Raw genomic sequence first — 111,329 nt, 5'->3', positions numbered from 1 at the left:
ATTGTTTTGTTTTATTGTTAATTGTTTATGTTTTTTTATTCATTGTTTTGTTTTATTGTTTTATTGTTTTATTGTTTTATTGTTTTATTGTTTTATTGTTTTATTGTTTTATTGGTGTTTTATTTTTTATTTTAATTGTTTGTTTGTTTTTATTTATTATTTGTTATTTTATATGTTATTTTCTTCGTTATTCTTAGGTTTAAGGGGGAAAGGGAGAGTTGGGTTTAAATTTTATTTGAAAAGATAAGACAACAGTGCACAATAAAATCTTTACTAAAAAAAGCACAACACAATTAAGGACTGGTCAGTTGGTTAGGTACTATGCTTTTTTTTAAGTGCAACGTATTCCATGACAGAATATGTTAGGTACTATGCTTTGAATCACGTTCAACGTCTTGTCGCAGGCTGTCTGTGCCGGGAATGACTCTCACAAGCAACCGTTTGTTTTGTGTTTTATTTATGGAAAAGAGTCATTTTATTATGTAATCTTATGTTTGATTTCCTTGAAATTTGAGAGCTTATGAGTGAAAAGAGTTCCGTAAGTTTGTAATGGCTTATTGTTGTTTTGTCGTTGTTTCCCCCGAATTTATCTGTTGGTTTGTTTTGTTTTTGTTTTTATACAAGAGGAGAATTATCTGATCTTATCTTATTGAAATTGTTTGATCTTTGTAATTATATTAATTGGGGCTGTTTTTAAGGTTGAACCTTTTTTGTTTATTCGTTGTGTATTATGTTTGGTTCAATTGAGTTTTTTGTTTTGTTCATTTGTGTTTATTGTTTTGTTTATTGTTTGTTTATTGTTTTGTTTTTGTGTTCATTGTTTTGTTTGTTTCTTTATTGTTTGTTTATTGTTGTTTGTGTGTTTTTTGTATGTTTATTTTGTTTTTGTTTGTATATTTTGTTTATTGTTGTTTTCATTTTGGTTTATTGTTTTGTTTTGATTTTTTTGTTTTGTTTTGTTTTTATTTTTTATTGTTTTGCTTTAATTGTTTATTGCTTTTGGGTTTTTTTATTCTTTGTGTTGTTTTATTGTTAATTGTTTATGATTTTTTATTCATTGTTTTGTTTTATTGTTTTATTGTTTTTTTAATTCATTGTTTTGTTTTATTGTTTCTTTGTTTAATTGGTGTTTTTTTTCATTGTTTTGTTTTATTGTTTTATTGTTTTAATATTTTATTGGTGTTTTATTTTTTATTTTAATTGTTTGCTTGTTTTTATTTATTAATTGTTATTTTGTATTTTATTGTCTTCGTTATTCTTAGGTTTAAGGGGAATGGGAGAGTTGGGTTTAACTTTTATTTGAAAAGATAAGACAACAGTGCACAATAAAAATTTTATTCAAAAAAGCACAACACAATTAAGGACTGGTCAGTTGGTTAGGTACTATGCTTATTTACGTGCAACGTATTCCATGGCAGAATTGGTTAGGTACTATGCTTTGAAACACGTGCAACGTCTTGTCCCTAGGCTGTCTATGGCGGGAATGACTCTCACAAGCAACCGTTGCTACGTTTTATTTCCAAGACGCGGACGTGATAGTGAGCACCCTAGAGACATTAAAACAAACATGGCTGACAAGTGACATTGTGTTTTCTGTCTTTTTCTTTCACGTTTAAAAGAACAATGTACAAGAACGGAATCTTAAAATAAGGAATGGAACAATAAGTTCAAGTCCGAATCTTCGGACTTTATTGTAAGTTTCTAGATTTGTAGAAGTTTTTGTTATGTATTTGTCGTAATTGATTTTTAGACGCCATTGAAGATCAAATCGTAGATGTTTTTTTCGGGGGAATGTATATATAAATCAGTGTTAGGGTCTAGATGGAGTTCTTCATTTCAGTAATCTTTAATTTTGTTTATTTTTTTCTCTCTGCTCTTTGATGATGTTATGGTTTTGTGTTGTTTTCCCGTCAGCATTTTTTTTTTGCTATTTATCCATTTGTTTGTTTTGTGGTTTTTTTAGGGAAAGGGGTAATTTTGTTGTTATTATAAATGTTTGATTTCCTTAAAATTTAAAAGCTTATGAGGGGGAAAAAGTTGCACAAATTGTGTTAAAGCTTATTGTTGTTTTATCGTTGTTTTCCCCGAATTTATCTGTTGGTTTGTTTTGTTTCTGTTATTTAACGGGAGGCGTATTTTCTGATCTTATCTTAATGAAATTCTTTGTTGTTTACTCTTATATTAATTGGGTTTTGTCTTGTTTTATCGTCTTTTTTGGGGGTTGAGCTATTTATCTGTTTGTTTGTTTTGTGTTTTTTTAGGGAAGGGAAAGGGGTAATTTTGTTATGTTATCTTTTGTTTCATTTCGTTGAAATTTGAAAGCTTAAGAGGGGGAAAAGTTCCGTAAAATGGTAATGGCTTATTGCTGTTTTGACGTTGTTTTCCCCTCAATTTATTTGTTGGTTTGTTTTCGGTTTTCTACAGAAGGGGAATTTTCTGATCTTATCTTATTGTAATTCTTTGTTCTTTGTTTTTATATTAATTGGTTTTTTTTAAGGTGAACTTTTTATGTTTATTCGTTGTGAATTTATGTTTTGTTCATTTGAGTTTATTGTTTTGTGTATTTGTGTTTATTGTTTTGTTTATTTGTTTATTGTTTTGTTTTTATATTTATTATGTGTTTTGTTTATTGTTGTTTTGTTTTAGTTTTATTCATTTATTGTTTTGTTTAAGTTTCGTTGTTTTGTTTAGTTTATTGTTATATTTTTGTGTTGATGTTTTTTTATTCATTGTTTTGTTTATTTGTTTATTGTTAAGCGCATTTATGTTTGTTTTGTGTTTGTTTGTTTACCTTATTTCTTGTGGTTTTCTTTTTGGTGTATTTGTGTTTTGTGTTTCGTTTTGTTTTGTTTTGTTTGTTATTTTGTTTTGTTTATTGTTTTATTTTGTTTTGTTTAGTTTAGTTTTGTTTATTGTTTGTAAATCGTTTTTATGTTTGTTTTGTGTTTGTTTGTTTACTTTATTTCTTGTGGTTTTCTTATTGATGTATTTGTGTTTTGTGTTTCGTTTTGTTTTGTTTTGTTTATTGTTTTGTTTTGGTTTGTTTTGTTTATTGTTTGTTAATCGTTTTTATGTTTGTTTTGTGTTTGTTTGTTTACTTTATTTCTTGTGGTTTTCTTTTTGGTTTATTTGTGTTTCGTTTCGTTTCGTTTTGTTTTGTTTTATTGTTTTGTTTTGTTTATTGTTTTGTTTTGTTTTGTTTTATTGTTTTATTGTTTGTTTTTTGTTTATTGTATTTTTTTTTGTTTTTTTGTTTTTATTGTTTATTGTTTGTATTTTTTCATTCATTGTTTTGTTTTATTTCTAATTGTTTATGTTTTTTTATTCATTGTTTTGTTTTTTTGTTTTTTTGATTGATTGTTTATTTATATTTTATTTTGATATGTTATTAGTGTTAATTGTTTGTTTGTTTGTTTGTTTTTATTTATTATTTATTATGTTTAAGGGGGATGGGAGAGTTGGGTTTAAGTTTTATTTGAAAAGATAAGAAAACAGTGCACAATAAAATCTTTATTCAAAAAAGCAAAACACAATTAAGGACTGGTCAGTTGGTTAGGTACTATGCTTATTTACGTGCAACGTATTCCATGGCAGAATTGGTTAGGTACTATGCTTTGAAACACGTGCAACGTCTTGTCCCTATGCTGTCTATGGCGGGAATGACTCTCACAAGCAACCGTTGCTACGTTTTATTTCCAAGACGCGGACGTGATAGAGAGCACCCTAGAGACATTAAAACAAACATGGCTGACAAGTGACATCGTGTTTTCTGTCTTTTTCTTTCACGTTTAAAAGAACAATGTACAAGAACGGAATCTTAAAATAAGGAATGGAACAATAAGTTCAAGTCCGAATCTTCGGACTTTATTGTAAGTTTCTAGATTTGTAGAAGTTTTTGTTATGTATTTGTCGGAATTGATTTTTAGACGCCATTCAAGATCAAATCGTAGATGGTGTTTTCGGGGGAATGTATATATAAATCAGTGTTAGGGTCTAGATGGAGTTCTTCATTTCAGTAATCTTTAATTTTGTTTATTTTTTTTTCTCTGCTCTATGATGATGTTATGCTTTTGTGTTGTTTTCCCGTCAGCATTTTTTTTTTGCTATTTATCCATTTGTTTGTTTTGTGTTTTATTTAGGGAAAGGGGTAATTTTGTAATGTTATCTAATGTTTGATTTCCTTGAAATTTAAAAGCTTATGAGGGGGGAAAAGGTGCATAAATTGTGTTATAGCTGATTGTTGTTTTATCGTTGTTTTTCCCGAATTTATCTGTTGGTTTGTTTTGTTTCTGTTATTTTACGGGAGGCGTATTTTCTGATCTTATCTTAATGAAATTCTTTGTTGTTTACTCTTATATTAATTGGGTTTTGTCTTGTTTTATCGTCTTTTTTGGGGGTGAGCTATTTATCTGTTTGTTTGTTTTGTGTTTTTTTAGGGAAGGGAAAGGGGTAATTTTGTTATGTTATCTTATGTTTCATTTCGTTGAAATTTGAAAGCTTAAGAGGGGGAAAAGTTCCGTAAAATGGTAATGGCTTATTGCTGTTTTGACGTTGTTTTCCCCTCAATTTATTTGTTGGTTTGTTTTCGGTTTTCTACAGAAGGGGAATTTTCTGATCTTATCTTATTGTAATTCTTTGTTCTTTGTTTTTATATTAATTGTTTTTTTTTAAGGTGAACTTTTTATGTTTATTCGTTGTGAATTTATGTTTTGTTCATTTGAGTTTATTGTTTTGTGTATTTGTGTTTATTGTTTTGTTTATTTGTTTATTGTTTTGTTTTTATATTTATTATGTGTTTTGTTTATTGTTGTTTTGTTTTAGTTTTATTCATTTATTGTTTTATTTAAGTTTCGTTGTTTTGTTTAGTTTATTGTTATATTTTTGTGTTGATGTTTTTTTATTCATTGTTTTGTTTATTTGTTTATTGTTAAGCGCATTTATGTTTGTTTTGTGTTTGTTTGTTTACCTTATTTCTTGTGGTTTTCTTTTTGGTGTATTTGTGTTTTGTGTTTCGTTTTGTTTTGTTTTGTTTGTTATTTTGTTTTGTTTATTGTTTATTTTGTTTTGTTTAGTTTAGTTTTGTTTATTGTTTGTTAATCGTTTTTATGTTTGTTTTGTGTTTGTTTGTTTACTTTATTTCTTGTGGTTTTCTTTTTGATGTATTTGTGTTTTGTGTTTCGTTTTGTTTTGTTTTGGTTTGTTTTGTTTTGTTTTGTTTTGTTTATTGTTTGTTAATCGTTTTTATGTTTGTTTTGTGTTAGTTTGTTTACTTTATTTCTTGTGGTTTTCTTTTTGGTTTATTTGTGTTTCGTTTCGTTTTGTTTTGTTTTATTGTTTTGTTTTGTTTATTGTTTTGTTTTGTTTTGTTTTATTGTTTTATTGTTTGTTTTTTGTTTATTGTTTTTTTTTTTGTTTTTTTTTTTTTTATTGTGTATTGTTTGTATTTTTTCATTCATTGTTTTGTTTTATTTCTAATTGTTTATGTTTTTTTATTCATTGTTTTGTTTTTTTGTTTTTTTGATTGATTGTTTATTTATATTTTATTTTGATATGTTATTAGTGTTAATTGTTTGTTTGTTTGCTTTGTTTGTTTTTATTTATTATTTATTATGTTTAAGGGGGATGGGAGAGTTGGGTTTAAGTTTTATTTGAAAAGATAAGAAAACTGTGCACAATAAAATCTTTATTCAAAAAAGCAAAACACAATTAAGGACTGGTCAGTTGGTTAGGTACTATGCTTATTTACGTGCAACGTATTCCATGGCAGAATTGGTTAGGTACTATGCTTTGAAACACGTGCAACGTCTTGTCCCTAGGCTGTCTATGGCGGGAATGACTCTCACAAGCAACCGTTGCTACGTTTTATTTCCAAGACGCGGACGTGATAGAGAGCACCCTAGAGACATTAAAACAAACATGGCTGACAAGTGACATCGTGTTTTCTGTCTTTTTCTTTCACGTTTAAAAGAACAATGTACAAGAACGGAATCTTAAAATAAGGAATGGAACAATAAGTTCAAGTCCGAATCTTCGGACTTTATTGTAAGTTTCTAGATTTGTAGAAGTTTTTGTTATGTATTTGTCGGAATTGATTTTTAGACGCCATTCAAGATCAAATCGTAGATGGTGTTTTCGGGGGAATGTATATATAAATCAGTGTTAGGGTCTAGATGGAGTTCTTCATTTCAGTAATCTTTAATTTTGTTTATTTTTTTTTCTCTGCTCTATGATGATGTTATGCTTTTGTGTTGTTTTCCCGTCAGCATTTTTTTTTTGCTATTTATCCATTTGTTTGTTTTGTGTTTTATTTAGGGAAAGGGGTAATTTTGTTATGTTATTTAATGTTTGATTTCCTTGAAATTTAAAAGCTTATGAGGGGGGAAAAGGTGCATAAATTGTGTTATAGCTGATTGTTGTTTTATCGTTGTTTTCGTTGTTTTTCCCGAATTTATCTGTTGGTTTGTTTTGTTTCTGTTATTTTACGGGAGGCGTATTTTCTGATCTTATCTTAATGAAATTCTTTGTTGTTTACTCTTATATTAATTGGGTTTTGTCTTGTTTTATCGTCTTTTTTGGGGGTGAGCTATTTATCTGTTTGTTTGTTTTGTGTTTTTTTAGGGAAGGGAAAGGGGTAATTTTGTTATGTTATCTTATGTTTCATTTCGTTGAAATTTGAAAGCTTAAGAGGGGGAAAAGTTCCGTAAAATGGTAATGGCTTATTGCTGTTTTGACGTTGTTTTCCCCTCAATTTATTTGTTGGTTTGTTTTCGGTTTTCTACAGAAGGGGAATTTTCTGATCTTATCTTATTGTAATTCTTTGTTCTTTGTTTTTATATTAATTGGTTTTTTTTAAGGTGAACTTTTTATGTTTATTCGTTGTGAATTTATGTTTTGTTCATTTGAGTTTATTGTTTTGTGTATTTGTGTTTATTTGTTTATTGTTTTGTTTTTATATTTATTATGTGTTTTGTTTATTGTTGTTTTGTTTTAGTTTTATTCATTTATTGTTTTGTTTAAGTTTCGTTGTTTTGTTTAGTTTATTGTTATATTTTTGTGTTGATGTTTTTTTATTCATTGTTTTGTTTATTTGTTTATTGTTAAGCGCATTTATGTTTGTTTTGTGTTTGTTTGTTTACCTTATTTCTTGTGGTTTTCTTTTTGGTGTATTTGTGTTTTGTGTTTCGTTTTGTTTTGTTTTGTTTGTTATTTTGTTTTGTTTATTGTTTTATTTTGTTTTGTTTAGTTTAGTTTTGTTTATTGTTTGTTAATCGTTTTTATGTTTGTTTTGTGTTTGTTTGTTTACTTTATTTCTTGTGGTTTTCTTTTTGATGTATTTGTGTTTTGTGTTTCGTTTTGTTTTGTTTTGTTTATTGTTTTGTTTTGGTTTGTTTTGTTTATTGTTTGTTAATCGTTTTTATGTTTGTTTTGTGTTTGTTTGTTTACTTTATTTCTTGTGGTTTTCTTTTTGGTTTATTTGTGTTTCGTTTCGTTTTGTTTTGTTTTATTGTTTTGTTTATTGTTTTGTTTTGTTTTGTTTTATTGTTTTATTGTTTGTTTTTTGTTTATTGTTTTTTTTTTTTTTTTTTTTTTTTTTTATTGTTTATTGTTTGTGTTTTTTCATTCATTGTTTTGTTTTATTTCTAATTGTTTATGTTTTTTTATTCATTGTTTTGTTTTTTTGTTTTTTTGATTGATTGTTTATTTATATTTTATTTTGATATGTTATTAGTGTTAATTGTTTGTTTGTTTGTTTGTTTTTATTTATTATTTATTATGTTTAAGGGGGATGGGAGAGTTGGGTTTAAGTTTTATTTGAAAAGATAAGAAAACAGTGCACAATAAAATCTTTATTCAAAAAAGCAAAACACAATTAAGGACTGGTCAGTTGGTTAGGTACTATGCTTATTTACGTGCAACGTATTCCATGGCAGAATTGGTTAGGTACTATGCTTTGAAACACGTGCAACGTCTTGTCCCTAGGCTGTCTATGGCGGGAATGACTCTCACAAGCAACCGTTGCTACGTTTTATTTCCAAGACGCGGACGTGATAGAGAGCACCCTAGAGACATTAAAACAAACATGTCTGACAAGTGACATCGTGTTTTCTGTCTTTTTCTTTCACGTTTAAAAGAACAATGTACAAGAACGGAATCTTAAAATAAGGAATGGAACAATAAGTTCAAGTCCGAATCTTCGGACTTTATTGTAAGTTTCTAGATTTGTAGAAGTTTTTGTTATGTAATTGACGGAATTGATTTTTAGACGCCATTCAAGATCAAATCGTAGATGGTGTTTTCGGGGGAATGTATATATAAATCAGTGTTAGGGTCTAGATGGAGTTCTTCATTTCAGTAATCTTTAATTTTGTTTATTTTTTTTTCTCTGCTCTATGATGATGTTATGCTTTTGTGTTGTTTTCCCGTCAGCATTTTTTTTTTGCTATTTATCCATTTGTTTGTTTTGTGTTTTATTTAGGGAAAGGGGTAATTTTGTTATGTTATCTAATGTTTGATTTCCTTGAAATTTAAAAGCTTATGAGGGGGGAAAAGGTGCATAAATTGTGTTATAGCTGATTGTTGTTTTATCGTTGTTTTTCCCGAATTTATCTGTTGGTTTGTTTTGTTTCTGTTATTTTACGGGAGGCGTATTTTCTGATCTTATCTTAATGAAATTCTTTGTTGTTTACTCTTATATTAATTGGGTTTTGTCTTGTTTTATCGTCTTTTTTGGGGGTGAGCTATTTATCTGTTTGTTTGTTTTGTGTTTTTTTAGGGAAGGGAAAGGGGTAATTTTGTTATGTTATCTTATGTTTCATTTCGTTGAAATTTGAAAGCTTAAGAGGGGGAAAAGTTCCGTAAAATGGTAATGGCTTATTGCTGTTTTGACGTTGTTTTCCCCTCAATTTATTTGTTGGTTTGTTTTCGGTTTTCTACAGAAGGGGAATTTTCTGATCTTATCTTATTGTAATTCTTTGTTCTTTGTTTTTATATTAATTGTTTTTTTTTAAGGTGAACTTTTTATGTTTATTCGTTGTGAATTTATGTTTTGTTCATTTGAGTTTATTGTTTTGTGTATTTGTGTTTATTTGTTTATTGTTTTGTTTTTATATTTATTATGTGTTTTGTTTATTGTTGTTTTGTTTTAGTTTTATTCATTTATTGTTTTGTTTAAGTTTCGTTGTTTTGTTTAGTTTATTGTTATATTTTTGTGTTGATGTTTTTTTATTCATTGTTTTGTTTATTTGTTTATTGTTAAGCGCATTTATGTTTGTTTTGTGTTTGTTTGTTTACCTTATTTCTTGTGGTTTTCTTTTTGGTGTATTTGTGTTTTGTGTTTTGTTTTGTTTTGTTTGTTATTTTGTTTTGTTTAGTTTAGTTTTGTTTATTGTTTGTTAATCGTTTTTATGTTTGTTTTGTGTTTGTTTGTTTACTTTATTTCTTGTGGTTTTCTTTTTGATGTATTTGTGTTTTGTGTTTCGTTTTGTTTTGTTTTGTTTTATTGTTTTGTTTTGTTTTGTTTTATTGTTTTGTTTTGGTTTGTTTTGTTTATTGTTTGTTAATCGTTTCTATGTTTGTTTTGTGTTTGTTTGTTTACTTTATTTCTTGTGGTTTTCTTTTTGGTTTATTTGTGTTTCGTTTCGTTTTGTTTTGTTTTATTGTTTTGTTTTGTTTATTGTTTTGTTTTGTTTTGTTTTATTGTTTTATTGTTTGTTTTTTGTTTTTTTTTGTTTTTATTGTTTATTGTTTGTGTTTTTTCATTCATTGTTTTGTTTTATTTCTAATTGTTTATGTTTTTTTATTCATTGTTTTGTTTTTTTGTTTTTTTTGATTGATTGTTTATTTATATTATATTTTGATATGTTATTAGTGTTAATTGTTTGTTTGTTTGTTTGTTTTTATTTATTATTTATTATGTTTAAGGGGGATGGGAGAGTTGGGTTTAAGTTTTATTTGAAAAGATAAGAAAACAGTGCACAATAAAATCTTTATTCAAAAAAGCAAAACACAATTAAGGACTGGTCAGTTGGTTAGGTACTATGCTTATTTACGTGCAACGTATTCCATGGCAGAATTGGTTAGGTACTATGCTTTGAAACACGTGCAACGTCTTGTCCCTAGGCTGTCTATGGCGGGAATGACTCTCACAAGCAACCGTTGCTACGTTTTATTTCCAAGACGCGGACGTGATAGAGAGCACCCTAGAGACATTAAATCAAACATGGCTGACAAGTGACATCGTGTTTTCTGTCTTTTTCTTTCACGTTTAAAAGAACAATGTACAAGAACGGAATCTTAAAATAAGGAATGGAACAATAAGTTCAAGTCCGAATATTCGGACTTTATTGTAAGTTTCTAGATTTGTAGAAGTTTTTGTTATGTATTTGTCGGAATTGATTTTTAGACGCCATTGAAGATCAAATCGTAGATGGTGTTTTCGGGGGAATGTATATATAAATCAGTGTTAGGGTCTAGATGGAGTTCTTCATTTCAGTAATCTTTAATTTTGTTTATTTTTTTTTCTCTGCTCTATGATGATGTTATGCTTTTGTGTTGTTTTCCCGTCAGCATTTTTTTTTTGCTATTTATCCATTTGTTTGTTTTGTGTTTTATTTAGGGAAAGGGGTAATTTTGTTATGTTATTTAATGTTTGATTTCCTTGAAATTTAAAAGCTTATGAGGGGGGAAAAGGTGCATAAATTGTGTTATAGCTGATTGTTGTTTTATCGTTGTTTTCGTTGTTTTTCCCGAATTTATCTGTTGGTTTGTTTTGTTTCTGTTATTTTACGGGAGGCGTATTTTCTGATCTTATCTTAATGAAATTCTTTGTTGTTTACTCTTATATTAATTGGGTTTTGTCTTGTTTTATCGTCTTTTTTGGGGGTGAGCTATTTATCTGTTTGTTTGTTTTGTGTTTTTTTAGGGAAGGGAAAGGGGTAATTTTGTTATGTTATCTTATGTTTCATTTCGTTGAAATTTGAAAGCTTAAGAGGGGGAAAAGTTCCGTAAAATGGTAATGGCTTATTGCTGTTTTGACGTTGTTTTCCCCTCAATTTATTTGTTGGTTTGTTTTCGGTTTTCTACAGAAGGGGAATTTTCTGATCTTATCTTATTGTAATTCTTTGTTCTTTGTTTTTATATTAATTGTTTTTTTTTAAGGTGAACTTTTTATGTTTATTCGTTGTGAATTTATGTTTTGTTCATTTGAGTTTATTGTTTTGTGTATTTGTGTTTATTGTTTTGTTTATTTGTTTATTGTTTTGTTTTTATATTTATTATGTGTTTTGTTTATTGTTGTTTTGTTTTAGTTTTATTCATTTATTGTTTTGTTTAAGTTTCGTTGTTTTGTTTAGTTTATTGTTATATTTTTGTGTTGATGTTTTTTTATTCATTGTTTTGTTTATTTGTTTATTGTTAAGCGCATTTATGTTTGTTTTGTGTTTGTTTGTTTACCTTATTTCTTGTGGTTTTCTTTTTGGTGTATTTGTGTTTTGTGTTTCGTTTTGTTTTGTTTTGTTTGTTATTTTGTTTTGTTTATTGTTTTATTTTGTTTTGTTTAGTTTAGTTTTGTTTATTGTTTGTTAATCGTTTTTATGTTTGTTTTGTGTTTGTTTGTTTACTTTATTTCTTGTGGTTTTCTTTTTGATGTATTTGTGTTTTGTGTTTCGTTTTGTTTTGTTTTGTTTATTGTTTTGTTTTGGTTTGTTTTGTTTATTGTTTGTTAATCGTTTTTATGTTTGTTTTGTGTTTGTTTGTTTACTTTATTTCTTGTGGTTTTCTTTTTGGTTTATTTGTGTTTCGTTTCGTTTTGTTTTGTTTTATTGTTTTGTTTATTGTTTTGTTTTGTTTTGTTTTATTGTTTTATTGTTTGTTTTTTGTTTATTGTTTTTGTTTTTGTTTTTTGGTTTTTTTATTGTTTATTGTTTGTGTTTTTTCATTCATTGTTTTGTTTTATTTCTAATTGTTTATGTTTTTTTATTCATTGTTTTGTTTTTTTGTTTTTTTGATTGATTGTTTATTTATATTTTATTTTGATATGTTATTAGTGTTAATTGTTTGTTTGTTTGTTTGTTTTTATTTATTATTTATTATGTTTAAGGGGGATGGGAGAGTTGGGTTTAAGTTTTATTTGAAAAGATAAGAAAACAGTGCACAATAAAATCTTTATTCAAAAAAGCAAAACACAATTAAGGACTGGTCAGTTGGTTAGGTACTATGCTTATTTACGTGCAACGTATTCCATGGCAGAATTGGTTAGGTACTATGCTTTGAAACACGTGCAACGTCTTGTCCCTAGGCTGTCTATGGCGGGAATGACTCTCACAAGCAACCGTTGCTACGTTTTATTTCCAAGACGCGGACGTGATAGAGAGCACCCTAGAGACATTAAAACAAACATGTCTGACAAGTGACATCGTGTTTTCTGTCTTTTTCTTTCACGTTTAAAAGAACAATGTACAAGAACGGAATCTTAAAATAAGGAATGGAACAATAAGTTCAAGTCCGAATCTTCGGACTTTATTGTAAGTTTCTAGATTTGTAGAAGTTTTTGTTATGTAATTGACGGAATTGATTTTTAGACGCCATTCAAGATCAAATCGTAGATGGTGTTTTCGGGGGAATGTATATATAAATCAGTGTTAGGGTCTAGATGGAGTTCTTCATTTCAGTAATCTTTAATTTTGTTTATTTTTTTTTCTCTGCTCTATGATGATGTTATGCTTTTGTGTTGTTTTCCCGTCAGCATTTTTTTTTTGCTATTTATCCATTTGTTTGTTTTGTGTTTTATTTAGGGAAAGGGGTAATTTTGTTATGTTATCTAATGTTTGATTTCCTTGAAATTTAAAAGCTTATGAGGGGGGAAAAGGTGCATAAATTGTGTTATAGCTGATTGTTGTTTTATCGTTGTTTTTCCCGAATTTATCTGTTGGTTTGTTTTGTTTCTGTTATTTTACGGGAGGCGTATTTTCTGATCTTATCTTAATGAAATTCTTTGTTGTTTACTCTTATATTAATTGGGTTTTGTCTTGTTTTATCGTCTTTTTTGGGGGTGAGCTATTTATCTGTTTGTTTGTTTTGTGTTTTTTTAGGGAAGGGAAAGGGGTAATTTTGTTATGTTATCTTATGTTTCATTTCGTTGAAATTTGAAAGCTTAAGAGGGGGAAAAGTTCCGTAAAATGGTAATGGCTTATTGCTGTTTTGACGTTGTTTTCCCCTCAATTTATTTGTTGGTTTGTTTTCGGTTTTCTACAGAAGGGGAATTTTCTGATCTTATCTTATTGTAATTCTTTGTTCTTTGTTTTTATATTAATTGTTTTTTTTTAAGGTGAACTTTTTATGTTTATTCGTTGTGAATTTATGTTTTGTTCATTTGAGTTTATTGTTTTGTGTATTTGTGTTTATTTGTTTATTGTTTTGTTTTTATATTTATTATGTGTTTTGTTTATTGTTGTTTTGTTTTAGTTTTATTCATTTATTGTTTTGTTTAAGTTTCGTTGTTTTGTTTAGTTTATTGTTATATTTTTGTGTTGATGTTTTTTTATTCATTGTTTTGTTTATTTGTTTATTGTTAAGCGCATTTATGTTTGTTTTGTGTTTGTTTGTTTACCTTATTTCTTGTGGTTTTCTTTTTGGTGTATTTGTGTTTTGTGTTTTGTTTTGTTTTGTTTTGTTTGTTATTTTGTTTTGTTTAGTTTAGTTTTGTTTATTGTTTGTTAATCGTTTTTATGTTTTTTGTGTTTGTTTGTTTACTTTATTTCTTGTGGTTTTCTTTTTGATGTATTTGTGTTTTGTGTTTCGTTTTGTTTTGTTTTGTTTTATTGTTTTGTTTTGTTTTGTTTTATTGTTTTGTTTTGGTTTGTTTTGTTTATTGTTTGTTAATCGTTTCTATGTTTGTTTTGTGTTTGTTTGTTTACTTTATTTCTTGTGGTTTTCTTTTTGGTTTATTTGTGTTTCGTTTCGTTTTGTTTTGTTTTATTGTTTTGTTTTGTTTATTGTTTTGTTTTGTTTTGTTTTATTGTTTTATTGTTTGTTTTTTGTTTTTTTTTGTTTTTATTGTTTATTGTTTGTGTTTTTTCATTCATTGTTTTGTTTTATTTCTAATTGTTTATGTTTTTTTATTCATTGTTTTGTTTTTTTGTTTTTTTTGATTGATTGTTTATTTATATTATATTTTGATATGTTATTAGTGTTAATTGTTTGTTTGTTTGTTTGTTTTTATTTATTATTTATTATGTTTAAGGGGGATGGGAGAGTTGGGTTTAAGTTTTATTTGAAAAGATAAGAAAACAGTGCACAATAAAATCTTTATTCAAAAAAGCAAAACACAATTAAGGACTGGTCAGTTGGTTAGGTACTATGCTTATTTACGTGCAACGTATTCCATGGCAGAATTGGTTAGGTACTATGCTTTGAAACACGTGCAACGTCTTGTCCCTAGGCTGTCTATGGCGGGAATGACTCTCACAAGCAACCGTTGCTACGTTTTATTTCCAAGACGCGGACGTGATAGAGAGCACCCTAGAGACATTAAATCAAACATGGCTGACAAGTGACATCGTGTTTTCTGTCTTTTTCTTTCACGTTTAAAAGAACAATGTACAAGAACGGAATCTTAAAATAAGGAATGGAACAATAAGTTCAAGTCCGAATATTCGGACTTTATTGTAAGTTTCTAGATTTGTAGAAGTTTTTGTTATGTATTTGTCGGAATTGATTTTTAGACGCCATTCAAGATCAAATCGTAGATGGTGTTTTCGGGGGAATGTATATATAAATCAGTGTTAGGGTCTAGATGGAGTTCTTCATTTCAGTAATCTTTAATTTTGTTTATTTTTTTTTCTCTGCTCTATGATGATGTTATGCTTTTGTGTTGTTTTCCCGTCAGCATGTTTTTTTTGCTATTTATCCATTTGTTTGTTTTGTGTTTTATTTAGGGAAAGGGGTAATTTTGTTATGTTATCTAATGTTTGATTTCCTTGAAATTTAAAAGCTTATGAGGGGGGAAAAGGTGCATAAATTGTGTTATAGCTGATTGTTGTTTTATCGTTGTTTTTCCCGAATTTATCTGTTGGTTTGTTTTGTTTCTGTTATTTTACGGGAGGCGTATTTTCTGATCTTATCTTAATGAAATTCTTTGTTGTTTACTCTTATATTAATTGGGTTTTGTCTTGTTTTATCGTCTTTTTTGGGGGTGAGCTATTTATCTGTTTGTTTGTTTTGTGTTTTTTTAGGGAAGGGAAAGGGGTAATTTTGTTATGTTATCTTATGTTTCATTTCGTTGAAATTTGAAAGCTTAAGAGGGGGAAAAGTTCCGTAAAATGGTAATGGCTTATTGCTGTTTTGACGTTGTTTTCCCCTCAATTTATTTGTTGGTTTGTTTTCGGTTTTCTACAGAAGGGGAATTTTCTGATCTTATCTTATTGTAATTCTTTGTTCTTTGTTTTTATATTAATTGTTTTTTTTTAAGGTGAACTTTTTATGTTTATTCGTTGTGAATTTATGTTTTGTTCATTTGAGTTTATTGTTTTGTGTATTTGTGTTTATTGTTTTGTTTATTTGTTTATTGTTTTGTTTTTATATTTATTATGTGTTTTGTTTATTGTTGTTTTGTTTTAGTTTTATTCATTTATTGTTTTGTTTAAGTTTCGTTGTTTTGTTTAGTTTATTGTTATATTTTTGTGGTGATGTTTTTTTATTCATTGTTTTGTTTATTTGTTTATTGTTAAGCGCATTTATGTTTGTTTTGTGTTTGTTTGTTTACCTTATTTCTTGTGGTTTTCTTTTTGGTGTATTTGTGTTCTGTGTTTCGTTTTGTTTTGTTTTGTTTTGTTTGTTATTTTGTTTTGTTTATTGTTTTATTTTTTTTTGTTTTGTTTTGTTTTGTTTATTGTTTGTTAATCGTTTTTATGTTTGTTTTGTGTTTGTTTACTTTATTTCTTGTGGTTTTCTTTTTGATGTTTTTGTTTTGTTTTGTGTTTTGTGTTTCGTTTTGTTTTGTTTTGTTTATCGTTTTGTTTTGTTTTGTTTATTGTTTTGTTTTGGTTTGTTTTGTTTATTGTTTGTTAATCGTTTTTATGTTTGTTTTGTGTTTGTTTGTTTACTTTATTTCTTGTGGTTTTCTTTTTGGTTTATTTGTGTTTCGTTTCGTTTTGTTTTGTTTTATTGTTTTGTTTTGTTTATTGTTTTGTTTTGTTTTATTGTTTTATTGTTTGTCTGTTTTTTTTGTTTTTGTTTATTGTTTAATGTTTGTGTTTTTTTATTCATTGTTTTGTTTTATTTCTAATTGTTTATGTTTTTTTATTCATTGTTTTGTTTTTTTGTTTTTTTGATTTATTGTTTATTTATATTTTATTTTGATATGTTATTAGTTTTAATTGTTTGTTTGTTTGTTTGTTTTTATTTATTATTTATTATGTTTAAGGGGGATGGGAGAGTTGGGTTTAAGTTTTATTTGAAAAGATAAGAAAACAGTGCACAATAAAATCTTTATTCAAAAAAGCAAAACACAATTAAGGACTGGTCAGTTGGTTAGGTACTATGCTTATTTACGTGCAACGTATTCCATGGCAGAATTGGTTAGGTACTATGCTTTGAAACACGTGCAACGTCTTATCCCTATGCTGTCTATGGCGGGAATGACTCTCACAAGCAAACCGTTGCTACGTTTTATTTCCAAGACGCGGACGTGATAGAGAGCACCCTAGAGACATTAAAACAAACATGGCTGACAAGTGACATTGTGTTTTCTGTCTTTTTCTTTCACGTTTAAAAGAACAATGTACAAGAACGGAATCTTAAAATAAGGAATGGAACAATAAGTTCAAGTCCGAATCTTCGGACTTTATTGTAAGTTTCTAGATTTGTAGAAGTTTTTGTTATGTATTTGTCGGAATTGATTTTTAGACGCCATTGAAGATCAAATCGTAGATGTTTTTTTCGGGGGAATGTATATATAAATCAGTGTTAGGGTCTAGATGGAGTTCTTCATTTCAGTAATCTTTAATTTTGTTTATTTATTTTTTCTCTGCTCTATGATGATGTTATGCTTTTGTGTTGTTTTCCCGTCAGCATTTTTTTTTTGCTATTTATCCATTTGTTTGTTTTGTGTTTTATTTAGGGAAAGGGGTAATTTTGTTATGTTATCTAATGTTTGATTTCCTTGAAATTTAAAAGCTTATGAGGGGGGAAAAGGTGCATAAATTGTGTTATAGCTGATTGTTGTTATATCGTTGTTTTTCCCGAATTTATCTGTTGGTTTGTTTGTTTCTGTTATTTTACAGGAGGCGTATTTTCTGATCTTATCTTAATGAAATTCTTTGTTGTTTACTCTTATATTAATTGGGTTTTGTCTAGTTTTATCGTTTTTGGGGGTGAGCTATTTAACTGTTTCTTTGTTTTGTGTTTTTTTAGGGAAGGGAAAGGGGTAATTTTGTTAAGTTATCTTAGGTTTTATTTCCTTGAAATTTGAAAGCGTAAGAGGGGGAAAAGTTCCGTAAAATGGTAATGGCTGATTGCTGTTTTGACGTTGTTTTCCCCTCAATTTATCTGTTGGTTTGTTTTTGGTTTTGACTACAGAAGGGGAATTTTCTGATCTTATCTTATTGTAATTCTTTGTTCTTTTGTTTTTATATCAATTGGGTTTTTTTAAGGTTGAACTTTTTATGTTTATTCGTTGTGAATTTATGTTTTGTTCATTTGAGTTTATTGTTTTGTGTATTTGTGTTTATTGTTTTGTTTATTTGTTTATTGTTTGTTTATTGTTTTGTTTTAATATTTATTATGTGTTTTGTTTAAGTTTTATTCATTTATTGTTTTGTTTAAGTTTTGTTGTTTTGTTTTAGTTTATTGTTATATTTTTGTGTTGATGTTTTTTTATTCATTGTTTTGTTTATTTGTTTATTGTTAAGCGTTTTTTATGTTTGTTTGTTTACTTTATTTCTTGTGGTTTTCTTTTTGGTTTATTTGTGTTTTGTGTTTTGTTTTATTGTTTTGTTTTGTTTTGTTTATTGTTTGTTAAGCGTTTTTGTGTTTGTTTTGTGTTTGTTTGTTTACTTTATTTCTTGTGGTTTTCTTTTTGGTTTATTTGTATTGTTTTGTTTTGTTTATTGTTTTGTTTTGTTTGTTTTTTGTTTATTGTTTGTGGTTTTTTTATTCATTGTTTTGTTTTATTTTTAATTGTTTATGTTTTTTATTCATTGTTTTGTTTTTTTGATTTATTGTTTATTGATATTTTATTTTGATATGTTATTAGTTTTAATAGTTTGTTTGTTTTTATTTATTATTTATTATGTTTAAGGGGGATGGGAGAGTTGGGTTTAAGTTTTATTTGAAAAGATAAGAAAACAGTGCACAATAAAATCTTTATTCAAAAAAGCACAACACAATTAAGGACTGGTCAGTTGGTTAGGTACTATGCAACGTATTCCATGGCAGAATTGGTTAGGTACTATGCTTTGAAACACGTGCAACGTCTTGTCCCTAGGCTGTCTATGGCGGGAATGACTCTCACAAGCAACCGTTGCTACGTTTTATTTCCAAGACGCGGACGTGATAGAGAGCACCCTAGAGACATTAAAACAAACATGGCTGACAAGTGACATTGTGTTTTCTGTCTTTTTCTTTCACGTTTAAAAGAACAATGTACAAGAACGGAATCTTAAAATACGGAATGGAACAATAAGTTCAAGTCCGAATCTTCGGACTTTATTGTAAGTTTCTAGATTTGTAGAGGTTTTTGTCATGTATTTGTCGGAATTGATTTTTAGACGCCATTGAAGATCAAATCGTAGATGTTTTTTTCGGGGGAATGTATATATAAATCAGTGTTAGGGTGTAGATGGAGTTCTTCATTTCAGTAATCTTTAATTTTGTTTATTTTTCTCTCTCTGCTCTTTGATGATATTATGGTTTTGTAATGTTTTCCCGTCAGCATTTTTTTTGGCTATATTTATCCATTTTTTTTGTTTTGTGTTTTATTTAGGGAAAGGGGTAATTTTGTTATGTTATCTAATGTTTGATTTCCTTGAAATTTAAAAGCTTATGAGGGGAGGGGGGGAGGAGTTGCATAAATTGTGTTTATAGCTTATTGTTGTTTTATCGTTGTTTTCCCCGAATTTATCTGTTGGTTTGTTTTGTTTCTGTTATTTTACGGGAGGCGTATTTTCTGATCTTATCTTAATGAAATTCTTTGTTATTTACTCTTAGATTAATTGGGTTTTGTCTTGCTTTATCGTCTTTTTTGGGGGGTGAGCTATTTATCTGTTTGTTTGTTTTGTGTTTTTTTAGGGAAGGGAAAGGGGTAATTTTGTTAAGTTATCTTATGTTTCATTTCGTTGAAATTTGAAAGCTTAAGAGGGGGAAAAGTTCCGTAAAATGGTAATGGCTTATTGCTGTTTTGACGTTGTTTTCCCCTCAATTTATCTGTTGGTTTGTTTTTGGTTTTCTACAGAAGGGGAATTTTCTGATCTTATCTTATTGTAATTCTTTGTTCTTTGTCTTTATATCAATTGGTTTTTGTTTTAAGGTTAAACTTTTTATGTTTATTCGTTGTGAATTTATGTTTTGTTCATTTGAGTTTATTGTTTTGTGTATTTGTGTTTATTGTTTTGTTTATTTGTTTATTGTTTGTTTATTGTTTTGTTTTTATGTTTATTATGTGTTTTGTTTTAATGTTTATTATGTGTTTTGTTTATTGTTGTTTTGTTTTAGTTTTATTCATTTATTGTTTTGTTTTTTTGATTTATTGTTTATTTATATTTTATTTTAATATATATGTTATTAGTTTTAATTGTTTGTTTGTTTTTATTAATTATTTATTATGTTTAAGGGGGATGGGGGAGTTGGGTTTAAGTTTTATTTGAAAAGATAAGAAAACAGTGCACAATAAAATCTTTATTCAAAAAAGCACAACACAAATACGCTTCCGTTATAACCCAACAATAAAGCAGACAATTATTAAATGATCATTTGTTATGTTGTGCTTCTTTTTCTTTTTTTTTATTATTCTGTAATGTCTTATTTGTTTTTTTATTATGTGTTGTTTGGGTAGGTCCTCGATATTTTATTCTTTACCTTCAAGATATTTTTGTTCTATTCTTAATTCATGTATAGTCGTTTTAGTTTATACTTCAGCATCCGATTATTCTATGGAGAAGAACAATTAGGAGCCTATTTCTCCATATTCTTTATTAACTTTGTCCTTTGATTTGATATTTTTGCTCATTATTCTCATCTCTCTATCCTATTGTACCGAGGGCTATCCCATTCACATTAGCAGTATTTATGAACTAGATCGATTGGTTTTGTGTGATGGCTTATTACAATAAAATTTAAATTAAACACAGTGATGATAAGTTTAACTTTAAAAGCTTGAGCTAATGGCTGGTTCCAAAATGTATATACATGTATAGTTAAATTTTGAAAATAGCACAAGTAACAAATCAACAAAACCCAGCTCATCTAGAAGTTAATATAATTTGGTCTTACTAATCTAGAAATTTTAAAGTGTCTATGCAATGTGTCAGATTGCAATTCGACCCACTTAATCATAGACAAGGTGAATAAATTACTTTCAGATTACAGAACCAACTGCAAGTCAAATAGAGTTATCCTTCTTCCAATAAACTACGCTACATTTAAAAAAAAAACACACCAAAAAACACCAAAATTATTTGGCATATATAAGGGTATATAAATGTTGGATTATTCGGTTCGGATAAAGTATTACAGTATTACTTAAATTAAAAAGGAAATCAGTACCATTCATATATGAGTCGGACTTTTGATTCAGATTTCATAAACTGAATATGGAATATTACTTTACAATGTAGTTGAGAGGTGAAAGATACCACAGGAACATTCAAATTCATACGTCGAAATCAAACTGACAAAGTCATGGCCTAAAAAGAAAAAGACAAACTGGATACAACACAACATAAAAGAAAACCCGAAAGACTTAGCGACATGCACCCCAGAAAACACTGGGTGTAGACATTTGCCGAAACCTGGGTATCATAAAGTCAGAGAGATTGAACCAGGCTAATATCAAATATTGAACAAATCTGTTGTGACTATGTATGTATGTCATAGCACATTAAAAAGCAAATTACAATCAATCAATAAAGTCGTTTATAAGTTAGATTTTGAGAGTCAATTTTTAGGGGGCTAAAAAGGATTGAGCTATACCAAGATTGTTACAATTCAAACTTAAATCAAAAAGAAAATACTGAACTATTCTAACCCAAAATGCATTCTTGTATATCTCAAAGATTATCGTGACCACTGAGATCTATTATCGTACACTACTCTGCAGTTGATTTATATGTATACTTTAGTATGTTTTGACCTCTTGTACACGTTTGTGTCTGAGGAAATAAAATATTTTGTCTTTTGACTTGTCGTTTGAATGTTAAGCAACCAACAAACAATCAATCAATCAATCAATCAATCAATCAATCAATCAATCAAAGATACATTGTAAATCTGGGGTGGTGTTCTCGAAGCTATCTTAGCATTATGTCCTAAGTCTATCTTATAACAAGTCTTTACCCTAAGTCGTGTTCTCGAAGCTCTCTTAACTTATGATATATCTCATTTTTCGTCCTAACTTTTGGACACCCAATAAGTTGTCTTAAGGATGTACTTAGGTGAGGTTAGGTTAAAATTTATAAATTAAGAAGTTAAAATTGATACTATAAGTTGGTAGAGCATCAAGTAAGGATAAAAATAAGTTAAAAATAGTGATAGGTCATGGAACTCCTTTTCGAGATATATGAGATTTAAAATATGGCGGGAAAAGGCTGACTCCGACTTTTACCTTATATTTGGATTGGTTATATTAGGTCTCAAAACAAAAGAAATAAAATTAAGAATTTTCTAAAATTTTGGTAAATGACCTTTCGTGAGCTATTTAGTCTTATGTGAAAAAATAAATGGGTGTTATGGGGCAAAATATTTTACATTGTATTGTATGTAAAAACACCAATGAGTCCGAATATGTGTCGAAATGAAAATTTAATTTGTTGTGTAATCGTATCGTGAAACACGAAGTTCAAAGTTTAAATCATGCACAATTTCTTTATATACGAGTTAATAACCGATGGTGCGTTTCATTTCATGTTCATTTTCACGTAAAATAATGAGCAAAAAGCGAAATCCAAACATTATTACACTAGGGTGAAGATAGGATGCTCTTAAGACACCTTATTGGGTGTCCTAAAGTTAGGACGAAAAATGAGATATATCATAAGTTAAGAGAGCTTCGAGAACACGACTTAGGACAAAGACTTGTCATAAGATAGACTTAGGACACGTCCTAATCCTAAGATAGCTTCGAGAACACCACCCCTGGTGTATAAATATACTAGGTTTCCATCATGTTTTCCTGACGACCGTGCCTTGTGAACTAGCACGTAACAAAATCTGTTTCAGCATTCGGTCTAGTACAAGACATGGTTCCTATTTATATTGTTTTTGACTATAGATTTAATTTGATTTTGAAAGTTACAATCAACAATGCAGCTGAAGACAAATTTGATAAAATATTTCGAAAACGCGTAATGTAAATTTTGCAATTGAAGAACATCTATAAATGGAAAGATGACACACAAGCTTGACTGTTTGTAGAAGTCGAATTTTGGTTTACTAATTATAAAGTATGTTTTCGATCAAAACTTGCCAAAATCGATCAAATTTGCAGTCAAGAGTATTCGTATATGCATTGATAATCATGTACAAGAATGTTTAGAAATCTGCTGTAATATTTTAGAATCTCAAAGTAGATACATGCCTAAACTGATTCTGCATGTAACCTTTGGTAGGAGTGGAAGACTTTCTTTGGCATTGGCCCTTATTTGAATTATTTAAATGGAAATTGGAAGTACCATTTATCCACAAAATTCGGGACTTTAAAGAGCTTATCAAATTGTAAAGACGATTTATATTTCGTGTACTTCAAATCCGGATGTGCCGAATATTGTTGTGGTATGTTATACTGTATAAAAATCTTTTGTGAAGCCTGTTATCCTTTGTATGAAAAATTCTAGAAAGAAAAATGAATATTTCAAGAACAAGATTTTTCCTGCTCTTTTTAGATTTTCGAAATCAAATGAACAAAGTTTATCTAAAATCAAGATTAATACGACTGGTATTTATATAAACGACGATTTGAGCGATACTCGGACACTGAAAGTCAATGTACATGCAATAAGGCGGGAACTTGTACGCCGGTCTGGTCGAAGTAGCCTGGCAGCATCTTTACGTTTTAGTGTTCCTCCACAAAAAACATCATTTGTTGTGTGGGATGTATTTAATATGGAAAGAAAAGACTTTAACGATTGTTCCACTGTAGCAGAGTACAATGTACATAGCATTAACAAGACACCTACATCACCTACTGTTCCAATATATTTTCTGTGGCATTCAAAATTTGATCTCCCTTGTGTAGAATCCAATTCAATATTTGTTCTCCCTTGTGTCGAATCCCATTTAATATTTGTTCTCCCTTGTGTCGAATCCCATTCAATATTTGTTCTCCCTTGTTTCGAATCCCATTCAGAATTTCTGCTCATACAATTATTTTATCCATTTAATGAAGGTTTGGATCGATGGTGGGGTACATGAATCCAGTATTATTAAATTTATAAGCCATATTTCTCTGGTTTTTTATATAAATTTTGACTCTTATCCTTTATTCTTTATATTTTGGTACCCCATTATTCTGTATGCTTTATTTTTGTGGCCCTTTTTCTGTAATATATATTCCCATTATCAGATTTATTATGTAGTTCCAATCCAGACCATATTTCATTTACAAGAGCATTGCCTTTAATTGACGTACACAATGCAAAGTGCCACCATTTTATTGTTCATTTAGTATTGGAGTTTCCACCATCATAGATATTCGTCCAGAATATGCATGAAATAGTTGCCACTGGACATTTACCAATCAACAATCAATTAAATAAAGCAAGTGTCTTTTTATTCATAGACCTCTTTCACTTTCCCTTATCACAGGAAGTTAGATTCTCTCTACCACTTCAATGTCAATTGGAAAATAGTAATCTGTACATATTAAATAGTTTGAACTCTAAAATGATAGCATAATAACATTTGATTTTATTGCAAACCAAACATTCATGTCCAGTGCAGGATGTTTATTCAATATTGTCGACATCGCGATATCTACAATGTTAAAACGATATCGTGTAAACATCATTTACATTGTTTGAACCCTTATATATTGTTTACATCGTTGACATCGTTAACATTGCGATGTATACAATGTAAACACGATATCGTGTCAACATCGTTTACATTGTTTGAACTCTTATATATTGTTTAGGCTACATCGTTGACATCGTTAACATCGCGATGTTTACAATGTAAACACGATGTCGTGTTAACATCGTTTACATTGTTTGAACTATTATATGTTGTTTACATCGTTGACATCGTTAACATCGCGATGTTTACAATGTTACCACGATGTTGTGTCAACATTGTTGACATTGATATTGTTTACATCGTTTTCGGTGCCGCTATAGTGTCGTGACTGTATTATGACGTCGCCGTTTTCGAGTCCGTCGTAAAAGTTGCTCATTTATAAGATAGCGAGTCAACTAAAGCAGGAAAATGATTATGAACATATCATGTTTTTACAACTGTTATAATTAAATTAAAAATACGTTTCCATAAGTAAGGGTCTGATCGTATTGGGGTTTACGGAATCCAGAATAATGGATAAATACTGCAGAATAAAAGTCAAAAAAAGAAGAAGAAAAGATTAGAGAATGATGAGGTGCTAAAATATAAAGAATAAAAATATTGGTAACACAAACTTAATACTAATAAATGAATGACCCTCTATCCAGACCCTTATGATAAAAAAGAACTTATCTATTCAAAACACATAATCAGTGAGAACGTTTGAAATTCATAGCATATTCAATATGATTAAGTACCCTCTAGAACCATTTTCTTGAAAACAAAGTATGTGACATACACTTTTCTTTGGAGCGTATTGTCGCGATGCTGTATGTAGGGTTCATGTTATATTTTTTTGGGGGAAGGGGAAGAGGGATATTAATAGTTCAAGAGTAACAGCATGTTAGCGTACAGCTTCCGGAATCTGTAGTTTTCTGTTCATCCAAGGAGGTTATATGATAACCTTCTTGGTTCATCAGAGTATTGTAAATAAAAACAATGAGTTTGAACTTTCATTATTTTCATATTACATGCAGGAAACGTCATAACTATAGTCTTCTATTCTACATGTATAAATAATTTCGACTCAGTCTGTCGGGTTAATACAAAGCAGGGTCAAAATTAATATGTTCTAATTCTGAATATTGCATTAAACTTGCCACTGGACGTAAATTATGTTTAATAGTGCTATTTGAAAATCGTTATTTATTTTACATGTGACGATAGAAATTATCAAAGTGTTGTCCATCTTTCCCAAATGTTCCTATGACATCTTACGTCTTTTATTGTTTTTAGGGGGGGGGGGGGGGGGGTTGAGCATGGAAATAAATGAGTGATTCGTATCTTGTAATCATGTTTATTAAAATATTAAACGCTAATAAAAGAAAGCACCGTATTAAATTGTACATGTAGCTCATGATTTTGACAATAAAAACATTATTTTGACAATAAAAACAATATTGGCACAAAAAATAAATTATATTTTGTTGTACTTCTTCAAACTGTCGTTAACGCACTGTAGGACCAGCAAGTTAAACATAAGGCCGCTATAGACGTCAAATAATGTGGGAATATCAAACGATATGCCTAGTTCTATATTTTGGTACTATTGATTAACTACAACAATAAAAAGCTTCGCTGAGAGCAGCCTGATACGCCCGCAGATGTTGAACCATGAACAGTTGGGGCACGTTTGGACACAATTTTCTGATACTGTCTGAGATTGGATTGTCATCATCAAATTTTTGAGATAATATAGGTTTCTGACACAAAATATATGTGGTCGAAGGTCTTAAAAAACTATTGTGCAAAATTTGACACCCTCCCCCTTTCCACCCTTCTTAGAATACTTACCCCAAAACTCAATCCTAGCCTTTCCTTTGTGGTATGGAACCTTGTAGTGCATTTTTAGATAGATCCACACACTTAAACACAAGTTATTGTCAAATAGTAAAACTAGCAAAATGCTTGTTTTTTGCCCCTAATTCCTGAAGGTTTGGAGCAATTAAATGCACCCTAAACTCAATTTCAGCTCTCGTATTTGTGATATGAAACCTTGTGGTACAATTTCAGAGAGATTCATTACTTCTCAATGTCATATTAGAAATTAATGAAAATCTAAAAGGAATTTACATCAACAGATATAAATAATTCATCAAAATTGTATGATAATTGGTGGAAGCATTTTAGAGTTATCTTACAAAAGCTGGAAAATCCCCCCTTTTTTAATGAATTAAACCCCATATCTCGGAAACGTAAAATCGAAAATCTATAAAATTCTAAAGGGAGCTTACATAAATAGATATGACCAATTCACCAAAGATTTATGAAAACTGCTGAAAGCAATATTTAGTTGTTGTCCGAAAGCTGATAAATCCCCCTTTTATAATGAATAAAACCCTATAACTGAGAAACATAAAATCTAAAATCCATAAAAAAAACTAAAGGGAGCTCACGTCAATAGATATAAACAATTCACCAAAGTTTTATGTCAATTGGTTAAAGAGTCTGACGTGATGACGACGGACGGACAGACGGACAACGATATACCATAATACGTCCCGTAAACGAAGGTATACTAATTTAGCACGTATTATACATTTGGCTTAAAAATTCTACATCAGTAGAAATATTTAACACACACACGCGTATTTATGTAGAATTACATGCTAAATAGTAACCAACACATTCATGTTCCGTCTGGTGAAAGAATATTCCACTCATATAGACAAATCTTTTGTGATGATGTTTATGTAATATTTGCCACTGAAAGTTTTGCAAAATTCAAGAAAACAATGGAAAAAAACACTAAAAACAAGTTATAATAGTTGAGATGTAGGTTTGTGTTCAGGTTACTTTATTTTCAACTTAAATATCATTAATCAGTATTGGCAGTAAAGGTACACATACCGTAATATAAGATAAATGTAACAAAAGAATATACATCTGAAGAAAAAGAGGTACACCCATAGAAAATAGAAACTGCAAACTTACTATTAATTTCATCGGAGCTCAAATTTTAACTGTTACCAGAATTTTTACTCTATTTAACAGTAGCAATTTTTATACGTGTGCATGTAAAACAAATTTCGTTGAAGAAGGGTCTAAATACAGCACAAACAACACGATGTAGACATAAAGGTATAGACTCCATATATACAATATAAACACGATGTTGACACAATATTGTCAACATCGCGATGTATACGATGTGAACGATGTAAACAGAAAGGTAGATACTTTATATATATATTTACAATTTAAACACGATGTTGACACAATATTGTCAACATCGCGATGTATACGATGTGAACGAGGTAAACAGAAAGGTAGAGTATATATATATATATATATATATATAAGCTCTTTTATTGAGAGCTCAGGTGGTCGTGTGGTCTAGCGGGACGGCTGCAGTGCAGGCGATTTGGTGTCACGATATCACAGTAGCATGGGTTCGAATCCCGGCGAGGGAAGAACCAAAAATTTGCGAAAGCAAATTTACAGATCTAACATTGTTGGGTTGATGTTTAGACGAGTTGTATATACATTATGTACACAGCCATGTATCACCATCATTGATGGCGATCCGATGGATACATCTGTTGTAGGGTTGTCACTGACTCAGACGTACTTATGAATATAATTATTTTCTGTGACTGTATCTTACATTAATTTGTAGGATCCTTTACTATAGATAATTTAGCTGATCTGTAACAATAACATCTTCATGCCTTATATATCATGTACTGCAGTACGCCGCTAGATTAAAACTGACGTGGAAAGGTAACATATGGCCACCGAAAGCTCTTTTATTGAGAGCCCAGGTGGTCGTGTGGTCTAGCGGGACGGCTGCAGTGCAGGCGATTTGGTGTCACGATATCACAGTAGCATGGGTTCGAATCCCGGCGAGGGAAGAACCAAAAATTTGCGAAAGCAAATTTACAGATCTAACATTGTTGGGTTGATGTTTAGACGAGTTGTATATACATTATGTACACAGCCATGTATCACCATCATTGATGGCGATCCGATGGATACATCTGTTGTAGGGTTGTCACTGACTCAGACGTACTTATGAATATAATTATTTTCTGTGACTGTATCTTACATTAATTTGTAGGATCCTTTACTATAGATAATTTAGCTGATCTGTAACAATAACATCTTCATGCCTTATATATCATGTACTGCAGTACGCCGCTAGATTAAAACTGACGTGGAAAGGTAACATATGGCCACCGAATGCTCTTTTATTGAGAGCCCAGGTGGTCGTGTGGTCTAGCGGGACGGCTGCAGTGCAGGCGATTTGGTGTCACGATATCACAGTAGCATGGGTTCGAATCCCGGCGAGGGAAGAACCAAAAATTTGCGAAAGCAAATTTACAGATCTAACATTGTTGGGTTGATGTTTAGACGAGTTGTATATAGTTATATATATATATATAACTCGTCTAAACATCAACCCAACAATGTTAGATCTGTAAATTTGCTTTCGCAAATATATATATATATACAATATAAACACGATGTTGACACGATATTGTCAACATCGCGATGTATACGATGTAAACGATGTAAACATAAAGGTATAGACTCTTATATATACAATATAAACACGATGTTGACACAATATTGTCAACATCGCGATGTATACGATGTGAACGATGTAAACAGAAAGGTAGATACTTTATTTATATATTCACAATATAAACACGATGTTGACACAATATTGTCAACATCGCGATGTATACGATGTGAACGATGTAAACAGAAAGGTAGATACTTTATTTATATATTCACAATATAAACACGATGTTGACACAATATTGTCAACATCGCGATGTATACGATGTGAACGATGTAAACAGAAAGGTAGAGACTTTATATATATATATATATACAATATAAACACGATGTTGACACGATATTGTCAACATCGCGATGTATACGATGTGAACGGTGTAAACAGAAAGGTATAGACTCTACATACACATTATAAACACGATGTTGACACGATATTGTTAACATTGCGATGTTTACGATGTGAACGATGTAAACAGAGAGGTAGAGACTCTACATACACAATATAAACACGATGTTGACACGATATTGTCAACATCGCGATGTATACGATGTGAACGATGTAAACAGAAAGGTATAGACTGTACATACACAATATAAACACGATGTTGACCACGATATTGTTAACATTGTGATGTATGCGATGTGAACGATGTAAACAGAAAGGTATAGACTCTATATATACAATATAAACACGATGTTGACACGATATTGTTAATATTACGATGTATGCGATGTGAACGATGTAAACAGAAAGGTATAGAACATATTGATAGGATACAATGTAAACACAATAACGACTCTATAAAGTTGGCATTGTGATGTTGACAATATCGACAAAACATCGTGCACTGGACATAGTTCAAACCAAAAAGCTTTTCCTACATATAAAATAATAATTCCTACAGATTTAATGATGAACAATATATATCTTCCGTTGGTTTTTCCATCAGTGATGATAAAGACTGTCCATGATAAGGGAAGCAACTCTTATAAAATTCCATAATTTAAGAATCAGTTAGATATATGCAAGTGGTCTATGTATTCTTTGCCATTCTGATTGAGCAAGTTGCAATTGCTCTAATGCAGTCTTGGAAAAAAATAAAAAAAATGAAAATCCATTTTTTGTGTTTGACGTTGGGACCAAAACTCTTGACATCAATCCCAACCTTCCTTTTATGGTCATAAACCTCGTGTTTAAATTTCAAAACTTGTTCATTGGTGGTCTTGTGTCTTTATACTGAGTTTATAGGTTCATCTTTTTTTATTTTGAGAATTCTGTATTGATGGCTGATCTATTTTAGTTTTGTTTTCAAAACACATGACAATTTCAACCTTGAAATTTTATATTACTGTCTGCACAGTTGAGGTTTTGAGGACTTTGTTGACCTCTACAATGCATATTGGTTGTTTGTGTTGTTGGTGTGCTGTCTCATTGACATATTCATCTCATATAGTTCCAATTTCAAAGAAATTTTTAAATGTGGTGAACATTTTCCAAACCTATTTACAAGGAAAATAATTCTTTGATCTCTTAGTGACCAAAAAACAGTTCATCTCTATTTTTCATTTGTCTTTCTTTGGTTGTTGTCTAATTGTCATTTACTAACATATTATTTTTATTCTCATTTTTAAACAAGTTAGAGGTTTAGCTAGCTATAAAACCAGGTTAATCCACCATTTCCTACATAGGAAAATGCCTGTAGCAAGTTAGGAATATGACAATTTTTGTTCGTTCATTTGTTGAGTTTGAGCTTTTAATTTTGCCATTTGATTATGGACTTTCTGTTTTGAATCTTTCTCAGACTTCAGTATTTATTGCTGTTTTTTTAAAACTTTTTTCAAAGATGAATACAAGAAAACATTTCATTTGTATAAAGATTTATTACGTTTTTCTGTAAAAAATACAATAATTATGTACAAAATATCAACAAATTGTTTGTACAATTATTCAACATAAATAAAAATTGTACATTATCATTAAAACAACAACCATTTTCAACATTCACACTCTATGAGTTTGATATAAAATGTATTCCCATTGCAAGCACAACAATAAGGGACATAACTATAAGACAGATTTTAGATATTGATTTATCTTTTAAACCCCTAAATATTTTAAAGTCCATTTCATGTAAAAAATCTGAATCAATACGAACAATTTGCAGAGTATAAATTAAAATATCTAAAAACATAAAATTTAAAAATCATTTTTGAAGAAATTTTATGTTCTCTAGGGACTTTAGTTTAGGACTTTTGATTCATTTTAGAGAAAAAAAACCTGTTATGTCTGGAACAATTGTCCAACTACTTCTTTTAGCAATACAATAACATTATTATGAAAATGCATATTTCATAAAATAATAATAATGACAAATATTAGATGAAATGTGATGAAAATGTCGATGATATGAGAAATGACTAGAGTATTTTAGTTACCAAATAAAAATATCTGGTTTATCTCCCCTTAACTATATTTTTTTGGGGTCATAGTTACTTCAAAATGCTTTGGTTTTTTTCCCAGTGTAATCTGAACAAACAGCGATAATCAATATAAAATTCCACAGAGCTTATTTAAACATTTTCTGTTCTATTGGAAATTTTCAAGATCAAGTATGATAAAAATAATAGTCCAACCGCCTGTAACTAAACAAATCTAAACAAATCGTTTGGTAAAATTAAAACAGCAGGGATTTGATACATTATGTTAAATAAATATTGAAATACTGTGCATTTCTTTATTTAGACCTTATTATCTAAACTCTGTATCATTAAACCCTCAGAGATTTATTTAAAAAAAACCTACATGTTTTGTTTTGGCTCTAGAGAAGGGCAATAATAAATACTGAAATATTTGAGGTCCATGATAAAATTTTAAAAATCTTCATCGAAAATACCTTGAAGTTAAAATGTGGCGTTTTATTTTATTTCAATCTTTCAAAATTTACTGACCAAAACATTTGAATTCCATTAGTGTGTACATATGTAGACACTAACTATTTCTGGTAAACAATTTCTATTGAAATATAAAGTACCCAGTTGATTTTCACTGGCCATGGGACTAACAGGTTCCAGACCTATCATTCACGCAAAAATAACTATGTAGCACTATAATCAATTATAATAACAGGAATTCTATTGTGGTCAACAACTCTACCAGAGTAATTTATTCTACCTCTCTAGGAGTGAGGAATCTGAATAGCCTCAAAAAAGAAAATGTTAGGGTTTGGACAATTTTTTTTGTAGAATTTAAAATTCAACAAATCAATCATTTTCCATGAAAAAATATATCCAGATTGACCTAATGTAATTATTTAAATTGTGAAGTAAAATATAAAAGTTTATCACCTCCCCCTATTACTTGGTGTTAAAGACACACAAGTTTCATTGCTGAAAGTCTTTGTGAATTCAGAACAGATTTAAAGAAATAACTTATATATTTTCCTTCTTATATGATAGAGTTGTTGACCTCAATCAATATTTCTACAGCTCAGTATGTTTTAGTTTTCCATGCAAACATCACAGTTATAACATTGAGACAACAATAAAGAGCACCTTCAATATGCATGAAACACATTTTATTTTGATAAATAGAACTGTTGCTATGGTTACACAAGTTCCCATAGAAACAGTTTTGAAAATGAGGCAGTTTAAATTGTAACATTTTGGCACCAAGGACTTAAATAACAACCATACAACGAAGACTACACAATAATGTCTGAATTGAAAAATAAATTGTCTATTTCGTTGACTAGCTCGTCAGGATTTATCGTGTAACTTCCCGACGTTGTCGTACTGGCTCCGTCGTCATCCCGCGTGGCGATACTGTCACTCATTGTGTCGATATCTTGCATGGAGTATCTAAGTCCGTATGCACTGTGAGATGCCTCATCAAGAGTTTCTAAAGTTCTTCCGTGAGATAAATTATTCCGTGAAGGAGTCTGAATAGCACTAATTCCACTTTGTGAAAAGTTCGGCAAATGTGCGTTCATGTATGACGCCACTAACGCCTCTTTCCGTTTGACATATTTTGATTTTAATTCATCGACTGTTGTATTTGCATTTACACTATCATCACTGAAGCTTATATTCCGTGGATAACTGTCTGATGATTTATTTTTGATTGGCGTATCAAAACTGGAATGTAAAAGACTGGAGTTCTTAGAAGAATGGTTGCCTGATTTGTATGGCTCATCTGAAAATGAAAAAAAGAAAATTTAGAAATTTTTAAACAATATTAAAATAATAATAAAATTATTCCAAGTGTATTAGATGTTTATCTTGTATATATAATATTGAAAATTGACATCAAATAATGCTGATTTTTCAACATAAGACAAATATATTTCATAAAAGTTTCCACACACATCATAATAATTTCTACATGTGTAAAACATGTCAACCAGTTCAGTCTTCTTACCCAGGAATAGCAACAGCCACGCAGTTTAATATCATAATGATAAATTCCTTTGTTCTACAAGTGGTATATAGAAACCAGATTTCTACCTATGATAGATACTTAAGTCACAAATTCTTGTACGAAAACCATTTATTAAAGCATTTACAGAAATCGTTAAACAAATTGTCAGAATACTTCCGCATAAAATATCATTCTTTAAGAGGCATATCAAAGACTAATTCACAACATGGTACTAGAACACTCTTAGTAAATGCATGCTTTTGAATATCTCTGAAGATAGTTGGAATCCTCTCAGTTCACAACAGAGAAAATAAAAGGGTTTTTGGTTAATTGCGAGGAAATGTTAATTTTATTAAATTATAAATCACACAGAAAAAAGCGAACAACATCAATCTGTATAGTATAATTGTAAGTTGTAAATGATATTCTTCAAGAGGCAACTTCCGAAGACATTTTGAAATTCGGAAACAAGCATTTTATTAATATTTAACATGCTTTAATCATTCTTATTATATTTTACTAAATGTCTATGGTAGTTTTTGGTACATAAAAGCACAATGCAATTTAAAAAAATGTTTTTACATAATGTCTTTCGGTACAGAAAATCAGAAGGCAATTAAAAGATGTAATTTCTATTATGATGAATATTTTAAAATTCAGTGACTGACATATGCTTGCGAGTTCTTTGTACTCATCTGTTAAATCAGACTACTTAAAGAGTTCTAGTGAAGCAAGACGTTTTGGCTATCTGTCAATTTCTTAATTACAAAATGTATATTTCAAGGTGAATGAAAATGACAACTGTTTTAGGTTCATTAATGAGTTACTTAGCTTCAAAATTGTTGCCACCCAGATAAAAAGATAAAATAAATTAAGATTGAATGGGATTTTTAGAGAGAACTTACAGCAGCCATAGCCATCACACTTTATCATTCTGCTAATTGAACCAAAACTTTTTACATATCAATTTCTGTAGCAACTGATTTTCTTATTTATTTTTGTCAGCTCAATTATGTTACATGAAATTAACAGGGATTCCAAATCTGTCAATCAAATTGCTTATTCTGACATACAGAAGCCATGCAACTTTTTTTTGTTCAGTCTTTGACTAAAAAAATAGTAAAACAAATATTGATAAATGGGAAAGGATTGGACTATTTTAGGAATGGGAAGATAAAAGGACAAATTTGAGGATTTTCTAGCCAAAGGTTTTACCCCTCCTCTACACTTTCAACTTAATTTCCATCCTTGGCTTTCAAATATTTGTTTTGTGTGTTCTTGATAAAGAAAATCCAGAAAAGCGCTTCAGACTCATACAATTTATTAAGTGTTATTCGATTTTTTGGAAAAACATTCCATTTTGTCAAAAATGCTCATGCAAATTAACAAAGACTTGAACTTACTCCTTAAACATAGCATTGATAAAATACCACTGTAAAATTAGAAACAAATGATTCAGAAATTAAAAATATTTATAATTTTCTTAAAAAATATAATACATAAAATCACAACATTTTATTTTGTCATCCTTTTCAAACAGATGTACATATTTTATAGTGTAAGTGTTTATAAAATGATTCATGTTTCAGATCATTAATTTTGACGTTTATCTAAAATATTTTACTTGATGACAAGATCATTATCATTTTATCGCCAAAATAAAGATATTAACACTCATATGTAATAAGTGAAAAGGTTTTAACTTCTTTTATGAAATTGTAATATTTTACAATTTTACTAATTTGAATTCAAGTCCAGAACTTTTCTTTTTTAAAGTTTCATGCAAATAAAAATCAAATTAAATTGTTATATAAATTCTTTTTAATATAAATGTTCAACTGTCGCCACCTCAATTTATGCTTTAAATTTTAAATTTATTGCCTTTTAAGGTAATTTATTCAAAAATTTACATCATAAGTTGATACAAAAAACGACAGACATTGAAACGTTTTTTAAAATATTCAACCTTTTTTTCATCCTTCAAAATTTTCTAATAAATACCTCTTTTTGTCACAAAGAACATTTTAACGATTTTGAAATAACTTGCTCATTTTCTTCCCCCATTTAACACAGTCCCATTATGAAGAGAAGATTTATATATTCTTGCTTGAAGGGGTCAAAGTTATTAAAACGTTTGATATCTCAATAACTTTTTAACAAGGTAAGCGTCAGAATTTACAAATGAAGGGAAAAAGGGACGGAAATTACTAAATAAAAAGAACTTTAAAAATGATGAATTGGTCTTAAAAATCAAATATATCTTAACTATAAAATATTTATTTTTATCACCTATTTAATATATGTGCTAAAATGATACAAATTTGATTTTTTTTAAATCAGCGGAAAGAATTACCGTTTTCTTTTGAATCTTATTGAAAACAATGTTTAGTTGATTTTTGAATACATTGCAAAGGTCTATTACCTGTGTCACTGAAGGGGTGACCTCTGTTGCTATGGATATCTTCTTCGCTGCCCCCTCGGCCACTGTCACTTGTTGCCGATTCTGCAGAAGCTTCACTGTGTGCATCATCATTTTTATGAGGTAGTAGTTGCATCTCTCTTGCCTAAAATACATAATTCATAAAGTTACTAATTTAGGTCACAGTTCAAATTACTTATATAGGTTAAACAATACTTAAGACATCAATTATGCTAAATTCAAATTCATGAACTGTGTTTTTTAAGCTGTCCCCTTAACATTGATGTTCTAAAAACATTACAAAATGATGGTAGGTTTAACTGCATTCAAAATATTTTCCTTGATAACGGTGAAGTGTACTAATAGTTGAATTGCATGATCACCCCTTTAAATGTTTTGCCACAGGCAGTTTGTGTAACAGTTATGTTGTTAAAGATTATTTCTAACAAGTATATCAGGTTAAATAATTCAGTTACAAAAGATACAAATTAATTTACATGATACACAAATCTTGAAAAAAAGAATTAAAAGTTAAAAAAAAAAAATAGATAAAAGAAAAGGGGAAGTAACTGAAACATTTCTTTCAATAACTTGTCACCTATGAAACTTAATATAATATGATAACATTACAAATGTCGAAAATGATTAGTGAAGATTTAGTAAAAAGATTTAATTTCTTTATGAAGAATAAAGTTTCTGAACTTCTTTTGATATGTTATGATAATATTTATACTGAAGATGACCTCCGTCTTTTGACATAAAAATTGCCGATGGTTATGTGCGTTTTCTATTCTTTATGGCAACAAAAAGAGTCGCTATGGCAAATCCATTGTTAAGAAATGTAAATAATTACTTCAAGAATAAAATCACTAATTTTGATCCCTATTTAACTTTACAAACACGACGACACTTTAATATCTATTTTTAATCATTTTCTCTCTGCTCATCCTTGCCCACGGCTAAAAAATCAACAGCCGAATGATATAGTTAAAATATTATTTCATACAGACATTTTAAGTAATACTTTTTACAACTTTTTTCACTTTTGATGTTTTTACAATCTATTACCTCCCGGTAAGATTGAAAGCTGCTGAACAAACATGTTTACATAAATAATTTAATTATTGCACCATATAATTTTTTTGACGAGTCTTATAACATTATTTTTTTAACACTGGTTGACTGCTGTTAAGAACAACTAAGTACTGGTACCTTGTAATACATTTATTGTTGAAATGTAAAAGACTTTCTATTTAAAGCAGTGAAACTAGAGTATTTAGTTTTGACACTAAACTGACGCGACCTATTGACACAATTCACATCTCAAAATATTTTTCTATGTAGTGTTTTGCGGACTTGCTGGCCTAATTTAGTGCCTTCTGTTTTTGGCCAAGGCCTAGAAGTTTCTCTGACGTTTGAGTTTGAATATTTTCTCAGTATTTTTTGTCCTTTTTACTGTAAATTTGAAGCAAGTTTTTAGTGATGTCCAGTAAAACACAGATGACCAAAATTTTTTCAGTGAAAAAAATTATCTAAATTGACTCATTTTCAATAAAATGTCCAGTGAATGTTTCAAAACAGGTAGAGAAAATTACAGCTCAACTGAACTTAAAAAAAAAAAATCATATACCCTGTATCCCTGTTTCAGTGAAATAACACCTACCTCTTGCTCTTTAAGCTGTTGGTACCAGTAACCTGGACTCTGTGGACGGGGGTCAGCCTGGTACCCAAGACAATCTATCCCGTATTGCTTGTCACCATATGAATGTTTACTGGTTTCTGGATTCTGTGTATTGCTGGTGATCAAAGAACTACTGGCTTGTGGATTCTGAAAAATTTAAAACAGTTTGAAATATAGAAATAAGATTTGACATGATTGCTAATGAAACAACAAAGACTTGATGATGTAGATGTTAATATCTTTAAGTCACAGTTTGGACTTCAACAATGAGTAAAACCCTTAACATACTTTTTTTATGTTTTAATATTTATGTTTTTTTATGGAACTGAGTATATTTTTGCATTGTTCATAATAGCAACCTTCTCAGGTGTAAATTTCTTCAATAAATGAATAAATTGTTGATCTCAAATATTCTAAACTGAGAATGAAATTAATATTCAAGTTTTCTGATATAAATTTCAGATCTTTGGAGGAAAATTATAAGTATCACAATTCTATTGGTAATAAATAAATAAATAAAGATTTTTGAAGGTGTCCTTTATGATCAATAAAAATTAAAAATTCAGGACTTTGTGGTTCTAAATTTACCAAGCAGCAGATGCCCGTCAAATCAAGCTAGCACTAGCTGATCGATATATCACACGCCATTAAAATCATTTCCTTTGCCAATATTTTTATTGTGATTCAAAGTTGACTAATTTGTCCACCATTAATTTATTTGGGTGTTGATTATTCATTTATTTACTGGTTAGGTGATTTTGTATTGTCGATTTTTTAGGTCGACATTTTGTTTTTATTTCAATATAATCGTAATTCTTATCTATTCCGGAGGTTTTCTCACCCGTAAAAATTAAACAGACATTCTTGTCAAATGAATAAAACTTACCAAGCTTATTTAGACAAACAAAAACATGTAGATATTTAAAATATGAAAATTGACGATAATTTACAAATTAAAACTTATCTTTAATTAGCACCCACAAACAAAATCAGAAGTCACCACTAATTCTTGACTTAACTTTGTGAGGGGAAAAACTTCATTCAAAATGACCTTACGTTTTCAATTAAGCATGAACCCAATCTCTTTAACTTGCATGATTATCTAGTGAATTTTGCGCCTTTTTAAATTTATGTTCACTTAAAAGTCTTTCATATATGGTCATTTAAGAAACCCCAATAGTTATGTGCATTGTAAACGTAAATTTCACATTTAGTATTTAAAACTAACATCAACTGTTTAAAACATGCATCAATAATCATAGTTTATAATATATAACAACCAACCCTAAAAACAATATTTATTATTCAAATGAACTGTGGATGAATTTTTGGAGGAAAAAAATACTTAAGAATAACTGTGACCCTAAATCCAATTAAAAACATGTTCTGTGGTTCCAAAAATGACTAAAAACATTTTTTAAACTATTTCTGAAGAACATTTTTCGAATGACTTACAAAGTCAATGTTTAAACTTAGGATAAGAATACATGTAGTTCTTAAAATGTTTGAACAAGGTGGGTTTAAGAATTCAACAAATATTTGGAAAATTTGTTGATTTTTTCAAATTAAATTTTTGATACACAATGATTTCATTTAATTTTGAAATTCAACAGGTTTGTCCTTATAAATCAGAAAATTTAGGTCAACTAGAAATTATTTTTCTGTGTCCGAGTCCATAATTTTGTAGTAATTTTTGCAAAATTATTTTTAAACAAAAATGTTAATAATAAAATAAGATTCATAAATTGGAATGACACCCCCTTCTTTCTATAGTACATCTTGTTGTTTTTGTTTATCTTTTTTTTGCCTAGGTTAGATCATTTCTAATTAAAGATGTCAGGATAAATTAATAATTCATGAAATTTATCATTTAATTAGATCTCCAAGAAGGTCTATAGGGTTTCTAATGCATTAATTATTTAAGTTAGCATCTGTTTCCAATCTCAAAGAAATTTGTAAATCATACCTTTTTAACAAAATTTGTAAGATGTTGTAATTAATATGGCTACTTTATTTCTGAGCAATTTGTAATAAAGGAGTCTTCTTGATTTAATCAGCTTTCATGTTAACTTGTATCACTCAAAGATTTGAATGGAAAAGAAAACCAAAATGTTTTTGTTTTTTAAAATTGTACTTTTTTTTAATCATACAGAAAATGAAAAAAAAAATGTTCAAACTTTGAAAACCTTAATAAAAAAAAATGGGACTAAAATTTATAATGATTAAATTTTAATGCAACTATGGATTAAAACTTATCATTTAAATTCAATAATATTTGAATAGAGATGAAAAACTTTAGCAATCACATTTTTTCTCACATATTCCAAATCTAGGCACCACCCAGATTTATGACACACAAAAATGGGTCTTTAATTTCAATTTAGTCCCCCACATATCTCCCGAATTATGGAATATTTTTGAAAACTTATATCATTAACCAAACACACACATGGTTGTATGTCAATTTCAATGAAATAGAAATAAAAGATGTTGATTTCATTATTCTTCATATTTTCAATGCTAAGCATGGTTAAAATAGCTTGTCAAGGGGAGATAATTAATCTTATTTTGTCAAAGAGGATTAGTTTTACAAATGATATAGCAAATAGTTAGCCTATCAAAGTGAATAATGAACTATCTTATCTAACAAATATTTAGAATATTGGATCATTATTTTAGTATTAATCTAAACAAGGAGGAGCTAGGACTTCTTCTTTTTTTTCACCAATCAATCTTAAACCAGATAGTAAGTGAAATATTCTAAAGACTTTGTACTTTAGCCTAGGCTGAGTAGTGAGGTTTTATGTTTTCTGTTCCTTTCAATTTTCACAAAATGTGTGTGAATACTCATAACCAATTCAGGCTGCTTTTAAAAGTTTCATGTAGATTTTAAAATTAAAGGATATATATATGATGTGTTTTTAAACTTTGGTTGCTTTCTCATATGATTGATATATACATGTACCCACATCTTTTTTATCAACATATATCTTGCTAATTGTTCATCTCTAAAACTGTCATTCAGATACCCCTCCCCCGCAAAACTACTGCGCACCCCTCCTGTTGTCTTTTCCCCTTTGTCATGATAAAAGAATACTCACGTCTATAATTTTTCCATCTAAGAATGTAATACCAGGATGTTTGGATGTTGAGAATGACGTAATGTTCGTAAATGTTGATGTATTCACAGAATCAGATTCTTCACTTAACGAAAAGCTGACTTCCTTTTTGTTTTTCTTCTTCAATGGTGCGTCTGAAAATTGTGATGATTCTGTAGAAATGGTCTCATTATGGTTTGAATTGAACATCCGTTTCTCATACATGGTTTCTTGGTTATTCTTTTTCTGTTGACGATGACCCAGATCCAAACGCCTAATGACACAGATTGTTATAATAATGGCTGCTGAAAGTACAATCGTCACGACGATAATGACAGCAACTATGACAACATTTGTTCCTTGTTCTTCTTTCTGTTTGACAGTCAGACTTGTTTCATTGGTCAAGGTCACAACAACATTAAAACGAAAGTAGGTCACATGCTGACTGTATCCACTGTCTTTGACAGAAATCAACACTCTGTAAGTATCAGAGTCGTACAAATGCATACTTTTTGCAACAGATAAATTCCCAGAATGCATATCAAGTCTGAAAATGTTTGGATTATTTGGTGAAATGCTGTCGATGCCATAGAGCAGACGGGCATTGTTTCCAAGGTCACTGTCTGTTGCATTTATAGTCATGATGACTGTTCCTGCTGCGGCTGTGTAAGGAACGTAAAATGTATCATTGTTGATATTAGGCATGTGTATAATGGGTGGGTTATCATTGTCATCAAACACATTCACAGTGACTTCAGCAGTCGACGATAATGGTGGATTGCCTTTATCAGTGACTTGGATGGTAAAGTTGTACTGTGACTGTACTTCTCGGTCGAGCTTGCTGCATTTGATGACACCTGTATTTGGGTCAAGGTAGAAAACATTTGGTGATGGAAAACGGAATGAAAAAGTAAATTGTCCGTTGGAACCTGCGTCAAGATCTTCAGCTGTAACTGTTCCAACAGTTGGTTCATTTTCTTGCCCCTCCAAAGCATTAAATATGAATATTGATTTTTTGAAAGTTGGTGGATGGTCGTTAATGTCTTCTAATGTTAACACAACCAATATTGATGACATTTGTTGAGGTATTCCATCATCAGAGGCATTCACATGAAATCTCACTTCAGAGTCTATAAATGCTTCACGATCAAAAACAGCATTGGTTTTAACTACACCCGTTTCATTGTCAATGATGAAATTATCACCTGCATCAGTGTGTAAAGAGTATGAAACTTTACCATTGTCACCACTATCCTTGTCAGTTGCCGATATCTGAACAATTTCTTGAAAAGTTTCCAAATTTTCTAAAATGGTTGCTCTATACATGTTAGTTTTAAATACAGGTGAATTGTCATTTTCATCTTTGACATAGATTGTGAAGGAAGTGGTATTTTGCTGTTGGGGAATTCCCTGATCTTGGCATGTTAATGTTATATTATGAGCTTTCTTTGCTTCGTAATCCAGTTTACTACTGATCACTATCTTATACATATTAGTGTACAATTCTTCAAGTTTGAAATGGTCCCCTAAAATCTGACATAGCACTTTTCCGTTAGAGCCTAAATCTTTATCGGATACAGAAACTGTAGCAATGTAACGTCCAACTTCTGCAGATTCTGAGATCAGAGTGCCACCTGGTGGAAAATTTGTATTTATTTGAGGTGCATTGTCATTGATATCAACAACATCAACAGTTACCATGGCAGACGATGAAAGTGGAATTCTCCCATGATCCACCACTTCAACCAAGAATTGATACTGTTTTTCCTCCTCATAATCCAGTCCTGCAATAACATAGATTTCTCCTGAGGTCTCATTGACTGCAAAAACTTCTGTTACTTTCGACAATACTCTTGAATTAAAACGATAAGAAAATTTTCCATTTTGTCCAATGTCAGCATCAGAAGCTCTAAGTGCAAGAATTGGTGTTTTTAAAGATGCACTTTCAGGAACACTAGTTTGATATGTTGGTTGTGAAAAAAGTGGACGGTTGTCGTTGAAATCAGTTATACTCATATTCACTGTTAAAGTTCCAGTTCTTTGTGGAAATCCACCATCACGAGCAAATATTTTCAACTGATAAAAATCCCTTGTTTCACGATCTAACTTATAATTCACAATGAGTCCAAGATCAGATGACCCATCCAAATTTTTGGTGACATCTAGTCCAAACATTTCATTTCCAGGAACAAGTTCGTAAGTTTGGACGGAGTTATTGAACCCTGTGTCCTTGTCGTCTGCTGCACTTGTATATAATATATATCCCACAGATACTGCTTCTTCGACTGTCAATGCTATTTCAGAGTTAGGAAAAACTGGAGAGTTGTCGTTCGTATCCTCTATCGAGACATTTATTTGAATAATTTTGTAGAGATCTAATAATCCATTTTTTGAATCCCTTTTATAAACAGCAACATTGAAATTCAGGAAGCAAACTTTCTGATACGGACATAAAATTTCACGATCTAAAACTTGTTTACTGTAAAGAGAACTGCTTGTTTCATTGATTTTAAAAAGAAGTGCATGCTGGTTTCCCTGCGTTAAAATTTGAAATCTCATATGACTAAATTCCTCTTGCGTAACATTTCCATAAAGTAAACTGTCTCGTGCAACATTTCCAACGAAAGTGCCCTCCATTTGTTCTTCACGAAAACTATAACTGAGCGAGGTAGATTCCTGTGCAGCAGTAAAGCTGTGATACACGTCCAAAGCTAATAATAGAAACAACTGACGAACACTTGAACTTGTCATGTTGATATCTTTATGAATGATGCGAAATGTCGAGATGATGATGAAAATGATTTGATTTAAACAAAGTTATGCACAATTTATATTGTTCCACATTCAAACTACATGTTGTGTTAATTCCATCCAAAGTGCTCAAAAACCAATCCTGAAAGATATAAAAATGAGGCATTTAATCTACAGAGTCCACAATTAAAATAACATATTACTCAGGCTATACAGCAATCACTTTATTTTACCTGTTCAATGAGAAAAATCTAAATATTTACCTAAAGTATCAAATATTTTTCAATTTAGTCAATTTGTTTGTAGAACCAGTTAACTACTTCACTTGTATTCTGAAGTCAACAGCATGAAATGTACAAGGTAGTGGGAGTGAAATATACAACTCCTCTGACAGAACCTATTGTTCATTTCTGACCAATCAGATTCTGCCATTTTCACTGACCAGTGGCCAGATTATGATAAGCTGGACAGTGAGTTTTTTTCATGCTAATTATCCAGTTAATTGACATGATCTAGTGGTCTGAGGGCCACCTGAGGGCTGATATGTCCAAAACATAAATTTAAATCTGATCAATATATCTTATTTGAATGAGTTGTAAAAATTGACACATTAATATGCTAACTTAAGCTGGTTTTATGTATGAAAATAATAAAATTGAAATTAAAATTATGTTTTTTTATTTAATCTCAAAATTTTCCTAAAATTTAATGATTTTTTTATTCATATATAATAAAAATTTGTTTTACATCTGTCATGTAGAAAAGTTTAAAATCATCTTCAAAGAAACAACAGATAATTTATTATAAAAACTTTGCTTTGATATGAAAATTAAATTACTTTAATCATTCCCTTTTATCATTTTTTGCCTCTGAACCACTGTTTAGATTTTATTTCCAATTAAATGAAGCATCTTATACACTGTCAAATATTCTGTTTCTTGTTTTAACATTGTATCTTTTAATTATATGATGCAATTCAAGTAATTATTGTGTGTCTATTTTTGTTTGAAAATGCTTCATGTTTAAAATAAATGTTATTCTATTTTCAATTTAGAAAACAGTTATGTACTTTTTTTGTAGCAACACTATTTTGTGTGTACTTTATTCATTTCCATAATGGCCAGCATTTTTTGTAGCAAAATGAGTTTTCTTTCCTCCATAAATACTTTTTTTCTTTCTTTTAAAACTCACAAAATTACAAATTTAGGAAGCGTATTTACAGTCCAACATCCATGCACAAGAAAGTGTAAATTTCATATCTTCTCTCAATTATAAAATGGTTAAGTAGTGCTATAAATCTGTCATTTCATACTGATAAGGCGACTGATATTATTACAGCAAACAGATGTTTAAAACACAAAAATGTTAAACTTTAAAAGTTTAGGGAAAATGCACAGGCACTTGTGGGGTTGACCCTCCCCCTTTTTTCTTAATTTTTGGTGTTTTTTTTTTTTTTTTTTGAAATGTTCTTGATGTTGTTTATCCTGACTTTTAAGATTAATTTGAAAACCCAATTAATTTTAATGATGTTTTTTTTTAATATTTTAATCTTGCAATTTATTGAAAAAATTAAATTTTGTAAAAAAATCAAAATCACATATTTATAAGAAAGAAAAAGATACATTTCTTGATTGGTATTGTGTATTTTTTTTAATCTCTTCTTGCAATTGTCACCTATAAATTGAGAAAGAAAGCATATGGCATCTGTGAACTAACATAATATAATTGATGTGACAGTTTAATTTGAAAATATTGTGTTTTCTAAGTGGTGCAGGAGATAAGTTCACTTTTTATTCAACATCATTTTGATGCAAATTCTTGGGCTTATATTGAAGACTGTTTAAAGAAAATTTATATAAAATAAAATAATTAAATTATTAAAAGTCAAGTAAATATAACAAATTACAAAACAATTTCGTCAATAATTAATTAAAAAATCTGTTCACAGAGAAACTGACATTCTGAATATTACAACTCAATATCGTTGACAGATTTTTCTCAGGACAGTCAAAGAGGGCTCAACTAAATATCCTTCTTACTAAATTACAATGAAAACTCCTGACAGTTTTTGTCATTTAATCCATTTACAGATATTTGTAAACAAAACATTGACTTGTGTGCTACTGTAAACAATCAACAACATCAAAGAAATGTACATTCCTTGTCAATCATTTATTACATCCATTAGTGAAATTATCTCCCCTTAATGGATGACTATTTACCAACATTGTTTTTGTAGGTAATTAACAAAGAAACCTACATCTAAATGAATGTTAATGTGATCTAAGTAAGCAAAATGTTTTGTAGCAATTTACAACTCATCGGAAATTCACATATATGCAAGAATTTTTTACTTTCTCTAAAGCAACATAAATTTCTAGCATCAATTTGAAGGGACAATATTTTGGACATTATGAAATAGATTTTTTAAATCTGAATTACAAAGACTATAAATTTATCAGTTCATCCATTCAAAAAGATTAGAATACCTCAATTTTGTCTACGAAATTAATACTGTAGCTAATTTTATTAAAGTATGGAAGTTTTAGGCTTTTTTTTATGGCAACTTCTTTTTAGTTTCTATTCTATTTCAGTACATGTACTATATTTAATTTGTATAACCAACACTTGTTAATTGTGATAACAAGGAATAATTCAAGCTCTCAAAACAAGTGTAAATTGTTTCTTTTATTTTCTTTTCAACTTTCTTAAAAGACTTTCAACGTTCAAAAAAACGTTTTTCACAAAAAATGTCTTAGAGAGCACTTGTATTTTGTGACAGCCATTATGGATTAGGTCACCTGCATGGTAAATTTCTTTATTAGACCGAAATTAACCCAAACATGTCATACTTATCAGATATACAATAACAATACATGGTAATGAGATGCTAATTATTCGTGGGGAGATGAAAATTAGCTGTGACGACCTGGTGAGCGGATAATAATATACTCCCAGCATGGGGAGGGGGATAAGGAACGTATGAACCCTTTCCTAGTCTATCTAATTCACCCTGATCTTCTAATTTAGGTGTCATACAGGAGGTCTAATAACCTTAATTTCTAAAATCAATAACTAATTAATTTCCCTGTAATCACGTTAATTTCACTTCTTAAGAAATAAACGCCAAACAAATGTCTAGTAGATTTGGGATTAGGACATATTTTTTTGATTTAAGAAATAAATGTATCTCAAAATCATTAATACATGCAGAGATGGCAACTTCTTTTTTTCTGATAATTTCCAATAATTAATAGGATTATTATGACTAATCTAATTAATATGTACTTGTATATTTCACAAGTGCTTTACAAGAGTTTTTTTGGTAGATTGATTGTTGTTTGTTTTTAAGTCCAGTGGCAAATACTTCAGTAAAAAGTTTCCTAGGCTTGTGAATCTTCACTTTATATATAACCTCAAACAGATCCCCTTCCCTTATATTTTCATTCAGAAAGGTCATAAAATGTGACCAGGATGGATCTGTAGGTTGATTATTTAGAAGCAATGCGCCTGGAACATTTATGAAGTGATCAAATTGTTTTTCGTTTATTTTTTTACATAAATGAGGCCGTATTTAGTTTTCTCGTTTGAATTGTTTTACATTGTCTTATCGGGGACTTTTATAGCTGACTATGCGGTATGGGCTTTACTCATTGAAGAAGGCTGTACGGTGACTTATAGTTGTTAATGTTTGTGTCATTTTAGTCTTTTGTGGATAGTTGTTTCATTGGCAATCATACCACATCTTCTTTTTTATATATCACTTTAAATTTACTGTTCCATAAAAACATGTGCATTTGTCTTCTTAAGTGTCATTGGGTTGCTGTCCCTCTTTTTTTTACATAAAATTATTGACACTGATTTTTATCAGGTCATGTTTTTAAAGGTGAAGGCTGACAACAAATGCTGAGCTTGACTAATTTGAGTTATCATTGCTACTGACAATTTTATAATTCATTCCTAAAGTACAGGAAATGCTTACTGATTTTATCCCTCCAAGAATGCCTTATTCAAATAAATACAACTATTGTAAAATATGACAAAAGCCCCTACCTGTTTCCCTCCTAACAGTCCCAATAATCCGTTCAAAATAAAATTTACTCAGGTGCCGATCTCATGCAGTCCATTTAAACACAATAGTCCAAATCAAAAGTTAACATTAAATCTCGAAAGAAAACAAACTTCTTACAATCACTCAGCCCCTATCAAAACTAACAGATAATTAAAACTTGATTATTGTAAGTCAGGGGATTAAGAAAAGGCTACCCCCAAAGCCCCATATTTGATATATTTACAATTAACCCGGATATTTTATAAATCTTATCAACGTTCGAAATAAACAAATGTAAGAAACTAGCGAGAGTCGTAGATATGGTTAAAATCACCTAAAAATTTACCATTGCTTAGTATTGAGAGAATGTCGCCATATTGTTTATAAAATTGCAAAGATGTTTATTAAACTTTGACAAACATTGTGTTAATATCTTAAGGTATAGGTTAAAAGATCTGACCAGACGTGGACGTTTACACGGTGCCGTGTCCGGGAACCTGGTATGTCATCAACATTGATCTGATAGACTGACTGTCAAGTGCTTCATCATCTGTCTGATGTAAGATGAAAACTATTTTAAATACAAGGGAAGCAACTCTTTGCGTGTTTGCTAAATGAACTCTCCTGTATACTATAATATTCAGGCCAAACAATTTTAAACTGTTATAAATTGCTGCAAATTGTCACATACTTGCTTTTAATTCTCAAGCTATTGAACTAAAGATACTTCTGAAATTATAATGTCTGTATTCTACATCATAGAAATTTTGTATTGAAATTAAGATACATGATCAACGGAGTGTTAATGATATAATATTACTATGAAGGTGTGAGAAAAAAGCCAAGATAGAAGTGTAAAATATAGGTCATTGTAACTTAATTACATCTGACTTGCTCTGTATCTAGTGTAAGGTTTAGATTTTAAGATCAATGGCTCACTAGCATTTTGAACCAAATGAATTAACATAGCACAGATGCACAGAATTTGTGGTAAAGCATTGATGATTTTGAGAATCAACAGGTTTCAACAACCAAAGGAATTAAATAAATACCACATTTAAATTTTTACTGTCTAATATAAATTTTCTACTTCAAGTCCATAACGAGCATAAATTAAACCCCCAATTATCTCGACAGGGCACCAGTTTATAAGATCTGATCTATTTTCCCCCTAGCCTCATGATGACATGACAAGATAATTTACTCCCTTGCTAACCCTGTTTCAGCCATCTTAGTTTGTGATGGTGTCGACTGATAATGCTAATTGTATGTAAATCATGTTTTGACACCTATCCATATTTTGGTCTGAAAATATCAGGATTTCAATCAAAAATACATTTTCCGTTTTCAGAGAAATTTCAAAAGAGAATTATAAAAATTTCTAAAAAAAAATATTTGAATTTTAACTACAGATTATTAATGAACATTTTTTTTATCACTGGAAATAGTGCCAGTTGATGATTTTTTTTGTGTATTCAAATTATTTCATATTTCAATATAATTTAAAACTGAACACAACACAGCACGAAACATCATGGCATTGCAGTCAGAATCAGTTTCTTACGACTTTGGGTATCTCTTTGTAACATTCGCCTCTCTTTTAGAGAACAATTTCTATTATTGAGGTTTCTTTTAAATATTTATGTTTTTGCCTTGAAAAGACACAAATTTTCTTATTCTCCTATAACAAAGATAAGATAGGGTAGTAAATTATGACATTACACCAATCTTACACTCACTTACATTTTCTGAATAATTTTTAACAAATACAGGAAATTTTTTAATCAATTATATATTTATTTATGAGTGATTTACTATTCATTTTAATTATTACTTGAAACTTAATTATATTTAATAAGTCAACATTTTATGATAATTCAATAATTTAACAATCGATTCGATCAGCTGCAAAAATAATTTTGGTCAGAAAAAAGTTGAAAGTCAAAATAAACTTGTTTTAATTGTCACGATTTAACAATTTATCACTTCTGATCAATTAAACATCAAATCTAATCTTTAAAATCATTTAAATCAAGGTTGCAGATTTCACCATACAATGATTACTGAAATTAACAACAGTGTGAAATTGATTTTTGAAATTCATAACAACTGTATAAAATTGTATTTTGACCCTAATCCCTGCATAACAGTTTTATCTAAAATGGTTTGAATTCATTAAACTGATTCTGCACAGATATTTTTTAAACTATTTAAAATGGCATTTACTGTGTATTATACAATCTCAAATCATTTTTGACAAGTTGAGAACATTTTTGAACACCTATGCAGTAAAATCTGCATAATTAAATCAGAAATGAACATGATTTTAATCTGATATTGACACTGATTATAGGTGATATGCAAAACAGCAGGTAAAAAATTGTATTCAAGGAAATGAATTCAAATAAGTGAAGTGCAACTTTTAGGGAAAATTTTAAGTTGTTTTTGATTAGAATTTTGGATAAAAAATTACACAACAGAAACCAATCTTAGCACACAGCATAATATAAGCTTGGTATTTTCCTGAAACACTGATCATGCAATAAAAGAGAGACTAATTCTTTTGCTAAAGCAACTGGATGACTTCTTTGGAAAGAAAATCATAGGTAAATCATTCCATCAACCTCTAAAGATTTATAAACTTCTTTGGAAAGAAAATCATAGGTAAATCATTCCATCAACCTCTAAAGATTTATAAACTTCTTTGGACAGAAAATCATAGGTAAATCATTCCATCAACCTCTAAAGATTTATATTATTAAAGACTTTTAAAAACTATATAAACATTGCATCTTATAAACCATATTTCCGTCTTGTAGTTTCATCAATACTATAACACATCTATTTACAAATCAACAAATAAAGAAATTACAGAAATCTTTGTTTTGTCCTCTGTTCTAAAACTATGACAGATGCATCTTTAATCTTACAAAACAAATTCTGTGGTCTAATGTCACAAAGCAAATCTGTTAGGTGAAAAATCACTTTTATTTTCATCCACTCATGATCGTCCAAGCAACAATAATCAGAAACAGTTTCACAAGTCAAATTGCTTAAAGTTTAAAATTGTTTGGCACTTGAGGTCTGAAGTCACTCAGATTCTCAAATAGTTACTAAAACAGGTACAAATCATGCAATCATTTGGAAAGACACGAAGAAAAGATGTGAAATTCAGCGAAAGAAGTTTTGAAAGTCAAAAGTTTAATTAGCATATTAATTTTTATATTTCAAAAGTGTTTGCACTATCCTCTTTTTCAAGTGAATGATTTAGGGTTTGCAAGAAATTGGATTAAGGAACATAGTAGGATTAAATTCCCTTTAAAAGATGGCTTTTGTGAACATTATAATTTTTAACACTTCAATTTTTAAAAATTTAATGAATGTTCTTTCAATCTATTTGCTTTTATAATAAATTGTACTTAATTCATATATTTAATTTTTCATCCAATTCTTAATGTTAAAATTTCCGATACGGACATTTTAAATTACATATTGTTATGGGTGTAATACAATTATTAAAATAAATATAAGTCAACACTAAAAGGTGTTTTAATTCCCATTAAGTCTGTCTCCGGAACAAAAAACTGGCATACCAAGTTTAATGACGATCTAGCAGTGTAATTTGAATTTTAACGTTTTGACATTACAAGAGGATTAAAAACTTGTACACAAGTCCTGAGCATAAAAGTTATTTACAATTTATTGCAATGTTGCACCTGTACGAAAAATACAAGATGAAAACTAGTGATATAAAATTTAATATTTTTGTAATCCTTGAATTTATTGTTATCTTGTTTTTAAAAATATATAAATACATCTAAAATGATCTTAATCTTGTTATAAATATGCCATTACTAAGGTGTCACTGCGACAAAAATTGCTGGGAGCGTACTCAAAAATAGGAAATCACAATCCCCCCAAACAGGTTATGAGAAGAAATGGGTATATTTTGAATAAGATATTTTTGACAACAATTCTAAGGAAATGTTAAATCATAGATTGTGACTTTGTGACATCTCTAAATCAAATGTTTAAAATAATTTAATTGATTTATTTGAATTTTTGAAAACACCATCTGATATAATCATCAAATTTATGGAAATTGACAAAGATTTATTGATGCGGAAATGGCCTTATTGTTACATTTGTAAATATTTATGACCAGAAATGCTTGAAATATTATATTTTTAAAAATTCTTTTCAAATTATATTTTATTGAAAAGAGAATAACTTTTCCTGGTAAAGTACAAACACAAGCAGATTTTATTTACTCTCATTTGCACTAGATTTTAAGCCTCTTGCAAATTATCAATTTCTCTTAATTAATTTGCACTGAAATAACGATAGCTAATGATTAATTCCAAAATAAATAAATTTTGGTGACTCAATATTGTGGTTTTGTCCCACACTTATTTTGATTATGTAGGTATGTCTTAATATCGATTTTTACCTACAATTTACCTTTACTTCTTTGATCTTTTGTTTTTTACCCAAGGACATAAGCAAATTTGCCAATTACAATAAAAACATATACACTTTAACTTGTCAAAATTAAATGATTAAATTACATTCATTTAACCATACACCAAAGCTTAGTGGACAATGAAAAATTGTAAGTTTTGCCAAAAAACAAATTTCGCTGATTGATCTTTCAACAATAAAGGTGCTCTATTTTTATAGCAATTTTCTAAATTAGTTTACATAAACTACAAAAAGCTTATATATTCTCCATATATGTATTTACTTAATTTCTCCCCATAAATCTGAAAATTATATGTGGAAATTTAAACATCAAAGGTACAAAGCACTATGGGAAAGGTGTTATAAGTTATAAAACACTGATTGCGAAAAGTGTTACTTAAAAACTTTCACAAAATATATTGTAGGTATTGATTCTAATTCACCTCTTCTATTACTATGGGTTTAAAAATACCAACAATAGTTTGGGTTAAAGTACGACTAGACTTAGTTTAAATTTACCACAAAATTGTAAACCTTTTGTATTAGCGTACCACATAAGGAACATGAAATACAACTCATACCCACACACTTTTATATTTTTATGTTATTTTTTTTGGTTTCTGTCGAGAGGGGGTCAGGAAGGAGGGATAAATGATTTGATTTATATAGGTCTTCTACCTTCTAAATTAATAGATTTATTACATTAATTCTGCACATTCTGCAAAAGGGCAAGAAAAACATTTAATGGATATATAGCCAACCTCCATTGAGATGCTCTCAAAGGAATTTTATCCACTCTTATATATAATTATTCAATATGGGGCATTTAATGCATTTAATTGCAAGATAAAGTTCTTTATATTTTATCTTCTCTAGCCAGCATACCAGATGAACCATCTTCCAAGTGTCAAAATATTCATCAAATTATATTACACATACTTATACTGCTTGCCAATATAGATAAAGCAAGATTTTTTTTTCAGAAAAAAAACTTCAATTTTTAGGGTTGATGTTTTTTTTTAGGTAATAAGTAAGATTTCATTGGCTTGATGTGACTGTGTGACATATGTTTTATAAACTGACCTTCAAAAGAGGGGGGGGGGGGGTGTTATACAGACTTAATAAATATAACATAGTTTTTGTTGCTCAGTCTATAAAGTTTTTAATGTTGTGTTTATAAGTATTTTGTCGATCATAATTTTTGGTTGTTTTTATTTTTTGGCACAGGATTTTATCATGCAGTCCTTTTTCAACCTTTATGTTTAAATATGACATCTTTCTCTTTGGTATATTTTGACACTTTTTTTCAAACAGTAGTTTTTACTATATTAGTGAGATATTATTACAGACCGATGGAATTCCAAAGTAATCCATTCCTAGATGAGCATATAAAAACTTAAATAATTCATGTCATGATAAAACTATATCCTGCCTGCTAAAGGCATGATTAAGTGGAAAATCCATAAAAATAAATTGTTCTGGGAATTGAAGAAATTTAGCACAGCTTTATAAACTAGGAAAATACATAATTCAAAAGCTCAATTTGTAAAAGTCAAGCAGTAGCCAAATATCATAAATATATACTTATCGAAAGGTGACGATAAATGGCTGACCTGTGTTAAGAGAGAGCCATATCTCTTGCACGTTAAAGACACCTTTGAAGATTTCGAAAAAGAGTAGGCTAATGCCGCTAAAAGGCAGCACTCGCACCCACAAAGTGGAAAGGGATTAATATAAGTTGCAAAACTTGTTTCCCAATCCACTGTAAATAAATGATTAAACTAAATATATACTTAAAAATAAGTCATCAATGCAACCTTCACATTGGTGGATCTGAGGAGGGTGGTCCGGGGGTTGGAAACCCCCTTTTTTAGCCACCCAATGCATTTGAATGGGGACACATAGTTGGAACCCCCCTTTGTCCTGGTGTTGGAAACCTCCCTTTTTTAAAATGGCTGGATCCGCCCCTGCTTCATGACGGAAGAATACAGGATTACACACTTCAAGCACATACATGTAATCTACCGTATAGCAGGTTATTTTAGCAGGGTGTAAGTTTTCGCGGATAGAACAAAATCGCCAAAGTTAATTCCTCCAATTTAAAAGAGTACATGCAAAGGTATTGGTACTCTATAACATATGTCATGTGATATATATAAGATAAGATAAGATATTTTATTTCCAATTATGGGCCCCAAAGGGCATAAACATTACAACATCAATAATTTTTTCATAATACAATACAAACAATGAGATAAAAAAAAAAAAAGTTAAACGAGAACTATTTAAGTTCTTAAAGAATACGTAGATAAAGAATCTATAGTATGTTTTTTTTTTTAATGCTAATGCATTTTATTGCAAGTGTGGTTGATATAGATAACAAACAAGCAGCCCAAAAAGAAAAAAAGAAAAATAGATATCCACATATGTATAGTACACAAAAAGTTGGATCAATTAAATATATAATAATTAGCCAAAAAGAAAGTAGAAATTAAACATGTCCATGACTCATCCTGTGTCAGCAGCAAATAGGAAAGCATTATGGTTTCCTAAAGGCAGCTGACACCAGGGGGCGATACCTTATGGGCCATAGGCATGTAAAATGTGTGTAAATGTCTCTTTCCTACCTGTATCAAAAGCAAACAAGGAAGCATCATAGGTAACTTGAATGCAGTTGATACCAGGGGACGATGCCTCAAGGATATAAGAGAACATTTGAATAAATAATATATCTTAACAATTATTTTTTTTTTTTTTAATCGGCTAGTATGTTTGTGATATTCAGATGAATATAATTTTCTATGTCCAATCAAATGTATATACACACATAGATTTCCTTTAACTAATCTTCACTAAGGAAGATGTTTGTATATAAAATTACATATTATTTTAAGTAACTCAACATTTTCTACACTAAATAACCAGATAATTTTGCTTTGACTGTTCATATGATTAAAATAAGAATTATATTGTGCAATACTAGCTAACATACAATTTCTATCATCCTCAAATTTGTTACAATCAAATAGAAAATGAGCCTCATCTTCGACAGTATTGGAAGAACATTTATTACATATTCTGTTAATTCGGGGAATACCCTGATATCTACCTAATTCTATTTGTAATCTAAGAGAAGATACACGTAATTTAGTAAAACTTCTTCTAAGTTCAAAATTCTTGATCAATGTTAGATATTTTTCAAAACCAAAATTTGTTTTATATAAAAGGTAGGTTTTCAGTTTACTGTCTGAAAATTTATCTATTTGTTTTTTCCAACAGCTAATAAACAATATTGATAGCTTGGTTTGTATATATTTCTTAAATTTGTATAAGGATTCACAAAATGGAGCATTAATATGGCATTTGTATAGTCAATACCAAGTATTTTAAAAACAACATTTATTGAACCATACCATGATGTTATATTCATGTGATGTAGTGTCTTTGATTGTGTATATATATATCAACGAGAGAACATCCAAACAATATGTGCCACCAAACAGGAAACCATTAGAGGTCAAAGAATGATATACATGTAGCTAAAACTAATGAACTATAATTGACCTCTAAATGTCTTCAACATTTCCCCTTTTTTTTGCAATGTTGGGTTACTGTTTTATTTTCTATTTAAACAACCTTAAAGACATTTCTTTTTGTGTTAATGCAATATACATCAAGATTTGAGTCATTATCTAAGGACAATACAACATGAAGCTGAGACAATTTGATCATATTACATAGGAAACAATATACCAGCAAACTCAAAGACAATCTGAACAATTGAACAATTGTTCTGCTAAAGTATAGTTTTACACAAAAACTCCAATTCTCAAAACTTTGCAAGAGGGAAGATGACACCTTTTCTATGTATGATACATTGATCCACAAATGAAACAGATTTTTTTTATAGCTTTTTACAATTATTTCATTTTCAATAAATCTAGATGGGAACCCCTTATATTTTCAGTAATTCTAATGTAACCCCTTATATAAGTACATACCCCCATATTCCATATATTCTTTTTTCAAATGTATGTTTTACTCTTGATGTATTTCCAACATTCAGACTTGGTTAAATTATTCACAACTTTCAAATAAATTATTAAAATATCAAAATTTTCAAAGGTCATCTCTAAATTTGTAAACTAAGAAACAATGTTCAATAAATGTTGTTTATGTTGTTCTAAAGCTTTATATAATATATTGTTACAATATTCACTGCTTTTCTCAAAATCAAAATTTGGTTTTATACGTACATTGCAAGAAACAAAAGCTGACGACAAGCTGATCTAAAGGTTCATTGACATTTTCATCAAAGCCTTTTTTAAATTTAAAAATTGAAAGTTTCTTGCAATATAGTAAGCAGCTTACCTTATATTTCATGTTTTTAATGTAAAACTAATCCTTAAATATTAAAGTTGAAACATCACAACTGTATGGTCATATCCGTATAGTCTCACAGTACAAGTCCAAACCATGTTTACGAAAAAATTGGTAGTTTAAATAATTTTCCGATATATGTTCAATTATTTTCTTTTGTTTAAAATCCTTGAGTATTTAGAATACAATCTGAAAAGTGTTCTTTCTCTTTTAAAAACATAAGTTGAGTCACACCATTGCAATTTAGAAACACGGCATTTGTACCACAGAGCAATTTTCGAAATCGCGGAACTTTAAATTTTTTCTTTTAATGTTTTTAATGTTAATGGAAGGTATAAACCCGCTGACGTGTGATTGAAGTTTTAGACTGATATAATTATATGATTGAATATTTTAGATGATTTAGGTCTCAGCTCTCATTCTTTGATATGGTCTGACGGAGCAAAAAATCGCCACAAGCGATGCGTCTATTAGTGATTTTTTACCTGAACCTCTTTAGCACATAGCAGAGAATCCCACCTCCAACATTTATTGACTTGTTAAACTTCAATTACGGATGTTTTTAGAGGTTTATGGCTAAAATCTATAATAATGTAGAAACATGTCACCTGTCCTACTCAGGTCAGTCGTATCAAAGGTTCATCAAATATTTAAAGTATTTTGGCCACTGAAACATAAAACAAAGACCCATAAAATTCTTTCATGTTCTGAATTGTTTTTGTTTTAGTTCTATAGGAACACATTGACTTGGTTTCTTCATGTAATTTGTAAGTGCCTGAGTCTATAGTGTTTCATCTCATGCAGACAGGCAACACTTACAGTGGTGGATCCAGGGGGAGGGTACCACAGGTTGGACCCCCCTTTTCTTAAACAATCAATGCATTTGAATGGGAACATATAGTTGGAACCCCCCTTTGTCCTGGGTTGGATCCCCCTGACTTAATTCCTCATTCTGTGACTGCAGGGACATAAACATGTATTCCGAAAATGATGATTACATAAAATTTGCCTATCCTTATATAAAACCTTTGATGTTTGCATCGACTCATAAAACATACATTTTAATGCTCTTCGATTTTTTGATTGCATAATAACTTATTTTTATACATATTGATCTGAGTTTAGTTGTTGTATCAGTAATGTTTTGTTTAATTTCATCGATTTTATCTGTAATTTGAGTTCTAAAAAACAACTTTGTTTCTCTTATATTGTACTCTTTTTTAACAGCATGCAACTAATTGTTACATCACATCATGTGCAATGAACCGTGTAACACAGAGAAACTGTGATTTCCTGTGGAAGAGAAACTTGCTTTGTCATACAGGACATGCTGGTATTTTTTTACAAAAGAAACATTTCCTGACCTTCTGAATTTTAAAAGTAATTTCAAGTAAAAAAGCTTAAAATTCTTTTAGAAAAAAAGGTATACAATTTTGTGAAGCTGCAATTTCCGCATAACAATACTCAATTTAAACATCAATACCGAACTATAATTTTGTTTAATTTAAAATATTTGTTTCATATGGACAGGACTATTTCAAACTAATGTAATATTTATTTGCACAAAAAGCCTTTTCAAAATACAATTCCCATGCATTATAAAGCTGTTTTATTCTCCATTGAAAAACAATTGCTCCTGTCATTGTGATATAATTTTGCTTTCATCTATTTCATTATAGGAAATATAAATTTTACTTACATTAAACATTATGGCAGATTGCAAATAATTTTTTTTTGTTAATTTCTATTAACTCCAAGTTGGACAGTGAAACACAGCCATTTTTTTATGTTTTTGAACTTCTAATTCTCTTCCGCTGACTTTACTTTCTGATATATCTCAATTCATGTTTTTTCTATCGATCGACCCTCAAACGTCGAAAATTATAACCATAAACAAAAGGTATGGGGTAGGGGTTGATAATTCTTTTGTTTGACTGTTATTATTGTTAAGCATTATAGCGGGATGGCATATATAGGTATTTAAATCTCTTGTAAATACAAAGTCAGTGAAAGTTATGCTGAAAGCGTCACAGTGAACGGAAACAATAGCAGGGAAAGTGGCCCGAAAAATTGTCTCTTATCTTTTAACAAAACAAACAAGTATGAATTTCTAGCAAGAAAAATGGGAATGAGTCATGAAAGATATTGTTAATGCCTCATTAATCAGTAATTAAAAGCTACCATATCAGAAAAAATTAGTAAATTTTTTAACTAATTTGCAGATAAGGAAGTATTAATGCCTTTGTACTTTTTATTGTACTGATATCAAAATTGATTGAGGGCCAAAAGTTTAATCATTTTAGTTGTACATTTGTACTGAAAACAGATATAAATATATTCAAAATATTTAAACATATAAGTGCTTTTAGTCTTAAATTGTTTTTTGTGATTAAATTTGTAGGAATTTTAATTCAATTAAATTTTGAAAGTTTTTAACATTGGAGAGAATATTTTTAATTTTAAATAATACTTTGTGAGTGTTAAGTTTAATCAATTTTTATTTCATCTTTTAAATCTTAATTGAGCTGTTTGAAGTCCATATTTTATGAGAAAATTGGAGTCAAATAAGTGAAAAGCATCAAGTCTTAAAAATGTATATCTATATTTGATACTAAAGAAAAAACAAGGTTACAAACCGAATCTAATACTTGACTGTCACCCCTTTTAATTACGAAAGTAAAAACTATATAAAAAGGTGTGACAAACATAAGCGAATACCAACAAAAGATGCACCTAAAAACCTCTCACATGAAAAAAAAACAAAACAACAAAAAAGTAAAAGTGTCTGAAAGATGGGAGTATCAAATGAGGCAAATCTGACAGTGGCGCTGAGCACATACAAAGAACATGATAGCCGGAAATTGAGGAGAAGACAATACTATCGCCACGAGTACGATGGCTATCAACGAGATCTCAGATTGATAGAACTCAATGCTATGAGATAACACCCATTGTGCGCGGTTTGACCTTTTTGCACAATCAATATCTAATCTCTAAACAGAGGGTAAACTTGAAACTGATATTCCGATAAACTCAGATTTATATCAAGGCAAACTTCATTGAATATGGTGTCAATAGCAAATGATTAAAATACGGATTTTATTACTGAAATGGAGGTTTTTAATTCAAATTGTTAATTATGTAAGAAAAGGTGAATTATATTTGTCCATGGAAATGTCATCTAAAATTATAGGAAACTATTTTTGTTGTTATTTGAGTCAATTTTTTTAGTATAAATTTAAAGAATAAATGTTTACATCTTTATATTGAAGATCTCAGTGAAAATAATACACTCTTACATGAAGTGTGTTCAATTTTTTTTTTTTTTAGATATTTCCTATTTTGATTCAAAACATTAATTTTCTAGGAAGATAAACTCTAAATTAACTGCATAAGAACAATGGTTGGAAGCCAGAAAATAAGTGACACACTTATTTTTCACAATGCTTTTCTTTAAAAAAAAAAAAAAAAGGGGGGATTTCAAATAAAATGAACTCTCTGCACCTGCCACTTCTGCCTATATGTTATAATTCTTCAACATTTTAGAAATTTTATAATCCTTACCTTGAAGCATCAACAAATTTTGGTCTCATTTTCCGAAAAAAAGCTTCGCTGACAAATTCCTTAATGTCCTTACACGAAAATTCAATTCAACAACTAATGAGCCGTGAACAGAACCAAACAAGCTTAAAAATATTTCCCAAAGGTTCTCAACGTTAATAATTAAACTAATGGACACCATACAACCCTTAAACAGTTGAAAAAAGAAACATTCTATCCATTAAACAAACAGGCTAAACCTTTAAGTAATACTCTTAAGTCACCTGCTGAGAAAGTGGCGTAATGTTGTGTAAAGTTAAGTCAATTTGTCCCTCATACATGTTAATCTTAATCCAATAATTCATGACAATGAATGGTAGGGATTTAATTAATAAATCCAATTAGGATAAATTAGGATTAATTAGTCAATGGGCAATACATAACTTTCTAAGAAGATTTTGGTGGGTAAATAAGATAAAATTATGTGACAAAAAACATTTAAAGACTTATTAAGGCATTTGTCATAGGTTTCTAAATGATCAACAGTATAATCAAATATCTGAAAGCTTATTTAGAATGTTCCTTTACAGTAATCTGGTATCTAAACTTGTTCAGAATGTTCCTTTTCAGAAACATGTGACTATAAAATCATCTTGATTAACTTCAGGCGAATACAAAAATACATCAATGCATCTGTAAACCTATTTAGGTTTTGAAAACAAATTCAACGTAAAGTCTTGGACTGTTCGCAAGTTGAATTATAATCCAATGCTACAAAAGGGACCAAACTCAATCTTTTATTTCATTATATTTTGTAGATGAAATTGCTCCAAAATAAATCAGAGTATTATATATAGTTATACATGTTAACTTGTTGATTTCTATATGATGCCACTCATACATATAAAGTGCCTAGAAAACCAATCTAATGATGTTAGAGTATATTTGATTTGTAACTTCCTCCCTGGCCGGGGCTGGCACCTGTACTTTTTATTTCTAACTTCTATGACAACATATTTGCAGAAATAAGACATTGCATGAAGTCTGCATTAGTTTTATCTGGAATTTGTTTCTTAAATGACTTTTTTTATGGTATTTTTAACTGTGGCATAGAATTCTAAGCCCTAAAACAAAGCTCTAGAAACCAAAAGTCTTTATCCATACTTAGGAATAAAAAATTTGGACAATAATCCCTTTTGCTTTGTGGTGTCAGACATAAAAATATCTCTTATGAAGTCAAATTATATGAAATCTTTGATGATGTCCATTAACAGTGGACATATAGCAATCAGGTCAATTTTTGGTTCTATTGGACAGCCCATTACACCCTCTCACCCCCCTTTACAGTGACCCATAGATAGAAACTATTCTGTAGTCCTAATGAGAGCTATATTTCATGGGATTATGAAAAAAATCCACTGTCACTAATAAGTAAACTTGACTCTAGCTTAACTAAGAGAACACAAAACTATTCTAAACCTTGAGAAAATTATTGAAATATTTTCATAACACTTGAAAGTGCAATAAGCCAGTTCTGATATGCCACATCATTATAACGTTTGTTCCTCATGTCAACAAGACTTTGCATTCAAACTTACCTCTAACCAAGAAGATACCATAAAAGTGATGACGAAAGTCAATTCAGATCATATAAAGTGTCACCGAGGGTCCTTACAATTTATCTGAGTCAACAATTCAAATCGAATTTCATTTCTGCTAATACTTTTCAAGTGTTCAATTCAAATAAATGATTTTTATAATTCCGAGCACTCGTGGATGCCCAATGTTTCGATTTAAAATACTACAATTCAGAATTTTTTTCATTTGAAAAGCAATGAACCTGCAATGCATATTAAATGTTATATTTAATATTCGTCTGAGAGGCGCTTAAATAAAAATATTTTCAAGTGTTAACTAGGCAAGTAAACACGCCCCTTTTATTGAAATCGAAACTGCGGTATACAAAATGAATTTCAACATTATACAAGAGAACAATTTGCAACAAAAGTGTCCCACTCTGATGTGGTTTAAGTTTGATAGTGCTATTGTCATCAGAAATAGGGGGACGATAAATCTACCTCAATTAAGGATGATTCGATTGAAAATTTAATGTTTTTTAAATTACAATTCGGATATCGACAATTAAACTGTCAAAGCGCCACCTATTATTACATCTTTCGACGTTGAAATCAGACTGTTTTTGATGTTGGTGATATTATTATGTTTTTATTCAAAACAACCACCCATCATACTAAATCTCTCTCCATAATTCAACTTTATTTCCCAAAATAATCTAAAATTAAATACAGATAAATCTTTTTGATCAAGTTTACAAATTTTATTGTACAATTTTCCCATGATAATTTGTACCAGCAATCCTTTAAGGTTAAATGACTGAAGTTTTTCAACAAAAGTAGCACAACCCATCAAATTTTCAAAATGGCTGACTAATGAACAGATTGGCAGGAATTTAGTTCTATAGTAACAGCCTTAGCTTTGTGACAAATCAATGGTCCAAAATCTAGTCGAAATAATCTCTATGAAGCCAGTATCCTGGTTTGTCGAAGTGCATTTAAATAATCCATGGTCGATCTATTTCAAATATTATGACAAATTAGGTAATAATAACTATTTAATCCAGAAATCCTCAAAGTACCCATAAACACTATTAAATTATATTGAGATATACATCTGTCGGCAACTTCATAAATTTGCATTTTTTTTATGATCACCCTTTTTGAAAAGATGAATGTAAGTATGGATCTGGATTATTATGTGACATTTTGTAGAATAATCTTATTTTTGTGACCAGAATAGATGCAGGCATTGCGCTTATAATACACATCAACGAGATGGCAATCCAACACAAAAATAAGCAAAAGATACACATAAAGAGCAACACATAGTATTAAATGAAAAAAAAGGGCAAAACAGTCTTAAATAAAAGAAAGATGTCCACACACAGATGTCAACTTTCTGATCTAAGATTACCATCAATGAATCCGACATTTTTCAATTCTCAAAACACATATTCTCTTACTTTTTCTCTTTATCAATATTATTTGAGGCTAAAAATATCAGAAACTGCACACATTTTCTGTCTGCAAAAAAATCATTATACATTGCACAAGGAGACAGCACAAAATATCAAAAAGTTGTAAAGAAAAGAAAATGTTTCTAAAACAAAGACTTTAACTATAGACGAGAAAGTTGTCTTTCAAGTTATACTTAAAACCCCAGACAAATATTTGTACAAAAACATCAATAACATGTCCTTATTATGAGTGGTGCCGTATGTCTACCATATAATATAGATACATAAAATAACTTATTTTTTAAAGTGAAAGTCGATTATGAAAGAAAACGGTAATTGCTTGTTTATGTCCCATGTAACTCATTATGTACATAACTATCGAAACTGATTCAACCCTATACTAAATGACGCATACCATTTCCACAAGAACTCTTACTTACAAAAACAATAAGTATGTACTTCTAAGCTTTGATTGAGATTTATTTTCTTCACGAAAAGTGGATAGTCTTAAGAATTCAATAAAAGATGCAATAAAGTTTTTAGCAATTCCAATTATGTGTTTGAAGGACAATAATTATTTTTCTTATTTCAAAAACAGAAATATAAGATAAAGAGTGCTTTTATCACAAAATTTAATTATTTGTGAAATTAAGAATTCTGTTTTTTCAATATTATTGTAAATTAAATTGATTGAATTTTGTAGTGGTGATTTTTTTTTATCAAATTGATAACAATTTTCTATTTTTTTAATTTTCTGAATACAAGGATTGAAATAACTTAAATTTTAACAAAAATAAACCTAAAATTAAGATTAGCTGGAAGAAAGTACTTTATCTCAAAACATATATGCTATAACTTCTTGAACAGTCAATTAATCATTTGTGTAAGCTTAATAGACCAACGAAGCCATTCAGTTTTCTTTAACAGTGCATGCCTATAAATAATGCAAACACTTTAATGGAGAATGACAGAATTTTCCTTCATATTTCTGAGAAACCCCTTAATTTATCAGATTATTTCAAACACATGTACCTACCAAAAGAATTTGGACAAGCAAAAGTACAATATCAACAATTACAGAATTTTAATTTCACAATACCAAGAATGTTGATTTGATTCATGAAAATCAATAAATCAAGCTATTCACAATTATATGCAACCCTGATAGAATGATACACAGTTCTCTACAGGAACCTCTTTAATCTTCTATTAACTTAAATTTGATCAATTAAAAACATTTTACCGAATAATACCAAAAACGTAACTTTTGAAATTACACCTGTCCAATTTGGGTTGCTTGGTTTGGTTTCGATTCAGATTTTTTGTCGCCTGGGTGGATGGTCAGTTTGTGTCCAGACAGCGGTCATTTATTTACCTGATGACTGATTATTGTGGTTTAACAGAGTGAAAGTTTGTCAACACCCACTTTTTTATTCTGTTTACAAATGTTTATTGTCCATTTCTCATTATGTAAGCTGTCATCTGATGAAATGGACACCTAAATCTTTGGTCAATTACAAGTTTCAAATTTCTATTACAACTTTGGTTTAAATGTGGACTTCACTTTTGCCCATGATAATGTTTTTAATTTGTAGTCTTTAGATGAAAAGTTTAATTTTCTAAACCTTAAAAATCACCACTACATCATGCATGAAATTTGTTTTTCCATATTTTTCTTGATATTAGGGAAAAGAAAATTTAGATGACCTGCTTCATCAATATATGCACCTAAAGGGAGATTTTTTTTTAACCTTGTCTATTTTATTGTTAATTAAGATGTCTTCCAAAATTCATGTTGGACACCCAAATTTTTTGACACTTTCACTTTCAAATATTTTTTGACTAAAATCAACACATTTTGATAGTTGATTGATCAAGGCATGCCATGTTCACTTTAACATATAAAGACAACATGCCTTTAAACAAAAGCTTATATTTAAAAAAAATCTTTATCTAGTATTTTACTAAATGCCACAAAACAATGTCACTTTCTTTTTATTATGTGTTTGTTTATCAAGAGGTCTGCACTTATTTGCACCGGTCTGGTCATTTTCACCTGATCGCTATCTGAGAAATCACACCCAAATTGTCATTAAAATATCATTTCCTTTCACTGAAATGTACATTTCTCATTTACCTGAAACATACAACCTTAATGGGAATAAATAAGGGAATATACATTAGTCAAAAACAAGGAAATAGTTGTTTCAATCTAATATTCCAATAAATTATAGTATTGGCAATGTAAATTTTATTCCCATTTCCTGAGTTGAAACTTTATATGACAAGTTTACTAACTGGTACAAACATAGATATGGCAAAGCCCAGCAGGAGGTTTGTGAGCATATTAAAAATGAAAACAACACTTTGTATAATTTTGTGTGTCTAAAGCACTGTTCTGGATTTACTTTCATCAGAAACACTTGTTAAGTCAAATGATTGAAACCCAGTTTTTGTTAAGTTGAAGACTCAGGTCTCTGCTAGAGAGTTGTCTCATTGGCAATCATACCACATTTTCTCATTTTTTTTTATTGTAACCCCACCATATTTAGTGACAAACTGTGTCAAAATATCTAGACCTAATTGTGGTGTTTAAAAGTTTACTGTCATTTTTTAGGTGAGACAAATACTGTTGTTGACTGCTTTGTTCTGTGGTACATGTACTGTCCAATATTTTATAAATGCCTTTTTATTTTTTAATGTTTCATCCAATTCTTTTAGACAAAGGGCTACTGGTACCCTGTTTGGTATGTTTTGCATTACTCAGAACAAAGATTTTGATTGACTGATTATTGGTTGCTTAACGTCCAGTGGCAAATATTTCTTTTATGTTCAGGACCAACAAAGATTTTGTATCTGGTACTTACTATTCAAACAATGCTTCAAATGATGACTGAATACAATCTATCATATCCGATGTGGTTGTGGATCGTCTTTTCTGACTGTATGCCTGTTTGTTACACTCTTTTGTCAGTAGGCACGCTGCATAGGCTGCACACAGATTGGGACCGTACAGGGATAAAAGGGCACTGAAAAGAGAAAAATATACTGTTTCAAAACTGAAACTAAATTACAAATATCGAATCATTCCTTAATAGGAATCTGAGTACAAATGTACCTGTAACAAAATTTACAGACTGATTAATAATCAGCCAGACATATCATGTTTGTTGTTACCCGCAATTTGCACGAGTGGGGGTATAAATTCAGAATACCGGTACATAAATTGAGAAATTAATGTTTAGTTTTAGATTAGAAAGAGAATAGACAAATGAAAGTCTTGCAGTATATGATACACCAAATAAGTTCAGTAAATGAATTAAACTTTGTCATTTTGTTTCTCCTTAAATCATCAATAAGGCATTTAAAAAGAAGAAATGTTGCAGATTTGTTTCATGTTCTTCCTCAATAATTCAAGTTTCCCACTCTATATTTAAATTGTAAGAAATCAGAATGTAGTCAGACATGCTTATGGGCAAACATCTGTTCCAATGTTTAAGTCCACAAATTCTCTTTCAATTTCTTTGTTAAATTTAAAATTTTTAAATTAATTTTAATTCACGAAAAAAAATGAAATTTTGTCCATTCCATCATTAACAGTCCTCAACTGAATCAACACAAACGTCAAAAGTCTGTCTATTTCATTAAAAAATCAGGATGCCTCTACTGAAATTAACAAGAACAACAAAGTCTTTGTATATTTCATTATAGAACAAGGCCCCAACTGAAATTAACATGCAATGTATGTTATTCTCTTGTCTCATTTCATTTAATTCTTGGTAAAGTTTGGTCTAATAGATTACAAAGCAATGTCTAAACATCTCAAATTAGTGTCAATTTCAATAAACAGACATGGAAATTCTATAATTTCTGTATGTTCAGCTGACAAATTGATATTAGTGTAACACATGCAATGAATTTTATTCCTATATTCTTCCATATTAGGAAAGTTAAAAGTCAGAAAAGATTCGTAAATTACATTAGCTAGATTTGAATGTCTAAAATTCAAATCTGGGTTTCCATACAATGATGGACGTCTGTTAGCAGAAGTCACATGCGATTGTATAATTTGCTTGTCAATTTTAATCAAAGAGTACTATTTGAAACTTTGTAATGATCTTTGATTTGATGGAGAATAAATTAGCAGAGCTTCAGCAGAAAGGAGTTCAATTTAGCATAGGGCCATAGTTATTATATTTTTAGTTTTACGAAATTTTTTGACAAAACCAATGGGTAGGAGGACGAAAAAAAAAAAAAAAAAAAAAACTGCTGCTGCTGATTTTTTTTTAAATACCATGCAACCATCAATATCAAAATTTTTTTTTTATTTCACCAGGAGATTTTCTACTAGTGTAACAACTATTTTTTTTTTCTTGACAAGGTTTGAATTGAAAATCAATGTGCAACAACTTACTAAATCACCAAGAGCATAAATTTAGATTCTTTCATGCAGTTATGAACTAAAAAAAATTTTTTTGCATGAAAAACACTGGGTCGGAGGAGAAAAAAAATTAAAAATCAACATTTTTAATTTTATTTTTTTTCCTATTTGACAAAAATTAGGGTAGGAGGGTTCGTAAAACTAAAACTAATAAAACTACGGCCTAGGCAAAAATAAATATGCATATCTCATAAAATTTTACATTGTTTGCCATGTTGCATTATTTGAGCAGTCCTGCAAATTATGACTATTTGACAATATCTTTCTTTTTCTTTGAGGGGGGGGGGGATAGGAGGGGTCCTGATCCCGAAATCCCAGGCTTAAAAAAACGAAATCCTGAAATCCTGAACTTAAAAAAACGAAATCCTGAAATCCTGAACTTAAAAAAATCCTGAGGTTCCGCAAATTCGAAAAAAAGAATTCCTCGATCCCGAAAGGGTCAATCCTGAAATCCCGAGCTTAAAAACACCCAATCCCCTCTTCTTGTATGCTGTAGTTTGTTGCTTACTTAAGTCTATGCAGATGGTTTGGCTGAGAAGTAAAATTAAGAGGGGATTTTTTTCCTGCAGTTTAAAATGCATTAGCATTTTCTTTTTTGCATGGGTCACAGAACAAAAATTTCTGGTAATTTTCATTCTCATCTCTGTGAACCTCTCTTAAAAAATAATGCTCTGGTTCCTAATATACCAGCTGGTCTTATACGATAAAATACTGTGGATTCATTTATTTTCGTGGATACCAATTTTCATGGATTAAGGAAAACTTGCATATTCGTGGATATTTAATTTCGTGGTTTTGCTAAAGTCTGAATATAAGCCTATAGAAAATTTATCATTCTTTGAACATTTAATTTTGTGGTTCACCTGTACCGATGAAATCCCTGAAAATTGGTACAAATAATAGTGAATCCACAGTAGACAACATAAATCAGGAAGCAGTTCATATGTAGTCACTTAACCTGACCATTAATTTCCTCCTAGGAAAGATCAACTATGGCAAAAAACTCTGGTATAAACCCTGATGTCCACCCTTGTCCATGATTATGTCAATTACATGACTGTTATAACTAATTTGTAAACATCAACAATTAATGATCACCTGACATTTGTAGTAATTATTTGTGATTTAGGACAATAATTATACATCAACTTTTTATCTGACCATACTGTGAAGAGATTTTTTATTGGCTGACAACAAACATGTCCATTTGTTTCAGTTTCTGGTAAATGGGCATGGTGTAAAATAAGATTGTTGTAAGAAGCTGAAGTAAATGGAACTTAAAAAGGAAACAAAAGTCCAAAAATGCTTCATCTTTTTTCAACAGACTTTGGCAACATTTTGTTCTGTTGATGCACACTATTAGGTTACAAGAGCGCAATTATTTGTTTACGTTTTACCGGCAAGTTGTTTACCCCAAGATGGTACTCAGAATAGAATCCTATACGGCTTCTGATTGGTTGATACAGGATTGGAATTACATTTAATCGAAAGCTTATATAATTAGGTTTAAAAATTGCCGAAAATCATATTCACATTTTACGAAGTATAGAAAATATCTTCAATTTCTGCACGTCGGAGCCATTAAAAATATGCCTTTTTCATTAAGCGAAAAAAGTAGACGATTTTTTTCAACTGCATTTTAGGTCAATTTGAGCCGCATGACCCTATATTTTTTTTTGGTTGTAATGCAAAACTGGCATTTCTAGTAACAGGAACTGCCACTCGTTTTTCCCTAGTTGGTGTAGTCTTCGAGAAAAAAAATACGGAACACTAGTGGTATCCTATGGAAAATGCATTACGAATAATTGCGCTCTTGTAACCTATAGAGAAATGACACTTTTTTTTAATAAAGCTTTGAAAAATATCAAAAATTGTCATTTTGCTCGGGAAAAATGTGAAACAGTGAGAAACGGGGTCAAATGGACTTTTCATCGACGGGAATTCATGCTATAGTCTGTTTCCTATTTGTATTTATTTCTATATCTAAATCTAGGGTGGGCTCGAATGTCGACAAAGTATGAAAAGAATGCAACGTTTTTGTGGTATCTACTGTTTTTATCGGAAAGAGCATGTATTTATCTTGAATTTGAAGGTACATTTTGGTTTTTAACCTTAACGACCGTGTCTCAGTTACTGTTCTAGCAAAAAGCTAATTTCGTGAAAATTGGCCAAAAGGGTCCCTAAGCAAATACCAACGATTTAGTTAAATTGCAAAGTAGAAAAATTAATCTTGGCATTGAATATCGTAGTCTAAGAATAGTTTCATTTGCCAAAGTAGAAATATCATCATATTTTCAACATTTGGAAAAACTATAGTCTGTTTCCAAAACGTCTTTTTTCGAGAAATGGTTTCATATCTAGCCATTCTTCAAAATTCGATGTAGCTTTTCCATATCAGAACGGTTTTGTCGACAATATGATCAGTGCTGGGTGACCTTCGAAAAATTAGGCCAATAAATTAACATTATCTTCATGTCTCTTTGACCAGTACCGTATTTGGTGAAAAAATCAGTTCCAATTTTAGGCCTGATCGGCGGACAAAAACTAATTCTCCAAATTCAGAGAGTGATCAGATAATGTTTTGAAGATATGATATCATCTAGATAGACGCCAGCGCAACTTTTGGCGCGGGCGCTTAATTTTCGGAAATTTTTTTCACTACCGTATAGGTTACAAGAGCGCAATTATTTGTTTACGTTTTACCGGCAAGTTGTTTACCCCAAGATGGTACTCAGAATAGAATCCTATACGGCTTCTGATTGGTTGATACAGGATTGGAATTACATTTAATCGAAAGCTTATATAATTAGGTTTAAAAATTGCCGAAAATCATATTCACATTTTACGAAGTATAGAAAATATCTTCAATTTCTGCACGTCGGAGCCATTAAAAATATGCCTTTTTCATTAAGCGAAAAAAGTAGACGATTTTTTTCAACTGCATTTTAGGTCAATTTGAGCCGCATGACCCTATATTTTTTTTTGGTTGTAATGCAAAACTGGCATTTCTAGTAACAGGAACTGCCACTCGTTTTTCCCTAGTTGGTGTAGTCTTCGAGAAAAAAAATACGGAACACTAGTGGTATCCTATGGAAAATGCATTACGAATAATTGCGCTCTTGTAACCTATAGAGAAATGACACTTTTTTTTAATAAAGCTTTGAAAAATATCAAAAATTGTCATTTTGCTCGGGAAAAATGTGAAACAGTGAGAAACGGGGTCAAATGGACTTTTCATCGACGGGAATTCATGCTATAGTCTGTTTCCTATTTGTATTTATTTCTATATCTAAATCTAGGGTGGGCTCGAATGTCGACAAAGTATGAAAAGAATGCAACGTTTTTGTGGTATCTACTGTTTTTATCGGAAAGAGCATGTATTTATCTTGAATTTGAAGGTACATTTTGGTTTTTAACCTTAACGACCGTGTCTCAGTTACTGTTCTAGCAAAAAGCTAATTTCGTGAAAATTGGCCAAAAGGGTCCCTAAGCAAATACCAACGATTTAGTTAAATTGCAAAGTAGAAAAATTAATCTTGGCATTGAATATCGTAGTCTAAGAATAGTTTCATTTGCCAAAGTAGAAATATCATCATATTTTCAACATTTGGAAAAACTATAGTCTGTTTCCAAAACGTCTTTTTTCGAGAAATGGTTTCATATCTAGCCATTCTTCAAAATTCGATGTAGCTTTTCCATATCAGAACGGTTTTGTCGACAATATGATCAGTGCTGGGTGACCTTCGAAAAATTAGGCCAATAAATTAACATTATCTTCATGTCTCTTTGACCAGTACCGTATTTGGTGAAAAAATCAGTTCCAATTTTAGGCCTGATCGGCGGACAAAAACTAATTCTCCAAATTCAGAGAGTGATCAGATAATGTTTTGAAGATATGATATCATCTAGATAGACGCCAGCGCAACTTTTGGCGCGGGCGCTTAATTTTCGGAAATTTTTTTCACTACCGTATAGGTTACAAGAGCGCAATTATTTGTTTACGTTTTACCGGCAAGTTGTTTACCCCAAGATGGTACTCAGAATAGAATCCTATACGGCTTCTGATTGGTTGATACAGGATTGGAATTACATTTAATCGAAAGCTTATATAATTAGGTTTAAAAATTGCCGAAAATCATATTCACATTTTACGAAGTATAGAAAATATCTTCAATTTCTGCACGTCGGAGCCATTAAAAATATGCCTTTTTCATTAAGCGAAAAAAGTAGACGATTTTTTTCAACTGCATTTTAGGTCAATTTGAGCCGCATGACCCTATATTTTTTTTTGGTTGTAATGCAAAACTGGCATTTCTAGTAACAGGAACTGCCACTCGTTTTTCCCTAGTTGGTGTAGTCTTCGAGAAAAAAAATACGGAACACTAGTGGTATCCTATGGAAAATGCATTACGAATAATTGCGCTCTTGTAACCTATTACAGTGCTTCAAAATTCCAATCCAGGTAAAATAACCAAGGGAGATCAATCTGTGATAATTAAGCAATTGGACAACTTAAGTTGAGCCTTTTGCCACATTCCTGTGGCTTTTCAATCATTTTTAGCTTTTTTTTTTAGCTTATGTGTTTCTAAATTAGCTTATAACACACACATCACCTCTTTCAGCTATTACACAACATATAGCTTCTTAAGTCCAGTCAATTTTTTACATTGGGCCAATATTTTATTCAAAAAGCATAACAGTCTATTTCCTTTTGTACAACTTTCTCTTAAACCACAGTCCACAAATCATCTGAAACACGACTTCCTTACAAGATAATAAAGATAAATTCCTTTTCTTCTCTCTTAAATAATATTATTTAAGTGACCAGTGACAATCTAAATGTGACAAGATGATTCTCCCTAAATGTTGCTAACTTATTGGTAGGTTTTATTTCAATATAAGTTTCTTGTGTACAATTTGGAAATGAGTATGGCTTTCATTATCACTGAACTAGTATATATTTGTTTAGGGGCCAGCTGAAGGTTGCCTCCAGGTGCTGGAATTTCTCCCTACATTGAAGACATGTTGGTGACTTTCTGCTGTTGTTTTTTTTCTATGGTCGGGTTGTTGTCTCTTTGACACATTCCCCATTTCCATTCTCAATTTTATCAAAAGTATCCTATGACAGAAAAAGTCCTTTTCTTTATTTACATAAATCATGTTAGTTTCTTTATTGAAATGTTTTAGATTTGTTATTTTGGCCCTTTTCTCTATAGTTTGCTCTAGCAGTATGGAAGTTGCTCATTTTTGAAGCCCTATGGTGTAACCTAATCATTTGCTAACTTTTACATTATTAGGAATCTCAGTTCATCTCATTTGCAATCACCTTGCATCTTATTCCTATATTTTCCTTAAAATGGCTCAGTTTTTAAAAACACTTTAAAATTAAGGCACATTTTTACGATGAGCTATTATAAAATAAAAGAAAACAAATCGTAGGTGACCTTTCTTTACAGCTATTTATTTGGTCATCTTGTAGTTATGGATCAGAAAGTTTAATTTTTTAATGCAGTTCTACTGGAAACACAAAACCATAATTACAATTTGTAATAATTAAAAAAGTGGGATTATTGCTAGAAATTCAATATTTGCTCATTAAATATATAAATCCTTAGTTACAATAACTCAATACTATAGATTAAAAAAGCAAACAGTAGTTTATGAAAACATATGTTACTGGCATGTAAAAATTGCATCAGAATTTAACCATACTGTTTTTGTGTTGCTATCTTAAAAGAGATACATTTCAGTAAAACCATATATAATGATGGATGTTTAAATGTCTTATTTACTTCAACTGGGTTGGTTACTGCAACAAATTTTAGTCAAATATGATACTAATTATGCCAAGAGGCAGTTTAACCAGTGCTTTAATATATGCTTCAAGCTATTTTTGGCTTAGAATTGTAACGTTTCACATTTAGGCTTCACCTGATATAATGTTTATTTTGGAAACAAGTTCCCTTGTTTGAAATGCTCTAAATTTGATCATGTTACTAAGGGCCCGGCCAGACTCAGAAACAGACGATCCAAAAATAAATCCTCTATGACATCAGCACAAACTTTCTATTTTATAGATTGGATCTTCATTTCCTGTTTTTGGATGTTACAGAAATGAAGATCCAAAGATCTGACCTGCTTTGAAAATTCCGGTGAATTAGAACTACCAAGTCAATTAGCAGCGATCGTTAATCTTGTTATAAGATGAAAGGACCTTTAGTAGAAGTGTTAATTCTGCTTTGTTTGGATTAAAAGCTTTGAATCACACCAGTATATAAACTAATGCAAGACTGTCATGCAATGTCCTTGGTTAATTGGATAGCTTCGTTTAATGAGTCACAAGGTGCAATTAATTATTCACAACAATATATTTAAAATTCCTCATATTTACTGAGTGGCCAATCTTAAACATCCTACACAGTGAAGTTTGTTAAATTCGATGTAGTTACAAGAATAGACAACAATGTTGATAAGTAAAACAGTGCAATATCTTTTTCATTTTTTTGTCAGCCCTCGCTTCTTTATTGGTTGTATACCCTTCACATCTCTCTTTATTTTCTTGACCCTGAATAGATATTAAGGTTCAATGCAAGTTTTTTTATACTTTGTTAAAAGTTTTTAATAATGTGCACATTTTGAAATTCTAACTTTCATGCATTACATGATTTATATATTCTATAAAATTAAATATAACAGAAATTTAAATTATTATATAAATAACATAAATCATGCGGATTTAAAACAAGCATTATTGTCTGTCTCATTAAAAAAATATAAAGATAAACTTTTTAGAATTCAATTTAAACCTTGTTATCATTTTCCCCTGAAGAAATAATAAAAAAATCTTTCCATTTGTCGCCAAGCCCATTAGCATCAGTCCAGTATGGACATCATCAAGATCTGACCAGAAACCAATTAAATCTTATCAAACTATGTAAGGGCATTATTTTTATGGCTTAGACAAAGATATGTGATTATGAGGTCATGTTTTTCTAATCAGGGGGGCCATGTAAAACATAAAGTGCCCATAAAAAGTGACATATCTTGTCAGCCTTTATGGGCCGACTTCCCTTTGAAGATAGACACCATATCAAGGCGTCACGGTTGATTGCCTAAATAGATGATCATCACTTAATTTATCAAACCTTTTTTTTCCTACTATTGATTGATGGAGTTTTTGCTAAATCACTGCTACTGTATGGTTTTTAGCAGGCCAATAATATAAGGGAAAACATGACCATTAAAATCTCATCTTCTTGTCACAAATAAGATTGATAAATGTAGAAATTATTGGCCATCAGACATAATACTAATAGTATTTTGTGGAAATTATAATTATATTAACAAGTCTGATGAGGATAATGTCATTTTGTGTCACATAATTAGGGCATTAATCAACACTAATTTTATTCTTGATAAAAAATAAAAATAAAATAAAAATATTGACTAATTTATTATAGAGATATAGCAGTACACAGTGTAAATGTAAAAGAACAATTTTAGTGAGTAAAAAGTTTAAAAGTGCTACAAGACACCTTTCAATTTGATCAAACAAGAACTTTTCATTTAGCACATTACAAATTTTAAAGTGATTAAACTAAGCAAATTACTCTTTGGTGGCAGCAGTGGACCAAACTAGGTTTGGAAGGACAGATTATGAATTACAATCAAAAGCATGAATAAAAAAGAAAAAGAATGATTATACATTTACTCGATCATTCTTACTTTACATGTAAAAATTTTGATATCTTGGTCAACTATTTTTTCTGTTGAAACCATCTGTGTTACAAACTGTTGTGCTGGCTTACAATTTCCAACACCTGTTGAGAGTTAATACAGTACAGAACAATTTAATCAATAAACGTTTGTATTTATACAATTATAAAAATACTATAAGAATATATTCTTTATTGTATTATATTTTTCATATTTCACGACAAATTGCACAATTAGTTTACTTTAGTTCAAACCGTATTTCACACATACTTGATTTAGCAGCAAAGGTGTCAATAACATCTTAAATTTTAGCTGAGAAAAAAAGATCTGCAATTAAATTCATCTGCTTGACCAGAAATAAGCTAATTAACCCAAATTTTAAATTTAGACCATTAAATCAAACACAAAAGATCCCATTTTTAGTACACAGCCTGATAATATTAAAAGAAAGAATTCTATTAACTTTTTATGATTCAAATTCCACGGACGAAATTTTTCGTTCATTTAAAGACATAAAATTCAGAAATTTGATCATGTAAATAATTTGGCCAACAAAGTCGACAAAAAGTCAGGAGTATAAAACAGCTTGACCGGTCCTGTTCGCTTGATTGACATTAAGAATTTTTAATACTGGACATGGAATGAATAATCATCGAATGTGGAAATGAGCCTTCAATAAAAACATGAAAATTTAGTTCAACATAAAGCATTGAACATGTGCTTAATTGGACCCTAAAGATAAAGTTATTTTTTACTGCGGAAATGAATGCCCAACTTTAATAAGTAGAATACAGTAGATTAATACTTAAATGAAAATATAATGCTTTGAAACATAACTGGGCAGCCAATTAGAAGTTTCAATCTCTAAAAGTGAGCGAGTAATTTCATATTTAAATCAAGAAACACATTTTTATTTCAGCAATCGTTTCCGAAAGTTATCCATTTGACTATTGCATAGGAATGAAACACTCAAGGAGATGTAGTATAATGATTGCCAACAAGACCACTATCTACCGAGTCAAAAATTTATGGATGCAACTTTAAGTCACCATACAGCCATCAATAATTAGCAAAATAATGCCCTTAAATAAGCTACGATAAGAAATTTCGATCTCAGAATTTCTGAAGATACATTAGTATCATTATTAATTGCTGCACAACTTATTGTATTATAATACAAAGTCATGATTACAGGATAAGTATATATTTCAATCAGAATGCCTACTTCATATAGCACTTTAGTAGCTGTCTGTATGTTCTCTAGAGAGAAAGTCAAGTTCTTTCATTTGATCAATCTTTATACAACATTCCCTGTTTCATTCGAGTAAAACTGGTCCCAAGACCACACTTTTTTTCACACTTTCATCTTTACTAAGGGTATTTCCCAAATGTAATAGCAGTCCTATAAATAGTTGATTTTTATTTCATTCATGTGGAAATTGATAAAACTGCACCAAAGTCCATAATTATAGAATTAAGCTATTTTATTTGCAACGTCCCTTTACACAATTTTCTAATAAATTTCTCTCTTTCTTCATCTGTTCATCAAACAAATCGGTAATAATTTTATGTTAGGAAGACACCCTTCATAAATTATTGATAATTGTATGGGATTAATTAAACCAGGCTGTATTAACTGTAGCCCTATAACTAGCTATGCATGAAGCAATGGTATATTAGGTAAAGAAACCAAGGGAAACAGTGTAACTAAAAGAATCGATAACTTACTCACAGAAATCAAAGAAACAATCAAAATACTTTGACCAAAATAAAAAGTTATGCAAGTTGTTTCCTAAGATAATGCTACAACACTCTATTATTTTTTTTAAGATCTTTAATAAGGGAGGCAAAAGATACTAAAGGGACAGGCCATCTGACATAAGTTGAAAATAAACTGGCATGATGCCATGGTAAAATAGAGTTATCAGATTTAAAAGCCTGATGATCCTCTAAAAGGAGCATCCTTTAGCATTGGAACTAACGTCCATGTCTTAAAGCTAAATCTTAGATCCCAACATCAGATGTCTCTTAGATATTATTTAGGCTTTTTACATCAGGAATGGAGCTGGGTGTAATGTAAGAGAGACAGCAAACCATCAATGAAAGTTAAAGCATTTACAGACATCCTTAGGCATGTTGTTTTGCATTACATTTTCAAAAAAAAAATCCATTTAAAACATAATAAAATTTCCCCTTAAATTCCATAATCTTGTTCCGTTAAAAAATAAACATTTATTTTTACCTGGAAATTGTGTTCTTTGTTTCTCCAAAGTAAAATCCATCATTATAATCGGTTGTTTACACGATCATATGATCAATGTACATTAATAGGTTCCTAATGTCATCGAAATTGACAAGGGTTAATTAATGGACAAACAATGTTTAAAGACATAAGAAAATCATGTTTAACAAAAGTTAAGTCATCGGTTAAACATTCAAGATTGATTTCTGGCATAATGTCTACAAAATTTATTTAGTCTTTGACAGATATTTTAAAATATGTAATTCATCTTTCATATTACTTAAGTTTATAGAATATTTCAAAATTTATTACTTTTTAATTTTGAAAGTACTATAGTTTTATTACATGGGTGATTTATATGAATTTGTGATTTTGATTGGCAAGACTTCAATATTAAATTTTATTTCCGCATAAAATACAACAGCATCCATAATATATGCACATACAATCAGTGACAATGTCAACACAATGCAAAAAAAAAAAAAACCTGAGAAAAGAGAAAAGCAAAATATAACTCTTTAATTTCATGATAGATTGTTGGTTGTTTTAAATATCCAGTGGCAAATATTTCATGAATGTTAAGGACAACATAATTTCATGGTTGTAGCATGTATTTTCTAAGTCAACAGATGATATTCTGCTGCTTTATTACATCAAATAACACTTCTATGCTTAGCACAATGTTTTGCATGTATAATTCAAAGGCTTTTTAAAATAATCCTTTAAAAACATGAAAAAAACTAGTAAAAGTTACAAGTGACTCTGTACAATCATGGTTCCAACAGAAAATGAGAAATCCATATATAGGTGAAGTATCTTTTATCTCCCAAGGTGTTTACTTAGAAAAACATGTTTGTTTTTCTATAAAAAGTTTATTCATTAAAAAAGAATGTTTTACAACAAGTCAAGTCTTCAATCATTGTAATCGATTGATTTTTCACCTTAATGATTGACTGCATGTAAGGTTTTATTTTTTTCAATCGATTTAAAAGTTACAATTTTGTAAAAAACAAAAAAACTAGATCTGTCAGAGAACTAAATAAAAGATACCTAAAGACCCACAAGTTTGGTTATCTCCCCTTTTTTTAAATACATTAGAAAAGAACTAAATTCATGTGTTCTACACTGTATAAAGTTTCATCAGTTCTTCTTGTTCATTAAGAGGAGATGTACATGAGGAGAAAAGACTGGAATGGGATTCAATGGAGACTTTAAAAATAGCTTTATTCTATCCAGCAATCAGTTGAGATATCATTTCAACTTTAGATGGTGAATCAATTGACTGGAACCAATGTCTGAGACTCTGTACTGAACACAATGAATATTGTTATCAGTCAATGTCCTCCCTTATTTTCAGTGATGATATAAACCTAAGATCAGTCTCTAATAGCCTTATACATATGACAGCCTTAATATTGATTGGTAGCCTATTGAATCCTATTCTATACATCTTGAAATCCACATTTGAGTGATTTTCTCACACTTGAATGCCTTTGATGTCCAGTGGTAAATGACCAATGATAAGTAAATTATATGGTCATCCTAGGTTAATCTTACAATGGTCAGTCATGGCTACAGACACATATTATAGGATTAATGGGCTGTTAGAGGTCTATACAATATTCTTTTATTCACATTCTTTTAGCTTTCATGTCAAAAATGTAGAAATTGGTTACTGGTATTTCAAAACTGAAAAGTTTTTGAAAAGATGAAAGGAAAAAATGTCCTGTTTAGCTTATAGTAATAAAGAATGTATGTAGATTGATGATTTATTAAGATATTTTTGCACATTTTGTTAATACTGAATTTCGATTTGCATATAAAATCCTCTTATATTGTGAGAAAAATGTTTTGTGAAAAACAAATGTATGTCCTGGGACAAGTTATAAAAGATATTTCTGCACAGTGTTTTAATATCTGCATAAAAAAAACTCTTTCTTTGTGAGAAAAGTTGCAAGAGATAAAACCATTACTATTAAAGGGAGACAATTTACCAAGAACCATAACATTATGTAAGGGAAGATAACTCTCATCAACTATACATTATCAAAAATGTCAAAGAATTGTTATTTTCGATTTCTATTGATTTAGGGGTGATAATTTGTACAATACTACAGGGGGATATTTTTTACAATACAACAAAGGTTTAACTTTTATCCTATCAAATTCATTATGTCAGATGAGATAATTTAAAAGAAACAAAGAACTTTGTTATATTTCAAAATCTGACATATATCTTAGTAAGGTCACTGACTCAATTAGATTCATATTTGGACCTTTTGTCCAATTTTCCAACTTATAATAACTAGCATTTTTGCAAATTGAGCCGATTCTTAACAAGTGGCAATTGACAGATGTGGAACATGGCCTGTAGATTTAGTGAGAGTAATTAGAAAACAAACTCTGTGAGAACTGATGGATTTGTTACATTGATCCTTGTTTAGACAGAATTCATCTCAGTCATGTCAAAACATCTCAACTAAAATCGTGGTGGGAAACTAAATAAATATAATACCTCGTGCACATGGTGCAGTTATAGCCATAACATCAGGTTTTTCCAAACACAAGTGACCATTATGAAAAGCTATTTTCATTTTTACATTTTGCAACATTATGCATCATTTATGAAATGGAAGTTCTGATATTTGGAAAACTTTGTGTTGATTGCATCTTTATGATTTCTGAGTCATGAATTCATAACTTATCAAAATTGGCTGTTACAAAATTTCAGAATTTCTTTTAAATTAAGTCCTATTTTTTATAGGCTCTAAGCATCATGTTATGTCAATAAGTTTTGGACTTTTGAATATTTTGATCTAAAGCATAACTGAAGAGAAATTTATTTTCAAAATGTGCATCTGTTGCAGAAGACTAGTACTGTTAATATATTTTAAGTCTTTAGAGAATTGAAGAACTTCCCCTATTGTATAGAAACCTATCTCTTGTTGACGACTAACTGCTGCTTGACTCAAGATGTCTTGTGTTGTGTAGGCAAGTTACTGTCTTATTGAGTTAAACCCCACATCTCTTTTTAAATATCAAATGGTACAAAAAATCATCCTATCATGGTACATGATGATGCTGAGGTTTATTGGTGGGAATGAAACACATATCCTGGTGTTTAAGATCAAGTGAATTTTTTTTTTAAAGTCAAATATAATTGTATAAATGCACATATAAATGTGCATTAAGAGAAAAAAAAAGTACCTGCAGGATGTCTGGGGCTTGCAATAATCCCATAATTACCCAACTAGCATGTACTTCACCCCTATATTAAATCGGTAAATTGTAACATATGGCGAGCCTGTTATGAAATTATCCTGTCAAAATGGCTTTTAATACCCACATGCTGTTGCATAATTGATAAAGTACATCCTCAAAAAAGTTACTAAATTTCGGTATGTGGTCCAATATCAATTCCCTTTTATTTTTTGAAATGGCATTTTAAAATGCAGAAAAGCATTTTTCAATGTTTTTATGTATAATCTGAAACATGTGAAATAATTTTTGTTACTTTTAAAAAGTATCATATAATATTATCACACCATATGTTTTAAATGCTTGAAATGATAATGAATTTCTCACTGACTGACCTATATGCAACTTCAGTGTAAAGATGAAGTCAGAATGATTTATTAAGTTCATAGCTTTACGGATGATCCAGTGGCAAATATTACATGCAAAATAAGATCATGATAAAGATACAAGATAATAGATACATAATTTAAATGGTCAATCATTGTACAGCTAATTTGCAACAATATAAAGAAGTGTACATGTCTTTCAAAATTCTGCATCAGTGCCAAATTCAAGCATGCTCAGAAATATTAAAAGTAGACCCATTGCCACTCATTATATTACAAAGCTAACTTTAACCCTTATTTGATGTTCTACTTGACATTAATTTTTTTATAAAATGTGTTGCAGCAAAAAAAGAACATGAAGTAACAGATTGGAAGCACTAAAACAACTTGACAAAGCTGCACATGTCACTTTCATATTTTGTTATTTCTTAAGAATGATTGAAAGTTTATAATGGGTTTTAGAAGAAGTTTACAACTTTAGCTACATTGAAAAAATAACCAGGTCAAATGGAATCAATATTTGTCTTATGTTCCTCAGACTTTATACCAAGTTTTTTAAATGCTGCTTACCAATGCTATGATTTTCCTTAGATTCATAATATCTAAGGATACTTGAATTTGAATTGCCAAGATCCAAATATGTCAAAACAAACTTTATAAAGGATAATTAAATTTGAATAGCTATATACAATCCAGATATATTAAACAAATTTTACAGAAGCATTTACTATCTGTTGTTCAGCCAAAGCAATGGGCTTTTGAACAGAGGTGGATTTTGGGGAAAAAATTGGTTGTTAAAATAGGGAATCACTGAAGCGTGACTGGAGCAGGCCCCCTCTTAGGTCAGTCAGTGGGCCCCAATTTATGAAAATTTCTGGTTCCGTCACTGTTGAAAACCCATCTTCAGAGGTTGTGTTTACCTATTTTTCATTCATATCAGAAATTTTCATTCATATCAGAAATTTTCATTTATATCCCATTTATGATATAATTGATACTTAAAATGGAACTAAAAGTATCTTAATTGACCTTTCTTAAATCACCTTTAACCTCCTTTATCAACAAACTGTTTCAAATTGTTTATAAATTATTTCCAGTTCAAAACTATAATAATCTTGAAACAGAACACTATAGTAAAAAAGATTCAATAACTTTAACATTAGCCAGCATATTGATAAACAATTTAGCCTTTTATTTAAGCTTTCCTGATCAAAATGTTTTTTTCAATAATGGAAAAAAAATGTTCGTGGGAATTTTTAAGTAGGGTCATATGGAAACTATCCAGGAAACTTTTGTTGGATAGTATATAACATTACAGTTATTTATATTGTTAAATTACTCTAATTATAATTTGTAACATTGCAAAAGTGTTTCAGATAATTGTTTTATAACAAGGGTGACATTTTGAAGTGGTATTGAAAAATTGTTCAAAAATATGAATTCTAAAGATTTAAAAGTAAGTTTTGACTTACGAAAGAATTTTGCAGCGATTTTATTTCCTTTCAAATTCTAATTAAAAAATCTTTTCTCTCGTTAAAACCTATAACATCTTTAGCATCTCGAAAAATGCCATCTTTGCTACTTTAAATCACCGAAACGAAATAAAATCCATTTAACATAAATTGGATTAAAATTTACTTTTCATTTCTAAAACATTCTATTTATCATGAATACATAATACATCTTATCAATAAGTGAAAAATATTTTTTGGATTCCTTTAGACCTGTGTGAATATAAACTCAGTGACATATTCGACATTTAACAGTTATTTCTAACTTGTATCTATCAGATACCTACATGATAAAATATCTACAATCTGTCTGATCGGTAATAAATACATAAATTTCAAATTAAGATAAAATATAAGCACAGTGGGATTTATTCAAGCATTAAAGTGATACCCCTTCACAGCAGTACCATATTTTAAAACTTGAGCAAAGAATATTGATGCATTTTGAAATTGACAATTTATCTAATTTCAACTGAATTAAAATTTCAAATTCAAACTTACCAAATTGATTGTGTTTAAAATCCTAAAATTTGTCCTTGTTTAAAACACAAACAGAAAATTTTACTCCACAAACAACCACAAAAGTGAATTCAAACTGTGAACAGTAGTTCAGGATAGAGTTGTTCCTCAGAAATATTAAGCTCCTCCCACCTCATGATTACATGTCAATCAATCAATTTCTTCAAAGTGAAATGGATTATGTGTATTCCAGGAACTGTTGGAGAACAGATTAGAAGCTTTGAAAAGTATAATAGTGAAATTAATCATTTTAAAAAGGGAGAAATGGGGCTGAAGATGTGATATTATGATGTATCTTTCAATTTATTGATTTAAACTGATCTTGCAATTTCCAATTTTGAAAATATCATGGATTTGTATAGCTATGTAGACTTGACTGTACAAATCCTTGAAAATATTTTATTCACTTTTGTCAAAAATTCAATATTGGATATTTTTTTTGTGTTTACATAATAAAAAGAAAAGCTGGAAATTTGTACTTTCAAATAAAATAATCAATGATTTTTTAAAAGAAAATCACAGATATAAACAATATTCTTATGATTAAATTTTGCAGGTCCTTACCTGATAAAACTACATGGAACAGCAAATGAAGAGAATAGATATGGGATAAACATCTACCAGACAGCAAACTAACAATAAACAAATAGACTTGATTCTTCACAAACAAGCACGTACTTCAATAAGTCTCAGTATCTAGAAAATGTATTGCCTTACAGACTGAAATAGCCTATGAACATGAAAAATATTAGAAAACATGTACAAAAATAGAACCCCAGTCAATCTTATACACAATGGCAAAATTTTAACAAACATGATAATTGTCTTTATAGTCTATAAACCAATTGTAGTTTGGACAAAAGGTAATTGGTTGAACCACATAAGTTTCCATATTTGAAAAGTTAGATAATAATGCCTAAATTTTACTAATTGTTAGTTGCATAAGAAATTTAAATAAAATAAAATTGAGAATGGAAATGGTGAATGTGTCAAAGAGACAACAACCCGACCACAGAAAAAATAACAGCAGAAGGTCACCAACAGGTCTTTAATGTAGCGAGAAATTCCCGCACCTGGAGGCGCCCTTCAGCTGGCCCCTAAACAAATATATACTAGTTCAGTGATAATGAACGCAAAGTCTTTTCTGAATAAAGCTTTAAAGAATGATTAAACAATTGAAAAACATTTGTTTTACAACCATATTACCCATAATTTCTTCATGTTTGTTACTTCCTAGAAATTCATGCAATTTTTGTCTTGTTTGTTTAAAAAATGCATTTTGCTGTATCTCATACTGTAAATTCAGAAATTATTACGATTTTGTCATTTTAAACTAAAATGTGATTCTATTTTTTGCGATATTGAGAAAAATCCGATTTAATTCATCTGAAAAATTTCAAAATGCAAGTTTAAATTATTGCAATCGCATTTTTTTGCAAAAATGAAAACATCGCTATAATTTCTGAATTTACAGTAGTTGTTTTTTCCGTTTATTGTTTGGATCAGACCATATTAGGTTTCACAATTGTCATTTTATCATCGCATGCCGTATGGGTTTAGCTCATTGTTGAAGGTTATACAGCTGTTACCTAGCTATGGTTAAAAAAACAAACTTAAAACTGAACTAAAAGAATCTTAATTAACCTTTCTTAAATCACCTTTAACCTCCTTTATCAACATAAGTTTCTATATTTGAAATTTCAAAATACAAGTTTTAATTATTGCAATCGCATTTGTTCGCAATAATAAAAACATCGCAATAATTTCTGAATTTACAGTAGTTGTTTTTTCCGTTTATTGTTTGGATCAGACCATATTAGGTTTCACAATTGTCATTTTATCATCGCATGCCGTATGGGTTTAGCTCATTGTTGAAGGTTATACAGCTGTTACCTATGGTTAAAAAAAAAACTTAAAACAGAACTAAATGAATCTTAATTAACCTTTCTTAAATCACCTTTAACCTCCTTTATCAACATAAGTTTCTTTATTTGAAATTTCAAAATACAAGTTTTAATTATTGCAATCGCATTTGTTCGCAATAATAAAAACATCGCAATAATTTCTGAATTTACAGTAAGTGTTTTTTCCGTTTATTGTTTGGATCAGAACATAGGTTTCACAATTGTCGTTTTATCATAGCATGCTGTATGGGTTTAGCTCATTGTTGAAGGTTGTACAGCTGTTACCTGTATGGTTAAAAAAAATTTGCTAGAGTATGTATTTTCATTTACTTTAACCAGAATATTATTTATGCTGAATGTGTCTTTTGACAGCTGTATTTTTATAGATGAAACAAAAGATGTTGCAAATAAAATATGAAGACTATTCCTTATTGAAGTTGACTGAACCTCAGACAGAAATATATCAAAGAAAAGCCTTTAAATTGAAGCTTCAATATGTCTGAGAAATCTATAACAAAATGCATTTACAATGCTTAATGAACACTTTTACGTGCAATAGTTGCAGTTGAAGGTGAATCATTTGTTTGTTTAAAAAAAAATCATATTCTTTTAAAAATAAGATGTTGTATGATTGCTAATGAGACAAATATCCATCAGACTTAAAATGAGGTGGTAAAGTAATCAGTTATAGTCCACCATACAGCACTAAAACTATGAGAGAAACCCATAACAGTGGCGGATCCAGAATTTTTCATAAGTGGGGGCCTAAGAGCTAAGAGGGGGCTGGCTCCAGTCACGCTTCAGTGATTCCCTATATAAGCAACCAAATTTTCCCCAAAAGGGTGGACCCGCCCCCCCCCCCTAAATCCACCTCTGCATAACCCAAAACTGTATTGCCAGCTATAAAAGACACTGGCATGAACAAAATGTGAAACAATTAAAAAAACAATACTAATGGTTTAACATGAGAATATAATGACCTCAAAAGCATAAAGCCTTAAGCTTCAATGTCTAAGCAATCCAGTGGAAATAAAGCTTATTGGGTACGAAGTTCAAAATTCAAAGTGCTTCAGACTTTGAACTTGAGAATATAATGACCTCAGCTTCAATATGTCTGAGCAATCCAGAGCAAATAAAAGCATATCTGCACATCTAATTATGCCTGTAAGCAATTCCCATTCATAATTACTGGAATAAAATCAGAAATATTCATTAGAATCCATTCATTCTCTGAGGAAAAAACGGAGGGCATATTGCAAAGAGCAATAGATCTGTTAAGATCGTAGATTTCTAGGAAAATAGAGAAACAAATCTCATAGAAAATTAAAAATAATAGAAAAGATTTCGTTGATCAGTATGACCTGGTGTTGAACCTCGTCTCTCAATTCTTCTAATTTTCTAATTTGATTGTTTTCCCTCAATAAATAATTCAAATTTTTTATTTGATATTTAGAACAGATGTATAGTGGCTGTAGAATGTAAATGGTCATTTTGATCTCTTGACCACTATTGGCCAGAGTAATGAGGCATGTGATGAGATCTATATATATGTCAGGTAGCAAATTTGAAAAAGGCTCTGATGGGAATTCAAACAGTCTTTGTTGCTAAACCTTTAGTACAATAGTAATTTTTTCAACACATGTAAACTTTTTGTATTATTTCCCCCTCATGAAATGAAAACACAGGCTCAACCTTTTTAACCATTGAATCTTTTTTTTAACATTGCATGATGTTTTGTGGTGACATTGCATTACTTTTTGTATTGAAATTTCATTAGTTTTTAAGGTAACAACCCATTACATTTTATGGTTACAATGCCATCTTTTGTGGTGACATTGTATTACATTTTGTGGTGACATTGTATTACATTTTGTGGTGGTATTGTATAACATTTCCTGCTGACATTGCATTACATTTTGTAGTAACATTGTATAACATTTCCTGCTGACATTGCATTACATTTTGTAGTAACATTGTATTACATATGTGTTAACATTGCATTTCATTTCATGTTGACATTGTATTACATTTTGCAGTTACATTGTATGACATTACCTGGTGAAATTGTATTACATTTTGGTGATATTGTATTACACTTAGCAGTGACAATTTATTACATTTCATGGTGACATTGCATTACATTTTGTGATGACATAGTATTACTTTTACTGGTGATATTTTATTGCATTTTGTGGTGACATTGCATTACACTTAGTTGTGACATTTTATTTCATTTCATTGTGACATTGCACTACATTTTGTGATGACATTGCATTACATTTATTGGTGATATTGTTTTACATTTTATTGCCTGACAATGCCTGATATTCTGTGGTGACAATGCCTGATATTTTGTGTGGACATTGCATTACCATTTGTAGAGACAATGCCTGATATTCTGTGGTGACAATGCCTAATATTTTGTGGGGACATTGCATAACCATTTGTAGAGACAATGCCTGATATTCTGTGGTGACAATGCCTGATATTTTGTGGGGACATTGCATAACCATTTGTAGAGACAATGCCTGATATTCTGTGGTGACAATGCCTGATATTTTGTGGGGACATTGCATAACCATTTGTAGAGACAATGCCTGATATTCTGTGGTGACAATGCCTGAAACTTTTTGGTGAAATTGGATGATATTTTGAGACATTGCATGGCATTTAATTGCAGGTGACATCAAATGATATTTTGTGCTGACATAACATTCTTGATCTGGTGACTTTTTATTGCATAGAAGCATGTAAAAATCTGTACATAGTGACATAGTGGTCTTTAAATGACATTGATGTTGCATGGAGTGTTTTAATTTATGATGGTGTATGTTTAACTTTCTAACTTTCTAACTTCTTTAAATACATAAAATAAAGCAAAAAACAATTCCATTCTGAAACTTTGCTTTGGACTTGATTCGAGATACCAAAGGTTAATAAAAGCACTGTCCATTATATTTTCTTAAGTAATTATTCTCCCTATTTGACCCTCTTACATTGGACTTAATTGGAGATAACAGTAGCTCACTAAGGTACAGTCCATTTATTCTGGGTAATCTATTGGCATCATTTGTCTGGACATGGCTGTTTGAAGATAATTAGAGAGCAATAAATATACAATACATCAATCTCATAATAACACTTTACAAACATGCTGAAGTCAGTTTCAGAAGTACAGTAAAAGAGCCAATAATGTATAAAGCTGAAATTCCATATCTTGGTAGTGTCTACTGCCCATCAATATATTTTTTCCTGGGTTGAGGGAATTCTTTTATTTTTTCTTGGGTTTAGGAAATTTTATTTTTTCATGGATATTTGATTTCCATGTTCAGCCAAAGTCAGCGAACAATTGACCATAAAAGAAAAGTCTGAATGCTCATACATCATAACATGTAACTCATGATGTCTGATGTCCGATTGCTGTTTCATTAATTCAGATCAGAGTTTGTATACATTTGGCCTAAAAATATATCCAGGACCTTATAAAACTGACTTTTTATATTATTTCAAACATTCTGAATTTTCGGGTAATTTCAGATGAATTTAGAAGTTATATCTGAATTCTAAAATTTATTATTGTTACTTTAGACAAAGGAAATTTTTAAAAATGTCAGACGAACTCAGAATTTTCATGTTATTTCAGATAATGTGGATTATTAAGGTAAATGACATAAATTTTCAAATTATGATCCTATTTTTGACAATCAGCTTTTTCTTTGGTTATTTTTAGACAAAGTTTCTTCATTTGACCGAGATATTAATATTTCCATTCACAAGGACCAAATCGATTTGCACTGATCAATAACTGCCTTCCGATCAGTAAAATCATGCTAAGCGATTAAGTATGAATATATAAAACAAATTTTATAACTATTTCCTGATGTTTATTATCCACATATAGTATGTCAATACACCTGTTAGGTTTACCTGCGTTTTTACCTGTAACGAGTTATGAAGATATCATTTTGATCAGATAAAAATCATCTAGGAATATGAATCATTTATAAAGCAGGTATTAAAGCCAAATATTTTCTCAACAAGGACCAAAGCATGGGGACAATTTAAAAAATAATCTAAATTCTCAAAAAGAATGTAATTACCAAAAAAACATCACCATTTTTCTTTTTTTAAAACAACTTTCAGTGTTATGGAAACAAAATTAAAGTATCAACAGTTCTAAGTAATTCCAAATAATCATATTTTCAATATTTTCTATTCTGTACCAAAATAACCAAAAGGGACCTCAAATGCATTTACATATTTTGAGAACATTAAATCATAAATGTTCATATAATTACTGTACAAATTACTTTCTTAAAATTCACACTTGGTGAAACATACGATATTAAAATGTTATATTTCAGTAATTTAAATGTTTGATCTTTTCTGATGACATTATTTTGATAAGAAATGTGTCGATTAGTGGATTAATAATTCAAAAGATATTAATAACTTTTGAAATGTGTCTTATTATGGATATGATTTTATATTCTTTGATAATTCAAGGGAGATAAATCATTATTGAAAATCAAAAGTTTGTAAGAATAGGTAGATATTGTATGATTGCCAGTGTGACATATTACTGAATCAACCAAGGACTTAATGAGGTGGACCAAGCAGTCAAAGGCCACCATAAACCCTGTAGCAATGAGCTAAAACAATATAGTAAGCTATAAGAGAGGCAAGCATACTTTCAAAGACATGCACATAAACTTCCTTTGCCTTACAAGAACTATCAGACTGACTCCGTACCAAACTCAACCACCTGATCTGTTACAAGAAATAAGGGAAAATCACAGCAGATCCTTCACTGCAACAATAGGCCTTTGAAGTCCACAATATTCAATGTCCTTTAAGTATTATATATATCTATATATACATATAAATTTATCCCTTATCCTGTTCAATTTTAATTTAATATATAATATTTTTCTCATCTAAGTACACAAATTTTTCTGTTTAAAAGCTAAGGGGTCATCCATAATTGTCAACCATTTTCCAAAGTGTACAAAACATACACTTGGGGGGAGGGGGTTAACAAATCAACATATTTTTAAGTACACTTTTTTTATCACTATATTAAAACAGTCAGATAGGTTTCATTTTTTTTTCAATGCAAATTTCAATATTAAACTAAACTATGATAGACAGGATATTTTTTTTTTTTTATTAAAAATGATTGCTTCTTGTCTTGAAATCTGAAAATGGTTGATGTACACTTTTTGAGGGAGGGTGGAGGTCTGAAAAAGTGTATGTTTTGTACACTTTGGAAAATTGTTGACAATTAAATTGGATAAGCAAATTGAAATCAGAATATCCTCACTTAATTGAAATGTGTACCTTCTATAACAAAGCTTTTAAGTCCAATAACTATATATCGGTAATGTTTATATTTTCACAGTACAATTTATACAAATTTTTTAAAGTATTATTTTTTTCCTGGATCCAGTCTAAGCAAACAGTTTAGAAGCTGAAATTCATCCTGTGGCTTAACTGCTTACATCCCATAATTCCAAACTAAACATCACCTCTGCGACATTAAATCCTATGTCAATATGGGGATTGAGTATTTTGGAAAAATAAACATATTTCATATTGAAAAATTTTGATTGTTTTAGTATTGATTACCTATACAATCAATCAATCAGATTTAAATTTACAAAATTGTAGCTGACATTTCACCATTTTAAGTTTTTGATGCATAATTACAAATGATTCTGGAAAGAGCATTGTATATCATGTATCTGACCTGCATAAAATCAATACAATGCAAAAATGCATAAACATATGAACATGCAAGGGCAATAACTCAATTAAGAGTCAACTTAATATTCTTCTTCCATGGCAATTTAATTGTAAATCATATTTTTTAAATCAATTTAAAATTTACAGTTTCATTGACTTAAGTAAAATTAGAATCAAATTTTATTATTTTATCAAGTTTTTCAAAAAAATTGTTAAATTCCTGTACAGTGATAACTTTTTTGACATTTGGTCTCCGGTGTAGATTTTCTCATTTAGCAATCATACCACATCTTCTTATTTCTTATCTTGTAAACATAATAATGTTGTTAAAATATAAGATAGGTTTTTCTTGAAAAGCAATTCTTCTCAAAATCTGTTATAAAAATCGTCCCATGCTTGAAACTATTACTGTTTTGATAAGAAATTTATTAATCATTAATTTATATTAAATCATGGTCCTTTAATGTAATAACATTACTATTACCCAAGGTCCTAGACAGAGGCATAGTATGGAGTAACCAACTGAGAAATTGCTACCTTTTTATGAATTCCCTATTTATTGAATTAGCACCCCATAAGGGATCAGACATTATATGAAATAATACTGTGTTAAATTTGACAAGATCATTCAATTACCTGATATAATATCATAAAAACATTTGGTCAAGATAATTCATAACATTATCGCTCTAAGAATAGTATGGCCAAATTTTTCTTTGAATTGACACATGCTTCTGCTTGTGTTCTCCTACTCTCTTGCTCTCTTGGGAATAATTATGTATTAACCATAAAATTTTTGATAAATTGAATCATGAAATGTGCTATTTGTATATTTGTTATATAATTCTTAATTTTCAATCACAATTAAACATCACAGCATTTTAAATATCTGTCTGAAAGCTGTTAGGTCCATTCCTTAACATTATTATAAAACATGAATATAATAAGCTCTGAACAATACAGACTTAAGTGCCAGTCTTTGTAAGAATCAGGCAATTTAAGTAAAAATTAAAACATGATCAGAAAAAACCAACCAAGCTAATCATACTATTTAATACTAACCATCATCCTGGGTTAAAAATTATTAGTCTTTCGTTTGTGTGTGTCTGGTAATATCAAATAACTCGGTTAGAATATTGGTTAGAATGATAGCAAATCACAGAGTTATATCCCCTTATTTGTTAATTTCTAGTGCATTTCAACCAAATTGTATCTTCTATTACCAGAACAGAAAACGGAAATGAATGTTATTTTTGTGCATAACTACATATTATGAACTGAAATCACTGTCAAATTGGGTGGGGTTTTTTGGTCATGTTTTCATCACTGCCTGATTCTTAGGCAGACTGACACTTAATTGTAACCTTAAGTAATAGAAAAACACCTTGTAACCATCAATCCTTAACTTTTTTAAAAAAATAATTTGCTATGAGGAAAAAAAGCCCAAACAACACCGATGCGATGCTTTATCATGTAAATTATTTTTGGTTTTAAATTTTTTGGCTCAGAGTTATACACACCCATTATAATGCAGGTGAAATATTTTCTATAATCTTCTGAAAACACGCAGAGCATCTCCATATGTTATCATGTACCAGCAAATATTAAAATCATAATTCTCTGGAATTATCAGTATGACCTATCTCTAAAATTAGCATATCAAAGTACTGTACATCTGTATCCTGCAATCTCTAATTATTGGGTCAATGGAGTCATCTGCATTATGAATACAGGGACAAAATTGCGAAACAAAAGATCGGGGTGACGATTAAAAGTTCAATTTCGAGACAAGATAGTAACTAAGCTGATTACACCATATTAAATTGAAAAGGAGGCTCTGGACACTGTGCGATGACAAAGCTAAATTGGACACAAATAATTTCCGCAATGAGGACATGAATAGAAATATTTTCGTCAAAACAGCGTCCAACAGAGTCAAACATGGTGACACCGAAAATTAAATTTAAATTAGCATTGTTGTGGATTTCTGTCGTCTCATTTCAGATTTTTTCGTGGTCAATTTGTGGTTAAGCACATTACAGAGATGTTTTCATGAGGAGAACAATAATTATATACACTGGGTAAACCACTCAAGTCCAGTAAGGTACTGATAACAAAAGCCTTATACTGTGGCCTTTACAATGAGAAAGCTTATAAGAGAAGCCTTTAGTCAAATCTGTTATATCTTTTGGTGAAACTAACAGTTGTACTTGTGATGTCTGAGATACCATGCAGAGATGACAAGATCTGTATCTTGGTGTATTAAGAATACAAATATATTTTTAAGAGTTATCCTCTCACTGGGAACATTTAGAAAATATATAAGGCTGTGCCATTATAGTGAGTTTACGTGACTTTCAAAACTTTCATGCATCTACCTCTAATCAAATCATTAAGAGAGGGTACTCATTTCCTAAATCCTGCTTTTGTTGAAATGTTTTTTCACGTCCCCCTTTTTTCTTCTTTCTTCCAGATCCTCCATGACAAAAGTGTCTCATCCAAATCTTTCATCACAAAATATCAGACAAATGTTAAAAGTTAATCAAAATTAGGAGATAACTGTATTGTATTTTAAGCTCCGACGGCATCAATTGGGGATTTGATGGTCGCAAATTAAGTTTACTGGCGACGCGTTAGCGGAGACAGTAAACGGGTATTTGCGACCATCAAATCCCCAATTGATGCCATCGGAGCTTAAAATACAATATTGTTATCTCCATTCTAATGAAACTGACAGAAAACAACTTTAAAACATGTATTTAAAATCTGTCATATGCCGTCTGCGCTTGCGCGTAGGTCCCATAACATCAATTGTCAATTGATGCCATGTAAGAAAGTGACGTTATCCAATCAAAATGAACGTTACAAACGTTGTTGCATTAGAATTGTTATTGTTTATCAAATGTGCCCTTGGAAAAAAAACCATGAAGCAGTTATTTCTTCTTTTTTTCACACTTATAAGAATATGTGCCACAATCGAGTGACCAAGAATTCATATATTTCTAATTAATTTCTGATGTGACAGGAAGTGTCCATTTCGTTTATAAATTCCTCATGGTTCATTTCGCTTTATAAGATCTAAATTAAACGAAATATTTTCCAGAGCAAAATCAATTTGTTCTGGCCTAAAGATAAGTCTTTTTTATCCAGCAAAAATGAATAATTGATGAAAATTAAAATCTGCATGGGTGACCGGTAACATAGAAAATTCAGACAATCAGTGTCCATCTCGAGTGTCCATCTGGCCGCGGAGTCATGTAGATAAGATGACCAGTGGACATTATGACAAAAACGAAATTGAAAATGTAAATATCATAATTAGATAAAGTTTGGTATTGACAATCTTCAATGAAGAACTCCTCATTATTGAATTCTGAGAGGTGAATTTAAGTTCATGATGAGATTTTTAGGTGTTTTTTTTTCTAAATTTTGTTTTTATTATTAAAAATTAATTTCAAACAGGAAATCAATATCAATACATTGTACTGTTTATTACGCTTCCAACTTATTATGCTTATCCTTTTTAAGTATACACTTAAGATGTTGAAATTTTAAAGAACTGTTGCTAAATGTCTTTTTCTCTTTTATCTCATGTCCATAGTTTTTTTTCTTTATAAACTGAAGATTTTTTATTATCTTAAAAAGTAAAATCACAAAAATACTGAACTTAGAGGAAAATCAATTCTGAAAGTCCATAATCACATGGCAAATTTCAAATAACAAAACGCATCAAAAACGAATGGACAAGAACTGTCATATTAAAGTATATCTTATGTATTTGGAAAAAAACATTTTGAAATTTTCAATCTTCTTTGATCTTGAACTTCATACTTTTTTTAATACAACAATCGCTGATGACTGGTGAGCCTTTTGTAGACAGAATGTGTATTTGTGATACAATATTATAAGCCTCTCTGGTATCTTTTTCTTTGGCCATGGGGTTGAGATGGAGTGTTTTTTTCAAGTCAATACCACTAAGATTTATATTAAAATTAACATATTTTTAATACAATACTTAGTTAAAACATTTAATAATATTCATATTCATAAAACAATGATTTAAAATATCATAAAGAAATTGGTATTTTTTTAAATTTTTAAAAAAAAAATCATTTTAAACCAATATGTGTGACTGGTGCCGCTTGTCTCAAAATATTTAGATCATATTAGCTACTGGCACTGGTTACAACTAGTAGGAACATTATATGTCTATTATGAATATCGAGAAGGTCACCAAAAGGTACTGACTGCTTTTCCAGGTCAAAGTATAGCTCCATTGTATTCATGGTGCAAAAAATCTGCTTAATATGCTCTACATAAAAAATTAAGCGAAAAACGATACGATAAAAATCACATTAGAAAGCTTTAAATCTAAATTTAACAAGGTACAGTTTGTTTCTGGCTTTTTTTGTGTCGGTTAAAATGTCTCGACACAAAGACAAAATGTTTCTTATTGTAATTCAACAAAGAAAAATTTTGTATCTGTTAAGTTTTAATGAATAGTAATGACAGACTCTAGGCCAGAAGTCGAATCAACACTTTACAATACAAGACAAAATAACCTCAACACTTTACTGTGATTAAGTGGGAAATGACAGTGTATCGGGTAACATGTTAGTTTGAGGTCACATGCCGCGATCATTCTTGTTTTGAGAGGTGCAACAATAAAAATTGTGGGATCACAAACTAAAATATTTCTGAGGACATTATTTCACATGAGGGGCTATTATAACGTGAAAACATTCAAGCAGTTGCTCTGTGGAAATCTGTAATTCATTTTAAATCGAATCAATCAAAATTTGCCGTTACAATCGGGGACAGTCATTATGCAAATTTTTACACCAGATTCAATGTTATTAAGTGTGAACATCTCTTAATGTTGTACTATTGGGTTGTGAAGATTCAAAATATTTGAACAAATGTTACAACATAAAATATTTAGCTGAAAATAAATTAAATTCTCAAAATATTTCAAGTTTATGCATTTATTGATTACCTTAATATATTTTTTTATTTTATTGTCCAAAAATTACAAAAATACAAGTGGCAAATACTGCATTGAAATTCCAATAAAGGGAGATAACTCTGGAAAGTTAACATTTGCAAGTATGTAATTTATGTTAGTTTAAGTTACTTATTATTAAACTCAGGTCCTAAATTAACTTTTGCAACATGCTGGAAATTAAAAGGTCCAAAAAAACATGTATTTGTGAGAAAAAAAAACTTTTAATATGATAAATCACATAAATTATGTATCTCTAAATCTAGAGTACTGTTATATGCTTTTATATTCTTAGCAACCTTTAAGCGCCACTAACAATACATATCACATGTTTCATGGATTCTGTTTTTAGTATAAAAATTCCATCAGCACTGGTATTCAATGAAAAAGTACTTTATAAAGTTTTTGGACCTTTCCAAATTCAGCAGACAGAATTACAAATGATGCAGTAAATCATATCAAAAAGCAACAAGAAAAAGATCGAAAAGCAGAGAAGATTAGTACTTTTCAAAAGAAAGTCACAGTTCAGATTTGTGGACAGTATAATAAATGATTTTGTAAATCATCTTCAGTAAAGGAAAGAGAATATGATCAAAAAGCAGAGAAAGTATGCTCTTAAAGTTCAGTCGCGGTTCAGATTTGTGGACAGTATAACAAATGATGTTGTTAATCATCTTCAGTAAAGGAAAAAGAAAATGATAGAAAAGCAGAGAAAAGTACTCTCTAAAAATTTTGTAGCAGTTCAGATTTGTGGACAATATAACAAACGATGTTGTAAATCATCTTGTAAAGCAACAAGAAAAAGATCTAAAAGCAAAGAAAAAAATATGACAAGATTATAACTAGCAACCTCTTTGTCAAAAAGTTTAATAAAAGAGACTTCAATTTATCTATCAGTAGCTAGGTATTAAAAACAAATCAATCTCTTTCACAAGTGTTCAAACCTATCATTTGTACAGGTATGACCATTATAGGACATTAGTTTATGTAACTCCCATTGTCAGGGACACCACACCCACAAAAATACAGGGTAGTACCTTAATACCCTACATATGTCTACTGATTTGTTTTCCCTGCAGGAAACAGACGCCCTGTCTAGCAGTTGACAAATGGTGTTCTGGAAATTATGGACTGGATTTATGACCTGGAGTTTAATAAAAGTTCATGACATAACAACATTAAAATCTTCTGAATTCTAGAGAAAAAAAGATCTTGAAGATTTCAAAGTTCCACTTTTAATGTTAGCTAAATGAATGTAGTATAAAGACATAAATTGTAAAAATGGACATACTGCAGTGAGTTTCAAAAGATTTCCAAAATTCAGTCTTCTTTTTCCTGGATTTTTGCAAGATGCATGCTTACTAAAAAAAAAACCACTAAACTTTTTTACCATTACCATAAACTAATGAAAGTTCCCATTCCTCACTTTTTGTCACCTAGTTAAAAGCATCAAGTCCATTTTTTATATGATGCCAATAATAATTATAATTATGACCATTGGTCAGCAGGTGGCTGAGGTCTGTTGGTCAGACATGTCCACCTCACATTAATCTTGTACTCTGTAATTACATGGAATTAATCTGGTGTAATCAGAAAAAGAAATGGACAACAAAAATGGTCATTTTTCTTCTGATTAAAACACAGGAGCAACTGTAACAACAAAGTGAACATAACCATATGTTGTTTGGCCACATGACAAACATTTTAGCAAACAAAACTGTCATCAGGTTTCTGGATGAGACATTTTTCCTAAGATGTCCCCATGCATTCAGGACCAGAGTGGCAGCTAAGATTATAAAAGACTTTTCTCCATCACTTTGGCAGGGAATTGAGTTTTGAAACATAAAATTGACAATGGAAATGGCGAATGTGTCAAAGAGACAACAACCCGATCATAGAACAGACATTTGGTACAGCAGAAGGTCACCAATAGGTGTTCAATGCAGCAAGAAATTCCTGCATCTGGAGGTGTCCTTCAGCTGGCCCCTAAACAAATATATGTACTAGTTCAGTGATAATGAATGCCTGATACTTAACTCCTGAAATTGTACACAAGAAACTAAAATTAAAACTAATACAAGACTAACAAAGGCCTAAGACTCGATCCTCCATTCTATTCCTAGAATATAAAAAAAGACGTGGTATAGTTGCCAATTGCCACTATATTTTGCCTTTTAAAACTATTTAATACTTTATAACTTTGTCTCAATAATTAAGGACTGACTGCTTTTCACCTCTCTGATTTGTTAAATATTTCCATGAAATTTGTTTACTGACCTTAAAGCTTCAGTCAGAGATGATTTTTAATTTTTTTTAAAAATTGCATCTACTGAAAAACACCATCAAGAAATCACCGCATGAATGAAATTGCTATTATTCTAAAGCAGCTTGTGATCTGCAGCAAACTTCCCTAACATTCCAAAACTACTAACCTATAAAGCATCAACCATTAGAAAAGAAATGGAGAGCCTAACATCAAGTATTAAATATTTAGTTTCAGTTTTCCAAATGTAAAGGAATGCTTAAATATGAATCTAGCAGATCATAAAGTGTTTAAATACTTCCATCAAAACCGATAATAAAGTTTTCTACCACAATGAATAAGTTCAAATTCATTTGTACTCAAATCAAGAAAATAAAAGAAATTCAATTTAAAACCTTCTAATGACCTCCTGCTTTGAGCTTCATCTCAATCACTTAAACTCTTGGTCCATTAGCAGCAGACAACAGACCAATAATGATCTTTTTGCTAAATTTAAACTCAATTTTCTGTTTATTTTTCATTCTGAGCAGCTGTTGAACTGTGAACTATGGGAATTTCTCAAGAGCAACACTTCAAAATATAATGTGTAACAAGTGTCCCATGGAACAGTCACCATGCTTTAATTTAAAGCACAAAAAGGGTGTCATGTGACTTTGACATTATGGCCAGTGGGAGGATCCATGGTTACCATGTACATACAGACTGTGGGTGGTCAGAAACTGCATGGTATTTCTAATTAATTTAACAACTTTTAAATCATTAAAGCAATTTGCATATTGATTGACATTTACTGACACTTATAAACTTCAGCGAACAAAATAGTAAAAACTTTAAAACACTTTTAAATCTTTGAAAAACTAAGGCTTGTCCACCTCAGGAATAGATTACCTTTGGCGTATTTTGCAAAACTTTGAGGTATTTTTGGTCCTCAATGGTCTTCAACTTCATACTTTATTTGGCCTTTTACACATTTATTGATTCGAGCATCACAGACGAGTCTTTTGAAGACTAAAGGTGTGACTCTGGCGTAAATATAAAATTTTAATTCTGGTATCTATGATTGGTTGATTTCCACAAATTTGTCACTTTAACAATTATTCTCTATAAATTCTGTTTAATTGTTGTACATGTACTTTCAAGTTGCCAAATTTGTTGCAGACTTCCTTTAAAACAACAAATTAAACTGAATATTTATTTTTCTATTTCTGAATAACAGCATGAACGAACCCCAAAATCCACACGTAATACTCAATGAAAACTGTAATATTTACTAATTCTATTTATCACAATGAAGAACCTCTACAACGAAGTATTTCCTTCTTACTTAGTGCCCAGTCCTTTTTTGGTATTTAAGGTATTTTGTCTTTCAATTCAGTTGTGTATAGAAACATTAAAGACATATACATGTAGAAACAGTTTGTGGATGAGGTCCTAATAGAATAACCATACATTGTCTCGAAATATCAATGTAATTTGTACAAGGCTTAGAAACAGGTAGAAAGCGAGGCTGTGCCGAGCATTTCTACCTGTTTCGAGCCGAGTACAAATAACAAATTGATATTTCGAGACAATGTATGATTATTCTTTATATGCTGCAACTCTTAAAAATGTTCTAAATGAAGTATTTGGGGTGAAAACATCATTTCTTAATTTGAAGCGGATGATGTTAAATTTCCGCAAACCTGTATGTTTTATTGACGAACAAAACCCATTGTCAACGTCATAAACAAGGTGATATACGGTCATTGACTGTATATGACATATGAATATACAGTCAATGCAATTTGACTGCTCAAATAGCACAGCTGCAGTATATATTCCTTTATTCTTTATTTTTTTAGATCATTTTTCTCTGTATTTTATATTTGAGGATTAAATATTTTTTGGGGGTCAATTTTGCCTATTTATCTGTTTTCTTTTAGTTTTATGCCATTTCCTTTGTACATTTTAACCCATTATTTCATGTCCCAGAAAATATAAAATATATAATTTTAAGGATAAAAAGATGTCCAGATTTCCCATATATTTTTTTAATACTTGTTTGTGACATAACATTTAATGATATAAGAAAAATTAAAAATAATCTCCTTTTAAACTTTTTAAAACTTTTCTTTGAAGTTAAAAGATTGATCAATTAAAGGTACATAATAATCAATTTCCAGTCCTTTTCCCATTTTGTCATCAAGACCATAAAACTGATGGCCACTGGTCATCCTAAAAGTTTATGTCCAAGCAAGACATAGCATATGTCCAGTTAAACAAAATGACCATTGTTAAATTTAATGTCCAGTCTTTGTCCAAATCAATTAGCCCATCATTATTATGGTGTAGGTGACGTAATGGTCACACTATCACCACTTTGATATTAATGACCAGTCTTTTAAATGTACATGGTCAATTTAATCACTATGTCCATCACAAGTTAACAAGGTATGGACAGTGGATTCAGGCCATCTTGCTTTTTAAACATTGATGTAATATTTTGACATTAATTGAGATTACATTTAACTGTGAAAAGTTCAACTAAAATATCTATTAAGGATAGGACATGTCCCATCTGTTTATAAATTCTTGATGATACAAATCATTTCTTTTAACATTGTATAAACCAGAAATGAGGAATTGTCTTAAAAAAAATACAATGCTATATTAATGCTAATTTGATTTAATATAATAGTAAGAAGATGTGGTATTGATTGCCAATGAGATAATACTAACCAAGAGACAAAAAAACCCATCAACAACTGTATGGCCTTTAACAATGAGCAAAGCCCACACTGCATAGTCAGTTATAAAATTATTCATTAATTGAAAGCAATAGTTCAAAATAAATATAAAAGGGGTACGTAGATTTAAATTGCTTACCACAAATATTACCAACTTTAAAACAGAATTTGATAGAGGTTTTTGAAAAGAGACCTAAAATACTAGATGACTAAATCCAACTTATTGGAACTGAGAACTACCATGATAAAACATAACTTTATCTACAGGAAATATTGTTATTTTGTGGGGGTCTCATTGGGGGGCTCCAATCCTGGATCCCGCTTACTGTTTTGTCAGTTTCCCGTATCCCCTGCTTACACAATGTACGTAAGCAATCTCATTTTTTTGTCATTTCCTGAGTCCTGCTAGACCCCATTTCCCGTTTTTTAAGACAAAATAATTTGATCACGTGTCACGCTTACAAATAATCAGCAATCCCGACTCATGCTAAGACCCCAATGAGACCCACTTTTGTCCAAAAATGACAAAGACTCATGACTGGTGTGAAAAAATAGCTGTATGAGGAAATATTGAAGGCATTACCTTTGTGCATATTGTAATAAATAGATTTTGTACCCCAATTATTTGTTATGTAACACCATATAAATTAGCAATTTTGCATGGGACATATCAAAATTATTTGCCCAGAAAAGTCAACTGTTTACAGGGGTCTCATTGGGGGGTTTCCGATCCTGGATCACGCTTACTGTTTTGTCAGATTCCTGTATCCCTCTTACACTAGGTAGGTAAGCAATTCTCATTTTTTAGTTATTTCCCGGGTCCCGCAAGACCTCATTTCCCGTTTTCACGCCACAATAATTTGAATTTCACGTGTCACGCTTACAAAAAATCGGCAATCCCTCGTCACGCTTAGATCCCAATGATACCCACTTTACAATTATCATAGACAAACAATCAAATTAAGTGGTAGAATAAACAAAACAACAAAAATTTGTTTTTGCTCTAAGATATATAGAACCAAGGATTTGTATAGTTACTATACAAATCCTTGATAGAACAAGATACATTCAGGTTTCACAAGTTAAAAAAAAGATTATAATTTTTTTAATGCATAAAATATTGACATTTTGTAGACATTGGCCTTAAATTTAAACTGAATTAGGCAAAAAATCTCAGTAGCTGTAGGGAAGAAATTAAACTTTTGATTTCTGAACCAGCTGGGGGTCCAAAATAACAGTTATAGTCCAAATCAATTACACTGGCCTCTGGTCAAACTTTAATGTTGTTTTTATAAAAGTAACATCCATCACAGTCTTGTTATAATATTTATTTATGTAATTTGTAAAACTATTACCAGATAATGTGTAATTTGTTAAATTTAATGGTCATTAAATGGCCAACTGACCACTCCAGGGAAGTTAACCATCCAACTTTTTTGTTAACGATTTTATAGACCCTCAAAAGCTTCAATAATATTCTTTTTAAAAATACATATAAGTTTAGTTTGTATTAGAAATTGCTCTTATCTAAAAGAAATGTCAATAAAAAATATGAAATACACTTTTCATGCCATATTAAACATACATATTTTTAAAACTTGCATACAAAATATGATAATAAAACTACACCTAAAATTAATCTGCTTTGGTCTATGGTCGAAAAATAATCAAAATTTTACACCAATTCTAAAGGAAAAACTAATATAAAATCTCTGAATTTCAGATGGTTTTGAATGAATTCAGGCTATGCATTTGACCCCTTTTGAAATAACATTGATCAGATCTCACAATTTACTGCTAGAATTATGTTTTTCAGACGAACTTTAGATATAGAGTCATATGCTATATATATAGTACTGTAAATTTCCCTTTATTAACTGAATCATATAAATTGGACAATCAGCTATCAAAATCCAATATGATTGATGAAAACAGAAGTATCTTTTAATAGACCTCCATTATTTATTAAGTATAAGTTACAGACGACAAGAAATTCCCATAGGGACAGCAGCTCCTCATGAACTTATATGTGATGTATCTACTTCAGGACAGAAATTATATATGTCAATGGTTTCATTCTGTCTCAGAGACAAAAGGAGTTATTCAAAATCTGACAATTCTTTTAGAAAAGTCGCAAATGACCACAGCAACTTGTAAATGTAAACCAAAGTTTTAGGTGGTTTTCGTGTTGACAAATCTTTATTTTTCTATGATGTGTTTTGTGTACTATTGTTTGTCTTTTTTCTTTTTTCCTCATGGTGTTGTTAGTTTATTTTTTTACCCTGGTAGCTGATTTTTTAAAAAATTTATTGAATGTCTGCTTATTTTCATTGAGACCCCTCCCCCTTTTGATATAATGGATCTGCCATTGTACATACAAGTCATAAATGTTGAAAATTCATTATTTGTTACATGTAAAGGCAAAGTTTACACCAAAACAAATAAAGACTACATATAGCAAGTCATGATAAAAATAAAGAAAGCGAGGTCCCCTTGCTAGATATTAAGATAAAATAATTTAACAAAAAATCAAAATGCAGACAAAATATGAAATCATTCCTTTTCATAAAAGTTTTCTACAGATGTTCTTCAAAACAGACAGCTATGTTGATCAGTTGCTAGGCCTGATTTTCTGTTTATCATGAAGTTTAAAATAGAAATAATATCTTTCTGGTTGTTTTTAAGATACTTATTAAATAAAATTGAGAATAAAAATGGGGAATGTGTCAAAGAGACAACAACCCTCAGCAACAACCCGACCATAGAGCAGACAACAGCCGAGGACCACCATGAATGGGTCTTTAATGCAGCAAGAAACTCCCGCACCCAGAGGCATCCTTCAGCTTTAAGCCCCAAAACAAATATGTATACAAGTTCAGTGATCATGGACTTCATAATGTGTTTTTTGCACATAAAAAGAATGAAAAAAGAAAGTAATATAAGACTGCTTGACTTCAGAAAACATCTAGAGAAAAACTATTTCTTAGAATATGAGAAGGGAAATGAAAGGCATTCCTACACCATGCCATGAGCCTATGACTACCACACCATTACCAAATGATGGATGCAACCTGACGTAACATGTATTATCCATTAATTCACAGGCATTATGGGTAATTAATGTTGTGGGAGATGTATAGTCTGCACAGTTATATCATAAATTAGAAATTAAATTCAAATAAAATCCTGCCATTTCAGATACTTTTTCATCTGGTTCTAATCAGAGTGATGTAAACGTTTGTCATTAGCAGATTTCCTAAGACACTTGAAAAGATATTTTTTCACTCAGTTGCATCTTTTAATAACTTTTTTTGAAGAGCAAAAAGAAGAAACCAATTTACAAAACTATTGAGAAAATAGGAAAAAAATGAAATGATTGCATATTATAACCACTTTGAAATAATTAAAATCGTAAAATTTGGCAGAAATGAGTTTTAGAAATGTGAAGTGTTATGTTATTTGTTTCAAAGTTTGATATAAAGTAGATACTTTGTTAGATTAGGTTAATCAACTTTGGTAAAACAACAAACAAAAACTTGAGATTTTTTCTTGAAGAAAGATAGTTTATTTGTTTTAACTCTAATTTCAATATATTTTACCATAGAGCAAATAATTCCTTCATATGGCACCCCCTCAAAATATAAACAACATGTGTTTGAGCTTTTGATTTTACCATTTGATGAGTGCATGATCTTCTGTTTGGAATTTTCCTATGAGTTATGTATTTTGTTATTTAACTTTTTGCTGAATACCATGATTTGAAATCTATGGCGTGAGGCCTTTTGATTAAATTGTTGTTGGATTGCTGTCTCAAACTTATTTCATTTAAATGTTGATTTTAATAACTTAAAATAGAGTGTGATATCAGCTTACGGACAGGCAATATTGTCATTCAGATTATTTCTTAAAGACTAAATGCCTAAGATTTTTCCTGTAATTTTTTTTTTTTAATCAACATTTTAAAAAATCTGAGTCTTTAATTTATTCAAAATTGATTTTTTATTACGCTTTAAATTTGGTTTCAAAAGTGAACCTGTTTTTTTTTGTAATTTCAGTGCACCAAAACTCAGTGGCTTTAATCTGACACTTTACACTTTTTTTCAAAAGTACAAATTAAGCATGTTATCATATCTTTATGAGACATATTTTCCTCAAATGCTTCTGAAACTGACATATCTCAATCAACAAATTGCCATCAAATTATCCTGTCAATCACTTTAATAAACATATATATTTTAGTGAGATAACATTTCTCTTTAATGGCAGATCTATCTCCCAAATTTATCAGATATTTCACATTCAGGGGTCAATTACATAGAAAGATAAACGCATGTTTATCTCTGAAACAAGATAATGTGATAAATGATCCATTGGAGGAGGGAGATTGACAGATAGAGTGGTTACATAGTGCAACTAGTTTTTTTTGTAGATTCTCTTGAGTCAGGGGGGATAGAGGAGATGGGAGGGGTATATTAAAAGCATGCATGGTTATCTTACAAACAAGATAATGTGATAAATGATACTTTGGAGGAGGCCAGATTGACAGATAGAGTGGTTACATAGTGTAATTATATGTTTTTTTGTAGATTCCCTTGAGTCAGGGGGGATAGAGGAGATGGGAGAATTTAAGCATGGTTATCTCTCAAACGAGATAATGTGCTAAATGATCTTTGGAGGAGGCCAGATTGACAGATATTCTAGAATGGTTACATTTCTTTGCAACTAGGTTTTTGTAGATTCCTTGAGTGAGAGGGGAATCATCAGTGGGGAGGGTTATCTTGGAGGTAACAAGTTTGCTATAATGTGATAAATTAGTTTGGAGGAGTAAGTTTAAAGGTATAATGGTTACACAGTGCAGTTACCACAGGTTTTTGTAAGTGAGGGGGGAATCAAAGGGGAGGGGGATCTTATGAGTATAAAAAGCATTTGATCTTCTACATAAAGAGAACAAAATGTGTCAGAAAAAGGTGAAAATGACAAATAGAATAGTTACTATGTTTTTTTTCCATGTGTGTGATATCTTAATGTTATTTTAGACTTGGGAGGATATTCAGATTTTTTTGTTTTCTCTTGTAAAAGACCTGATATATTGGACTATTAGTTGAACAATTTTGTTGTGGGGTTGTTGTCTCATTGAAGTACAAAAGTGTATACCCCACATCTCCTTTCTTCATTTACACTGTCAAAGTTTACACTGTCAAAGTTCTTTGATTACACAACTATACATCCCGAGCAATATGTTTTAAGCATTAAAATAGGTTCTTTAACATCTTTTGAGTAGGAGATTTATACAGATGATGTTTTAATGCTACATAAAAACAGCTGCTATTTACAACTATCACATGCACGTTTTCAAGAGCTCTCTGTTACACAAGAGTACTTAACATAGAAATGTTACTTCTGAACAAGTTTTACAGAGAGAATGGTAACACTTAGAACCTGAAAAGTTTGGCAGTGGCATATGACTGAAGGAAAAATGATTATAAACTCATGTGTTGATGTTTCAAATAATGTATTTCTTTTTCATGTAACAGACAATTGAACATTATCCAAACAAACAAGTTTTTAGAATGTTTACAGATTATTTTTTGGTGGAAATATTATGGAAGACAAAGTCGGAAGGTTGAAATTGAAAATATCTTTTAGATATGATCTTAGACCTATAGTCCCAAACTTTGTTACATTCATTTGCCTGTATTTTCCCCCTTTTTTGCAATGGCATTGTCAAGTACTCGATAGTTCTTGGTTAAACTCTTTATGTCTTTTCTAAATCTTGTTTTTTGGGTTGCTGTCTCACTGATATATATCTTTTTCTTTGTATTCATTATGAATTCATGATCTACTTTACTACTTCACAAGACTGCCTGGTAAAATAATAATAAAGTTAATTTCATTTTAAATATTATTTTCTAGAAGAAAAAAATCTTTCTATTATGTCATAAACTTCTAAGTTGTATAAAAATAATGTAGATAATTTCTCTTTTAACAGTAATTCTAGAAGATTAACAGTTTCTGCAGATTCCTAATCTTGATCAATGAACTAGATTATACAGATTACAGTTTTCCAAGACAACAGAGTTTCATGGCAGTAAAGAAAAGAAACACTCTAATTAATATTTATTATTCTTAATAATTTTATCTAATCATTCTGAGAAAACATTTACTTTCTATCCTAAAAATCAAACAGACATTGTCTACACACAATAACATGGAGGAATGTAAACATTTCTTTTATCTATGTCCTATCTTGTAACTGTATCCCTGTATTTATTTACTGACCATGGTTATTGCTAACTTGAGAATGAAATGAGACCAGAGTTAGATGCATGAGACATAAACAATAACAATCACATAATGGCAGGGGCATTTAGGGTGATTAAGACTCAGGATAAAACAGATGGGTTAACTACAAATATTGGCTACTGGGTGATAATAAAGTAGGAGACATTGAGAGTTCAACATGCAACTATTATACTCCATGTTTAAAAATACCATTGAAGCAGGGGCATTTAGGGTGATTAAGACTCAGGATAAAACAGATGGGTTAACTACAAATATTGGCTACTGGGTGATAATAAGTAGGAGACATTGAGAGTTCAACATGCAACTATTATACTCCATGTTTAAAAATACCATTGAAGCAGGGGCATTTAGGGTGATTAAGACTCAGGATAAAACAGATGTGTTAACTACAAATATTGGCTACTGGGTGATAATAAGTAGGAGACATTGAGAGTTCAACATGCAACTACTATACTCCATGTTTGAAAATACCATTGAAGCAGGGGCATTTAGGGTGATTGAGACTCAGGATAAAACAGATGGGTTAACTACAAATATTGGCTACTGGGTGATAATAAGTAGGAGACATTGAGAGTTCAACATGCAACTATTATACTCCATGTTTAAAAATACCATTGAAGCAGGGGCATTTATGGTGATTAAGACTCAGGATAAAACAGATGGGTTAACTACAAATATTGGCTACTGGGTGATGATAAGTAGGAGACATTGAGAGTTCAACATGCAACTATTATACTCCATGTTTAAAAATACCATTGAAGCAGGGGCATTTAGGGTGATTAAGACTCAGGATAAAACAGATGGGTTAACTACAAATATTGGCTACTGGTTGATGATAAGTACATAGGAGACATTGAGAGTTCAACATGCAACTATTATACTCCATGTTTAAAAATACCATTGAAGCAGGGGCATTTAGGGTGATTAAGACTCAGGATAAAACAGATGGGTTAACTACAAATATTGGCTACTGGGTGATGATAAGTAGGAGATATTGAGAGTTCAACATGCAGCTATTATACTCCATGTTTAAAAATACGATTGAAATTACACCACTGGATTACAGATAAATGTGTTACTCAGTCTTTACAAATTATAACAGTGGCTGTCAGACCAGTTTTACTGAAGAGAGGCTTAAAGTACAGGCCACATAAATCTAGAGATATAATGACAAACTGATTTTTAGGCTTGCTAGACAAAATTGTGTTGAGGATATATTTCAAAAGTTGTAAATTTGCTACTTGATTCTGACATCCATGATTATTATGAGGTTCCTGCATCCATATGCGGCTACTTGCAGGTATATATATATACACTCCTTCAATAAATTGATAAGAAAATATTGAATATGAAAATATTTTGTCCTTTCTCAATTGTCAAAACTCTTTGAAAAAGATGGAGATATAACATCAATACATACAAGCTGTTCTGAGAGTTTTGACTTCAAGTTTTTTGGGTCACAATCATAAAAGAAAAGGGATTTACAAAGTCAAGCAATCTAAGTTTTTTCCCAAAAGAAATATGTAATAAAATATTCTTTGTTTTAATATTTTTCTATCACTGTTATACTTTTGGAATAACATAAAGGATTTATATAATCATGAAGACATTCTAAACTAATGATGTCATGACAGACACGCAAAATGGCTTTTGCACAAAATCAACAAACATTACATAGTTTTGAACAATTTTCTCCTAATTTTTTATTTCCATGGCAATTTGGTTCTAGTGAAGCTTGACTCTACAGAATGACAGCAAAACATATGTAACAGAAGTCATAAAACATAAGTCTACAAGATGTTTGCCAATAATGAGATATTTTAATTACCATAGGAAACTGTTAGATCTATGTTTTTTGGATGTTTGACAGTACAGCTTCTCCTTTGTGTAATTAAAACATTCATGTAATCATGCATGTAAGAACAACTGTTACAAAATTGGCTTTCTGACCTCAAAGATTAAATAATTAGTTATGATGAGAAAATCAGTAAGCTTGTGTCTTAAAAGTGAGATCTTTTTAAATCTTGTTTTGCACATGTCAAATGAATAAAATAAGAGAGTAGGTGGCAACACATTTTAAGCAACCCAACAAACATTTCGAGGACATTTATAGACCTGCATATGGATTACCCAGATATTTTAATATCACAATAATTTAATCTTTGAAATCCTACAGAAGTATGCCATCATAAACACAAAGTGTCTTACAAATGAAAGAGCATACCTGCCAACTTTGCAAAATGCCCATGGGGGTTTTACGTGCAAGATGGCTGTCATAGTCCTAAAAAACCTTCAAGGGGGCCTGCAAATACATTTTAATGTTGTTTTTTGGCTTCTCCATACTTTTATAAGCCTAGTCATTGTAAAACTAATTGCTTTGTTTAAATTATGGACAAAATTGCTCTTTCAAAATTTCAATTTGGGAGCCTCCTATGGGGAAATCCCCTGCAAATAGTGAGTTGTCAGGTATGAAAGAGATATAGAACTTTAGGTTTCTCTGACAGGATTTTAGCACCCACTGTGCATGAGGCTCTCAAGAGCTTAAACAGTCTCCAGAACTGTCATGACCTCCAGATCAACAAAATATGTAAGCCAACTGATTTATACAATTTCTTCTATTCAAAAAGTGGTCTAGATCTTTTGTATCTATAAACCATTATGCAGATCCATGGGGATGGGGCCCATGAGTCTCCCATTTTGTATAGGAAAATTTGGTTGGTAATAAATTGAGAATCCCTGAAGCATGACTAAAGCAGGTCCCTCTAAGGCCCAGCCCCTTTATGAAAATTTCTGTATTCACCACTGTAGACTGTCGATACTAAGTCCAGCTCTAATCTCAATAGAATAGGATTGCTTGTTTTCCTGCTGAATATCAGTGGTTCTTTCTTGACAGTTTAACTTCCTCCTCCCCCCAAAAATTGGCTGCCATGGAAAAAGCAATAAGTGCTGAAAGTCGCTTTGAATAACAAAATCAATCAATCGTATATTCCAAGAACTAGTACAGTAATTGAAAGCACTATTTGGATTTTATTAGTCTTTAACCAGATGCTCCGCAGGGCGTAGCTTTATACGACCGCAGAGGTTGAACCTTGAACGGTTGGGGCAAGTATGGACACAACATTCAAGCTGGATTCCGCTCTAAATTTGGATTGTGATTAAATAGTTGACACAGCATAGGTTTCTGACACAGAATGAATGTATTCAAATGAACTTAAAATTTTTGTTTTCTCTTAGAGCAATTCACTATGCTGTTGAATATTAATCCTCTCAAAAAAATGTTTGAAGAAATTTTCTTTTTATTTATGAAATTTCAAATGAGAAAAATTGAACCCAATTTTTTAATCACATCCCCCTTTCCCTTATTCCAAAACTAATTTCAATTAAAATATTCTAATGGAGTTTGCAACAATTACTACTTATTTAAATACATCATAAAATATTAAGATGTAAAAAAGCTGCTTGCTATCACTGAATGGTAAAGATTATTTAAATTTATCAGTTGGTAGTAAAAAGTGAATATACATTGTATATTGTATATAACAAAGATTTAAGTTGATTCTAGACAAAGAAAGATAACTCCAATTAAAAAAAAAATCTTGCAGATATTTCTTGCTTACTATACTGGCGAAGAAAGATAACTCTTAATTAAAAAAAAATTTGCTATTTCACAATATTGTGAAATTAGATATGTCTTGCCATTGCACAATACTGTGCAATTGAAAAGACTTGCTATTGCACAATACTTAATATAATAATTTTAGATCCTGATTTGGACCAACTTGAAAACTGGGCCCATAATCAAAAATCTAAGTACATGTTTAGATTCAGCATATCAAAGAGGCCCAAGAATTTAATTTTTGTTAAAATCAAACTAAGTTTAATTTTGGACCCTTTGCACTTTAATTTAGACTAATTTTAAAACTGGACCAAAAATTAAGAATCTACATACACAGTTAGATTTGGCATATCAAAGAACCCCAATATTCAATTTTTGATGAAATCAAACAATGTTTAATTTTGGACCTCGATTTGGGCCAACTTGAAAACTGGGCCAATAATCAAAAATCTAAGTACATTTTTAGATTCAGCATATCAAAGAACCTCAAGGTTTCAATTTTTGTTAAAATCAAACTAAGTTTAATTTTGGACCCTTTGGACCTTAATGTAGACCAATTTAAAAACGGGACCAAAAATTAAGAATCTACATACACAGTTAGATTCGGCATATTAAAGAACCCCAATTATTCAATTTTGATGAAATCAAACCAAGTTTAATTTTGGAACCTTTGGGCCCCTTTTTCCTTAACTGTTGGGACCAAAACTCCCAAAATCAATACCAACCTTCCTTTTATAGTCATAAACCTTGTGTTTAAATTTCATAGATTTCTTTTTACTTATACTAACGCTATGGTGCGAAAACCAAGAAAAATGCTTATTTGGGTCCCTTCTTGGCCCCTAATTCCTAAACTGTTGGGACCGAAACTCCCAAAATCAATACCAACCTTCCTTTTGTGGTCATAAACATTGTGTTTAAATTTCATTGATTTCTATTTACTTTAACTAAAGTTATTGTGCGAAAACCAAGAATAATGCTTATTTGGGCCCTTTTTTGGCCCCTAATTCCTAAACTGTTGAAACCCAAACTCCCAAAATCAATCCCAACCTTTCTTTTGTGGTCATAAACCTTGTGTCAAAATTTCATAGATTTCTAATAACTTAAACTAAAGTTATAGTGCGAAAACCAAGAAAATGCTTA

General features: G+C 30.2%; 1 protein-coding gene across 3 annotated transcripts; it reads right to left on the bottom strand.

The window, feature by feature from the left end:
- Nucleotides 1–30,646: 30,646 nt before the first annotated feature.
- Nucleotides 30,647–82,779, bottom strand: LOC134700238 (protocadherin-9-like). 3 transcript variants are annotated; one of them, XM_063561599.1, is made up of 7 exons: nucleotides 82,613–82,779; nucleotides 65,485–65,646; nucleotides 40,404–43,293; nucleotides 37,285–37,449; nucleotides 35,625–35,766; nucleotides 34,606–34,634; nucleotides 32,919–32,977 (listed from the first exon to the last, which is right to left on the bottom strand). In XM_063561599.1, exons 3-6 carry the CDS (start codon nucleotides 43,149–43,151, stop codon nucleotides 34,609–34,611), a joined length of 3,081 nt encoding a protein of 1,026 aa, XP_063417669.1. In that variant the 5' UTR covers nucleotides 43,152–43,293; nucleotides 65,485–65,646; nucleotides 82,613–82,779; the 3' UTR covers nucleotides 32,919–32,977; nucleotides 34,606–34,608. The 3 variants fall into 3 exon arrangements, with proteins under 3 accessions (XP_063417667.1, XP_063417668.1, XP_063417669.1); XM_063561597.1 differs by lacking the exon at nucleotides 34,606–34,634 and having other exon boundaries at nucleotides 30,647–32,977; XM_063561598.1 differs by lacking the exons at nucleotides 34,606–34,634; nucleotides 65,485–65,646; nucleotides 82,613–82,779 and adding an exon at nucleotides 43,415–43,566 and having other exon boundaries at nucleotides 30,647–32,977.
- Between the last annotated feature and the right edge of the window lie 28,550 nt (nucleotides 82,780–111,329).

This window comes from Mytilus trossulus, unplaced genomic scaffold (genome assembly GCF_036588685.1).
Source record: "Mytilus trossulus isolate FHL-02 unplaced genomic scaffold, PNRI_Mtr1.1.1.hap1 h1tg000128l__unscaffolded, whole genome shotgun sequence".
Lineage (NCBI taxonomy): Eukaryota > Metazoa > Mollusca > Bivalvia > Mytilida > Mytilidae > Mytilus > Mytilus trossulus.
Note: the sequence above shows the minus strand (reverse complement) of the source record. Positions and strands in the feature narration are given on the sequence as shown.

Coding starts and splice junctions, on each gene's coding strand:
- LOC134700238 (XM_063561597.1), bottom strand. CDS start 43,151: ATGACAAGTTCAAGTGTTCGTCAGTTGTTTCTATTATTAGCTTTGGAC. Junction 37,450..40,403: donor TAGATGGAAAAATTATAGAC/GTGAGTATTCTT, acceptor TAAATTTTTCAG/AATCCACAAGCCAGTAGTTC. Junction 32,978..35,624: donor TCACCCCTTCAGTGACACAG/GTAATAGACCTT, acceptor TTTCATTTTCAG/ATGAGCCATACAAATCAGGC.